This window comes from Corvus cornix, chromosome 7 (assembly GCF_000738735.6).
Source record: "Corvus cornix cornix isolate S_Up_H32 chromosome 7, ASM73873v5, whole genome shotgun sequence".
NCBI lineage: Eukaryota > Metazoa > Chordata > Aves > Passeriformes > Corvidae > Corvus > Corvus cornix.
This window is the reverse complement of record NC_046337.1, coordinates 38,320,446-38,460,090: the sequence shown is the minus strand read 5'-3', so window position 1 is coordinate 38,460,090 and position 139,645 is coordinate 38,320,446. Positions and strand designations below refer to the sequence as shown.

Sequence of the window (139,645 nt, the reverse complement as noted above, 5' to 3'; positions counted from 1 at the left end):
AAAAATCCAGGACTTAAATGGGCTTATTTGTTTGTTTGTTTGAGTCCAAATGCTAATGGTGATGGCTAATGGGAATTAAAAAAAAGGGGAAGAAATGTGTATAATTGACACGCAGTGCATTAGTTCCCAAGTCAACCAGCAGAACTGGTCTTATTGCTGTGGGCCCTGTGTGGATCTTATTCCTAAACCTGGCTTTCAGATCCTGGGTGCTGTCCAGGAATTACTCTAATAAAAAAAAAATTTAAAAGATATCCTGGGGGTTTAGGAAATACATTTCCCTGTACACCATACTCCATCAATGATGCTGGCATGGAAAAAAAGGGGGGGGAAAGCCCATTTTGTTCTCATTTTTTGTAAGTAAATGCATTTCAGAATGATTCTGGGATGCTCTGAAACGGCTCTGTGCCCCTTGGAAGTTCTGCCTTCATTCTGAAAGTGATCTCAGGAGTCCAGGAGTGCTGGTGAGCAACAGAATTGGTGGCTTGACAAACCCAAGGCAGGATGTGAGGCCTCAAGGCTCCCCTCATGCTCCCTGGCATCCTTGTCTCATGGAATCATGGAATGGTTTGCGTTGGAAGTGACCTTAAAGCTCATCCTGCTCCACCCCCCACCATGGGCAGGGACACCTCCCACTGTCCCAGGCTGCTCCAAGCCCCAGTGTCCAGCCTGGCCTTGGGCACTGCCAGGGATCCAGGGGCAGCCCCAGCTGCTCTGGGCACCCTGTGCCAGGGCCTGCCCACCCTCCCAGGGAACAATTCCTCCCCAATATCCCATCCAACCTTTCCCTCTGGCACTGGGAAGCCATTCCCTGTGTCCTGATACTCCAGACCCTTGTCCAAAGCCCCCCTCCATGGTCAACAACAAAATACCAGCTCAGACAATTGTCCTGATGGTGACAGGTCTTCCCAATGTCCATCAGTGATTTAGGAACACACATTCTCCTGACATCTCAGACATTTAAGGACCTCTGAAAGTGCCTAAGCAGGAATGGAAAAGCCCAAACTCTTTCTGCCCCTCAAATCGTGGCCTTGCACAGACTCAGACTGAGACCTCACAGGGTCCCAGATGCGATGTCCCAGACATCCCAAACGGTGGCACAGCCATGCCTGCCCTCTCTTGGCTCCTGGAAGAGCAGCCACTGCCTGGGGCTGTTCCTGTTTCCTGTTGGAAGCAGCCCTGGCCATAAACAAACACCATGGGTGGGCATTGGAACATCCAAGCTGAGACTTTTTGGGTTCCTTCCTAAAGACGGGAGCGCCCTGCGTGGAGCCGCCCTGGGTTACTCCAGACAGACGTCCCAGAGGTCCCAGATCCTTCTGGAGCAGCGCTGGAGGCTTGGCAGCCCAGCTCCCCAGTTCTAAAGTGGTGACATCTTTGAGCAATTCGCTCCAGCTCAGGGTGTCTGAAGCGTTTTTTCCAGGCAGAGACCTCATCCTGGCCCCTGCGGATGAAACGCTGGGACAGGGCTGTGTCCTGCTTCCGCAGCGTGGCATGAGGGAGAGCTGCAAGTGCAGCCACGGGCCACAAAGAAGGGACAATTTCCTGAGAGGAAGGACAAACAGGTACAGGGATTAATTCTCTGGAGACACGGCCAAGAAATCCGCTTTCCTGGGGAAGGACGGAACAGGCCGGCTTTGGGGGAGAGGCTGACGGAGCCTCCTGGGATGGCAGGTGCTGACCACAGGAGCAGCAGCCTCCTCTTCTGTCCCCACCCAGGGGACAGGGCCAGCCTGCTGCAGCAGGGATGCTCCGTTTTTCCGAAGGGATCCGGCCCCACCGGCTGATGCTGGCTGGTGGGAAAGATCCCAGTCAGGCACATTTTGACAGGGACACTTTAGCAAACGCCACCTTGCAGCTGCCAACAGGCACTGGCATTAGCTGGATTTATAGCCAAGCTTTATCTGTTGCCTGCAATTCTAATTTGTGGCTCATAGGCCATAAAATTCCAAGTTTTCCAGGCAGGGGGAAAAAAAAAGTGACGATTGACTGTTACTGCTGCCTCTTTTTTTTTTTTTTCCACTGGAGCTGTTCCTGATGCAGTTGTAACCAAATGGCAACCAAATAGACTCTCTAATGGCCAGCACTGTTTATTCCAAAACAGTATGGATTTTCCATTTCTAATTCAAAAACCATAGGGTGTCACTTTCCCTGCTTGGCATGAAGCAAGGTCAAGCTTTGGGGATGCAGAGAGGATCCTGAGGAAAACTGTCACTGCCTGAAGGAGGATCCCTGAGAATTAAAGTGCCTTTCACTGTGGCTGAATGATGGAGTTTTTTAAAAGCATCTCCAGCCTAAGCTACAAACCAGCCCTTGGTCTCCCAGAGTGAGTCCTTATGAGGCTCTGCACAGCTCAATGCTTTTCACTCCCACTTAAAAACCCGTTTTTCTTGGTCAAGCTTCCATTCAAACTGGAAATTGGATTTTGAAAGGAGCTTCATCAATAGCACCCGGCCCACCACACACCAGGGATGCTCCCTGTGGCAACGCATGGAATGCCAGAGCTGTGCTGAGCTCCACCTGGTGCCATGCTGTGATTTGGGGGCTAGAGAGCAAAATTCCTCTCCCTCCTGATCCAGGAGAAAAAATTGGCAGCATTTTAGAGCTCTAAAAGCCGTTGCAACGCTGCAGGGTGGGGGGAAATGAAGCAGCTCAAAAAGATGGGGTTTGTCAGGTGTGGGGTTTTCCACATTCCCACGAAAGCTGAGAGCCTGGAAAATGCTGGCAGAGGCGGGGGGGAAGCATCCAGGCTCTGGTGCATTCTTCAGTGCAGGTAAGATCAGGGATTTGGGCCTGGATTTCCAGGAAGGTGTGGAGCGATGCAAACCAAGGCTTGCAGGTGGGATCAGATCCTACCCCAGCAACACGGGAAGGACCCCACAGAAAGGACAACTTCAGCAGGAGCAAGGGAGATTTTGGGGAAGCTTTTTTGTGAGGAGCACCAAGAATTGGAACAAAATGCACGAGAAGAGGGTGGGGCTCCTGGGAAGGAGGCTCAGCGCACATCCCTGGGAATAGGTTAGACCGGGAACACGGCGAGCGTGCGGGAGAGCGCTGGGCTGGGCTGGGCTGGGCTGGGCAGAAGAACAGAGTCCAGCCCAGGCACAGCTCGAGGGACCACAAAGCATTTTGGCAAGCAGAGCCTCCCCGGGAGCCAAAGGGCAGAGCAGGGAAGCTTCCTTGCAGGCCAATTACCTCGGCAGGAATCGAAAAGATATTCCCATTGCCTGCGAAGCCGCGTGCCAAGTCTGCTGTTTGTTTGTGTCTGTGTTTATTTCTCAGAGCGTTTCTTTCTCTGCACCCCAGGGAACTGGCTGGATGCAAGCTCTGGCCTTCTCATGGAATAAGAATTAACTCCTGGATCTTGGCAGCACCGGCAAGAGAGCGGCTCCCGCTGATCGCAGCCTGACGCAAGTCCCACGAGCCACAACATATCCAAAAATCAAGTTCTGCCTGTCCCTCATCTGCCTGGAGACCCAAAAACCCCAGTGCCCCTCTGTCCCCTGGTTCTGTGTTGCAGCGTGGGGCTCTCAGCGCTGCTTGGGCACCTGCTGTGTCCAGGCCACTCGGAAATTCAAGTGCCCACTAGCCACGGCTCCTCATCAACTGTGCAGGTGAATAGAGGGGCAAAAATCCAGAGTGAAAGGTGCAGCACTGCCTCAGACAGCAAAATAAAATTTGCCCAAGTCCAGTTTCTTGCTGGGCTTTGGAAGTCCTGAACTAATTAAAATCTTCTGGTACAAACAGGTTTTGCTTCTCCAGTGGGCGACGTCACCTTGCACGAAGGGAGGCTCTGACCCGTCCTTTGAGCGGCTACTTCTGCTGTGAGGGTGAGTAAGAGCTGAAACACATGGGGACTTCAGCATTTGGGGCCATTTGGTGAAAAATCCTCTCTTCCTGCCCCCAGTGGGGCTGAACCAACGTCACTGCCCGGCAGTTGCAGGGAAGTGAATTGCTGGCTCGGACTTCCCGCACGCCGGCACCGCGCGTTCCTGCCGGCGGTGAATCACAGTCACCAGACGTGGCACTTGTCCACAGGGACCAGCTTGGATTCAGGGAGTCTGGGCATGGAATTGCGAGGAAAAACCCTGAATTCAAGGAGAAAATGCGTCTGGCTGCTCCCAGGCTTGGATGTTCCCATGGGATCCGAGCCATGTCAAGCTGGGGAGCTCATTGCTCCATCCCCTGTGTGGCTGCTGGATGCAGAGCAGGCCAAGGGGCAGCTTCAGACACTGGGAAGGCAAAATGCACTGATGGAGCCACCTGCACAGGGACATCGGGAATCCCGTCAGGAGGAGGGAGCTGTGGGCCTGACCCCTGAGCAGCAGCCCAGGCTGTGGAACCAGCTCCATCTGGGAGCCCACGCCTCGTTTTAAAGGGAGGTGGTCTCGGGAAGCGCACGAGATCCATCTGATTTGTAATCTAATCTCCGAGTGACATTCATGGCACGGGAACTGTTTTCCATGGAAACCTATCTGCAGGAGGACGTCCATGCCAGATGCCTTGATTTAATCAGCCCATAAAATATCCTCAGTTGTGTTTGAACATCTGACCCCTGCTAACCAGATCGGGCACTTCAAAGCCGGGTGAAGCGTTTTTCATGCCAGAGAAAAGAGTCATGGAATCTCCAGAGCTGGAAAGGACCCTCAAGGATCACCAGGTCCAGCTCCTGGCTCTGCACAGGACACCCCAACAACCCTACCCTGTGCTTTCCTGGGAGCACTGTCCAAATGCTCCTAGAGCTTTGGCAGGATTGAGGCCGTGCCCATTCCATGGGGAGCCTGGGCAGTGCCCCAGCACCCTCTGGGGGAGGAGTTTTTCCTTCAGCTGGATGGACACCATAGCTGGGAACCAAACTGAAAGTCCAGCCAAGGCTTCCCAGTGAATTCTGTGCTGGTTCAGAGTGGAATGATGCATTTTCACCACGACTCGGTGACATTTTGAATGCTGGTGGGAAGAAAGCACAAACCTGCAGCAGTTCACAGCAGCACAGAGCTCAAAATTACAGAAATCTGAACACACAAAAAACCTCTAACTCTCCTATTTTTCGCCTTTGGATAGCACAGAAATACGGGATTTAGGTTTACCTGCACCTTTTGGCCTCTGTTGATGCACAGACACATCCACAGAGCAAAGAGGAACAAGGCTCCCAGCAAAGGGAACAGTAAAACTTCCTGGCCTTGTTTGCGTTGGCACGACAGCTTCTGCTGACATCTCTGCATCCTTCACGGTCCACGATGCATGAAATATTCCGGGTTATCACTGAGCTGAAAGTTCATGGATCCAGCCCAAAGCTCGCTGAACACCCAGCAAGAACAACTCCCGGCAAGAGGGACCAGACACTGTCTCAGGCTGCTGGGTTAAAAATAGTCCTCAGTTGTCAGATTTCACAGCTGGCCCCCAGCTCTGCTGAGTGATGGCCCACAGCAAGGGGTGAAGCAAGATGGGCTTGCAGGTCCCTTCTAGCCCAAATCCCTCCGGGATTCCATAAGTGCTTTAGCTTGGAGAAAGCTTGCACTGATGGAGGTCGCTAATTAAAGGACCTGATATTGAATGGAACGTAGGACAACTGGGAATTTCTGCTTTCCTAATGGTACTTATAGGATTTATTGGTTGCTTTCATCAAGGTAAAGCCTTGAACACCTCCAACCAACAGTCTGACAATGTATTTATTATAAAGCCAAATTCCTTTCCAGCTCAGTAAGATGGACCTGCAGGTGAATGTCCAAGTGCCACGGGCAGGGACACCTCCCACTATCCCAGAGTGTTTCAAGCCCCAATGTCCAACCTGGCCTTGGGCACTGCCAGGGATCCAGGGGCAGCCCCAGCTGCTCTGGGCACCCTGTGCCAGGGCCTGCCCACCCTCACAGGGAACAATTCCTCCCCAATATCCCATCTCACCCTGCCCTCTGGCAGTGGGAAGCCATTCCCCGTGTCCTGGCACTCCAGGCCCCTGTAAAAAACCCTTGTATAAAGATAAGATCAAAAGGATAAAAATTCCAGAAGCTGCTCCCAAAATGCTCAAATGCTCTCAAAATGCTCAATAGCTGAAATTTTACACCCAAAAAAAGACTTTTTTGCTAAAAGCTGCATTTTGTGGGAAGCGAAACAAGGGGTGAACCTATTAATACATCCCAACTGCAAACAAAAGCAGGCTCAGCAACACCCACCCAACAACCTGTGCCTCCTAAATCTCCTGTGCCTCCAACGGGTACCACAGGCTCACAATGCCGTAAGTGACACCACAACATGGGGCTAGCAGCCCTCAGTGCTCTTAAAACTGTTCCTTAATTGAACTCCCAATTTATGGAGGCATTTTACCATCCTTCAACTCTCATTTTCTCTGAGGAGACGCAGGCCCCACTTTTGCAAAACGTTAAAATAAATGGATGTCGCCAAATTATTAAAATGAAAGGCGAGCGCAGGGTTGGCCAAGCGGATCGTGGCTGGAGCCCAGCTTCCCAAATTCCCTGAGCAGCTTTCAGCTGATTGTGGACAGGCGCCATCAGCGGGAATGCCGCGTCTGCAAGCATCACCTCAGCCTGGTGCGTTTGGAAAGCTCACGGACAGCCTGTGCCACGGGAGGGGAGCGTGTACACATCGTCCATCATCCTGCTGCCTTGGGGGGGATGGCTGCAGCCATAAATCAACAGCGCTGTCCTGCTCCATCCTACCCATCCTGCCTTTATTTATCTCCCTGCTCCGGATCATGGGATCACCGAGTGCTTTGGGTTGGGAAGGATCTTAAAACCCATCCTGTTCTGCGCCCCGCCGTGAGCAGGGACACCTTCCATGAGGCTGCTCCAAGGCCTGCCCAGCCTGGCTTTTCTCAGTTTGGAGTTTTTAGGCCCTTTTTAGGATGCAGGCCGTGGTGGCACACGTGGACTCCTGGCCAGGCACGCTGGGGCTGGCCGAGTTTCTGTTGGAAAGCTCACAAACACCAGATGCTCCACGCTGGGGAAACAAAGAGCGCTTTCCTGTAAACAACAGCACATTGCAGCCCTCTCCCAAGCACGAACAATGGGAACCAACAGGACAAGTGAAAAGAGGTGGAAAACAGACCAGCACACGTGTGCCGGGGGGGGAAAAGTGCTGGATGCAGAGGGAAGAGTGGGAAAAGTGCTGGATGCAGGTGGGAGAATGAGCTCCGTGGGGGCTGCAGCCTCCTGTCACTGGGCAGAGCTGGGGGGGCACAGGGCTGGGGAACCAGGGAGCCACCGCCCTCTCCATGGAATCCCAGAAAGTTTGGGTGGGAAGGGACCTGAAAGCTCATCCCATCCCACCCGGTGCAATGGGCAGGGACACCTCCCACTATCCCAGGCTGCTCCAAGCCCCAATGTCCAACCTGGCCTGGAACACTTCCAGGGATCCAGGGGCAGCCAGAACCTTTTCCTTCTTTTTGTTCCACAACCCTTTTCTTTCTTGTTCTTCACGGTTGCAACTTGCAGGGGTCACAAAGAGCTCCTTTGGGAAGGGAAGACAAAGCCAGAGGAGCTGATGGGGAACAACAACAACAAAAAGTTAAATAACTTGGGGCTTCCCCAGCAATGCCTGGGGAGAGGGAACAACAGATCCCAGAGGAAATGCTTTGGGACTGCCAGAGGTTTGGTCAGTTCTCATAGCCCAGAGCGAATATTTGGGCATCACACAGTGCAAGAAGAAACATTTTCCTTGCTGCTGCAGACCTCAGAACGAGATTAACGGGTGTGAGTAATAAGGAACATGTTGCAAAGCTGTTACATAAAGCAAGGACGGGCTCCCAGGTGAGTCTTTCACACAGGAAATTCAGCAAGAGGGACCAGAAATCCCAGCTTGTCCATCCTGGAGGGGGCAGGTAAATAACATGCAACTCCTTCAAACAATTCCACATTTATTGTCCCCGAACTGGCAGCTCAGACACTCAGATATCTCCCATTTGAGGATAAATCTCCTGCTTAAGCTGCATCACAGAGAAGTTGCTGCTGACTTGTGGGAAGCCACCAATTTGGGGTGGCCTGAGGGGAGATGCATGGAGAGGCAGGAGGGAAAAACTCCAAACTAAAAGAATATTGAGGCTGGAGGCGTTAAAATTTAAGATCAGGGCTTGTTTGGCTTTGTTTTTCATCACCATAATTCCAGACCATTTGATCATTTTCTTCCAATTTAGGAAAAACTCTGGTTTTGCCTTCAGAGGAAACGCTGGCACCAGATCCGACAAACATCTCCCAAGCAAAAAAAGCAGGAATCCTGAAAAAGGGACTGTGCCCTCGCCTGGAGGCAGCTGCAGGGACTAAATCCTCAGGTACACCTGCTAATCCTCAGGAAGAACACAGCAACCAGCAGAAACTCCTGCAGCTCAAGCTCACAAGGAGCTTTCCAGCGAAAATGCCACAAAATAAAAAAGCTCGGTTATAAGAATCAAAATATTTTGAGGAATTACCTCTACTCGCATGCCAAGACAAACAGAGGAGCTGCATTTCCAGAGCTACCAAGGGAGCAGGAGCAGAAACGAGAGGTTTAAAGAGCCCTTTTCAGCCTGGTGTGAGGGTGGAAAAATTCCAGGATGCCCTGAAAACCGCCCAGGAGGGGTAAGGCAGGAGGTGGCACCGGCGCTGTCCCTGTAACCCCCGCGCAGGGACCGCGGTTCTCCGGCCCCCTCCAGTGGCTACAGAACAGGGAGAGGCCAGCAGGATCCAGGCATCCCCAAATCCAGAGCCATCCTCCTCCTTCTCCATGCTCTTGCACTGGAGCATCTTTATCGGGCTGCACGTGGGTCCAGGCTCGCCACAGGTACCTCCCACTTGCCCTCAGCTCTGATCCTGCTGCTGTCCCAAACCATTTGACGCTGGGAAAAGCCAACAAGCCACTGCTGGGCATTTCTGGAAGCGGCATTTTGTCCCTTCTGTTGTGTCCTGCCATGTTTTTTTTCACTGGAAGAGGAAGGGCTAAAAACTGCTGTAATTCAAGGGCTGGTTTGGGGTAAAAAGGGCTTTACTTAACTTCGGGGATTGAAAAAGAAGAAACAAAAAAACTCCCAAAGCAACCAAAAAAACCACTTCAACCCAACAGTTGCCTTTCCCCCACCTTTTTCAAAATGAGCAGGAAATGATATCTGGATCCCAGCTACCAGCATTCCATGCCCCAGCAACCTTCCCCGAGCAACAAAGACAAGAAAGCCAACGTGCTTTGGATCAGCTTGGCTGATTCCAGGTCTGGTTTGGTTCTTCAAGCATTTTCCACATCTTTTTTATCCCGTCCCATCCAAGCCTCCAGCAAGGCCACGCCACACCCACTTTGCATATTCTGCACCAAATATAACAGGCATTTTTCCATGGGTGGGATGGACACTGCAGGATTGTTTCATTTCCCACCCACAACTTCACAAAACTCAATTTTTACTCAGATTATCTGAGCATGCCCCATGGACAACATGGAAAAAAATCACCTTTATGAAAGGGAATGCTTTGCTACATAGGAGGGAACGGTGAAGTGCAAGCTAAGGCAAAAAGAAATGCTGTTTATACAGTGTGAAAATGCACATATTACTGAGATTTCATGCTGGATGTTGTTTCCTGGGTTTAAAAGGACAGGGACAAGCAGAGGATGTAGGGTTTGGCCCTATAGGACAGGACAATGAAGTCTATGAATACCCTGAATCTATTTTAAGATTATTATCTCTGAACAGTGAAAATTCCAAATTCTCTGCGCATTAAACCAGCCCGGGAAAGCTGGGTTTAAGTAGCCTCAGCAACCAATCTCCACGGGGACTTCATTCCAACAGAATTCTGTGCACTCACATCTTAATATTATGTGAGTTGTCCCCAGGCTGGACTCATTCCAGGCCCTCAAGCCAAAGGTTTGGCCTTTTCCAGAGGCAAAGTCCCTCCGTGAAGATGGAAGTTGGATGGACGATCCAGGCACCCCAAAGCTTTGGTTCTGCACATCTCCAAGTCACAGGTGAACCTCAAGGCTGGAAGAACCATCCTCAGACCTGGAGAGATCCATGGTCAGGGGAATGCTTTGGAGGGGATCTCTAATTAACAATGTAACGGGCTCAGCTTTAATTATAGACCAGAGTTCCATCAAGCACTGAGTTGAGTGGATTCCCTCAATTTCTTTGGGCCACCCTCCATGGTTCCCACTGAGGCATTTCACTGTAGCTCATTCCAGGTGGAACCACCATCCAGAGGGTGGCTGGGCACTGGAACAGGGAGGCCTCAGGGCTGACAGAGCCCAAGGAGCATTTGGACAATGCTCTCAGGGTGGGATTTCTGGGGTGTCTGTGTGGGACCAGGAGCTGGGCTGGATGATCCTTGGGCGTCCTTGCAGCTCTCCCCACATCCATCCTACCACCTTCACCCCAGCTGGGTGCCCCACTTACAAACCAAGTAAAAACCCACAGGGAAAAGCCAACCCCAAAGCCGCTCTCCCGTGGCATTTTCTCAAGACAACCCATCTCATTTTCTGCCTCCCCATACTGGAGCTCGGCAGCACGGAGAGCTCCTGCAAACCATTATGGATCCCCCAGCCAGGTGCCAAGAGGCTTTACAACCTGTTTGCATCTCCCAGGCATGTTCACACCTCTATAAAGCCAGGCGCACAACTCGCAGGGAACGCGCTGCCAGCGCCGGGAAAACCGAAACCAGCTGCTGGCCTGGAGAGAGAACGGTGCAGAGCTGCCCCTCCTCACCTGCCCACAGCTCCACGTGCATTGCATCTCACCTGGAGAGGCTCTGGAAATATCCTCTGCTTTGGGTTGCTTAGCATTTATTTATGCCTCTGGGAAAAGAACATTTTGGAACCAGTGTTGAGGCCTACGGGGTAAATCCGTAGGGGCTTGGAGCAACCCAGGATAGTGGAAAGCCCATGGCAAGGACTTGGACTAGGTGAGCTTTAAGGTCCCTTCCAACCCAAACCAGGCTGGGATTCTCTGATCTTTAAGGTCACATCAGGAAAATTACCTTTGCCAGCTAGATGAGCACGGGAAGAAGGGCTAGCAAAGAAAAATCACCCAAGAAAATAAACTTACAGCACAGGGGCTTTACTTGAATCAGTAAAGTAAAAGCAAGTACCAATTACCACCTGAGATTTTTCCCAAGATCCTAAGGCACCATCATCTCTATCCTCCTAAAGTTGCTGTTTCAACAATGATTCCTCTACACTGACCATGTCACTGGCTGATCCTGAGATCCCAACAAAAAGCTGTGGACTTCCCTGCAGAATGACTCTTCTGGGAGTTCGTAGCACTGGAAATCAAAGGAGCCCAGGCTGCTGGATGCAACACTGTGATTGGAAGCACAAAATCCCCCAACTCCTCAAAAAAAACCCCTTCTTTCTCCCTTTTCCACACAGAAACAAAACCAACCTGTTAAGTGGATCTGATGCCTTAGGTTTTAACTTTTCTGTTTTTCAAATCCTGCACTGCCTGGTGTGTAACTCTGAAGTTTCTTGTAGCCTGGTAATTTCTGCTCTCTCATGCCAGGCAGACATAACAAAGCCTCCCTGGGCCTGTTCTCCAAGGACACCCAGACTGTCCTAGGCCCAAAAGTATAAACCAAAAGCTTCTAAAGGGGGGGTAAGCTGAGGGGAATTACATCATTAAATGAAGCTTTAATTGGAGAATTAACCCTGCTATGCAAATGAACCAAACTTACAAAAGTGTGAAGAACTCGTGACCTGTTGTCCATCTTGGGGTCCCTCTTGGCAGTAGCCTCTGGCCCCCAGGGGGTACCTTTGAAGGCCTTTGAAATAAATACCTCTTTTATTCCCTTACTCCTGTCTAGTCTCTGTTTCTAGGAGGCCTCTTAAGGCATCAGATCCAGGAGGGTTTTCTCTGTCTCACCATGGGTTATGGAGTATAACGTAGGTAGGGACTTCTGGTTTTATGTGCTGTGGTGGGAAAGGAAAGGCAGGAAAGTAGGGACACTTTCCCCACACAGAAATGGCACAGAGACCCGAGGTGTGTGTGTGTGACACAGATCAGGAACAGAGGTTACACATTTGCCAACAGCTACAGGATATATTGTATTTACTCCAGCAACACCCACACACGTTTAGCAGCCTCTCCCCAGGGAGATAAGACACACAGAATCACTGCACCCTAAATCTGGAGCGGGGGGAAAAAAATCCACAGGAGCAGGGAATCAGGTGCACTCCGTAAGGGGGAAAGGGGCAGGACTGGCACCTGGCTCCGTCAGGACACTCATTTCCCAAGTCCAACTGTCCCCAAAAGCAGCCAGTCGCCCTTTAACTGTGTTCGTGGAGTAAAAATTGTTTAATGGGGTCTGGGATTGGAAGGCTATGGATCAGATCCAGGCGGGATTTGCCAAGTATTCTCCGTACAGTTATGCGGCACAGAGACAAGAGGCTCCGGGTGCGGCCTGCAAGGAAAAACACAGGGAAGAAAGAATTACTGGGGAAAGAGAGAGGGAGAACAGCAACACCGAGGCCCTGCAGGAGAGCTGAGGGTGCACAGATCCTGCCTCGTGAGGAGGCCAAACCTTCTGGATTTGGAGCAGCTGCCACACGGGCAGGTTGGAAGGGCCAGCTGGAGGCTGGATGGGCTCGTGACCATGGAGGCCATCACCGCCCAGCCCACAGCAGAACCTGAGGGAACGGCTGGAGCTGTGCCAGGGCAGGGTTAGGTTGGGTATCAGGAAAAAAATCTGCCCCCAGAGGGTCAGGGCACTGCCCAGGCTCCCCAGGGAATGGGCACAGCCCCGAGGCTGCCGGAGCTCCAGGAGTGTTTGGACAGCGCTCCCAGGAAAGCACAGGGTGGGATTGTCTGTGCAGGGCCAGGGGTTGGACTTTGATCCTTGTAGGTCCCTCCCAACTCAGGATATTCCATGATTCTATTTGGATCATTTTAAAATGACGTAGATCTTATTTTTTCTCTCACCCATCCCCTGTGAAACAACAGCACTGACAGCCAGCTCAGGCATTGTCCCATCTTTCGAGGGCTTCCTCTGAGTCCCTGGAGAGCTCTTCCAGCACAGGGACAAGAGGATGGTGGTGCCCATGTTGATTCAGGAACTGGACTTCCACGGCACCACCCCATTATGCCACATGCTCCACTGGAGGAGTCCCATTTGCCTCCTAAACCCAGGCCTAATGGAACTCCAGCTTATGTGAGCCTCTCTCAGCAGAAGCCCAGGCAGGTTTGAAAACCAGGCCCATGCAAAGCCGAGTAACCTGGGGATGTGAGTTGCATCCCACAGCCTGAATCCCTTTGAAATTCCTCTGGAGTTCAAGAGGGAAACCCCACTTCCACCCCTGGTGTGAAGCCGTGGCCTTCACCAGGTGGGTTTCCGAGGTGCTGCACTTTCCCCCACATTTTTTCACCTCCATCTGAGCTTCCTCCTGTCCCTTTTTACCACCATTTGTGGCTTTCCTTCCAAGCAGCCTGTCCGGACTAAACTCCCTCTTGGATCCAGAGCCCAGGGTCACACAGGAAAGGTTGGGACACACCTGTGTGGCTTTGGAGAAATGGATCCCACTGGCTATCCACAGATCCAAAGCCCAGCTCGGATAGGACCCCTAAGCCTTGCCTACATGGGTAGGCAATGGAAAAGAGCTGAGAAAGATGAAAAAGGTGGAGTTACAGACAAAGGCTGGGCTGCTGAAGGACTCAAGAGAGGAAAACACCGTATGGAGGTACAAAGTGCAACAGGGGAAAAACAGGGAGTGGTGAAGTCATGAATGCTTCGTTTGTCAGCTTCTTAGACCCCACTTATCAAACTGCTGAAGGTCCTTGAAGTGAGGACAGCAACACCCACCCCACCACCCCCGCAGCACCTTCACTTCCAAACAACCCCTCCAAAGAGCTCTCCCGCATCCGCAGCGCCGCTCCGGGCCCTCAAACCCACTCACCCCTCGCTTCCTTGAACACCTCCAGCGCCTCGGGGTTCACCTTGACCCTCCCCGTGGCCTCACCTCCCAAGGCCTCCACCTTGACGAGGTTGAGATCCGCTCCAAAGTCAATGAGGAGGCGGACGAAGGCCGGCTCGCAGCCGTGCCGCAGGACGGCGTCCAGCACGCACACGGGCGAGCCCCGCGAGAAGCCCTGCACGTTGATGGGCCCGCAAGCAGTTAAAATCCGGGTTGGCTCCCGCCTGGAGCAGCAGGCGGAAGCAGGGCAGGTTGTGGTAGGCAGCGCTGATGTACAGGGGACACACCACCAGCGTGGTCAGCGGCCGCAGCGCCTGCCCGGGCCCGCGCGGCGCCAGCTGGTGATTCACGTCCACGTCCGCGCCGTACCTGCTCGAGGAAGAGGGAAGGAGGGTTGGGAACGGTGGCAAGGGATGAGGCTGAAGGGTATGTGGAGAGTGAGAACCTCTGGAACCCTCCCATCCCTACCCTCAGGTGGGTCCGGCAGAGCTTCCGAGTGGGGACAACGCATCCAGCATGGTCTGATCTCCCAGAAGCCAAGATGCTTCCCTGCCCACAGCAGCCCAGGATTGGGAGAGAGGAGGAACAGCAACATCCTTGCCCCCCTGATGGACTGGGTTTGCATGGGCAGGTTTCGGTAGTGGGGGCCTAAAGGGCTTCTTTGAAAAGCTTCCCCCATGTTGGATGAGGGGGAACAGGTAGAGCTTGGGAAGGAGGGAGGGGTGGGGAAGGCGTGTCTAAGATTTATTCCACTTCTCATTACCCTGCTCTGATTTTATTAGGAATAAATTAAACTGATAGCCCCAAGCCGAGTCTGTTTTGCCCGTGATGGTATTTAGTGAGTGATCTCTCCCCTTCCTTATCTCTCCCATTCCTTATCTCAACCCAGGAACCTTTAGTTTATTTTCTCTCCTCTCACGTCTTGGCACCAGGGATGGCTCAGCCCTGAGCCAGCACCACGTCATGCTGGATGCTAACGAGCTGCCTGGGGAGCAGGGATGTTTCCAGATGACTCCACTGAAGAGGGATGCTGCAATAACTTCCCCACCAGGATAGAACGGGCCAAAACAGCAATCCAGGCACTCGATCCCAAACAGCAGGGAAATGGAATCTGCACTCCACTGTGAAACATCCCTGACAAGCCCCTGCTCCCTGAGGGGCTGGAATCTGCTGGGGATTCCCCCAGGCAGTGGGGACAGTAATTCCATCTACCTCCCATGCAGCTTGGATGGGAAGAAGAAGGAAGACAACACAAACCCTAAGGAGTAGCTGGTTTTCATTGCAAAGCTGTCCGTTCTACCCACAGAGGGAAAAAAAGGTTCCTTCACCCACCAATCCCTCTCCCCACATTGCAAACTGAGCACTCAAGAGATCTAGATTTTTCCTAGATAGCATTATATTCCTTCCAGGAGTTCATAAAACTAAGGAAAATACCTTTGGGGACAAATCCTGCCTCAAAGCAGGCACAGTGCTCACTGAAACCAGCGGGGACTGCTCCCTACCCAACAAATATTTAACCAAATCCTCCAGTTCTGAGGCTGGGAAGAATTGCATTTAAATTAAGCACACCCAAAACAAGGGCTGAAAGACTCCTCTCGGAGCTGCAAATGGCACAAAGTGTATTTTTTTCCCTTTAAAATCAGATTATTTTGTCCAACAAGCATTTGGACAGAGTTATCCATGCTGCTGTGGGATTTCCACAGGGCTGTTGTAAGGCCACTGCCTCCTGAGCAGACAGCAGATCTCCCTTCATTTCAGTCCTTTTTATCCCCATTATTACCATCAAAATTCTCAGTGGAAACCCTAAATTCAAAGAAAACCCCCCAAATTCTACTTTTCGCAGGGTCAGGCATGCACCTGAGGCATGGGGGTGATCTGGCAGCTCTCTTTTTCCCAGTTTTAGCCTGGCAAAAGGATCCTCTCATCCCTGCCACCCTCAGTTCCACTGCAGGCAGCAGCGGATCCCACCAGAGCATGATCCCAAATTATGAGGAATGTCATTTATACCCTGGCATTAGAACCCTAAATATGTCCATAAAATGGATCCCCATTCCACAGCCACGCCACGGAAACCCATGGATGGCATTTCACCTCTCGCATGGTTCAGCACTTGTAGGAATGCTCAGGGATCCCAATGGTGCTACCACAGGATTTTCAAAGCAGATGAGCAGCAAACCTGACTGGGTTTCAGGCTCTCTCAAAATCTTCCCTCCTGTCTCAGGAAAAGTGTCTTCCTCGTTGCACTTGCCCTGCCAGATCCTGCCGATCCAACATTTCAAAAATCTCTGTAACATAAAGGCTGCACTTCTCACTAAGTAACTCTGCACAGACCTGTGAAATCCCTACTCTGAGACATTTGAAATTTTGGGCAATCTGACAATTTGGTATTAGCTTAGCAGCCTTGGGAGAGACATTGCCTAATAAAAAGAGATTGGACAACCTCCAGTTAATTTTTAATCCTGAAAGTTGTCCAAAATCTTGCTTTTAATATTGCTGGCGAGGTATCCCAAAGAGCAGACACATAAATCAAGGCATCAGCTCTCCCTGTGCTGCTGAAATACCATTCGCTACATTTCACCCTGCCTGGGTGGAGAGAGCAGGGGAGGTTTTTGGGAATGCAGCAAGTTGAACCTTGTACCAACAAGCCCGTGCTGATGGGAACATCCTCCTCTCAGCTTGCTGGGAAAGGAGCAAGCCGGGGGGATTGTCCCCCCTTCTTCCTCAAAGCTGCACTTGTATGAAAATCCAAAAAAGGAAGAAAATCCCCAAGGATTTTGAATCTTTTCCTATTCAAATCCTTTTGTTATTTTCTAGCATTTGAGGTCATCCAAGGGATTCCTTCCATTTTCTTCTCTTTCACTGCTTCTCCCTAAAACCCACACTTTCCCATTATGATCCCTTATTATTTGGCATCAATGGCCAGTTGTCCAGCACGCTCCCTTGGACAAAAATCCTCCAATTTCAAAGGAGGAATAATCGGGGTACACCACAGAAGGAGCAATTCAAGCTCCCACAGCCTCCTGCTACACCTTGAGCCCACTCCCCGGGCCGGTGCTGCCACGGGAGTCTCCTGAGGGAAAACCCAACACCCAGGGAGGTTCTTTGGGGGAATCACCTCCCTCATCACTCCCGTCAGGGGCATGGTGGCTGTAGGGGGGATGGCAAGGTTTGGATCTGACTGGACGGTGGGCTCAGAACTGGAGACTCCTCTCTTGGGCTTGGACTGGAATACGTGGGAGCAGACTTGTTGCTAAGGCCAAGTGACGGGAAATCCAAGGATGGTCCCTTTGGGCACCTCTCCGCCCTCTCCTCTCCAGGTCAAGCGAGGCTGTGGCCAGGCGAGGAGGGAAGGGATCCCAAAGGAAGAGGAGAAGGGAGAGCCAGCCCTGTGCCCAGCCCCTCCCGGCCCGAGCTGTGACCTGATGAGCTCCCGCAGGATGTCGGCGCGTCCCACCCGTGCCGCGTGGTACACCGGGGTGCTGCGATGGTGCCGGCTGCCGTTGGGGTCAGCGCCGGCCTCCAGCAGGATCTTGGCACACTCCAGGTGCCCGTTGACCACGGCTACGTAGAGGGCCGTCTGCCCCTTGACGTCCACCAGGTCGATCTCGGCCCCTTTGCGCAGCAGGAAGTCGACGCAGGGGCCGTGGGCCGGCGGTGGCCGCGATGCGCAGGGGGGTGCAGGGCAGCCACCCGCAGCACCACACCGACTTCTCGTTGATCCGGCTGCAGCGGGGCAAACGCGCAGTTAGGGAAGCCCCCTCCCCTCCAGGAGGGTGCCCCCTGTGAGCTTGGGCACTGCCCAGGCTCCCCAGGGAATGGGCACGGCCCCAAGGCTGCCACAGCCCAAGGAGCGTTTGGACAGCGCTGCGAGGGATGCACAGGGTGGGGTTGTCGGGGTGTCTGTGCAGGGCCAGGGGTTGGACTGAATGGTCCTTGTGGGTCCCTTCCAGCTCAGGATATGATTCTCTGATTTCTGGCACTTTTAGCAGCCCCAGCAAGCTCCTGTCAATAACCTCTGGTGATTGCCAGAGATTCTGGCACGAAGCAGAGCCGTGCTTGGATGGTGGGCTTCACTTGTGCCAGGGGCTGCACACCTGCACAAACCCTGCCTCAAAAATCACCTAAAAAAACCCCAACCTCTCCCTTTCGTCCCTTTTTACAGGGGAATGTCCCAAACTGGTAACCCAGAGAAGCTGTGGCTGCCCCTGGATACCTGGCAGTGCCCAAGACCAGGTTGGATGGGGCTTGGAGCAGCCTGGGATGGTGGATGGTGTCCCTGCCCATGGCAAGGGGTGGAATGGGATGAGCTTTGAGGTCCACATCTACCTCCAAATTCGAAGTTATCACTTCTCTGCTCACTCCATCACCTGTGGAATTGAGCTGTGGGCCCCACCCTCCTCTTCCTGTCAAACTCTGCTTTTTTTTAAAAAAATCTTAGCCCAAGGGTCCCAAGAGCCCCAGCTGCCCAGGTAGCAGAAAGAAGGGCTGGCTCATTCTCATTTTTTGCTGAAACAACACCTTTTTTGTGAGGCTGGGAGACATTTAGCACTCTAAGCAGATTTCTCCACGGTGCAGGAAAATTAATTAACTATCCCCACAGTCACAGGGTTAGCACTGGGCAGATTTTGTAACATGGGGTGTTTCAGGTTTATAGTTGATTGTAATCCCTTTTGTATGTTTTTCCCATTATCCGTAGGCTCCCATTTTCCTGGTATCACATTCCTATCCCGATCTGAAAAGAGTTCATGCACAGCTGCCACAGCCTCATGAGCTGGTGTGAGATTTGCCTCCTGGGAAACCAGGGGAATGATCCGGGGGAAAGGGGAGCATCCTCCCACCCTGACACCTCTTCCGTAAACACCCCCATCCCTAGAATTGTCCAAGCCCAGGTTGGACGGGGCTTGGGGCAGCCTGGGATAGTGGAAGGTGTCCCTTCCCATGGCAGGGGGTGGGATAAGATGAGCTTGAAGATCCCTCCAACCCAAACCACGCTATGAAAAAATGGGGTGAGATGGGGGTCACCAGAAGGAGCAGGCTGTGGGGACAGCGCGAACATCCTAGGAGACACCTCCCCCAAAAACAGCGGGTGGGATGGGGGTCCCCAGACGGTGTAGGCTGTGGGGACAGCGAGCAGAGCACCCTGACACCTCTCACAAGAAAAAGGGTGAGATGGGAGTCCCCAAAAGGCGCAGCTGTGAGGACGGCGAGTGAAGCATCCTCCCTGACACCTCTCCCATAAAAACCCCTATCCCTGCAAGTGTTCCAGGCCAGGTTGGACGGGACTTGGAGCACCCTGGGATAGTGGCAGGTGTTCCTGCCCATGGCAGGGCTGGGACTGGATGCTCTTTAAGGTCCGTGGGAAGCGGGTGGGATGCGGAGCAGCCCGGGGGGAGCTGGCAGGTGGCGGGGCCGTGTCCCCAGGGCTTCGTGCCCACCTCTGGAAGCTCTCGTCCTGCAGCAGGCTGCGCAGGGTGGGCAGGTCCCCCACGAAGGCCGCGTCGTGCAGCCGGGTGTCCTCGCAGTGCTCCAGGGGGTGGTCGCAGAACTGCTCCCGCAGCCATTCCTTCAGGTTGCGACCTGCGCTGGAGACAGGCACACAGCGGGATGAGCCCTCGGCCTGGCAAAGGGGGGTCATCCCACTGTCCCCCGGCCCCTCCCGGCACGGCCACCCCCGGGGGAACCCCCCTGCCCACGGTACCTGCCCGGGGCGGGCGGGTCCCCGCCCTCCGCCATCGCGCCCCGCCGGCCCCGCTCGCCCTCCCTCCGTCCCTCCCCCGGTCCCTCCTTCCCGGCCTCCCTTCCCGGCCTGATTGGTGCCCGTTCGCTTCCTGCTCCCGTTAAGGTGGATTCTCCCCGCCGGCCCCGCGGCCCGGCCGGTTCCCGGCCTCTCCTCCTTCAGCCGCCCGCCCCGCCCCGCCCCGGGCAGAGCCGGCCCGGCCGCCTGTTCCCCTCAGGGAGCTGCGGCTCCTTCCTCCCGCTGCGGGCACAGCGGGGCTGCCACAGCGGGACGCTGAGGGGCTGGGAGCCGGGATAGGGATCGGACAGTGTCCCGCAGCTTTTATGGGGTCATATTCTCCCCGTTCCTGGTCAGTTTCCTGATCGGTTTTCCCGCAGCGCAGCTTCCGCGATCTTCTCTTGGAAGAGATCCATAGGCACCATCGAGTGCAACCCTGCACAGACCCCCCAACAACCCCACCCTGGGCATCCCTGGCAGCGCTGTCCAAACGCTCCTGGAGCTCTGGCAGCCTCGGGGCCGTGCCCATTCCCTGGGGAGCCTGGGCAGTGCCCAGCACCCTCTGGGGAAAGAACCTTTCCCTGGTCTCCAACCTAACCCTGCCCTGGCACAGCTCCAGCCGTTCCCTGGGTGCTGTCCCTGTCGCAGAGAGCAGAGATCGGAGCTGTCCCTCGGGAGGAAGATGCAGGCCATGATCAGGTTTCCTCTCTCTCCTCCTCCTCTCCAAGCTGAACAAGCCAATTGACCTCAGCTGTTCCTCATCCCTTCACCATCTCCATTCTCTCTATTCCCTTCACCAACTTCGTGGCCTTTCTTTGGACACTTTCTAGGCAGCAGGGAGGGGTGGTCATCCATCCATCCCCACTCCTGCTGCTCTGTGGCAGGCTATCCCTCCACAGGCGCCAGGCTCTGGCTGCAAACACGCTACCCTGTGACTGCTGTAATTTGACCTCGAGGAACACGGAGGGGAGAGGCACAATCTGCAAATCGAACCCGTTCCCTATGCCTGCTGGAAGACCAAAAGGGGATGGGATTGATGGGAATCTCAGGTCCACTAGCGCTGCCACCTTCCCCTGCCTGCAGCCCTCATGCCATGGATGAGGCAAACCCAGGGCCAGGAATTCCTTCCTTGGTTTCTAACTCCAATTTACAGCTGCATCCCGAATCTCTGTGTGCCCCACTTCGTGTCGACTCCCAGACAGGGATGCAGCCATACACATCCCAGTTCCCTGCTACATCCCTTACACATTTAATGGGAATACATTCAATGAGCTCCTCCAGCTCCAGGGGAGCATCCAGAGGAAAAACCATGTTGGTCCATGGGCTTTTTTTCTTTTTTCATTTGGAGCTGATTCTTCTCTTCTTTTGCAGGGAAAGTGTGGACAGGCAAGAAAGTGGAGCAGAGGATGCAGCACTGTTTACTTGCAATAGATCCCTGTGGGCAAAGCCGATCCCTAGAGAGGAATAAAGTGATGGATAAACAGGACAGACAAAGCTGGAGTTGCTTGCTCAGGGTTCGAGGTTCCTTCAGTTCTTACATACCATATCCCACTATATTTTCCAGCAGTTTATCTCCTGAACCAGGCTTTTATTCTCTCCTTGTTTTTACTTTTCCTTAAATGCACCTGAAAAGCAGCCCATCCCAAGCTGTGCTGATGAATTCTTGTACAGTGGTGTTGAGAGGGAGTGACTGTGCGGACTCAGCCTCCAGCTCTGGGAATCCATAGGTGTTTGAGAGGAATCCCCTGGGCAAATGCACTGAACTCTGCCAATTTATTGTGTGGCTGCAATGGGAAAGTGGAAATCTGCAAAAATCTGGTGTTTGGTGAACAGCCAGGAAATGCTTTTTCCAAATAGCCACTTGTCCAACATACTCTGCCTCACCCACTGGGCAAGACCTGTTCTCCAGCTCCTAACCCTGAAGCAATGAAATTTAAAAAAACGTAAAATTCAATAAAAAAAAAATAAATAGATAAATAAATAAACAAAGCAAATAAAACTCCTCCTGCTGCTCCAAAGGATCCCTCAACCACCCCTCCACATTCACGACCATTTCCCACTGCCCCTCCTGGGCAGACACATCCTCCCCCTCGCCATCCTCTCCCAGCCGTGCTCCTCGTGCTCCAGACAAAACAAGGAGTTCATCCATCCTGCTCCTGGAACAGGATCCCCAGAAAGGAATCAGCCCATCCACTGGGGCCCCACCAGAGTCCCTTCCCTGCAGGACCCTGCTCCTGGCTGCACATCCTTCCTTCCTTCCCATCTCCCACGCCACTGGAGAAACTCTGCCTCACCTGAACGTGGACGAGGGGAGAAGAGGGGGCAGGGGTGAGCTCCTCTTAATCCACGGCTTTTACTCCCTGGAATGAAGCCAGTGGTTGCATTTAGTGCCAGACTGAGGAGAAAATGTGCCTCCCTCCCTTCTCATTCCTGGATAAACATGGACATCTTGGGAGTCTTGCCTGAAAAGGACGATGATTTATACCTGGTGCTAAAACCAGTGGTTAGTCCCGCCACCACCACCACCTCCAACGCCCTTTTCCAGGGGCACCACACCTTTTAAATCCACCCAGGTTCCTCCCAGACCTTCCAAGCAGCAGAAGAAAAGCTGCATTATGGAATACTTTGCAATTGTAACTGCTTCGGTGCCAGGGTCACAGTGAAGGAAAAGAAAGAAAGGAAGGAAGGAAGGGGGGGAAAAAAAATGTCGTGACCAGAAGTGTAATTCACGCTTAGCTCAGTCCATAAAACTTCTGCCTGCCTGGATCTAAGCCATCGGCTTGGATTTGTAGTGAACTCTCAAGTGAAGTTGCCCTAGTGATAAATGCATCTGTGGGGAAAGAGGTGGGGGGGGAAAAATCCCCTGATCCCCCCGTTTTTAGCAGAGCCTGATGTTTTTCTGGGGAATTGGTGTAGTTCCTGAAGGGGATATGAAGCCGTGCATTAACAACAGCAAACAGGAGTGAGAGATGGGAGGAGAGCTGAATTCCAGCATCCAGGATGTCATTAGGACAAAGATGACAACAGAAAGGTTGCTTGGAGTCCAGGAAGTTAATTCTGCTGCAAATGGGCCTGAATACATCTGTCCTGAGGGAAAAGAGGCAGCACTGATGCATCAGCCAGCTGAATTTTAACCTTCCATCAGGTGTCCAGGACTTTGCTCCTTCAATCCTGACCGGGAGAAAGCAGAGGACTGAAAGGCAGGGACTAGAAAATCCCACCCATCATCATCACGAGACAGAGCTGAACAGTCTCTCTGCTGCTCCCGAGGAAACTGGGACAATCCGTCCTGACAGCGAGGGAAAAGGGCTAAAATTGAGTAAAGAACCACCAGGATTAACACCATTAAGGAAAAATGGCCCAAAAAAGGGAGTATTCCCTACTGGTTGTGCCCAGAGGGGTGTGGGTCACACCACCTCTGACCCTTGGAATTTTGGTTAGGATTTTCAGCCTTGCCCAGAGGGGGCCTGTTGATAAGGAAACAGGGCAGTGGTTGTCCTACACATCCCTTTCACTATTCCCAGTTAAATTATGGGATCGCTGGAGAGAGAGCAGGATTCCCTGCTTTCCTCTCCTTCTTTTCCTGTCACTTATTTCCCTTAAGGGCGTGAAAGGCTCTGGAAATCCTTTTGCACTGTCCTGTGGGAACACCTCAGGAGCGTGAAGAACCCAAATCCATGAGCTCAGTGTCTCCCTGTCTCCGTCAGGAGCCAGGATCCAGCCACAGGTTCCCAGCTCATGGATCAAGCACAGTTGCAGCTATTTTCTCTCCCAGGGCCGTCATCGTCGACAGTTTGGGGCAGGGAAGGAAAACACCGATGGAGTTTTTATCCCAGTTTTCCAGGAGAAACAGCCATCCTTTGATGGCAGATGTGGGAATATCAAAGGAGAAGCAGGCGACTCCTTCACCTCAGTCCACAAGGGAAACACCTCCTTGCAGGCAGGTTAGAAAAGAACACAAAATCTGCTGAGGACGAGTTTCCATCCATGGCAAAGGGCTGCCCAGCAATGAGTCACTCAGGAACGTTTCAGCCCAACCTCCCCCACTCCCACCAAGGGATTTGCAGACAAAAGGGATTTATTTATAATTTCAGCTGGTTGGTTCTTTTTTCCCCTCTTCAGAAAATGTTCAGATTTTGATGGGAAAATAAAAATGGAAAGGGTTTTTTTCATCCCCCCTCTTTGTTTTTGCCACTTGAACAACTTCTTTTGGCACTTGCGTGGAATTGTCAGAAGAAATAGCTCAAGGAAAAGCAAGAGGGGAGAGAAAAAAAGAGCTGGGGAGGAGAAAAGCTCATTTTCAGCATGCACAGGAGTTGGACCTCGATGATCCCTGTGGGATTCTGTGATTCCATGTCCCTCCCTCTCCCCCTGAGCGTGGCCATTGTCCACTTCATCCCACTGCCACCTTCAAGGCCACGCTGGACGGGGCTTGGAGCAGCCTGGGATGGTGGAAGGCATCCCTGCCCATGGCAGGGGGTGGCACTGGATGGGATTTGAGGTCCCTTCCAACCCAAACCACTCTGGGATTCTTTGATTGCACCATAGCTAAAGACCTTGAACAATTCCTAGGCAAAAAAATGTCGGATCCGAGGCAATTCCAGTGCTCCTTCCTCAGTGGGAAGATGGAGGTTTCCTACCCCTCATGTCATGGAAGGCACAGCTGGAGGTGCTGGAAAAGGCACGTAGCTTTCACTGCAAAATACCCTGAGGGTAGAAACGTTGGGATCGTGAATGGGAAGGCTAAAATGAAAGGACTAAACACGGGGCTTGTTTTTAATGTGATGCCTTGCAAAGCCAGTTCTAGATTTGATTTAGATCAATTAGATCAGGAATTACGGATCAGGAGAGCCCATATTCCTGATTTCTCAATGCTTCCTGCTCTCATGGCATGTCCTCTGCCTGGTGGCTTTGGCTGAAGGTGTCTCAGACAAAGAACTGGAACATTCTGTGGATGTTCAGTGCCAGGCTCCGAGGGAACAGGAGTCCCCCTGAACTCCTGCCCGTTGGAATGCACCCAAATTTTCCACATCAGTCCATCCATGCTGCACCTCGCCAGGCTCCACAGTGTCCCAAACCAGCGTTTCTGACACACTGAGAGGTCAAACAGTGAATATTTCACCAAAATCATTGAATGGTTTGGGTTGGAAGGGACCTTTAAAGATCATCCAGTCCAATCTATCAAGGCAATCCAGATCCATGCCCAGGGGTGCAGCTCCCAGTGCCTCGGGAGTGAGGTTTTAAACAAGGTCTGCTGCAAAATGTGGTGTGATCAGCACTGAGTAACTACGTCAGAAACCTGCATTAGTGACAAAAGGCTCATCGAGAAGCCCATGGCAGCATCTACACCTGCACATTCCCTCAGAGCAGGTGCTTTGGGAGGTGCATCCAGCCAGGAACAGGCATCAGGAGCTCCATGGAGGTGTCGGACCCCCATGGAGGAAGCACAGAGGGGACAAATTCTGTCAGAAAGGAGAAAATACAGCAAGCAGGGGACTGTGCAAAAATAGGAGACATAAACAGATGAATTAAGCCAGCTCTCCAGGCATCTCTGCCTTTGCAAGTGCTTGACTTTCCCACCTTAACACCGTGCTCTCAGCACACATTTTTTCCACAAAATTCCCTGAAAATTACAGCTGCCCACCCGCCTGCTCCACAGCTAGAGGATCTCAGTGTTGAGTGAGCGCAGGCACTTAGGGCTGCCCCAGGCACAAGGGTCCCTTTATGGAGCAGCTCTGCGGGCACACAGGACCTGGAGCAGCCTCGGTGAATCAGCAGAGAAAAATAAACATCCTCCTCTTGCAAGTGCCTTGCACAATTTCATTAAGCCAGGCTGCAGCGGATGTGTATTTATTGAAAGGAGCCCTAGGAGAAACAAAAAAGGGGGAAAAGAAGCCCCTGGGCTGCTCTGCTGAGGGGGGATTTCATGAAACCAAACAAAGCAAGAGCCACCTCCGCCCTACTCAATGCCCAGCGCTAAAAAAAGAACCCCCAAAGTCATTTTTAGCCGTGATTTCCACGGGGGCAACGCGAGTGCGCTGCGGCTCCAAACCGTTCCCTGAGCAAGGAAGGAAGGAAGGGAGGAAGGAAGGAAGGAAGGAGGAAGGAAGGAAGGATATGGAAGGAAGGAAGGAAGGAAGGAAGGCAAGGAAAGGAAGGAAGTGAAGGAAGGAAGAGAGAGAGAAGAGAGAGGAAGAAAGAGATGAGAAGAAAGAAAGAGAGAGAGCATAGAAAAGAAAGAGAGAGAGACGAGAGAAAGAGAGAGAGAGAAGAGAGAAAGAAAGAGAGAGACGATAGAAGAAAGAGATTAGAAGAGAGAGAAGAGGAGAGAGAGAGAAAGAGAGAAAGAAAGAGAGAAAGAAAGAAAGAAAGAGAGAAAGAGAGAAGAGCAGAAAGAGAGAGAAGGAAGGAAGGAAAGGAAGAAGGAAGGAAGGAAGGAAGGAAGGAAGGAAGGAAGGAAGGAAGGAAGGAAGGAAGGAAGGAAGGAAGGAAGGAAGGAAGGAAGGAAGGAAGGAAGGAAGGAAGGAAGGAAGGAAGGAAGGAAGGAAGGAAGGGAAGGAAGGAAGGAAGAAAGAAAGAAAGAAGGAAGGAAGAGAAAGAAAGAAAGAAAGAAAGAAAGAAAGAAAGAAAGAAAGAAAGAAAGAAAGAAAGAAAGAAAGAAAGAAAGAAAGAAAGAAAGAAAGAAAGAAAGAAAGAAAGATAAGGAAAGGTGTCTGTGGGAAGGAGGGGCGCAGGAATCCCGAGCGGGATTGCAGGCAGCGGCATTCCTGCCTGTTTCACAGCGGGCCCTGCGTGCTGGTCACCTCCGAGGTGGGGTGTGAACAGAAAACATTTCCCCGCTCGTTTGCCCCGCTCCCATCCCAGCCTGGCAGAGCTGATTGAGAAATTAAAATTAACCCTCAGCTCCACATGTTCCCTCCCCGGAAAGGGGTTTCTCTTTCAAGGTACTCCAGGTAACTTCTCTGTGCTTATGTTGTCTCTCTTTTTAATTGGAAGTGGCTCCAGGGACGCTGCTTAAAATGTTTTAGTTACCAAAAATCAGTTGCTTGTGGACTCCCCATCCCTGGAAGTGTTTAAAGGCAGCCTGGAAAGGGCTTGGAGCAACCTGGGATAGTGGAAGGTGTCCCTGCCCATGGAACGAGATGGTATTTAAGGTCCTTCCAACCCAAATTCTGTGAAAAAATGACACTGAGTGCTCTGATGATCCTTTTTACAGCGTCTCTCCTGTCGGTGATGCAACATTTCTTTTATCAAATGACCTCAAGTTCCTATTTCTCTACTCAAAAAGAGGTCGTGCAGTGGAGATGCATTAGAAATGTCACTCTGCTGTGCTTGAGAGACACGGGAAATACAGCCAGACGTGCCTGAAGGACATAAAAACGTTTTACTTGTGATTGGGACAGCAATATAGCAATAAAACCTTCAAATACTGCTAGAAAGGTGTGGTTTTAGCTTTCAGAATCACAGAATGCTTTATTTCTGCACTTGGTTCTGCGCTCAGAAAGGTTTGCAAACAAGGTGAGTGGTTTTACTGCATGTGGCTGCACTGGGGCAGAGGAGCAGAGATAATTATTATCCCTAATTAGGGATCCATACAAACCTATTAAGGCTTTGTCCCTCAAGGAGTAGAAGTTAAGCTCTAATACAACACAGTTCGCTCTTCCTTTCCTCGGTTTAATTAAAAGCTAAACCTAAAGAAAATGGCAAAAAAGCAAAAAAAAAAAAAACCCCAAACCCCCAGCCACCAACACCTGGTTATTGCCAGAATCCAAGGGTATGGAACCTGACTCCCGTTGCCTTCATCAGCTCAGGATTTGACAAATCAAAGATTATTTTGAATTTTTCAAGGCCTTACAACAGCACAGAGAAGCCAAAAGCTGAGCACTGCAGCCTCAGCCTTATTACCAGCCATTTTCAGAGCCATAAACCAAGAGAACAATGTCTCATTTTCTAATTAATGCAGATTGTCATTAATAGATTCCAACAAAGCTGCCTTTCATTCCTTTCCTCGCTGGTGCATTTGGTGAAGCACTTAAAGGGGGCCAGCCCCGTGCACGCACAGAACTGTTTTAATTACATCCTGTGAATTTATTTTTCCAGGGAGAAATATTTCTCGGGGAAAAATGTCTATAAAAGTAACTTTAGAAGCAAAGTAATTTTGTGTGTGTTTCCTCTAGGAAATCTGTTTAGTTTAAGTCCCAGGTTCTAACACTCTCTTTTATGCAGCAGCGTGACCTGGAGAATGCTGCTGACAGCCACGGTAAAATCCTGGTATCTCCTTCTGAAATGAAATTCCTGATGGATTTGTGAGCCATATCTTGATGGGACCTGGCCTCCTCCCCCTTGACTGGATTTCCCTCTCAGGGGGGTCACAGACACCCCCCCAAAAGAGGCACCTCACCCTCGGGGCTGCTCCAGGTGTGGGTGTTGTGTTTGTGAGTTATTTTTACTGTCATTTCTTTAACCAAGGGCTTGGTTGGAGTCTCCCAGCTCCGAGGAGAAAAACTTTATGGATTTCCCAGCCATCAAAGTGAGAGTTCCCAGGAAATGTATCCTCCAGGAGGGGCTTTGCTCAGGTTTCAGTGTTTATTTCTTTCCCTTAGGAAGTGACAAAGCTGGGAACTGCAGCCCACAGCCCCTTTGTCACCCTCAAACTCCTCCTTTCTGGGCTTGCTGCTGTTGTTCCACCTTCCAGCTTCATCCTGATCCCCTGGGAGCTGCACCTTCCCTCACCTGAGGAAAAGGGCCTGGCTTCCAAGGCAGCCAAAGGGAGGCGAAAGGAGCTTTTGCTCTAGATAACAACAAGGAATTGGACACTCCAGAGTGCCCAGTGTGCGCCCTGGCTGGTGAGGGAGCACGTGTGAGCCGGCTGGCCTTCCCAGGCTGCAGGACTGCAAAAACAGCCTGGGTTTGTGCATGGAATCATGGAATTGTTTAGGCTGGAAAAGCCCTCTGAGACCACCGAGTTCAGCCGTTCCCCAGCACTGCCAAGCCCACCACTAACCACGTCCCCAAGTGCCACATCCCCCCGGCTTTCAAGTCCATGAATAAAAGCCCATTTTAGGCATAAGGCAAAAAACTTAAAAGAAAATCCCAGGAATTCAGCAATTCCATCTGCAGAGTGAGGAGGGTCAGCTCTGCCAGCTACAAAACCCTATCCCGGTTCCTTCCTCCTTGTGGTGACAGAATGTTTCCACTTTTCACGCCAGACAGTGCATTAGTGGTACCACAAATGAGTCTGTAAGGACCATTTTGAATTTGGGGAAAGCCTGGCTTTCGGTGCCACAAAATCTGCTGCCACATTTCCACTGCCAGACACACGTGGGAAATGTGCAGGAAGTGCTGGAGGCCAACAGTGCAGGAGAACTATGGAATCACAGAGGGATTTGGGTGGGAAGGGACCTTAAAGCCCATCCAGTTCCACCCTGACACCTTCCACCATCCCAGGCTGCTCCAAGCCCTGTCCAACCTGGCCTTGGACACTTCCAGGGATCCAGGGGCAGCCCCAGCTGCTCTGGGCACCCTGTGCCAGGGCCTCACCTCCCTCACAGGGAACAATTCCTTCCCCATATCGGAAATAACCCACTCCTAAAACTCAGGGAGAGTGGAAGGTACCATGTTGAACAGAGGAAACATGGAACAGCAAGGCTGGCACTTCCTAAACACTTCCCAGCTGGTCTGAAGGAAAAAGCCAATCTTGGGGCAAGGCCTGGAGGTCTCCAGATGGATGTGAAGCCCAAGGCTGGAACATCCCATCCCTCTGCAGCAGATTCACGCTGACTCCAGGGGACACCTCAGGTTTGTGCTTTTAACCAATTTCCTCTGCAGACAGTGAAAAGCTTTAGTGCCTGAAGTGAGGAGAGATCATGGAAATCCTTAGGATGCACAGCAGGCTGCAGCTCTCCACCTTGGCCGAGCCCTTCTTTGAGGGCTTCCATGCACCAAAGGGTTCAAACAACTTTCTCCACGGCCGGTACCTCCCTGCTGGCTCTCCTGGCGAGGCAAGGACATCCCCCTGCTCTGTGGCAGGGGACAGAGGGGGTGTTCAGGCTTTGTGTCCCACGTCCCAGGCTTGTCCCGCCCCGTGAGAGCGCTGGGATTTAGGTCACTTCCTCCTTCCTTCTCTCCGGGGGTTTTAATTACCATTGCACTCCTTAATTTGACCACGCTCCTGGCTTCCAGTTCAAGCCCCGCTTTAGTTTTTTTCCCCTTTTGCTGATCCCTTTAAGACCCAGCCGTAAAACTCCGCAGGCTGTGTGTCCTAACACTTCATAATCACACTTACACTGGAGAAACCCGACAGAAATCAGCTCGTTCCCAGTGATCCAGGGGGATTGGGAGCAGCATCTCATTCCCTGCTGAGCTCCAGCAGGGCCGCTGGATGCTGCCCACTGCAGGTTTGCTTGGCAGGGCTCTGTGGCAACCACTGGGATGAGCTGGGGCACCTTGTGGAGGGCACTGCATTTCTGTGCGGAGGGAAAAGACAAAAGGGGAAAAACAAGATCGGTTTTGTGTCACGAGTGCCCAGGAAAGCAATTTGTGTGTGAAGGGAAACAGGAGAACAACCTGTGTGTGAAGACAAAAGCCTGCCAGAGCAGAAAATGGAGTCAAGCATCCTTCAGAGCACAAACACACACGTGTGGGCACGTTCATCTCACTGGGAAACTGGGCTTCCACTCACAGATCATGGAATCCTGGAGTGGTTTGGGTGGGAAGGGATCATAAAGATCATCCAGTCCCATCCCCTTGCCTTCCACTGTCCCAGGCTGCTCCAAGCCCCAGTGTCCAACCTGGCCTTGGGCACTGCCAGGGATCCAGGGGCAGCCCCAGCTGCTCTGGGCACCCTGTGCCAGGGCCTGCCCACCCTCCCAGGGAACGATTCCTTCCCAATATCCAATCCAAACCTCATCTCTTCCAGTTTAAAGCCATTCCCCTTGTCCTCTCACCAATCATTCCCTCCCTCCACCCTGCAACGTGCTGCAGCCCTGTCCTTACACATTTTTCCTGCTGGCTGCACTTTTCAGGCCCTGATCCAACCCTCTGAGGAGCTTCCCACTGACTCGAGCAGGTCTTGGCTCAGGTGCTGCCAGTGAAATTCTGTCCCAGCCAGATCCCATCACGGGGGTGTCGTTTGGGAGCCTCAGTTTGAAGCCTGTGCCTGGGCTTGGCTCCCTTGCTGACCTCTCCGAAAACCTCTCCCCGTTTTCCTTGGCTTCTCCTGCGGTTCTGCAGCCGCCTGTGGGTTCGGGAGTGGCTCAGGTTACTCGCGGATGGCCTCTTCTCCTACCTCTGCCTTTCAGGAAGAGGTCACTCCAGGATTTATAACAGGTTCTTGGTAGCACCCTCCGTACTCCAATCTGTAAAACCATTTCGGTTTAACCACCTGTTTTCACACGCTCATACTTTCACGAAGCGTCCACCTTTTGGGATGAAATTTTCCACGCTTCAGCTCTTGCCTGAGGTTTGTTGGTTTTTTTTGGATTGGGTTTTTTTTTTTCCTTCAAATAAAATTCCAAAAGAAAAAGTAAGTTTGATCCGAATCCGTTCCACATTGCTGCGCTTGGCCCCAGGCAAGAAACTTTCCCTATCCCAAAAAAAGAAAATTCTCACCACACTTCGTGTTGTGGAGCTCAAAGGAAAAAAATTCTGCTTGGGAGCTGCCACAAACACTGCAGGAAAAGGATTGGAGCCCAGCCATGAGAACCCTGATCCACCCCAAAGACTTGAAAATGAGGTTCTTCTCCTTGCCTTGCTGTCGGGCCATGGGTGGCACAGAGCCTGTGGTTCCTCTGGCACCAGAGCCCGTGGCCAGGCCCTGCCCCAGCCTCTCTTTATGAAGCTTTTCCATAAAAAATGGAATTTTTTTCTCATGCTGGCAAGTCCATCACTAATTATGGGTGGGCTCAGAGTGCCCTGGGGTCAGGAGGAGCCTTCCTCAGCCACCAGGGCAGGTTCAAAGGGCTGCTGGGGTCTGCGGGAGAAGCTGGCACAGGTTGGGAAATATATCCCAGGTTTTCCTTGGATTTTTCACTCCCTGATCCTCAGGGCACCAATGCAAAGAAATAACAGCAGGCTAGAAGATCAAGCAGTCAAAGTAACCAGGAAATTGTTTTAAAAAGCTTTCCATTGCTCCAGAAATAATGTCTCAGCCTCCCTGAGCCATTTCTGCTCTCCCTGGCATTGACAAACACATCCCTTGTCCTCTTTGAGCCCATCCTCATTCCTGGCACTGGAGCACGCTGTTCCAAGCCCCCCTGGAGCCCCAGACAGGACAAACAGAACAGTCCCGACCCCAAAACAGGGCTCTGGCTGCCTCCAACAGCGTTTTCCTCCTCCTGCCCTGGAGAGCTGTCCCACTAATTGCCTCCATGGATTAATTCCTGGTGGCACAAGTCTTCACTCCGAGCTCTGGCTTGGAAATCCATAACCTGGCAGTGTCCAAGGCCAGACTGGATGGGGTTTGGAGCAACCTAGGATAGTGGATGGTGTCCCAGGAACAGTGGAAGGGTGGGACTGGATGAGTTTAAGTCCCTTCCAACCCAAACCAGTCTGGGATTCTGTGATTCTCGCAGTGCTGAGACACAGTTCAGCCCAGGCTGGATATTTTTCCCGATATCCAATCAAAAGGAGTGGGAGCTGACCACATATAAACATGTGTGCACGCTGATTAATCCCTGCTGGGAGCACTGGGAGCGTGTGGAAGTCACCTAGGGCAGGTAAAGGTGTGCCAGGCCCACCCTTTCCTATTTGATTTAACAAAGGGCACAAAACAAGGACAAATTTTCTGGCCAGGTGCTGGGAAGGAGCTGGGAGTGAACCCCAGTGGGCATCAGACACTTCACACAAACCCTGCTCCCTCCTTGGCACATTTCAGGCTTAACTGGGCACCGACATCTGCCCTGGATAGCCCAACCCTTCCCCAAAAGTGCAACAGAACCTCCTGCCCACCAGCTCCTCTGCTGCAGGCCCTGCATGGCCATCACTCCATGAATTTGGGAAGGGCTCATCCCCTCTGGAGGCGCTCCAAGCACACTTTCCTCCCATGAGGAGCCATGCCACAAAGCCCAGCCCGGGTGGCAGCAGATGCCGAGGGCGGCAGTGGAAGCTCCCACACGTTTCGCACCTCTGGAAGCAGCTGGATGCCTTGGGGTGGTCCTGTGCTCCTGGAGCCCTCGGCAGTCACACACGGAGAGCAAACACAGCCCCTGACACCTGAGAAAGTGACACTGGAACAAACTCCCGCGCTCTCGGCGCGTTCCCACGCAGCTCCCGGCGGCTGCACCGGCAGCGTTGGAGGCAGCACAATAGAACAGTCTTTGGGTGTGAGGGACCCGGGGCTCCCACCCCGCTCCAAAGACAAGGATCCCATTAATGGGGGCTCCCACTTCACAGCCCAATGGGGTTAAACATAAAACCAGCCCTTTCTTGACACTTCCCTGGAATGCCAGGAGCTCGGGAGCGCTGAAACTGGAGGAGAACACCTTCCCTTCCTCCCAGGCTACCTGAGCAGCACAAAGCTGTGGTGGGTGGCCTGGAATTCCTCCTGGCTCCAGGATCCCGTCAGGAATGCCGAGACCATCTCTTGCTCTCCTCTCCTCATCCCACTCCACCCATGTGTGGGGACAGGCACAGTTTTCACACCAAAAGCCCATCACTGTTGGAAATTCTCCACTGACTCTCCTGCTCAGCAGCTTCACCCCATCCTGGCTGCTCAGGATCGTGGTTGGATGGGGTTTGGAGCAACCTGAGCTAGTGGAAAGTATCCCTCCCTGCCCATGGCAGGGGTTTGGAACAAGATTATCTTTAAGGTCTCCTCCAACCCAAACCATTCTGGGGTTCTGTGCTCACTTTAAACCCAGGTCTCTTGGAGCGCCCTCCAGAACTGATCCCCCTTTGCTCTCCTGTCAGGACATTTGTGTTTGGGACTGTTGGGACTTCTACTCAGCTCCCGCCCTGCCAGGAGCAACAAGAAGCAGGAATAAAGCTCTTAGTGGGACCAGAACAAATAAACCTTCCTGTACATCGAGCTGCACATCCCAGGAAGGGCTCTGCATCTTTTCCAACCTAAATAACGCTGCCTCTCCTTGCAGACCTCTCCTCCAAGGGCAACTGTCAGGGAAGAAGATCCCACACCAGAGCTGGGAGATGCCCAAAGGAAGCTCTGGTCCCATGGGAAGCTTGTGCTGGAGCAGGGTCCTGGCAGGACGTGTGGCCCCATGGAGAGAGGGACCCACACTGGAGCAGTTCCTGCAGGACTGACCCCATGGATAAAGGGGACCCACACTGGAGCAGTTCCTGCAGGACTGACCCCATGGATAAAGGGGACCCACACTGCAGCAGTTCCTGCAGGACTGACCCCATGGATAAAGGGACCCACACTGGAGCAGTTCCTGCAGGACTGACCCCATGGATAAAGGGACCCACACTGGAGCAGTTCCTGCAGGACTGACCCCATGGATAAAGGGACCCACACTGGAGCAGTTCCTGCAGGACTGACCCCATGGATAAAGGGACCCACACTGGAGCAGTTCCTTAAGGAACCCACCACAGATGGTCAGGGGAGTAACTTGGGTATTGTGGAGAGGAGCATCTCGGGCTCTTTACCTTCCTACTGCCACCTCTCCAGATTAAAATAAAATAAAATAAAATAAAATATAAAATAAAATAACATATTAAAAAAAAATATATAAAATAAAACAGCATTGTACAAATGCTTAAGGGCTGTTTGTCTGCCTTTAGCAGGATGTGATGAGACAAAGCTGCTGGCACAGGGTGCCCAGAGAAGCTGTGGCTGCCCCTGGATCCCTGGAAGTGTTCCAGGCCAGGTTGGATGGAGCTTGGAGCAGCCTGGGACAGTGGGAGGTGTCCCTGCCCGTGGCACGGGTGGGATGGGATGGGATGAACTTTAAAGTCCCGTCCAGCCCAAATCCCTCTGGGATTCCATGAAAGCCCAGCTCTCTGTTCTGGCTGCTCATTCTCACTCCATCAGCGTCACCTGTGGTCATTACTGTCCCCTCCTGCGCCCCAGCCCCCGATGCTGGCCCAGGCCCCACCTCAGGCTCACTGCAGTTCCCAGCCCGAACGTGCACTGGAAGTGCAGCTGAGATTATTTGAACTGGACAGGAAAACTTCCTCTCTCACTGCCGAGGTTAAAGCCAGAGCAGCTTGGAACCTCCAGCTCGGAGCGACTGCTGCTTATCCAAACAGCTTCTCCTTCCCAGACGTGGATCCCCAGCTCCTCCTGAGCTCAGCCGACACTCGGGCTCCAGCAGCAGCAGATGCTGTTCCAGAAATCAGAGAAAACCTGAAAGCACAGGAGAAATGAAGCACCTCTTGCCACCAAGCTGATCCCAGGGAAAGCTGCTGGCCAGGAAGCAATCCCTGTGGCCAGGCTGCCAGCCGAGGAATGAGGAGACTCTGGGCAGCTCCTGTCCCACTTCCCATCCCTTTCCTTCTAGACCCACTCAGTCCCCTGAAACAAAAAGGGCTCTGTTCAAATACGCCTTTTCCATGAAATCCATAGAAGTCCTCGTGGTTTGTATCCTGCTCACTTGGATTGGGCTCTTCTGGCCCGTCAGGGAGGGAGGAATTTATGTCCATAATCAGCATTTGAAACAAAAGCAGTTATTGCTTGGATTCACCCAGTTTCACTGAGGGAACGGCTGGAGCTGGGCCAGGAGAGGTTTAAGTTGGATCTCAGGGAAAGGCTCTTCCCCCAGAGGCTGCTGGGCACTGCCCAGGCTCCCCAGGGAATGGGCACGGCCCCGAGGCTGCCAGAGCTCCAGGAGCGTTTGGGCAGCGCTGCCAGGGATGCCCAGGGTGGGGTTGGTGGGGGGTCTGTGGAGGGCCTGGGGCCGGACTCCATGATCCTGGTGGGTCCCTCCCAACCCTGGATATTCCGTGGATGGAAAGCAGGGGCCATTCCCTTTCATGGCATTGCACCAGACCTCCCAAAGTGTACTTCAGAGAGAGGACAGGTCCTGTTATGCCCTGGCCATGCAGGATCTGCTGTCCTTCCCAGGGAAAGGAAATTCCTTCTGTTTGTGTCTGGATTTGGGCTGTATCTGTTATTTCAGGTATTTTAAAAGTTTCCCCTTTTCCTCTCTGCCTGATCCTGTGCAGGCAGAGTGAGACTAAAATGGAGGGATAGTGGGGAAAAAAAATCCTTCCCTGTGAGGGTGGGCAGGCCCTGGCGCAGGGTGCCCAGAGCAGCTGGGGCTGCCCCTGGATCCCTGGCAGTGCCCAAGGCCAGGCTTGGAGCACCCTGGGGTAGTGGAAGGTGTCCCTGCCCATGGCAGGAAGACTGGATGAGCTTCAAGGCCCCTTCCAGCCCAAACCATTTTGGGATTCTACAAGGTAATGCAGCAGGCACGGTCCTCCAGGGCTGGATGCATTCCCAGAGGTGCCACCCGCATGTCCCACGTGTCCCATCTGTGGCAGAGAAGGGCTGGAGCAGGGAGCTCCAAGCAGAGCTTGGCTGGATGATGCTGGGTGGGAACCCTGTGACTTCCACGTCCCTGCAGCCACACCCTTCCCATTCCCACTGCCTGATGCTCCTTGCCAGCTGAAAGATGCCCAAAAGGGGAAAACAGGGAGGGAAAACCCCACCCAGCACTTTCCCCACAGACCTGAACACACGCAGCCAGGAGCCCCAGTGACCCAGCCGGCACCTGAGCACACAAGTGCCCTGCAAAGAGCAGCCAAACCCAGCCATTCCCAGCCCATTCCCGGGCACACAACAAAGCCGAGCCTGTGGGAGCCAGCAGGGCATAAAACAAGGCTGACCCCAGCAACCTCGGCCTCACAAGTCGTAAATCTGAGGGGAATTCCTCTCCCTGTGCTCCTGGGCAGCGTTTCCCTCCCGTGGCTCGCGGCTGCCGTCGTCTCGTGGACTTGGGTGGGAGGGGGCGGGAGTTAATCCTTTTTTCATCACGTTAAATTAAACTATAAACCATACCTCTTAATTCCTTTTAATTAAATTTCTCCCTGGAAAACGGAAATGTTACTTTGCCGTGTTTTTTCACAAAACAGGGCAGGGAGAAGACGGGCCTTGGTGTTGCAGGGAGTTTTCCAGGGAGTTGTGGGGGGTGCCTGGGGCTCTCCAAGAGCTGAAGGGGACTCCGTGGCTGGCAGATCCCTAACCCATCCCTTGTGCTAGACTGGCTCACCTCCACTAGGGTAAATCTGGGAGGAGGGAAGAGCACAAATTTATCTGAGGCAGAGTCCAGCCATTTGAGATAAGTAAAATCTTAGTGCCAACCCATCCCTTTGGATTCTCCTGCTGGAGAAGGACACATTCCCAAAAATCCTTCTAACAACTTCACACAGCCATGGTCCTGCCCTCTTCTTCTGCAACATCAGGCTGGGGTGGTTCCTTCCCCAGAGGATGGATCCAAGGTGCTTTGGGGAAAAAAATATTTTAAAAAAACCCAAAAATCACTGGAATATTTCATATTTCAAGCAAAACTGTTGGAGCAAGGCCAGCGAGAGCAGGCACCAGCTCAAGGGAGTGAGAAACCCAGACTGGACTTGAGGACATCACGGCTGAGTGAGAGATGGGATGTTCTGGGATACACACATCGGAAATTCCTGATTTCAAGGCAAAACCAGCAACACTGGTGAGGATAATGAGACGTGAGCAGAGGTAGAACTCTTTTTCCAGGTCAGCAGACAGCCTGGAGCCACGGCCTGGGCAGACACAAAGCCCTCGGAGTTCACCTCTGAGGCCAAAGCACAAACATTCCACACCATTCCACATCCACACATTTCCCAGTGGGACTGTGTCCCAGCAGGGCCACAACGAGAGTGAGCTCTGCCCTGGGCAAGCTGGGGACACTGCAGGGAAGTGGGAATTTGGGGTAAGGGTATCCAGAGCTGAAAGGACCCACAAGGATCATGGAATCCAACCCCTGGCCCTGCACAGCCACCCCACCAATCCCACCCTGGGCATCCCTGGCAGCGCTGTCCAAACGCTCCTGGAGCTCTGGCAGCCTCGGGGCCGTGCCCATTCCCTGGGGAGCCTGGGCAGTGCCCAGCACCCTCTGGGGGAAGAACCTTTCCCTGCTCTCCAGCCTGATCCTGCCCTGGCACAGCTCCAGCCGCTCCCTCAGGTCCTAAAGCTCAAGAAATCAGCTGGATGTGGAAGCAGCTTGGATGACCAGTGTAGCTGGACTCAGGACACCAGGCATTGGTGTCTCTGGTGAGGTCCCAGGTGAGCAGAGGGGCCCTCACAACCCCAGCTGGACCCTCTGGTACCTAAATTCCATCCAAATCCCATGTCACACACCTCAGCCCTCCAGGCTTGTCTTCCTTTGTCCTGATGAACACAAAACGAAACCTCTGCCATTCCCACCCTCGGGAACATCCTCCAACTCCCAGAGCACTCTCGGATGTCCGAGCTCCAGTGGAGACCTCCGAGCTCACCCCCCTGTCCCCTTCCTTCCAGCCTCCTCTGTCCCTGAGTCCTCCTGGCCTGGGGAGCTCCTGTCACCCCAGTGTCCCTCACTTCCCCACATCCCACTTTGGCATCCTGCCACCAGCCCCACCTTTGCAGCTGAGAACCATTCCCGGCCCCAAGGCAGCGGGGCTGGCAGCCCCCTCCCGAGCAGCACGGGGAGGAATGTCAGGCACGTGGTGAAACACAAATCCTGCTTCCCAGAACTGCCAGGCCCCATTAGCGCCGCCGGGGCTGACAATGAGAAGGGCTTTCAATCCCAAACCATCGCTCCAGCGGAGTTTCCTTTGCTAATGAACCACCCACGGGCTGAAACCCAACCTCCAGGCCCAAGCTGTGCACACACACACACTCCCTTTCCCCTTCTCCAGGCACAGCTGCTCCGTTTGCTTTCTCTGTGCTGCATCCTCAATCTGCCTCAGCTCCGAGGCCTTGTTCCATCCCTGGAAAACAGAACAAATCCAGAGAGAGTTAAGGCCGTGAGATGTTAAAATGTTATTAAACCTTAATACCAAGCAGATCTGGCTTGAAGGGATATTTGGTCAGCAAGCACAAGAAAATGGGCACGTAAAGGTGCAAAAAGTCATCCCTGAGTTCTCCCGGGAACCAAATCAGGGCCTCCAAGCCCAAGCTTCCCACCCTGAGAAGGGACAAGGACACACGAGGACACATGGACACGTGGGCCACGTCACCAGGCAAAGGCCACTCAGAGCCACCAGCAGCGACAGGACGAGGCGAGGCTGAGGGGAACTTCATGGAGCAGCTGAGGGAAAGGAAAAGTCCTGGATCAAACCCTGTTTAACCCACAAATCCCTGCATGTCTCTGGAGAACACCTGCTGGTGCTCCCAGCCCGCTTTCCTGCCAGTTCTGTGCTCCAGCAGCACCACGCTGGATTTAGTGCATGCAGGGGGGCGTGCGAGGGGACCAAGGGGTGACAAAGGCTGGGGGACAGGTGACAAATCTCTCTGGGCCCTTGTAGCAGTGGGAAGCTCACGGGGACAAACACCAGCTCAGCAGGAGTGTGAGCAATCCCACCAAAGCCCGTACTGTACAATCCAAGACTTCAAAGGGAAAAGTGACCCCACAAGCTTTCACCAACACTTCTGGGCTCTGGGGGTGCTGCTGGACATCCTGAACCCCTTTTCCTTCATGTGCTGAGACCCAGGATGCAGTTCAGGTATTGAAAAAAGGCCATGCAAGCACAAAGAGCTCAGAGTCGCAGGCTGTTGTTACAAGAGATCAAAAAATTTCTCCTCTTCCTTCCCAAGCCCCCAAATGTTTCTCCACGCCCCCCCAAAACCCCCCACAGCAAAGCCTACCACCCTTCCTGTCTGTATTTAACGCCCTAAATACTCACGTGATGATGATGATCTTTTGGTGGGTTTTTAGGTCCAGACACCAGATAAAGAAACCACGAAGGAAAAAAAGAAAACCCAACCCGAAAAACCCCAGATACACCAATGAAAGAAGGAAAAACAAGGCCACTAACACTTCATCCATGATCCAAACAACATCATAAAGTCCCTGGAAACAGCCTTGCTGGGGGCTGCACCCAGCACAGAGTCCCACAGTTGTGTCTGCACTAATACTCCTTGCAGGTTTAGGAATCACTAAAGCTGGACTCTCATGGGCAGAACACTCCAGAGGTCATTAGGAGAACGCCACGGACATCTGCAGCTCACTAAACAAAAATCAGTGGGATTATTCCCGTAGCAAAAGCTACGAGGACATGCATTGGGGAGGAAACAGGTACTTAAATTAATCCTTTCCAAATGAACATATGCAATAAAAATGGAATTAACACCTGTGCAGATAAAACACTTCAGCTCCCTTACGTGGTGATGCTCGAACTGCGTTTTCACTTGGTCCTAATCAGATTCTTGATAGCTCTGAACAGGGTTCAGGAACCTTCTGACCTGCAGGAGTTTGGAACATTTAAGGGGGAAAAAGAATTCTTCAATACCCATTTATCAGGACAGTGTGTTCAGAGGGAATTTCAGGGGAGAAAAGGAGAAGGAGATGAAGGGAGAAGTGTCCAGGGAGGGAAAGGGGGCTCTGGAAGTGAGAAATAGCAGCTCACAGTTAAACAAACAAGTTCTTTTAATAGCTCTGCAACCTGAGCATTCATTTTATCCTGCATAATATCAACATCTAAAAATCAATGCAATAATGGGGTTTTTAATAGAATTTTTAGGGTTCTGGTCCCTAAACATTTTACATCTGAACAAGGCATATCTGCTATTTGGGTTTTGGTTTTTTGGTAGCAATGTCAGTGAGTCCCAAGGCTCTTTAAATTCTCTCTTTTCCTTCTTCTTCACCTTCTTGAAGACAAGTTTATGCTCAGAACCATCCTCTGGATTTTTTCTTCGTTCCTTAAAATATTTGCTTTTACAGCACAGATCTTGTCCTGCTGGTCTTTGATCAGCTGCTCCAGCTCAGCCAGGTCAGCTTTCAGCGGTTCCACAGCGCTGTCTGTGATGCTGGAAGAGACACGAGGAGCAGGATGTTGTTGGGAACTTTCTGCTGCTTCAGGTTATTTAATCCTCCAAGGAAGTACATTTCAATACCTGAAAGGCTGCAAAGTATGCCATGGAATCTCAGAATCCCAGGATGGTTTGGGTTGGAGGGGACCTTAAAGCCCATCCAGCCCCACTCCCTGCCATGGCCAGGGACACTTTCCACTATCCCAGGCTGCTCCAAACCCCATCCAACCTGGCCTTTAAGTTGTTCCCACCCTTCCTGAAAGAAAGTTTGGAATAAGAAGCACAAAGACAAAGCTAATAACATGGATAGAGGGGAATATTGTTCAGGGGAGATCACCCATAATTCGACAGCAAAAATCACATCTTGGCTCATCAGGTTTTTCTGCTACAACTCTGAAGTTGTGGCTGCCCCTGGGTCCCTGGAGTGTCCAAGGCCAGCTTGGATGGGGCTTGGAGCAGCCTGGGACAGTGGAAGGTGTCCCTGCCCATGGCAGGGGGGGAATGGGATGAGCTTCAGGGTCCCTTCCAACCCAAACCCTGCCATGATTCCATGATGTGAAAACAGAGCCATCAGGAGCTGCTGACAAGGACAGGCAATGCCACGCTAACGGGGAATTTCATAAATCCTACCCTAATGAACCACAAGCTGCACCTTAAATGAATGAGGAAATGGTTTTCAAACAGATGTGCCCCCTTCATAATTTTTCAGTAATTTTTCCAATCTTCAGGAACACTGGACAGCCAGGAAATGGCAGCCTGCAGGAGCCTGCTGTCATTCTGAATTACCCAGTCACTCAAGGGCTCACCAGCTAAACTCCACATCTCCAAATCCTTTGGTCTTCCTCTCATTTCCACCACAAAAACCACCAAAGGCATGGCTAGGAATTGCAGGGACATTCCCCCACTGGGATCCTGCAGTTGTCTGTCACAGAAGCAAAGCAAACAAGGCCAAGCTTCCCACTCCCAGGACACATGGGAAGCACTGTCTTCTCCATGGCTGCTGCTCTGTAATCCTGTCCTGAAGGATTGGAAGTGCCTCACTGCTCTGATTTGGGGCTCACGTTTAACACATTGCTGTGTACCAGGAGAGGCCTCAGCTAAGAATCCCCCTTCTGCAGGGATGAAGCACATGGATTCAGGGAGCAGCAAATCTATCTGGGCCAAACATGGCTCCAAAAACATTGATCTCTGCTTCATGTTTAGGATCACACAACTGGAAGGGATGCTCTGTTTTCAAGGAGTGTACAGACACAGAATTGAGAATCTGTCACTCACACCAGAACACGCTGAATCCACGGCACAAAGAGCAGGCTGGCATTTAGGAACCCACTCCTGCTCTGGGTTCAATATTTACGTTGTTTGCAAGTTTTAAGAGCCCCTAAACTCCGTCTCAAGAGACGCCCCCAGCCCCCCTGGCCACGCTCACCTCTGCTCCCTCTGCAGAGCCTCCGCGTGCTCCCTGTTCTCCTGCCGCCACGCATGCAGCTCGTTCCTCATGGCATCCATGTCCTCCTGGACGTAATCCACGATCCTGCCCAGCCTGAAGGCATTCTGGCACACGGTCTGAATGGACACCTGGAACCTCTCGATTTCTTTGGCTACCAAGTCTCTCTCCCTCTTCCTGGAGGCTTCCGAGACAAGTGGCTTCTCCTAGCAGAAGGGACGGATAGGGAAAGCATCAGAATTAGGGGAAACTGTTGCTGCAGGCTGAATGAAGGATGTTTTACAGACTGGGAACTGGATGGAAAAGTGTTTATGACAGTCTGAAACAGAAGAGTTGTGGAATCACAGAATGGTTTGGGTTGGGAGGGACCTTAGAGCTCATCCCATTCCATGGGCAGGGACACCTTCTACTATCCCAGGTTGCTCCAAGCCCCGTCCAAGCTGGCCTTGGACACTGCCAGGGATCCAGGGGCAGCCACAGCTTTCTGGGCAAGCTTTGAAAGCAGCAGCAGGTTTTGTAGCTGTGTGGGAGCTCCAGGACACAGCCTCCTCTGAGTTCTCTGCATCAGCCCCTTCGAGACGCTTCTCTCCCTCCACTGTGCATATCTGGATTTCCTAATAACAGCACTTCAGAGCTAAAACAGCCCCTGGTTATTCCCTGCCTTGCACTCCTGTTCACGGCTGTAAAACCATGCAGGCTGCAGGTGTGGCCTCCATAAACTCCACTACTCCAAAGGAATTTGGGCTTGTGCTACTTCCCTCATGTGCAGCCAGCAGAGTCTCTGTGGTGCAGCTCCTGAGGCCTCTCAGCTCACTGCAACTCAAATACGGAGTTTGCTCCAGTGGCAAAGCCAGGAGGAGCAGAAGGATGCTGGAAAAAGAGCAAAGTGATGCCACACTGCTAATACACTGGAATAATCTTATTCCAGCAAAGCCATTAAGGAAAAGCCCATGGGGATTTTCTCCCCCATGAAGAAAAAACAACCTCGTTTTTCTTTCCTTCCAGCACTCCTGCAGGTCAAATTCCCAAACCCAGACACACAGAGCTTGATATTTAAAGTCATTTTGGTGGTTTACTATATGCCAGGAAACTAGAAAGGCCTTTCCCTGCCACCCCAAGCAGAGGGTGAGCCAATCCCTAGGCACAATTCCTGGTGCACACAGAGGTGGCAGCGCACTCCTCCATCGTGCTGGGACAGGATGGGACAGGGAATCCATCCCTCTGTCCCCTCCTGCCCTCCTCCCAACTGCCTGGCTTCCTGTGCGAGCCGGGCCTGTTTGCTCAGCTGGCTTTTGGAGGCTGCAGGGCCTCCTGCCAAGCACATTTCAGCAGCCCTGGGCTGGCTGCAGGACGCGGCGACACAGAGGAGATGTGTTTGAGGAGAACACTTCGCTGAAGATCCCGAGGCTGAGCCTTGCTCAGGGCTGCTGCCTGTGCTCCGCCACACACATGGAGCAGGAGAACACTGGGATTTCTGACCTTACTGGGAGTTTATGTTCCAGTGGTTTCATTAGGAACTGGGCTGAGGTGACAAACGCTGCTGAACCTGTGCCCTTCGCTTCCCAAGTCACTTCAGGAGTGCCGGCTGAGCTGTTAAACACAACGCGGCCCCGAATTCCCTCACGTTCAGCCCTCACAGCAGCAGCTGTTCCAATACCCCACACCACACCAACCACGGCATCCAGAGCTTTTCTGGAGCCATCCATGCCTTTGCTGTCCTTTAGGATGGAAGGGCTGTGTTCTCACAGCATTTCAAACCCTTCTCTCTCTATCCCGACTCTGCTCTCCTACTCCTTTTCCTACTCTGTGCTCCACCAAAGCCAGAGGGAAGGCTTAATCCACAGCACTGCACTTTCCACACGGGACTGGGAAGTGAAGACACCTCCAGTCCATCAGCAGAGTTGTATCAGATCCAACAGCTTCCCAGGAAGACATCCCATTGCCTTGTTTTTCGTCTCCTAAGTGCTCCAAACCCTCACCACTCTCCTCCCCGCCATCCATTATCCATGGCCTCAGCCAAGAAATAAGGAATTTATTTCACATACGGCTCTCTCAGAAGGGAGAAGACTCAGCCAGGCCATTACCTGAGGGTTGGTGTGTGAAAACCTGCTTCATTTCTATTTTCCAAATGCCAAGTTTTGCAATGTTTCCCAAGGCATTCTCCTGGAAACGCTGGCAGCCCATGGCTTGGATAAGTGCAGTTTTTATGGGATAAGAACTGGCTGATGGCCTGGCCCAGAGAGGGGTGGGGAATGGGGCCACATCCTGCTGGGAATGGTCACCAGTGCTGGGACTGGTCACCAGTGCTGTTCCCCAGGGCTCAGTACTGGGCCCAGTCCTGCTCCATATTTTATTTTTATCAGTGATGTGGGTGAGGGGATCGAGGGCACCCTGGGGAAGCTGCAGACCCCAAGCTGCTGGGCTGTGGATCTGCTGCAGGGATCTGCACAGCCGGGATCCGTGGGCTCAGCAAGGCCAAGGGCCCGCTCCTGTCCTTGGGGCACAACAACCCCGTGCAACACTCCAGGCTGGGGCAAGAGCAGCTGGAAAAAGGCCCTGGGAGTGCTGGGGACAGGGCTGAACACGAGCCCAGGTGGGCGAGAGGCCGATGGCCGCTGGGCTGTGCCAGCCACGGTGTGGCCACAGCCCCAGGGCAGGGCCCGTCCCCTGCCCGGCCCTGCTGAGGCCCCTCGGGGCCGTGTCCAGCTCGGGGCCCTCCGGCCAGAGGGACCCTGAGGGGCTGGAGCGTGGCCAGGGCAGGGAACGGAGCTGGGGAGGGGCTGGAGCCCCAGGAGCGGCTGAGGGAGCTGGAAAGGGGCTCAGCCTGGAGCAAAGGAGGCTCAGGGGGGACCTTGTGGCTCTGCACAAGTCCCTGACAGGAGGGGGCAGCCGGGGGGAAATCGGGCTCTGCTGCCAGGGAACAGGGACAGGAGGAGAGGGAACGGCCTCGGGCTGGGCCAGGGGAGGCTCAGGGTGGACAGCAGCAGGAATTTCTGCATGGAAAGGGTGCTCAGGCCTTGGAGTGGAGTCCCCATCCCTGGAGGTGTCCCAGGAACACCTGGATGTGGCACTCAGTGCTCTGGGCTGGTGACAAGGTGGGGACCAGGCACAGCTTGGAGTCGATGGCCTGGGAGGTCTTTCCCAACCAAAATTCCATTTCTCACCCTAGTAATGCTGACATGACCTCTTCAATACCTAGACAGACCAAGCAGCCACACTTCCCTCCACAGGGAAATATAGGATCAAAATTAAAATAGAAATGAAAAGGCCATGATTCAGTAAAGGAGCAAACCAGAATGATATACTTTACCTACAGAATGTATCTATACACAGATCTATAAATACACAGGTCTATAAACACAGATCCAGCTCACAATTTGAAATATTCCAGGCTAAAATACGCAACTGCTTAAAAAGCTCAAGTGAAAACAAAAAAACCCTTGGAATATTTTTGATGAATCAGCCCTGAAAGTGTATTAGTAAATACTGAAAATTAATTCTAGTGTCTCTGTAATTCCAGCATGTTCTTTGTGCAGTTGAATACTTCAAAAGTGAGACTGAAAGGAGAAAATATTATCCCATCCAAAGTCAGTCATGGAATTACAGGATTGTCTGGGTTGGAGGAGCCCTTTAGGATCACCAAGACCAACTGGTATTGCAAGAACTGAAACACACCACCACTAAAAACCTTTTCAACACTATTTGGAATAAAAATCTAGTAAGTACTACACAGACAGGTGCATAAATAGGTTTGTTTAAAAATAAAACCAAAAAAAATTTAACAATTAATAAGTGTCTTTGAAACACTTACTATATGATACTGAAGTGGTGTCAGAACGCCCAAGTTTCCAGAAAAACCCAAGAAACATTTCCTCCCAAGAAAGACTTCCCAGGCTGAAGGCACAGGAGCTCAACTGGCACACTGTGCCCCTCATCCCACAAGGTAGAAAATCACCATCCGCTATTTCTTTGTCTCATTAACGCCTGTGCTACCAAGATCCCAGAATCCCAGAGAGGTTTGGCTGGGAAGGAACCTCAGAGATCATCCAGTTCCAAGCCGTGACACAGGCAGGGACACCTTTCACTATCCCAGGTTGCTCCAAGCCCATCCAAGCTGTCCTTGGACAATCCAGCCATGATTCCACGTCCTGCGGCTCAGGGCTCAGAGTTATCACCACGACACTCTCCAGCTTCGCCAACTAACGCTGATTTGAAATAATTAAGGGGAGAGAAACCCATGAGTGCCTGTTCCCAGCCCCACAGTCCCAGTTATGGGTTAAAACCTCTGGAATCCCCTGGAGTTATGGCAGATGGTTTCCTGCACGCGGCGACGTGGGCGGTACGAGGCCTGAATGCCACCTCTGCTCACTCTGCACGAACGCGTAACAGGAGATTTCCAGGCGGGAGAAAAAGGCCAGGATCCACATTGTTCCAGGCTTTTTCATTAGGCCCTACACCTCAACCAACTCCCCTTTCACTGCAGCCCCAGAATCAATAAATTATCCCCATAGAAAAGGCTGGATCGCTTCTGTAGGCCCAACACGTTTCCTTGCCTTCGTGTTTTTCATAAGGCACCAAGATAAATGTTTACCTTGGATTCCTGGGAAAAAAGGCTGCTTTTCCCATTACCTCAACGTGAGCAGAACACAATGTGGACTCGGGTGCAGGGAGCTGAGAAATCTGAAAGGAGGGATTTTCGTTTTTAATCAGTAAGGGGGAAATTATCAACAAGGCTCCAGAAACCAGCAGAATTTCGAGAAACAGCATTTGCTTCTTTTTATACACCTTCTCCTTTGGCTTTTTTTTTTTAATTAACAGTTTTTAAAATATGAATCGAATTAGTACAAACATCCATCAAACATTTTAATAGTTTCTACAGCCCCTTTTAACTCTGTTATTATGTCCCACTAGGAAAACAGACCCAAGTAATCACAGTTTTATTGAGCTCCACCATTTCCCCCCCACCTCTTTCTACAGGACAGGGCAGAAACTTCATTTTGGACAAGGAACTGGGATATATTCAGTGCAAAACCAACAAGGTGGGGCGCTTTTTTTATTGTATAAAATGTATTTTTTGATCATAAAGGCTGTTTTCTTTTCCTGGTTTTTACAGAGTCTGCGTTTTAAGTGGATTGTAACTATCCACCAGGGATCCCTGTAAGAAACTCTTTCACAGAACCAGGGGGGAAACAGTAAATGTTAAAGCATTTCAAATGAACAGGATGCTTTTTCTGCTGATGCCAGCTTTGGGGTTCAGGCACAGGCCAAGGAGTTGGAGACACAATGTTCTTTACCAGAGTCAGTCTGACCTGCTCCTGAGCTGGAAGGCTCCACAAGGAAATAAAAGAATGGCTCTTTCAATAAGGCTGTTAAAACCTCCTTCCTTTTTTTTTTTTTGGAGGGTGGTGGTTTTCCCCCCATCTCATATTTGATCCTTCTAAAAAAGAGCTGGACTGAACACCCACCCCAGCCCACACACCCACCCTGCTTTCCTTCACGTTCAGCCTGTCCTGGGAAGAAGTCAGCTCCCAAAATCTCCTGTATTTGGGGCAGTATTCAGCACACAAAGCAAAATCATGGAATCATGGAATGGTCTGGCTTGGAAGGGACCTCAAAGCCCATCCCATTCCACCCCCTGCCACGGGCAGGGACACCTCCCACTATCCCAGGTTACTCCAAGCCCCAGTGTCCAGCCTGGCCTTGGGCACTGCCAGGGATCCAGGGGCAGCCCCAGCTGCTCTGGGCACCCTGTGCCAGGGCCTGCCCACCCTCCCAGCCAGGAATTCCTTCCCAATATCTCATCCAGCCCTGCCCTCTGGCACTGGGAAGCCATTCCCTGTGTCCTGGCACTCCAGCCCTTGTCCCCAAGTCCCTCTCCAGCTCTCCTGGAGCCCCTTTAGGCCCTGCAAGGGGCTCTGAGATCTCCCTGGAGCCTTCCATTCTCCAGGTGAGCACCCCCAGCTCTCCCAGGCTGGCTCCAGAGCAGAGGGACTCCAGCCCTGTGAATCCTGAGCCTGAGGAGACAAGCCAGGAGACGATTCCAGTTGGAATTAGCGACAGCAGATCCCATTAATTCACCCACGACGCCACGACGCCAGTCCTGCCCAGCCTTCCCTTTGTCCTCACACTGCTGAGCTCACACACCCTGTGTCCAGACTCTCTTCCTCTTGGAAAAGCAGCCTTTCCTGGTGAAAAAGAACTGGGAATAAACCTGCTCCTTGTGTTAAACAACTTCTCTCCCTGCAGGCCGTGCCCCAGCTCCTTGAAAGCCGTGACAGGCCCTGTGCTGTGTCCTTTACACACTGCACCCTCTCCTGGGGGCGAACCACAGCTGCCCCACCACTTTTACACACCCTCTGTGTTCACAGATCCATCTGCTGTCTCACCTGGATTTATACTGCACCCACAGGACAGGAATTCCGTGGTTTGGGGCACAAAGGAGCCCTGGCACCAGGATTATCCCAAGAGTGGCCAGAGCCCTGCTCCTGTGTTCACAGCTTGACACAACGACTGCTTGGGGAGCACATTTTTGGTCCCTGAGAGCTGGGAGCATTGTAAGGACCCTGGAGCACACACTGCCTCCATCTGAGCTCCTGTGGTGCTCGGCTGCTGGGTTAAAAATCCTATTTTTGAGGAATTGTGAGAGAGACTTCTCATTGGATTCACGCCACGCCATCATCACCAGAGATGTCACAGAGGTGAAAACCCTTCCACAGGTGATTCCTCCGTTTCCCTGTCAGCATTCCCGAGGACACACCAAGCTGTGGTGGGAATCAGTCAGATAAATAATGGGATTTCTGGCTGCAGCTGGTTAACACAGCACATGAAGTGCACGGCCTGGGAGGGCACACCCAGAGCTGTGCAGCTGAGGGATTAATGCAAAAATCAATGACCTGCAGCACTTCAAACAAACAGAATCAGCACTGATTAGATTTGTCCCAAGCTCTGAAGTGCAGCGTGGATCACACTGGTAATTCAAGTTAATATTGCCCAGGTGCTGAGCTATTCAATACCACTTGTTCCTCCCAGAAGCCTCCAGGCTGCTGCTTTTCTGAAGCCCTTTTGGTAGTGCAAAGATGGGAATTCTGTTATCCCACTTGCTTCAGCTATTTAATAACCTGCCTATGTTTTTCCACACATCAAATAAATGAAGTGGAATACAAAATGGAACATCTGTTTCTTACTCTGGTTAACATTAGAGGCTTAGATTCCAAACAAATACATTTAGGGAGGTTTTTTTTTTTAGGAATTTGTTAGGCTGAACACAGCTAATCAAGGCAGCAAAAATCTTGTGTATTTCCAGAATGACCTCTTTGTTTGACCTCAAAATTGTGTATATTATTGTAAGTTTCTGCACATGCAAAACCTAGACGATGAAAGTCACAGTTTTCTTTGCTTCTTCCTTCTTTGCCTTTAGTAAAACTCCTCAAAAATCAAATGCATGTTTGGGCAACACAGCACAGAAAGGGCTTTGGAGGAATGTTTTTAACATAAATAAATGTTCCTCAGCCATCAGCAGCTGGAAGGTGTGAAACATCCCTGAGAGGGCACCACTGTTACATTTGGATTAAGTATTAATCCACCAACTTCACCTCGTTTCTGGCTGATTAACCCCCAATAAATCAGGCAGATGCATTGATCATTTTTTGCTGAGTACTGGAGTTGATAATGGATTAACCAAAAGTTCCAGCACTCAGGCTCCTATTTTTTCCCCTCTTCGTTTTCCCAACTGGCAGAAGATCAAGGCTTCAAAGACTAATGAATAGAAGCAGGAAAATATTTCATTTCTTTTGGATGTATTGAATAATTCAATAAAATGAGGGAAGATGAACATTCTAGTGGCAGAGAGACCATGGTTTCAGCAGATGGCATTTCCCAAAGTTTTCTTTCAAGTATTCCCTGGATTTTTGGATACCTTACTCCAAAAATGCAGCAGTACCCTTCATTTTACTCTGTGATGCACGCCACAGTTCGGGATACAGCTGCATCCTGATGCAGAAGACATTTCTCCTGGAGAGTCTGATGGAAAACAAATTAAATAGACAGGGAAACATTCCCAGAGGCAAGGCCACGTTGGAAATTTGGTTTTTTTTACTTTTACTGCTGTGTCACAGCAACTCCATCCTCTAAAATCAATTCCCCAGATTCAGTCATGTCTTCAGCTCTTGTTTTCTGAACTGGCAAGTGCCTGTCACACACTCCGAGCATTTTTAATCATCTTCTCCATTCAACTCTGCTGTCAGGAAAACTGCACTCCTCTCTGGATCACAAGGATTTCAGGAAAACTACGATCACAATTTCAGGGAAACCATACTCCTCTCTGGATCACAGCTTCAGGATCACAATTTCAGGAGAACCACACTCCTCTCTGGATCACAACTGGAGAACTAGACTCTTTTCTGGATCACACTTTTAGGATCTGGATCACAGCTTCAGGATCACAATTTCAGGAGAACCACACTTCCCTCTGGATCACAATTTCAGGAAAACTACACTCCTGTCTGGATCCCAACCACTTCCACCCCATAATCTGAAAAGCAGTAGCAGCAAGGAAACCTCCTGCAGTAGCAGCCAGCTGCTTGGATAGGCAATCCCATGGAATTCCAGGAGCTTGGGCAAGTTTCCACGTGATGGACTAGGAAGTCAGCAGGTTTTTTTCCAGAATTAGTTGTCTATTCTGGGCACTGCTAACACAGAGCAGGGCTTCAAAAGTGCAACAAAAGACAAACAAGCACTGAATGGATGTTTTAGGGGCTGAAAACCAGCAGTGGGACTCAATGGTTATTGTAGAGGGTCACAATTGGCCATTTAAAAATATTTAAGGGGTTAAAAAGGGACTGGTTTAGTTAGAAAGAAAAAAAGCCAACCAGAAAATTTAGCACAGACACCAAAGGAAGCTTCCTGAGCTTGAAATCCATGTGATTGTGTAAATCCTCCCTGTATTATCCTGTTCCATGCCCAGCGCTGGACAGGAGACACCAGCAAACAGGAGAGCCCACGGTGAGGGAGTGCTGAGAGCCAGCACTAATGAATTCCTAATGCTCTTCCCACACTGAGCCTGGGAACCGATGATCCAACAGCACCATCTAGTTATAAACCCGGGAACAGGGACAGCTGCAGGGCCTGGTCTCAGGTGCCAGCTCGGGAATGAGCTTTGGAGCTGCTGCATCAACAGCAGAATCAGCCTGGAGCCTGTCTTTGTCTCCAAACCATTCTCTAAAGGCAGATTTTCTCCAAGCAGGCAAATGTCCCCAATGGCAGAGGTGTTTCAGTGATCACAGGGACCACAAGAAGCACATTTATAACAGCTGGATGTCATACAGCAAGTTGGGTAAAGCTAAAACTGCTCCTCACAGATTCCGGACACCAATCTAAAGGTGTTTTCCTCTTTTTAGAAGGATTTGGTTCTTTATTCATAGAATCATCCCAGAGGAATTTGGGCTGGAAGGGACCTCAAAGCCCATCCCATTCCAACCTCTGCCACAGGCAAGGACACCTCCCACTGTCCCAGGCTGCTCCAAGCCCCAATGTCCAGCCTGGCCTTGGGCACTGCCAGGGATCCAGGGGCAGCCCCAGCTGCTCTGGGCACCCTGTGCCAGGGCCTGCCCACCCTCCCAGGGAACAATTCTTTCCCAATATCCCACCTAAACCTACCTGGGCTCGTCAACCACAGCCCTTTGCAATACATGGGAGGAATTCATGGATCTCAGCCAATCCCAAACCCCAGAAAGGAGGATACTCCCCCAAGAGTCAGATCTGCCATCCCAACTTCCTCAACGTGCTGGGAAAGACAGGAGAGCAAAAACAGGCAGACAAGAGGTCCAGGCTTCAAGAGTCACCACTGATTTCATAGAGCTCTGTGAACAGCTGGACTCAAACACTACAGACCATTCCTGAAAAGCATACAGGTAGGAAAACCCTACAGTACTGAATTAAGATGAAAAGAAATGTGATTGGAAGATGTAGGAGTTCATGAAATGCATTCACCTCCCCAAAACATGACACACTTGTCTAATTTAACGAGACTTTTATCCCTGCACTGCCTCAGTGCCTCTCACCAGCATATCCAAATGGATTTAGAAACTTTCCACGGGGTCAAGGGATCAGGAAAGTCCATCCCAATGTTGTGCCTTTTGCTGCCTCTCACACCAGGAGCTTTGCAAAGCCAGAGCTCTCTGTTGTAACAGGAAGACACTTAAATATGAGGGGTCCAACCTGTTCCTTCTGGTTTGTGATCACTGCTAGATCCTCCCCACACACTTCAAAAGTGATCAAAACAACAACAACAACAACAAAAACCCTAAAAAAACCAGCAAAAACAAAACCTACCTTCCCTTTCTCAACTGTGGAAAAAAATCCCGTAAGCAAGACAAGACATGACAGAGAAAAGCTTGATCATAAATAGAATAAAACACATTTGAAGTGAAGAAAAAGGTCACAATTGCAACATTTAATCTCCCAGTTCTTTGAAGGCCATTGCCACCTCACCCTGTCTGTGGTCTGTGATGATTTCTGGGACGCCTCATAATCCTTCTTTGTTTCTAGGATCCTTTTCACCAGCCCACCTGTTGAAAAATCAGGATTTTTCTAAGCACTGATGGCCACAGAACAGTTTTAAACATTCAGAGAATAAAACAAAACCCAACTGCTGTGTTTTTTTAATGCAGACTTAACTAATTTTTAATGCAATTTTTTTTTTCATTTTTAGAGCAACATGAACAGCATTTTATTTGGTATTTTAAACACTGACACCTAAGGTGTTTGTTATTTGACCTTTTTTCTCCCAAGCTTTTCTAGAACTAGTCTTTAAAGCCAACCTCGTATCTCAGAGCTGACAAGCTGTACCTGACACTTGAAGAAACATTAATTTCTGAGCTTTAGGCAGAATTTTAAATCCTGCTGACATTGAGGATGCATAGAAAACGTGTCCTTAACACAGTTGTAAATGCAGCTGCACAGGAAAACAAGCCTGGGTAAATAAGTTGTTTTTCCTGCAAACGTTGCAAACCCCTTCCCTCAGGAGGGATTTTACTGCTTTGTTCAGCATTTTAAGGGCTCAGCACTTGGTTTAAACCCAGTGCTCCATTCTAGATCTGTATAAATGCAGAGAAAAGCAAACGTACCATGCTTCTGGTCCTCAAGCAGCTCCACTTCTGGCTCCTACGCATGCAGGAAGAGAGCTTTAGTTGCAAAAAGCTGGCACTGCTGGAATGTGGAACTATTCAAAAATACTCAGCTGGAGAATACTTCAACAAGCCATGGAATCATGGAATGGTTTGGGTGGGAAGGGACCTTAAGGACCATCCCAATTCCAGCCCCTGCCATGGCCAGGGACACCTTCCACTGTCCCAGGCTGCTCCAAGTCCTGTCCAGCCTGGCCTTGGGCACTGCCAGGGATCCAGGGGCAGCCCCAGCTGCTCTGGGAAATCCATTCCAGGCCCTCCCCACCCTCCCAGAGAACAATTCCTTCCCAATCTCCCATCCAGCCCTGCCCTCTGGCACTGGGAAGCCATTCCCTGTGTCCTGTCCCTCCATGCCTTGTCCCCAGTCCCTCTGCAGCTCTCCTGGAGCCCCTTTAGGCCCTGGAGGGGGCTCTGAGCTCTCCCTGGATTGTTCTCTTCTCCAGGCTGGACATTCCAAACAAAACATGGAAAAAGGTTGAGTAAGTTGCAACAGGAGCAGACCTTTGGCATCTCTGGCAGAGGCCCTGCTGCCTCCACCACGAACTGCTCGTCCTCCTCATCAGACACCTGCTGCTCCCTGATAACATGTGGGGCAGTTTTAGCGCTCCCGCTCCTGTCAGGGACACAAGGAAAAATGGGAATGAATGGAGTTACTGAGATTTCTCCAGAATTAACTAAACTCAACTAAAAGCCATCCAAAGATCACAGAATCCCAGAATCACTGAGGCTGGAAAAGCTCTCCAAGTCCAGCCTGTGAGCAATCCCCACCCCGAGCACTGAGTGCCACGTCCAGGTGTTCCTTGGACGCTCCAGGGATGGGGACTCCACGTGTCCCCAGCACGAGGTGACCACCCCAAGCTGGTGATGCCCAGAGGAGCTGGGAGCGGTGTGCTCTGAGGAACACCCACTCTGCATCTCCCACATCCCTCACCTTTCTGGGATTAGGAGCTCCGTGCTCTCCTGACGTTTCACTCGGGGAGGAGCCGGCCTCGCGCTGCTGGGACGGGGAATCCGTCTGGAATAACAGTGGGAATAGGGAAAAGTGACTTTAACGAGCGACACAACACCACAAACCTTGGCTGAGCACCCAGAAAATCTAGCTGGGGTTTAAAAAACGAGGTCCCCTTATCCGTAACGCCATCCTTATGGAGTGCACGGAGGAAATGCAATGTTCTCCTCCAACAGCCCTCTTTTTAATAACAAGACATGGAAGCAGTTAATGATTAAGAAAAGAAAGGATAAAAACACACCTTTGGGCAGGCTGAGGAGGGGGGTCAGGAGGTACTTCCCCATTTTCAGGCTTTTCAGGAGCCACGTTCTCTGTTTCTCCTTCTATTAAACAAAACAACATAAAATCGGGGCTTAGCTGGTGAGGAAAAGCTCATTTTTTTATGACAGTATTCTGAATCTTAGCACTGCACTGAATAGAACAGTTAAATTGCTTTATTTTTATAAGTTTCTTACCGCTGTGAATTTCCCTCCTCTGTGAAAATGACATCATCTCACTCAATTTCTTTGTTTTCCTTAACCTCTTATTTTTCCCTGCTGGGATTCTTGGTTGAGGTGGTGGCTACTCCTTGAGTAAAGTCTACTCAAAGCATCTAAACTCAGCCCAATTATGTTTAAAAATTCTATAATACATCACATAAAGGGCAAAAAAGCATTAGAGAAGGGCTTGATTTATTAAAAAGCACTTTTTTCTGTTAGAAGTTTTTAACTATGTTTGATGCTGGTCTTTCGTCATTGTCTGGCAAATTAATTTGGAAATAACAAATACACTGATTTTTCAGAAAAGTTCTACTTATTCTGCAATCTGATTGAGTTAGGCATGAAGCACACAACAGGAATTACATCCAGAACCTGGGAACTTCTCCCAGGGTCAGGAAAATTGGGATACAGAGCCTCAGTGCTCTGCAACGAAATATAAGCGAAGCAGGCAGAAATAATGCTCAAAAAGATCCAGGAAAATCAGTTTATTTCAGCTAATAACCAATGTTTTATAATCCTGGGCTCATGGAATGGCTCGGGTTGGAAGGGACCTTAAAGGTCCTGAACCTAAAAAATGAAGGGTTTACAGTGCCTCGGTGAGCAAAGCTGAAAATCAAGATCAGTCAATAAAATAAAGGTTGAACTCGATGATAAAGGTCGGACTTGAGGATTCTGGAGGTCTTTTCCAACCTTCATTATTCTTCTGATTCGCAATATTTGGTTCTTACACCCCCAGGGGATCCAACCCAAATCAGTACTGAACCTGGGGGTGTTTCTCTTACACCCATCCCAATGACAACATCAATTTCTGTTCCATCCCAGATACGTTCCACAGGACAAGACAGCTCCAGGAGATGAAAGGGAATTAGGATGGAAGTTCTCCCAGCTGGGGAAGGTCACACAAATGTCTTGGCCATCCATCCATCTTTCATCTGGCTGCCACAGCCACGAGGCCCTGGGGGCCAGAGGTGGGCTGGGAACACTTCCCACGTCCATGGGATCCATCCTCCCAACCAGCTCAAGCATCTGCAGCTGCAGAGAAGCAAAGTGCAGCTTTTTGCTGCAATTCCAGCTCCTCCTCCTGCATTTTGCTTCCATGGCTCCAGGGATGCTGGAGCTGGATAAAAATCCATGTCTTGGGAGCCATATCCAGCTTGGGGGGCAGAATGGAGAAGTAAGAAGGCAGGGGTGGAACTTTCCTCTGAAATCCTATAAAATGCAAACACTGAGACTCCCAAATAGCTGCACAAAAAGGCAACGTGCAGAGATTTACCTCTTACAGAGAACAAGTCACCAAGGGATTCAGGTGCAGCATTTCCCTTGGGACACTGCCTCTCAGAAAACAGAAGAACAGGAGAAAGAAAACAGAAGGAATTGCTTTATGAGGGGAGGGACATTTTTCAAAGCAGAATACGAATCAGGCGTGATTAAAACACACGGCAGCAGTTGGATTAAGCATAAATCACCCTCCTTACATCATTTAGCTGCATGGATTTGGCCCCAAACACTCCAGTTGGACCTTCCACAGCAGTCACATTTTAACTTTCCCTACCTTTCTGTCTTTCTGCAAGGCCTGGTTCATTTTTCTCCTGCACTTCAGCAGCACCATCCTCTGAAATCCCATCTGCCACACTCCTCGCGTCCACAGCTCCTGTAACAAACCAGTTTATAGGCAAATGAAACCCAAGAGCCAATAAAAATTCAAAATAAAAAGCCAGGCTAAATACCTGCTAGGATTTCTTTCTAGTTTAATAAACCCTCTTCAGTGTCAATAAATCACATTCAAGGTGCACAAAGACTTTTTAAATGAGTGCTGACTGAACTCCTGAAAGCTGAAATATTCAGCATAAATCTCTAATTTATCTGCCCATCGAGAAGAGACATTCCCTCCTGTTGTACACTGATTTGTTCCCAATTAATATTAGCTAAAACAGAAAGCTCTCATCATCACCACTGTGCAAAATAGATCAGGATAGCTCCAGAAAGTTTTCCTGCCCTCTGAATTATTCACCTGTGGCAGCTCCACAGTGCCAGAACAAAAAGAGGGGTAATGCCTCAAAATATTCCTGGCTCTGGTAAACTAAAATTTCAGTGCTGCTTCAGGAAAAGAGGAGTATTTCAGTACAGAAACATTTAAATATATAAAAACATATTATCATTTATAATTATTAAATTTATGAATAATTACAATATTTATAATAATAAATATATAAATATTGTAACGATCTAATGGTATATTATTATCATACAACAAGATAATGATGTATTATAAGAGTACTGTAATAAATATATTAGTATATAAAAATAAATTTTTAAAATACAAAAATCTATAAATACATTAATATTTTAGAAATATCCACCCTAAAGCCAGAGCACGGGGGAATTCATCCATTGTATTCCATTTATCAGGAAAACTGGATCCTGATTTTGAAGGGACAACCCCATAAATTAAATACTATTATCTTATTATCATATAATAAGATAATAATATATTATAAAAATATAATAATATAATAATAATTATATTGATGTATTAGTATATAAAATAAATTTTTAAAATATTAAAAATCTATAAATACATTAATATTTTAGAAATGCCACCCTAAAGCCAGAGCATGGGGGAATTCATCCATTGTATTCCATTTATCAGGAAAACTGGATCCTGGTTTTGAAGGGACAACCCCATAAATTAAATACTATTATATTATTATAATATAATAATTAATAATAAATATATTAATATATAAAAATATAAAAATAACATTTTACAATATAAAAATCTATAAATACATTAATATTTAAGAAATATCCACCCTAAAGCCAGAGCATGGGGGAATTCATCCATTGTATTCCATTTATCAGGAAAGCTGGATCCTGATTTTGAAGGGACATCCCCTTAAATGGGGTGTGTCTGGACAGTGCAGTTTAGTGCCATATAAAACAAATACTGAAATCTTGGGAAATAAAAGAAGTTCTAGGATCAGCTAAGGATCACTAAGCAGTAAAATAAGGCTGCATTTAATGGAATCCAGACAGGGTTTTTCAGCTGCCAAACGATTCCAACTTCACAGCACAGGAGATGTGACATAAAAATTTCAATTTTCTAGCACCGTCTTGAATGAAGCTCCTAAATGAACACACATTCAGATCCCAAGTGCCAGGCTTTTTCCAAGGTATTTAAGGTGCCCAAACAGGGGCTACTCATTATCCTGGAAGCAGGACTGATGTAACTCCAGTATTTTGCCTCAGACACATGGAAACCTAAACCAGGAATCCAAAGAAACTGTGGGTGCTTGGAAAGACACTCAGCACCACATGATCCCTTCACAGAAATTAGTAATAGTGAGATTGGCAAATTAAGTGTATGAAGATCTTCATTAGTCTAAACAGCACCAATTTGTAGCCAGAACTGGCTGTTTTTAACAGGTATCAATTGACAGGTGTCACTGAATCTTCTGAACAGAGACATTAAAGTGGTTTATGTACAGTGACTTCTTCTTCAGAATTAAAATAGCAGGGGTACAAAGCACTGAAAGGAAATGAGGATCGATCACTGAACTCAGAGGAGGGGGGAAAGGCACTGAAATACAGCCAGAAATTACAGTTCCACTGCTGCTGTCTGAGCTCTGGGTACCAGCCACTTTTATTCCTTATCCAGGAATTTCTCCAGCCTCTTCCTCTTCGTTTCCTACACAAAGGGATGGCAGTGCTCAGCTAAGATTCCTTTCTTCCTGATGTCTGGGATATATTTGGGGTATTCTGAAGATAATCTACTTTCCAGTCAGTGTGTAAGTACAATATTTAATAGGTTTAACTACAGAAGTTGGTGACATGATTGCAAGGAAGCACCCTTCTCCACAGAGAAATAATTTCTTTATTTGGAAAGCCTGGCCCAACTGTTCGTTGAACCCAATTAAAACCATTTCAAGGCTCAAACCTTCACTTTGCTCTGCTGTCAACATTTACCAAATTTTAAATGTCAGAAATAGTTGCAGACAAGTCCAAAAGCTCATTTAGAGAGTAATTACACAGAAATTACCAAAAGCAGGCTGAATTTATATCTCCAGCATGCACGGGGAACGAGAGCAAACTGAACTGAATCTCACTTCCTATATCCCAAATCCAGGCAGGAAAATTTCCTTGGATTCACAAATGCAGGCTGGGAGTACAACCCAAACCCTGACAATAACAAACAGGGATATTTCAGTATTTCTGCTATTCCTACTCAATAAGCCTGCAGCATATTTGATAGAAATAACAATATCCTCCTCGTGGTTACCTTCTCCTCCGGGCTTGGAGCGATGCCTTGATCCTTTTGCTGAAGGCTGCCTTGATATCCTTGCAGGACTTTCATTCTGGAAAAAAAAACAAACAAAAAAAAGCCCAGAAATTTATATAACAGTAGATTTAAAAATTATGTCATTATATCTAAAATTTCCTTCCTTGTGTTGCTTTCCTAAGTATGCTACAGGACAAATATTGACCTAAGAATTGATCCACACGTTTATGTTGGGTTTACTTCCCTCCAAGTCTGTGGGGAATTTTTTCCTGGATCTATGCCAGCTATTTTCTTTCTTATTTGATGGAAAAACAACTCCCAACTGGGAACTAAGAGTATCCAACCTTGTGGAAGTCATAGAGCACCTGTGCTGGGCTTGGAATATGATGAGTAAGATTCCTACAATCACCTCTGAGCTTCAACTGCATCAGACACACAGCTCCTCTTCAACCTGCCACAAAATCTTTCTAGATTCCATTCCAAAACAGAAGCAAGGATTTCCAAGTTGTGCTACCAGGCTTGCACAGTCCATTACTCAAATGGCAACTTCCCTGGATAAAAACCCTGGATAATAAGCCTCCTATCCAGCATCCTGAAATATGTTTAGCACCTCCTGGGATTTCCTTATTTCCTTCCTTATGTGCTTTTTTTTTTTGCAGTTTTCATCCCAGATTCTTTGTCAGCCCGGGTGGTTGGAAAAGACCTCCAAGATCAGCAAATCCAGCCTCCAATGTCCACCTTGAAAACCAGAGAATCACAAATTCTGCCATTTTTATGCCATCAAAGAATGGTCTGAGGAAAAGGGACCTTAAAGCTCATCCCCTTCCACCCCCTGCCCTGGGCAGGGACACCTTCCAGCAGAAGGAAGAGTTCCTCCTCTTCAGGAAACTCTGGCACGTTCTAAGGAAAACCAGACAGAATTCCAATCTTGAAGTGGTTCATCTTAATTTGAATTGTTCATAATTACCTGCACAAGCCCAACACTACGGAAGGAGGGAAAGGAAAGCTCCTACACCAGCAGGAGCACATCTGGCACGCTTCAGCCCCAGCAGCTCTTTGGGTGAGGTCATTATTAGCACAGGTGGGGAGGGAGCTGGGAATAGGTGCTGAGGCTGCTGCAAGAGGGGATTTGGTCATTTATTTATGTGAGGTAGTGGCTACAAACAGTTTTTTGTGGAGCCACATGTGCAGCCTGGCAGCAGGTGCAGGGTGAAAGCTGACGTTTACTCACTATGGCAGCACACACAACCAGAAATCCCTCAATATTTATGATTGGGGGCTTTCCAAAGGGAGATAAAAGAGGCTATTCCCCTTCAAGACTTTGAAAAGCAGCCACTGGAGCCATTAAAGGGAAATCTTGCACTTCATCTCACACCATCCTGGAAAAAACACATTACAGTGGAACCCTTGATGGATGCGTGCACGTTTCCCAGACCTGAGTAATTATGTTTCCACGTGGAGAGGATCCAGAGCCTTCTGCAAACCATCCAGGCTGCAGCTTTGCCCTCATTATTAACCTTCAAACAGGCTGAATTTCACTTCAAGACACAAGAAATCAATGTTCACTGCCGTTTCAGGGCTCATTATAAAATCAGCCACTGTGATTTTCCCCTCTGATTCATCAGCTCTACTGATGGTTCTCTAATAACAAATAAGAATTAAGCCTGTGAAAGCAATTTTAATTCCATCAACTCTCCTCAGTGTTTTTCTTCTACCTAAATCCACAGTGCCAGGAGGTATCTTTCCACCTTTACAGTATAAAGTGTGCAGGTATAGTTTTATGTCAATAAAACCACATACAAGGAAAGATCTCCACTTGCTAAGGCCAATTTAAGGCTGTGCTGGTAAGACTTATTAGGAAAATATCCATCAATTATCTTTGCCTCACCTAAAGTCTCACAAGATGATGTTCAATTGGTGTTAGATTCTGCAAACTAAAACTTCTCAAACGCAAAGAGATGAGGAAAATCGCTGTTTTTAAAGCCTAAGTTTAAATGATGGATTTCTGGTGTAGTGACACCAGAGAGGGGGGGACATTCCCACCTCCAGAACAGAAATACTTGAGCCATGTCCTGCAGATTTCCATGGAATGATTCTCTCTGCTGTCTTTTTCCATTTCACAGCTTCATTATATAACCTAAATAAGCTCCAAGGGGAACAGGAGTTCATTAGGCAGGGCTTAGAGGCTGCTCCAAGTGACCAGTTCCAGAGTTTGCAGGGCAAAAATCAAACCCATTCTGCAAGAGGCCAGAAGTGACAGGATATTACAGAAAGCCTCAGCCAAGAGTTCCAGCTGCCACGGGAAACGTGGAAGAGACTTTTCCAAGGTGTTTGGCCTCGGGGGGGAAGTGATTTACCTGTTCTGAAGCCACGTGCAGCACCAGATGCTCTGTGACCTCCCCCACCTCTTGTCAAGTCTAAATAATAACTATCTTCATTATTTAGAAGGTCCAAGAGGCCACTTCAAATCTGATTTTTCCCTGAGATGGACTGAGAGCGAACAGAACACGACTCAACCCTAATCCCAAAGCGTGGGATGCAGGAGCCAGCCTTGAGGCAGCTTCTGATTGCCATGTGGTAGCCAAATGTCTCTTTAATTCCTACTTATCCCTGCTTTCTTCTAGCTCCAGAAAATTATGGACACCCATGTGATGACTCCTGCACACCGGGTAACACACAGAGTTGCTTTAGCAAGAGAAAAATACATTTCAGCTACCAAAAAAAAGGTCAGCCTTAAGTAGATTTGAAAGCCAGCCTCTGATAATTAGCAGCAAGAAAAACTAAGATTTGCATGAATAGAGAAAATCTCATTAAGGCTCCTAAGAGCATTGAGGCAAAGCCAGGGACTAAACTTTAAGTGACAGCTTTGCTGTACATGCAGAATATATTTTTTTAAAGCCTAAATTGATCTGTTTTCTAAAGCAAATGCAGAGAGAAAAGGTAAAGAGGTTAATCCTGACGGGAAAAAACAGGGGCTGACTTGTTGGGTACTGCCTCAAACTGTTTCACTTCTGTAATAGTGAATATATATAGATATATACATTCTATAACTATCTATAGAAAAAATACATATAAAAAGCAAAAGAGAGATGCTGAAGATTTCTTAGTTCTGCAGCAGAGACCACAAAATGTCACTGAATATCCTTCATGTGCACAGAAAAGTTGCTTGCCTTCTTTTTAAAGCATTTGTTTCCCTGCCACGTGACTCGACCGGAGCCACGGTGCCTAAATCAGGGTAAATCCCTGGAAATCAAGGCTGGGAAACTCCTGTGAGGACCAGGAGATCAACCCTAGTCCAGGAGATGCCATTTCCAATGATTTCCCTGCTGGAATTTCCTCTAAATCACCTTGTGCAGCTATCTCAGCTCCCAAAATTCCCTGGGCACCTTTTCATCTCATCTCTCTCTTTCACAGGTTTAAGATGATGACCCTTGCCACGCTCTGCTCTGAAGTTTGTGTTTTCATCACCTCAAAAACGAGCAGCCTCTGCTGTTACACAAGCAGGCAGAGGCAAGAATGCCATTTGGACTTCAGGTAACAATTCCAAAGCCTTGGAATGCCTCCCAAAAGCACTTAGGACGGGAAATGAAACTTTACTGCCCCGCTGCATTGTCGTGGTGCCCAAGAGCACGACCAGAGTTTGGGATGAGGCTCAGAATTTCCATTAGAGACCCAATTTGCAGGAAGTTTGACTTGGCCATGAATATTTGCTGGAGGCTAAAAAAAAAAAAGCCCTCTTTTATAAGCTCTCCCTCCCAGTGCCAGTAACTTAAAGAGTTGGGTTGGATTTGAGCCAAGGAAGAGCTATAAATTTGTCATCTCCCAGGGAAGACAACGATGATGTCAGTGGGCCCAGAGACTCCTGCTAGACTTGGGATCCTGCCTGGTTTTCCCTCAGCCTGTGCTGCTTTAGGTTCATTTACTGAAGTCTCCCTCTTTAAACATTTGGCCATATGGCTCCATAATTCCCCCAAATTGCCTCAGGCCACGGGGAAGCAGCAGATGGAGGCACAGTGGTATCACAAGCAGCAGCTTCTGTGCAGAGCTGCTCTTCCAGCTGCAAAACGTGGACCCTGAAACATCAGTGGACTCATTTTCCTTCCAAAACAGTAACTTCTGCTAAAATCCAAAAATAAATACAAAGCCCTATCAGCTTTCCAGGAAAGATTCTGAGGAGCAGAGAAAACCCACAGCAGGGGGTTGGAAGAGATGAGCTCTAAGGTTCCTCCCAACCCAAACTAGTCTGTGATCCTAAGAAGTGTCCAAAATATCAACAGACAGAAATAAAATCTAGAAAATTAAATAACTGGAGTAGATTTTTTTCTTTTGGTTCAAACTCAGAGAAATTTTTAATAAATAAATAAAAAACCAAACCCCCAGGGAAGCATCTATTTCATGTATTTTCCAGCCCTAAAACTTGCCATCTACCTACCTTTCAACCCCATGTTGTTTTCAAGCAGATTCCCAAGTGAAAATGCAATACTTTGAATATTCCTACCTTCTCCACCACTCACCTCAGTGTCTGGCTGGCACTTGCTGTCTTTGGTTGGCCTCTGTGGTTTTCTAAGCGTGGATTCTTCAGAATCTGTGGGCTGGAAAGAAATGAAACTGGTTTAGATCCAAGCTCCCTCCTAAGAGAAGCATTTTGGTGCCCATCAATCCTGAATTTCTACCAAGAGAATAGAAAGGTAAATTAGGAAATATTTAGAGGAAGGGAAGATAGAAAAACAACAAAATGAAAGGCAATGGAGAGGTGGCTGTCGAGGTAGTTTAGGACTTTGAATCCTTGAATCCCAGACTGGTTTGGGTTGGAAGGGACCTTAAACACCATCCAGTTCCAACTCTGAAAGGCCCTCCAGCACCTGAAGGGAGCCAACAAGGAAGACAGAGAAGGACTTGGATAAGGGATGGAGGGACAGGACACAGGGAATGGCTTCCCACTGCCAGAGGGCAGGGCTGGATGGGAGATTGGGAAGGAGTTGTTCCCTGGGAGGGTGGGCAGGCCCTGGCACAGGGTGCCCAGAGCAGCTGTGGCTGCCCCTGGATCCCTGGCAGTGCCCAAGGCCAGGCTGGACACTGGGGCTTGGAGCAGCCTGGGACAGTGGAAGGTGTCCCTGCCCATGGCAGGGGTTTGGAACAAGGCCCCTTCCTGCTAAATGAGCAGGAATACAAACATGGAAGGCCACTGGAACAAGCACAGTCCCAACCACGGTGTGGGGAAAGTTCTTCCCCAAAATAACCTTTCAATTACCTTTTTCTCTGCTTTCTCCTTTCCATGGTCCCTTAAAAGCTCCCCATCTTTTGTTTCTCTGTCCCTTTGTCTGTCCCGATCTCTTCCCCTCTCTCTGTCTTTCTCTCCTTCTCTGTCCCTGCCCTTATCTTTGTCTCTTCCTTTCAGTCTGTCCTTTCCTCTTCCTCCTTCATGTCTTTTCTCTCTTTCCTGTCCTTTCTCATGCCTGAGATCATCTCCTCGCTCTGTGTCTCCTTTTCCTTTGGTTTTTTCTGCTTCTCTTCCTTGCTTGGTCACTCTGCTCTTGCTTCTTTCCCTCTCTTGTTTTTCTCCTTCCTTTGAGGTGTCTCTTTCATGTTCTTTGTGCCTCTCTTCATTATTCTTCTGTTTATCCCTCTCCTTTTCTCTTTCTCTGCTCTCTTTCGACTCTCCTTTGGGTTTTCTGTCTCTGCTTGGGCTTCTGTCTTTAATTTCAGTGTCTCTCCTGCTCTAAAAAGAAAGCAAACACTAAAAGTTAATTCCAACACACGGAAACTCAATCACATAGGGACTTTACAAACACAAAAATTCTAAAAAAACCCCAAGCAAATAAACCATGGTACCCCTGTACCCCCCAAAAAATGCAAATTCTACCTCTTTATCCCTATGACTTTTTTGTTCTTCTGCTTTGGGCTCTCTGCTTTCTTTATCTCGAGGTTTGGAGGGTGGAGGCTTCCCTTTAGCATCAGCTTTTTCCCCTGCCAAGACCCTTTTTACAGCAGCATCACTGGACAGCTGCAAGGAACAGAAAAACACCACTGAGAGGAGTAAATTATTTCATTAAATAATTAATGTAGTAATTATTATTTTAAGAACGTAACAATTCAGTGTAAGAACATAATAATTCCATGTAAGAGTGCAATAATTCTGTGTAAGAACAGCCCCTGCAGTTGTTTTCAACCAGTTAGCAGATTTCTCCATTATTGTATTTCCATAGTCAAAAAAAACACAGTGGAAAAATGACTTTCATTCCACAATTAAGAGATTTGACTGACAGGAGATAAAGGTGAGCAACTGGTTGCATAATTAATGTGTCTGTACCCCAAAATTTTAAAGGTTCTGAAGCTTCATTTTGTGCTTCAAACGTAATAAATGTTGTTAAATGACGAACAAATAAAGTGAACAACAGTGAACATTGAAAGCCTTAATATTCAGAATACATTTCTGTGGGGAGCTCTGCTAAACATCATCAACTCTCTGTCTGCTGTTATTGTTATTAAGGAGTGACCAAACGTTTCCAATGTGCACTTAATAACAGCAGAGTGGTAATTAAGGCACAGAATCATTTGGGTTGGACAAGATCTCCCAGGCCATCGACTCCAAGCTGTGCCTGGTCCCCACCTTGTCACCAGCCCAGAGCACCCAGTGCCACCTCCAGGCCTTCCTGGGACACCTCCAGGGATGAGGACTCCACTCCAAGGCCTGAGCACCCTTTCCATGCAGAAATTCCTGCTGCTGTCCACCCGGAGCCTCCCCTGGCCCAGCCTGAGGCCGTTCCCTCTCCTCCTGTCCCTGTTCCCTGGCAGCAGAGCCCGATTTCCCCCCCGGCTGCCCCCTCCTGTCAGGGACTTGTGCAGAGCCACAAGGTCCCCCTGAGCCTCCTTTGCTCCAGGCTGAGCCCCTTTCCAGCTCCCTCAGCCGCTCCTGGGGCTCCAGCCCCTCCCCAGCTCCGTTCCCTGCCTGGCCCCGCTCCAGCCCCTCAGGGTCCCTCTGGCCGGAGGGCCCCGAGCTGGACACGGCCCGAGGGGCCTCAGCAGGGCCGGGCAGGGGAGGGGCCCTGCCCTGGGGCTGTGGCCACACCGTGGCTGGCACAGCCCAGCGGCCATCGGCCTCTCGCCCACCTGGGCTCGTGTTCAGCCCTGTCCCAGCACTCCCAGGGCCTTTTCCAGCTGCTCTTGCCCCAGCCTGGAGTGTTGCACGGGGTTGTTGTGCCCCAAGGACAGGAGCGGGCCCTTGGCCTTGCTGAGCCCACGGATCCCGGCTGTGCAGATCCCTGCAGCAGATCCACAGCCCAGCAGCTTGGGGTCTGCAGCTTCCCCAGGGTGCCCTCGATCCCCTCATCCACATCATCACAAATAAGCTCTGGAAATAATTCCCTGTGTGCATGAAATCTATATAGTTCTGTCCTACCTTATTTAAGCAACACTTCCCAATCGCCTGAAGGAATTCATTGGTTTTTTCAGGCTCGTGCCCAGCCACAACTCGTGCTGGTTTCACTGACAGTGGCTCTCCTGTCACCATCACCACAGCATCGATGGCCTTCTGAAGGAAGTTGATTTTGGAATCCTTATCCTGGTAAAAAAAAAACAACCAAAACAATTAAGAGATATTTTTCTATCTTCACAATTACCAGACTTCTTTCAGTTTTATAAAGTAAAACCAAGTGAAATCTTACTGGAGGGTTTCTGGCCCAGAGAATGAAATCCTGCTGTGAAGTAGAACACTCAGTGGGAAAAAACCAGGACTTTTTTAATAAAATGTTATAAAATTCAAGGAGTATTAGCCAGCCCAGCACTATTTACCAGCCTGTTAAAAAGGAAAGCCATGTAAGGAAAATTTTGTGTGGCAATGGAGCTTAACAGAGCTGTTCCAGTGGCATCCCAAAATCCAGGGCCACTCTCCCAAAAACAGCTGGGTTCTGCTGCAAGCTCGTGCACAGACAAGTGGGAAGAGCCTCCAGAGTCAGGGCACTTCCCATCTCTGCCCCTTCCAAATGGGTTAAAACAAACAACTGCCACGAAGCTGGGATTTTTACTGAGTAGATTTAAAAGAAAAAAAAGGTTATTTCCCTAATTTCAAGTGAAGATGTGATGGATATAAATACAAATGAATATAAAACTTCTCATGTGTGTATACATATATATATATAAAGCTGATATGAAAACTTTTAAGATCAAGCCTGAGATCTAATTTTCCATTTATATGGGAACAAAGTTTAATTAGACTTAACAAGATGAACTCCTCTGATAAACACCCAGACAATGATGTCCAAAGCAGCTGGTACAGGAGGTGAATTTCTTTCACAGGAAGTCCCCACAGTTAAGGAATCCTCATGATTTCAATCCTCCTTACTGCTCTCTCCTATTGATTACTCAGATAAAAATTATTCTCCTGATCTTCTACAACTCCAAGAGAAATCACAGATAAGCAAGCAGCTGACTCTTCCTCCTGACCAGTGTTTTGGGAAGAGGAACTCAGGGTTGAGACATTTTCTCCCACACTCCAGGATTCTGATCTTCTGAGCTCTCTGGAAAACCCCTTGGACTCATAAGCTGTGAAAGGAATTTGTGAGAGAAATTCTCAAGAGAGGCAGCAGCACGTAGATGCAACAAACACCTGCTCAGGAGCTGCTGGGAAATCTGCTTCTTGGGTCAACAAGGACAGTACCAACAAAAAGCAACAATTCAGATAGAAATAACTTCGTTTTAGTTACCCTGACAGTGGTAGGAGCAGTCACAGAAGTAAATACACACATTAATCAGTGACTAAAACATGCAGGAACTGGCTGGAGGGATGAGAAGTCAGGCTCCCAGAGCTCACTCTTCAGTTGCTACGTTAAACAAACACCAAGGGATGTGGCAACACACAAACACTGCCTTGTTTGCCAGGAATCAGCAACCAAAGCTCCGAAATCAGGCTGGGAGTTGGAGAACTTGGCATCAGCCCAGCCAAAAATCAAGGGAAAGCAGCAAACAGAGAGTAAAGTCATCCTTGGACTTGAGAAAAAGAGTTTTCAGTAATAATAATAACCTCCTCTTTCAGTAATTAGCCAGTTTTACACTGCAATAAAGCTACTGGGGAATGCACATCCTAACAGGTGAGTCCTGGGATATTAACAAGGATATTTAATGTATATATTTATATACCATATGTATATATGTGTGTGTGTATTTCTACAAAAACAAATACATAAAGTAATAAATTTAGGGCCATGGATTCTCTTGAGAGACCATAAGACTCTTTAAAACCTATCTGTGCACAAGTTTATAGGTGTTCACCCCATGGAACGCATACCATCACCTACAGGCAGCAACTTTTGCAGCCTCTTCACAAAAAGAGCAACAGGTCCTTGATACTGAACACAGGAAAGACCAGAAGAACCTTGTGGCAAAGTTGCAAAGAACACTCAGAGCTCGATAAATAAGGAAGTCTCATGCCCACCTTGACGTTATCTGACTTCAACTCGAAATCTGTGTAAAGTCCTTTCAGAAAACCTGTCACTCTGATCACCTAAAAAACAGAAGGAATGGGATAAATTAAGAACATGTAAAGCCTCTGCTCAATAAATCTCGTGTGGCAGCAGGAAATCTGTTGGCCTTGGTGATGGCACCTTGTTTAGAATTATTTCTACAGCAAGTTCAGAGATCTGAATGTTCTCTGGAATGAGACTCAATCCTTGCTTATAGCTCAGGCCTCCTTCCTGTTTAATTCCATATTTAACCTTGATGCTGGGGAGGGGCTGGAGCCCCAGGAGCGGCTGAGGGAGCTGGAAAGGGGCTCAGCCTGGAGCAAAGGAGGCTCAGGGGGGACCTTGTGGCTCTGCACAAGTCCCTGACAGGAGGGGGCAGCCGGGGGGAAATCGGGCTCTGCTGCCAGGGAACAGGGACAGGAGGAGAGGGAACGGCCTCGGGCTGGGCCAGGGGAGGCTCAGGGTGGACAGCAGCAGGAATTTCTGCATGGAAAGGGTGCTCAGGCCTTGGAGTGGAGTCCCCATCCCTGGAGGTGTCCCAGGAAGGCCTGGAGGTGGCACTGGGTGCTCTGGGCTGGTGACAAGGTGGGGACCAGGCACAGGTTGGACTCACAAGTTGGAGGGCTTGTCCAGCCTCAGTGATTCTGGGATTCTGCAATGTTTCACCATCCCAGGCTGCTCCGAGCCCCAGTGTCCAGCCTGGCCTTGGACACTTCCAGGGGCAGCCACAGCTTCTCTGGGCACCCTGTGCCAGGGCCTGCCCACCCTGCCAGGGAACAATTCCTTCCCAAAACCCCACCTAACCCCGCCTCTGCCAGCGTGAACCCCTTTTCCTACCACTACACATGCCTTTCGCACCCCCAAGCCCCCCAAATTCACTCAGCGCCCCAAAACCCCCGTGCTTTACCCAGCGCTCCGGGCATCCCCCGCAGCAGCCACCTGCGAGTGCCCCCCAGCCCGGGGAGGTGCCGGGGGAGCGCCGAGGGTCCCGCGGGTGTCCCCCCCTCGCACACCCACGCACCCACCTCGGAGATGAGGTCGTGCAGGTAGCGGAAGGGCGGCTTGTTCAGCAGCGCGTCCGTGAGCGGCGGCTTGCGGATCACCTGCCCCAGGGTCTCCCGCGTCCGCCGCGACACCGCCTCGTTCATGACCGGGCCGGGCGGGGGCTCGAACCGGGATCCCGGCGGGGCCGGGCCGGGCGCGGGCTCGAACCGGGATCGCGGCGGGGCCCGCCCGGCCCGGCCCGGCGCTCCCGGCGTGCCCCGCGCGGCGCGTGCGCGCGGCCCGTTGCTAAGGGTCACCGCGGCCATAGCAACCGGCCCGCCCCGCTCCGCCGTGAGGGGATTAAAAAAACAAACCCTGGAAACTGCCCCAAAACAGCTCCTCCCGCCGCTCCCAGCGAAGAAAAAGTGCTAGGGAGAAATGCTCTGTCGCGGCGTGGGGAAGCGTGTCGGGAAAAGTCGTTCTTTGTTTTTTTGCTTTATCACGAAACTGTGACTCCGTGGGACCCAACACAAGAAAAACGGGGATCTCTTGGAGCAAATCCAGAGGACAGCAGGGAGATGCTCCAAGGGTGGAGCCAGGCTGGGAGAGCTGGGGGTGCTCACCTGGACAAGGGAAGGCTCCAGGGAGAGCTCAGAGCCCCTGGCAGGGCCTAAAGGGGCTCCAGGAGAGCTGCAGAGGGACTGGGGACAATGGATGGAGGGACAGGACACAGGGAATGGCTTTAAGCTGAAAGAGGGCAGGGCTGGATGGGATATTGGGAAGGAATTCTCCCCTGGGAGGGTGGGCAGGCCCTGGCACAGGGTGCCCAGAGCAGCTGGGGCTGCCCCTGGATCCCTGGCAGTGCCCAAGGCCAGGCTGGACATTGGGGCTTGGAGCAGCCTGGGATGGTGGGAGGTGTCCCTGCCCGTGGCAGGGGGTGGCACTGGATCACCCATTCCTTTCCAGCCCACATCCTTCTGTTAAATAAGAATCAGATTTGGGAATAAAAAGAGACATTACAAAGCAAATCTGTCTGGTCTTAGTACAGGCAAGGCCATCATTCCAGCAGAAGGGAAGCAGCCACTTCTATGCCCACTGGGTAATTACACCTGGGCTCCTGCCAGCAGGTGCTCGAGGGAAGTGAGTTTTACCTCTCCCCCAGCCCACTGCTGATGAGGTTCCCAGACAGGCTCTGACTCCAGGATCTGGTGATCCTGGGAAGAAGAGGAGGTGTTGACAGCTTCCACATCCGAGGGCATCAGAAGAAGTCTCAGAGGAAGCACAAAGACTGGGAAGAAGCTGCTCTGGGGAAGAGGGATGTTTATTTTGGATTTGTGTGGTTTATCTGGGTTTTTCCACTGACTCTCTACAAAGTATCTGAGATGCCTCAGGAGGAATCTCAGGGGGGACTTTAAATTTGGCCTCTGCTGTGCTCATGGTTCTTGCAGAGGCACCCCGAGGAAGCACAGCTCCATTTAACTGAAGAACCAGAAGCTAGGAGCACATCAAATCTCCATCAATCCCTGTGGATCTGAAGGGAGGCGCAGAAACCTGCTTGGAGTATTTCAGCACCACTACAAGCAGGAATAGACATCAGCTGCCTTTTGCTCCAAGCTTTGCTTCCTCCTCAAGGGTGGGATTCAGAACTTTCCAGCCATTAGTTTGATTTAATTCATCAGAAATAAACTGGGCAGCAGCAAGAGCAATTTGGACTTGATGATCCTCGTGAGTCTCTTCCAACTCTGGCTGCTGTGTGATCCTGTTAAAGCCATGGAATAAACCATTCCTGGAGTTTTAGCGTGGATCTATCCCCTCTGCCCCGCCAAAACTGAAAAGGGAACTTTCATGAGGGCTGGATCTCTACAAAGAGCAGCTTATACCCCAGATCTTGCCCTTGCCAGGGCTTCACCACCCTCACAGGGAAGAATTCCTTCCCACTATCCCATCTAATCCCTAAGGAACCTGCATAAAGCCCGGACAGATTGCTTCATAAATCAATGCACCTTCTTTAAACCAAGGTTTAAACACCTGTAGTCCATGAGAACGGGGATAATTCCTAAGGGCTGCTGGCTCTCCACTCCCATCTCCTGGCTGCCCACTTTTATAACATTTAGAGGACTGCAAGTTCCTCTGAAGTTTTTTTTCCAAGGTCTGAGCAAGCTGAGATGAACCAGATGACCAAGGAGAAAAAAAAAAACCCACACCCTAAAAATAATTAATTTCCCAGAAAGTGGCTTAATATTTTCTAGAAGCTAATTGCCAGTTTCACTCAAAATCTGTTGCTCAGAATAACCAGTCAAAATTACTCATTAAAACTGGGATAAAAAAATTCCCAAGACTTTTTATGAGTCTGAGGCTCCAGAGTGGCTTTAATTTGATTAATTTAATTTGATTCTTCCCGATGGGGGAATCTTCCCAGCCATCCTCAGTGGCTCCAGTGCTTTCTCCACAGTGACTGGAAACGTGAGACAAAGCAAAGCTGCTCCTGCACTCAGAGCCCTGAGCCAGGAGCCTCAGGAAAAGACAAGAGCCACAAGGGATGGGGAAACCTCACCCAGAGATGGGAATGTTGGTTCAGGAACACTGGAAAATTAAAGCTAATTAATAATGATGTCAGAAACCAGTTTGTGCCATGCCCAACCAGTGAGACATCCACAGACAAACCAACTAGGCAGATAGAAATGACATTTTATTTTGTGAAGAACACTTGAAAAATAAAGATGAAAGCTTTTCCACGCTTTGCAAATAACCATCAGAACCCATGGAGTCACAACAACTCCATTTTCCAAAGGTGTTTCCTCCCCCCAGCCCCGTTTTCCACGAAGTCTTTCACTGTGGAATGGCCCACACGAGTTTTAAGAAAAAAAAAAAAAAAAAAATGCATTTTGAGCCAACATTAGAAATAATCCAAGATTGGTTCAGTGCAGGTGCTGCTACATTACACTTGAACAAAGGCACAAAATTCCCACTTGGAATTTGCATTTCAGTTTCTCCAAACTTCTTGTTCTCAGGGAGAAACCAGAGGGAAGGCTGAGCTCAGTCCGGCTCTCCAGCAAGAACCAGAGGAACTGAAGTGACAGCAAATAAATCCACTGGGTTGGAACCATCCAGTGACACAAACCTTTGGAACCAGCACCTCTGATCCCTGCTGTAAACCCAGGCGACACAAATGGAGAAGGGAAAACATCAGCTGCCCTCCCATGGGGCAGAAAATGTGTCCATGAAACTGGGATTTTTCAGGATTCAAGCGAGTGAGGACATTGAACAGCCCCGTCAGCAGAGAATCAGCTCCAAAAAGCACAGGAGCACCTGCTGAATATTAAAGATATGCACAGAAATAAATAATAATCATGTGTTTCGTAGTGCTTTTCACCTTCTTGCTGATGGCTGAGTGTCAGTTTTGATCTTTCTGTTGTCTGAAACACCAGAATATTGTTAACCTATAAAAGGTACACGAAAAATCTCACCTTTGCCAAAATCTGAGGAATCTGCTGAAGTGGCAGCTCCTACTACAAAATCTACACCAAATAGGTCAAATATTTCCTGCAGCCCCCAAAAGCAGCTTGTGTTTTGTCCTCTCATTATGACAGATTTAATTAAGGATAATCAGGCTCACTTAGGAGTTAATACTTCAGAACCTTTGAGCTGCTCACACCCCCTGCTCCCACAGGGGCTGGAGATCAGCTCAGGACACCAAGAGAAACCTGTTCTCCAATGTAACAGAGTATCAGAACAGCTGGAAAGAGGAGAAATGAGGGAAATTCCTCTGAAGAGGAGCACTGACAATAAATGCAGGCCTTCTTCCTGAGTACAGTAAAACCCACTGAAGATCAAACATCAGATCTGTCCATTTTTCCAACCGTTTTTGTCTGTTAATGAAGTTTAGGGCCAACAAAAACGCCCTAGAAACTGCAAAATGAAGTTTATGGGCAACAAAACAAGCCCTGGAAACTTCAAAAATGTAAGATTCAAAAATGTTGTTCCGTATCACAAAAGGTCTCCAGGTTCTACATCTTGACAGATCCTGGATTTGCTCTTTTTTGAGCCAATTTCCTTCACTCTGTTCAGAGATTTCCACATTTCCCTCATTCTCAGGTCTCACCAGCTCCGACAGACTTAGGTTTGGAGGTGAAGAGAGAAAAGCAATTTCTGGTATCAGCAGTAACTTCAGTGATCAGAGCTGGGAGAAAACTCTAAAAAGAGATGACTATGACTGCATTAAATCTCAGTAGTGGTGGTGCAAGGGGTCAGACCTGACCCAACAAAGCATTTAGGGTGATGACAAAGGAGTCACCGAGGGGTTATACAATGTATTAATCCTTTTCCTCCTACATAAAGTGCATTTACTCAGCCTGAGAGTAAGTACCACACTGAGAAAGGGACCTTAAAGCACTTCCCCAAGAGAGAGCAGAAGAAAATCAGAGTTATCCCAAATCCTACACCCAGTTTTTCCTCAGGGATTCTTGAAGACACTTTGGGAAAGCCCCTCTTGCTGCTGGAGCTGAGGTCCTGCAGGCCAGGTTAGTACAGGGTGGTGTGGGCACAGCAGCTCCTGGTGCTATCTGAACACACCCACATTGATGGAAAGAGCCACTTCTGGTTTCCGGGGCTTCGTGGGGAGCCTCTCCTCGGGGAAAAAGGGATCCTGGACCCGCTCCTGGCGGCTGGAAAACAGAAATGATGGGGTTAATGTTTAGTGCTGAGCCTCAGCAGGGTGAGCCTGGCCTGAGCCCTGAGTTCCAGGGAGCTGTAAAACAACCTGCGCCAAGGAGCTCATTTTCATCTCCATGGTGTGCTCCAGGAGAAAAAGCCACGAGACTCAGTGTAAGAACACTGAGAGCCAGGAGTTTGAATTATCCAAGTGCTCCCTTCAGGATTACGGAAGTTGTGTGCTCTGACAGCACCCAGCCACCGCTGGCCTCAAAAATTATCCCATTAGTCTGAGCCATGGAATGGTTTGGGTGGGAAGGGACCTTAAGGACCATCCCATTCCACTCCCCACCATGGGCAGGGACACCTCCCACTGTCCCAGGCTGCTCCAAGCCCCAATGTCCAGCCTGGCCTTGGGCACTGCCAGGGATCCAGGGGCAGCCACAGCTGCTCTGAAAAGCAGCAAACACTTTGCATGTTTCTAAAGTGTAGGAACCCAGAGTGCCGAGAATATTTCTCTGCCTGTTTTTAAGGGTTCTTACCCCCCTGAACAACACAGTTTTAGCTTCAAACCTTGGAAAAAATTGCCAACAGTCAGACAAGAACTAGAAAATACAGTGGTGTGAATTAGGTGATAGACTACGATGTAAGATTGTCACAGGGTGAAAAATTTAGAGGTTTTGGGCTTCTCTTTGTAGTAAATAGATAAGAGTAAAAAAGATCAAAATGGAGGATTGTTGCTGTTCTCTAAACCTTCTTCTCCTTCTTCTACTACTCCACGTTCTGCAGTAAAAGTAGTTTGGATTGATTGGATAGAGAACTCCGCAGTTCCTGCCCGTGTTACTGAACAATTGGTAGGAAAGTGAAAATAATGCATGTTTTTAGTAACCATTGGTTAAAATATCTTTAAAAGGCTGTGTAAATCTTGATAGAGAGGCTTCACTCCTGCGTTTCTGTGCTCTGTGCTGTACCTGGGTCAGGCTGGTGGCTCTGTTCCTCTGATAAGACTTAATAAACAACTGTTGGAAGCATTGAAACTAAAGGAAAAGTCTCCGTTTATTCTTTGAAACTCCTTGCAAGGACTTTTAGAAAATTCTCTCCCATCCGGAGGGACTTGATTTGTGGCACGGTTCAGTGTCACTAAAGAAAATGAACTAAACACTCACTACCTTTTCTTCTTCTCCAGTGCCAGCTGCCTTTGTTTCTCCTTCCCAATGTCGTCCCTCACGGTGCTGAAGTCCTTGGTGTCATCAAGGAGAAGGTTCTGTTGTGAAAAAGGATTTGAGAGATCAAAGTCAGAAGGTCAAACTATTTCCTAGCTGTTCCTCAACAGACACAATAAATTTTCAGATTGTTTCTTTTGACTAGTTTTGCACCAATTAATTTCCAAGTTAATTAGAATTGCAATGGTTTGAGTTGGAAGGGATATTAAAGATGATCCAGTGCCACCCCTGCCATGGGCAGGGAACCCTTCCACTATCCCAGCTTTCTCCAAGCCCCGTCCAGCCTGGCCTTGGACACTTCCAGGGATGGATTTTTTCCCTAAGCAGCAGGACAGGACATCACATTTTTCTCCTACTGCTCTAAAACCCAGCCAGAATATTCTTTCCTTCTAACTAAGCCTTACTGCTAGCTCAGAGCTCAGTGCTGGGTGATTCCTTTTTACACCATAAACCAGAACTGTCATAGTTCAGTAATCCATCATATGTAACAGGTTTGTATCTATAATGGGATTTTTAAAGGGCATTTCCTTGGGTTTTACTCAGAACTTCAAAGAAAAAACAACAACAACAAAAGTCAACAAAATGAGGGCAAGAAAAAAGATCCAGGAGAAAAACAAAAAGCAGCAACAGCATCAAGAAACGTCCTATCAACACAATGCAATGTCCAAAGCCACATCCCAGTACCCTCAGAAACGCAGCAGCATGAGAGAAAACCAGGAAGAAATGAAGATACTGCAAGGGGGACAGTGTCTGAACCTAATCCTCGTGAACAATTAAATCCAAGGTAATTTACCTTCACCCCAATGATGTCTCCATCCTTGAGGTGATAAGGTGCTGACTGCAAACTCTCCTGCTTTTTCCTCCTTTTCCTCTTGGAGATTTGCTGTGTCTGAATAAAACCAAAGCAGAAGAGTTTGGAATTCTCCTTCAATACAATCCCTAAGGAACTGCAGCCCAAACCAACATGTGCTCCTCTCCAACAACTGTTGGGTTCTGTCACTCCAGATCTTACCCAGCTAGATATTGGCAGCCACTCAAATCTCTCAGGGAAGTATTTGGCTATTTCAATTTTATCTACAGGGAGACAATAGTGAGAAGCCACTCTTTGCCTCAGAGCCCAGGTCGTGCATTCCTTGGAGATATCCCACACCAAATCCCGGGAGTCGGAGTAGTCCCTCTCTCCTGGTATTCCCATCTGGACTCGCAGCAGCAGCTCGTGGGGGCTGGCAGCAGGATGAGAGAACAGACATTTTTTGAGCCATGCTTTCAGAATTCCCAGCTTTCACTCCCTCCTGCCCTCCCCTCACTTTGTTTGTGGAAAACAATAAACAACTTCCAAGGTTTTCCCACATCCTGAGAGCCCTGAAGTTCAAAGCTGCTCAGTCAAGGCTCCCCTCAAACACAGAGCTGTAAGAAGTAAGAGAAACAAGGATCTTGAGCTCTTACCCCAAATTCTCTTCTTCTTGCAAGGGTTCTATGCAGATTTCCACTCTGGCACCCAGCCTGTAGTCACTGCCAACAGAACAGAGATTGTCTATGTGGCTCTGGAGCCAGCCTGGGAGAGCTGGGGATGCTCACCTGGAGAAGGGAAGGCTCCAGGGAGAGCTCAGAGCCCCTGGCAGGGCCTAAAGGGGCTCCAGGAGAGCTGCAGAGGGACTGGGGACAAGGCATGGAGGGACAGGACACAGGGAATGGCTTTAAGCTGAAAGAGGGTAGTTTTAGATGGGATATTGGGCAGGAATTGTTCCCTGTGAGGGTGGGCAGGCCCTGGCACAGGGTGCCCAGAGCAGCTGGGGCTGCCCCTGGATCCCTGGCATGTCCAAGGCCAGGTTGTGCACTGGGGCTTGGAGCAGCCTGGGACAGTGGGAGGTGTCCCTGCCCATGGCAGGGGTGGGATGGGATGGGCTTTGAGGTCCCTTCCAACCCAAACTGAGCTGATGAATCTCCCCACAATAGATCCCACATCCAGCCTGCTGCACATTCCCCAGGAATCCCACCTGAGTCTCTGCTTGTTGTCCCGGAGGAGCTTCCCGGGGCGTCTGCTGTCCACTGTCCAAGCTCTGAGGAATGAGGGCAGGGGCACAACCTGCTCCTGGCAGCAGGGCAAGGTCAGAGCCTGAAAACCAGAAATACTTTGTCAATGATTTTAGCAGCCAAGTCTCCTTGGGAAAACAGAAAACCACTGGACTAACTCTCAAAAAAGAGGGCAAGGTATTGAGATTTATTCCACACCAGCTGTTGCTTGTGGCTATGACCAAAATACTCACTTTTCAACCTCCGAGGGAGTTGGATTTCCCTCCCTCTCAACAATTCTCAATGTAACTTCCATTTCCAAAGGACCAAATTTCTTTTTTTTAACCAAAATTTGAACAACTGGGAGGGAATGAGGCTGTTGGAATCGTTGCCCCAGTCTCTGGCCAAGTGCTGAGCTCCTCTAAGCCCTTCCCAAGGACACAACACTTCCCATGCTCAGCCAGTTCTCCTTGCTCAAGCTGCAAACAGTTTTCCACAGCAGTAGCCTGGCAGAGCGCCCAAAACTGAAGTCCCACCCAAAAAATGAGTGTTGGTATGGAGCAGAACCAGGTGAGAGATCCTTCCCCATGCAGTTCGAGTAGAACAATCAACTGGTTAAACCACACAGAGCCCTTTGACAGGACTGGGTTATGTATTTTTGTGTGTTTGGGGTGGTTTTGGGGTTTAGTTCTTTCATTTGGGGTGTTTTACTGGGTTTTTTTTTTGTTTGTTTGTTTTGGTTTGGTTTTCAGTGTATTAAAACCATACAAAGATATTTTTGTTTCTGGCCAAAGAAACTTGAGCCAGACCTTCCTGGCTGACAAACCTGTGCACCCCAAAGCAATTCTTTATTCATCAGGTTCCACATACAGAAATAAAAATTAAAAAAAAAAAAAAAGATGCAGAAAACTGATACAGGAACAATGTGGAAATGGCAAAGTGGCTTTTGAGGAGGTGTTTGTTATGTGTGTGCTTCCCATGGAGAGCTTTGACACTGTGAAAGAAAGAGAAAGGCTGCAAGGCAGAGTTTCAGCTGAGTGCAACGAGGCTCCCGCAGGCCAGGCCACAGGACAGGGAGGATGGGGACTGCAGGGACACTAAGGAAGTGTCTGAGCTACATGCTCCAGCTGCTCTTGGTACTTACCAGTGGCCATGGCACAAGTGCCATGGCACAACAGACTGGAGACAAGGGAAACGGAAATAAAGAATAGCTGTTAATAGAGCTCAAGTGATCACAGCGCTGCTGCACAGTCCAACACAGGAGAGCATCTAACCTGCATCTTCAGATCTTCCAGAGAGGCTTCTCCTGCTATCTCTATCCTGCCAGCATAACAAAGATCCAGGCCTGTGTGGGTGGGTTCTGGTGGAGCTTTGAAGGGGGGGGAGAGGGAGGAGGAAGAAACAAATAACAGAAGAATCAACACGATTTGTATAGTCCTGAGAGGTAACAGTCACTTCATGCTCACATTTCACTTAGGGAAGGGGCCTGACCTCCAACTTTTTGGAATCCACTTAAAAAACCACAATATCAAGGAATCCCACACTGTTTTGGGTCGTAAAGGACCTTAAAGGTCACCTCATTCCAACCTCCTGCCGTGGGCATATACAGCAGGTGAAACACACCCTGACAGTTTCCAAACAGTTCCTATACAGATCCTATACTGCAAATTTCAGAGCTAGGAGCAGTTATTCCCGTTGATAAATCCTGTTAGTTATCAGTTAAAACTGCTGCAAGCAAAGTTAAACTGCTCTTAGCTCCACTACTGAAATCATCAGGGGAGAAAGTGAAACTCAGAAAAGCTTTGAGACAGAAGGAGAAAAATGCAAAGAAAACTTCTGCAAGGGGAGGGGTCCTGCCCTGCAGCACAACTGAGCACCAGAGGAATATTACTTTTAATACAAAATGAAAAATCAATTTGTTCTCCATTTTCCAATTCTGTTATTTCTACTTCATTTTCTTCTCCCTTCTCAACCCTCACTTGATTTTCCTGCCCTGCCTGGTTTTTGATTTGCATTTGACCTTTAGGAGAGCAAACAGTTAAAACACTGCATTTAAGGTCTTTTATTCTATGCAGGCTTTACCCATCCCTCCTTTTACAGCTTCCCAAAAAGCAGCACAGCCTGAAGGGAATTAAATGTGCTCTCGGCAGTCTGGCACTTGAAGCCAATCACCTCTGTGCTCATGAAGGAGATGCTTTCCAGTGCTGCCACTGCCTTCAGTGCAGAGACTGAAAAATAAAAAACCCCTGCTACCAAATTTAGTGGGGTTTTGAGCAAATCCAGCTGAGGAACATCCCTACATCAGGATTATCCAGCATTTATGTCCAAAACTGCATCTGGCTCCTTTCACCATAACCTTGATGCAACTCATGCAGCTCCTCCTAGGTTTCAGAAGGATTTGAAGGCTTTGGATTAAAATGTGGGTTTGACTCCAAGAGCAACCACAGATGATTCCTTTCAAAGCCTGGCCAAGCTCACCTGCTGCAGCAGACACCTGCAAAGCATCCATCTTCCAGGTCACCCCATTCACCTGGTCCTGTGCATTCTCTCCATGCTTCTTATGGCTTGAAGGCTTCAGCCACCAGATGGGGATCTTCAGGAAACCCTGCAACAGAAAATACCAGGTGGCTCAAGTGTTCTGCACAGACAAGGAGAAGTTGCACCTTCAGCACAGGAAGAGAGGAAAGATTTGTTTAAACCTAAGCTTTGGGAACAGGCTGCCTGTTTTAGAAATGCCCAGGGAAGTGGAGGAGTCACCATCCCTGGAAGTGTCCAAAGAATGTGTGGATGTGGCACCTGGGGATGGGATTTAGTGGGGAGCACGGTGGTGGTACAAAAATAACGATGCTACAATTCTGCAAGGGAGAAGCTGTCCCAGGCCAGGCTGGACATTGGGGCTTGGAGCAGCCTGGGACAGTGGGAGGTGCCCCTGCCCATGGCAGGGGTGGCACAGGATGGGCTTTGAGGTCTCTCCCAACCAAACTGATCTGGGATTCCAAGTATCCAGCCACTGCCCGCTCTCCTTTTACCTTTTCTGGAAGCTTTCCTTCAGTTACAACCAAAGTGTCTCCTCTGCAAACGTTGAGTTCCTTCAGGGTGGCATTCTGCAGGAAGACAAAGCACAGGGCCCGTGTCAGTCCACACCTGCCTTTCTCCTCAGGCAAAGTCTCCACGGGACATGGAGCAAAGAACCTATGGACTGAAACAGGATCCTCTTACTTCCTGACTTAATGCTTCCCCTGCTTCGTAGCACCAGTCAAGCCTTCTCAAATGCCAATTGTCACCTACCAAAACCCAAAAAGACACACACAGAAAATTAATTAGTCACTAATGCCAGTTTGGGAAAATATTACAGAACTCTTATGAAGTGTTAGGGGTCCTTTTCCTTTTTTTTTTTTAATCTGCTTTTTAAACACAGCTCTGACTAAATGAATTATCACTTTCACCTCTTTCCCCAGATCTTTTGCTATATGAAAATAATCTTTTATTTGCATCGATTTTTCTTCCTCACCTACCAATTCTTTTGCCTGGTTTCAGAGGAAAAAGAAGCAATTCCCATGTGTCAAATTATCATTCAAATTTACAACAAGCTCTTTAAAATAAAAACTGTATTATAAAGATCTCATGTTTAGAATTCTTTCCCCTCCTCACATTACAACAACACACAGACCATTGAAAAACTTACAAAGGTCTAGAGGTAGGAAGAGCTGTCCTAAAAATGATAAAATTTCCTTTTAAAAATATGTAAATAACAACACAACCAACCTGATAATCCAGATTTCTCCAGCATTAAATTGAGACACTGAAAAAATAAACATGGAGGAGAGTTGTGTCAGCGCTGAGGCTGGGAAATAAATCTTTTAGCAAATCTATGTTAGAATTTTCTGACATAAAGAGCGATGGTCAATTCTTAAAACAATACAATGAGATAGACAAGATGTATTTGGGCCATATATTAAACCCTTCATGGAAGAGATGGTTTTCAGGCAAGAAATTCACCACATCAGCTGAGGCAGCTTTCCCAAACTGGTAAAAAATTAAACCTGTGCTGTCAAGTTTGTTCCTTTACCTGAACAAATTCTGCCCCAGAGTTTGCAGATGCACCTTTAAAAAAAAAACCAAAGCTGCAAATTCAACATTTTCCAGCTATTATTGGCCAACACTGCTGGGCTGGCTGCAGCCAGAGCTTCCTTCACTCCGTGCATGGCTCTTCCCAACTCCTCTGCCTCCAGTTCCGTGCAAGGCAAAGGGTGTAAGGAATGTTGACCAGGTGCTTGGGAGCAGCCAGCCTTACCTCTCTGACAGAGGCAGTCTCCTCCACAACTATCTCCATCTCAGGGCTGCAGTTTTGGTCACTCCCAACCATGAAGTACAGGAAGAGCTGAAAATCCAAATGCAAACTGTCAGAATAAATATGGGAGTGTAGAAGTACAGTGCAAAAACAATTCCTGTGGCAAGAATGTCATTAAGCAGCATTAAAATGGCACAAAAAGCCAAGAGAGTTGAGTTATGGCCATCAGCAGATCCTCATTAGCCACCCCTGGTCTCTAGAAATGCACAACTACTCCTTCTCCTGCACATCAAGGCCAGGCTGGACGGGGCTTGGAGCAGCCTGGGATAGTGGAAGGCGTCCCTGCCCGTGGCAGGGGTGGGATGAATGAGCTTTAAGGTCCCTTTCCACCCAAACCATTCTGGGATTCTGGGGTATTTACAACTTGCACATTCCAAGAGCAATATCCCCCTTCTTCCCCTTATTCTCTTTAGGAAAGCCCCTGCACCAGGCTCCTCCCATCCCACACTGCTGTACCTGAGTGGAAGCTGGAGCTTTCCCACGGCACAGCCCGAGCAAGCTTCCCATCTTCAGCTCTGCCTCCTTGACTGTGTAATCCTCAGGCACTTCGGGGAGGACAAAACCAGGGAGAACATCAGCAGCTGCTGCTTATAAAAACATCCATTTTATCATCTTTAGAACAAGCTGAAACCCTTCAGTGGCCTTTGGAGAGCTTCACTTGCACAACTCTGAGAGCAGATCAGTGAGTGTCCCATGAGGAGAGCAAAGGCATGGACATCTCTCCAGGGCTCCCTGTCCATGGTTTCACCATTCCCACCGTGAATCCCCTTCCCCACCACAAGACCAGCTGGAATTTCCCTCGCTGGAACTCATGTCTGATCCCTTCCTCTGGGAAGGATCTGTCCCTGCCTTCTCTACGATTCCATGCTAAGGAGTTCAAGACTGCAATCACCCCTCCTCCCTCCAAGCCTTTTCCTCTTCAGGAAGCTGGAAGAACCCAGCTTCCCTCCTCTTTCACACATTCCAGCTCCCAAACTATCCCGGGTGCTCTCCTCTGGAGAGGCCTTAATTTATAAGGAACAAAGCTGGGGATCCTTTCCCAGTGAGCTCTGCCCATCAGGAGCACAGGTGGATTAGGGATGTAAGGAATAAAACCAAGCTCAACATTTAAGTTTAATCTCTACCTTTGTATTGGCACTGTTAATTAACCTTAAAACTGGAAAAACCCCCCACACAACTGGTTCAGTTAAGACTAGAAATCAGCAGAGTTAAGTGTGGGTACTTCTCTCCCAGGAAAAGACAAACAGAGGCTTAAAATCTCCCCAGTGAATTTCTTACAGAACAGTGATGAGACAAATCAATTTACCTGGAGACAGAAGTTTCCCATTGCCATTAACAGGTCTAAGACAGCTCTCGTTTGCTGCAGCAAAAAGGGCAGGAAAGACAGAAGTATTAAGAAATTCAAATAGGAAAAAATTTGGCTCAGAATTTCAACAGGTAACACCTTTCAGATTAATTACAGCAGGTTTATCTCAGAGGCCACTGTGACATCTCCTGGAGCCTCCATCAACAGTCTCAGCGTTTATTCTTTCGCTGAAAGGAAAACTCTACTACTAAACCCACTAAAAAGCCAGTACATTGTAACATTACCAGAGTGATAAAGCAGCTGAACACTTACCCAGCTCCTCCTCCAGCTGAAGCTCCCGGATCGCTTTCATTTTGATATCTGACATCACCTAAAGACAGGGACATTAAAAGGGACATTAACACCTCCAGCCAGGAATGCCACCAACACCCCTGCCTGTCCCAGTGCCAGTGCACAAAGAGCACCAAATCATCCTTCCCTCCTCTTTTAGCTTTGGTTAGCGACACCACCTCAAACTTCCACTCACAGGGTGGTCCAAAGATCATTCCGTGTTTTAGTGTTTGACACTAGAACACTACACTGGTTCAAGCTACCTGCACACAGCCCAGGGACTGTAGCTCTGAGCTCAGCACTATTTTCAGCAGGGAAAAACTTAATCCCTGGGCCAAGCTGTCCAGGAAAGCAGAGTCCTTACTGTTTCAATAGTGGCAGTGATTTTAACGAGTTTCTCCTCCTCTTCCACCCCACAGAAGTTTTTCACTTGGAGCCAGCTGATGTCATAGGTGAAGGCAGTCAAATTCCCACTTGCCACGTTGACAAAGCTGTGGGAATCAGCGGTGCAAGGACAGTCAGAGACAGGGAAACTGCACACTGGCAGGGCTGCACCACTCACCAGCACAGCTCCCACCTAAGTGGATGGTGTTAAAGTTGATGGCATCACACAGAGCAGAGGCCTCAGGGAGCACAGAGTGTCATGAGACCACAAATTTGCCCCTGGCAGCTTTGGATTCACTGAGTGTGAGTTGCTGTCATGGTGTTTTTCCCCTTTACAAGTGTAAATCAAAGAATGTGACTGTTGCTGCACTTTGAGGGCAAGAAAAATCTACTAGCTGATAAATACCTGGTCTCCAAATCTTAAGATGAGAATACTCGTATTTGTAAGCTCCAAGGGATAATTAGTTACAAGGATCTATCCTGTTAGCATGATTTGAACTAAAAGGTTTTGTCAAAATTGCTTTTTTTGTTTAATTACAATCAGAAAAGGTTACCTCTGGTCATGGCTGTCTAAGATCAGCACTGAGCACCCATCCCTGAGGCCAACACTTCGGACTGTTTCCTTCATGTCTTCCTCACGGAAAACTTCCCAGTTCTTGGCTTCTCCCTCTGCTCCCGAGCCATTCTTGAGGATGATGCCTCCGGCTGGAGCCAAGGCTGAGTGCAGCTGGCCCAGGCTGGTGCTGCAGGAGAACACGTGCTGGGCCTCGCTGAAGTGCTGCCCCTTCCCGCCCTCGTTGTGCTCGGCCAAGCGAAGGACGTTGAGCACCACGGGCTCATGGTCAGGGCCCGTCAGCACCTTTGTGCCTCCAACCTGAGGGAGGGAAGGAAAGAAGGAAGGAAGGAATGCCAGCTTTGTGTGGGGCTGGCCCATAAAATACAGGGGAGACTGGGCAGCGAGAAAACTGGGGCAAGAAATGGACGCTCTCCCCTCACAAACAAACCACCTCTGACCAAAGCCTTACTGAACAACCAACCAGAGTAACCCACAGGCGCTGGGAAGAGAAAGCACAAAGTTATCCAGAGAAGCTGGGGCTGCCCCTGGATCCCTGGAAGTGTCCAAGGCCAGGCTTGGACAGGGCTTGGAGCAACCTGGGATAGTGGAAGGGCTCCCTGCCCATGGAAGGGGGTGAAATGAGATCCTTAAGTCCCTTCCCAAACCACTCCATGGTGACAGCAGCTGGAAAACCAGTGGACACTTGGCAAAATCAAAACCACAAGAATTTAGCCCCTCAGGACATTAAAGAATTACCCAAATGTGACTGAACATGGTGACTTTACATTTTAAAACTTGGTCTTTCTGATATTCAACCTAAGCAATAAATACAGTTCCTTGCTGAAGGAAATTTAATGACACCAAAGCTGGAATAGAAAAAACTGTATCAAAAACCAAACAAAGACAAAAACAACTGTTACTACATGTTTGGCTGGTTTTGTTTGGTTTGGGGTCTTTTTGTTTTTGAGAAAGCTGAAACAAAAGGGATATTTTTACAGTAAAAAATGTTTAAATGTAGCATTTTATTCCATTACAGAGACAGAATAAAATGCTGTTTCATAACCACTTCCAGGGTAAGCAAAAGCCTTAATATTAAAAGGAAGATGGGAAACTACAAGAGGAGCACAGGATTTCAAGAGCACGCACAGTCCTTTCTCTTCAGAGCTGACAAGGAAGGAGTTGTTTGGTTCCTTTACCTCTTTGCCATTCCACACGAAGATGTCTGCTCCATCAGCCAGCCCAATGCCATCCAGGGTCAGCTCATCTCCTAAAGAACAGGAGCAAATCCTCAAGTTCTTGCTCCCCACAAAACACACAGACAGGGTCAGCAAGTTTTCAAAAGTCACTACACTTAAAGAACTGCACAAGCATGGGGAGGAATGTCTGGAGCAGCTCTGAGTGTCTCTATATTTTGATGTCATCTTCATGGAGAGTTGGGTTATGTTCTGGTTCAACACTCATTTTCTGAAGCTGACCACAGAGAACATAAAATTTTAAAGTTACTGAATAGGTTTTTAAAGACTGACACTTAGAATTGCCTAACAAAGCAAAGCTGGAGACAAAAATGATTATTTAAAAATCTGATGTACCCTTAATAAATTAATGAACTCTCTATGCAAGCATTTCCCTTTACAAAATTCTTACTTCACTAAAGTCTAACCTACATTTTCCTTTGATGTCACCCTGGCTCCTCTCTTCTATCCTCTCCTCCAATCCTATGAAAGCAAACATCCGCAAGCCAATCAAGGGCAAATTACAGACTGAAACGTTCTTGTCAGCAAATGTGCTTAACTTGCTTAAGATCTGCAGTCTTACTGCATTTCACACCAAAGACTTCACAGCAAAGTCTCAAAATCATTCATTTCCACTAATAAGAGTGAAATCAATAATTTAAATAACTCAACATGAGTCTGATCGAGAAGAGTGTTCAGTACTACACATCTCCAAGATGGTTTACAGATGAGATCTTTGATGTCTGCAGGAATTAAAATACAGCAATAGCATGGAAGCCTTGCATGCAGTGCTCTTACCATCAAGCACCTGGTACAGATGTAATCCTGCTGGTAAAGGCTTGGCCATACTGAGAACCATGTCCCCTTCCCAAGATTCCAACATCTAGTTGGGAAAAGTAACCAGAAAGATTATATAAAATAACAGTGAGCAGTAATTCAGCATTCCAAATGACAATCTGCTGAAAGCTGTCACAGCCTGCCTCCCAAGCTCACTTGGTGACAACTTAAATTGGTGACTCCTTGAAAAGATGAAGACAAATCTGCCACAAAATGAAATATCAAGAGTAAGCCTGGAGTTCTGCAAAGTGTCAATCCATGGCCATGCACATGCTGCCCAAATTAATTCATTAGCTTGTGTGAATTTTGAAGTCTCCGTAGTCAAAATTCCAGCAATTTCATGGCTTCAAAACCAGACCCCACACCACTCTTTCCTCCTGGGTAAGCCCATATTAAATATTTAGCCTCCTAAACCCCATTTACTGTTGAAAATACCTCCTTGACACAAAGACTGCAGCATAAACACACTTGTAAATGTTGCAATGGCTCAATTAAAATGAAGCCTGAGTTTATGTAGTGCAGGTACCTGGAACACTGCCTGTCGAAGGTCTCCCAGTGTTCTCCTCCTGTCAATAGTCAAATCCACCACGCTCTCTTTCCAAGAAAGTGAAGGATGCAAAGCCCCGTTGTGGAATTTATAGCAGGAGCTCAGGTGGAGATGTAAATCAATGCCATTGCTTGCTGAGTCACATTCAGCTCTTTGGGAGAACAACACAACAAACTGGTGAACTTAACACCAAACAGATGTTTCTGTGTAGCTGTCCTGGAGCTGATCCCCCCAGGGCTAAATTCCCTGTCACATTCCCTCCCCTCCTTTATACCATACCTGGTTCTACCAGCTCAGTGTAGCAGCAAACATTTAAAAAAACAAAGCAGTGGAATTCACTCAGACAGAATCCCCAGATGGTTTGGGTTGGAAGGGCTTGAAAGCTCATCCAGTTCCCCCCTGCCGTGGGCAGGGACACCTTCCACTATCCCAGGTTGCTCCAAGCCCTGTGCAGCCTGGCCTGGGACACTGCCAGGGATGGGACAGCTACAGTCTCGTGTGAAACACTCCATAAAACCTGTCACTCTTGTGTCTGTAGTTTGGAATCTTAACTGTGATTCAGGAGTTATCAGCACTTGTGTCCCTCAGCACAAGGGACAGTTTTGTCCAACCTGAATACCACAAGCTCTTCCCTCCACTTTTCTGGCAAAGAACAAAATTTATCTGTTCATTCACAGTAAACCAAGTCCTTCCCCCTTCTCCCAGTGGAGAACTCCCTCTATAAACACAAGTAAGATAATGCATTCCACTCTCTCCCCAGAACTGCAGTGATTTGCACCAGAAAATGGTACAATTTGAAACTGTAAGTATGTTTCCCTTGAAATTCTGTGGGATGCTTGCTAACAGGGAAACCAGCAGAAGGTGGATATAGAAATTCTGTTCTTCAATTAACCCCTATGACTCTGCTCAATGAGTTTCTTTCCTTTTGAATCCCTTGGGAGTCCTGCAGATAAAAGCTGCTTCAGATGGGTACAGTGACACCAAAATACCTCTTTTTTTGCAGCTCTGTATTAGCAGCATTCATTTCATTCAGCAGGTGCTCAGGAATTTGGTACCTTGGATTTCCTCGTGCTGCAACAAAAAAAATACAGGCTCAAAATGTGGTTTGGCAAACAAGAAAAGTGATCAAGATGAGACATTACAGTACAATAATTACTGGAAACCCAGAGAAATTATGATCATAATAGAGAAAACTCAACTGCAAGGTGATATAAAGAACAAACAAATGCTTTTACTCCTTCCAATCAATCTTTCTTTAAGGGAAATTAACACATAAATGCCATTACCAGCAACTTGTATTTGTTTCAGCTGATGCTCTGCTGTTATTTCTGGAGCATACTAAAATAAATTAGTCAACTGAAGCCAATTAACAGGTCACCACCTCCTTGTATCTTCATTTAAATCTTTTTTCAAATGATCATTACAAGGAAAACTGGTGGAAAAAAGCTTGGAAAGGACAAAAAAGCCCAAGAGCCCCCCCCAGAATGTCCAGATGAGCTTTGTGTACCTTCAGGAGGCCTTTTCAGCTGAGCTTTTCTGTAGAACAGCATGTAGGCACTCTCTTTACCCTGGAATTGTTTCTCAAGATCCTTCTCCTTGATGGGCTGGACTTTGGAATCATTCAGGTCAAACCAGTGGCACCCAGCAGAAGTGGCCCTTGGCCTTGGGGGGGTTTTCTCACAGTTCCACTGGACATCATTCTTCTGGGGAGGGCTCTGGAGATCTCGTCCACGAGAATCCAGCTTGAACAGGAGCTTGTGGGTTTCCTTCAGGCCTACCCTATTTCCATCAGGGCTCAGCTGGAATATCTGAGGATGATTCTGCAAATACTGAAAGGAAATAAAGGACAGGATGAAGAAGATGCCAAGTTTTAAATGCAGCAGCCTGCATTAGGCTGCTTCATCTGATTCTCCTCAAAGTGAAACGCACACCCCATTATTACTTCAACCCTCATTTTATGGTGCTTCCTCGTGTATTTTCTCAGTTTATCTCTGCAAAAGCCTCACATCCACACTTCACACCTACATTTAAATAGTTGTTGTGGAAACTGCAGGTAGCTCCCTTCAAAAAACAGGCAAACATCAGTTTTCCACCTACCTACAACACAAATGCCGAAGTATTTTTCTTAAAACATCATAAAATACGGTTGGAAAACAAGGATTTACTGGAGTATTAATTTCATGGACATACTCTAACCAACCAAAAAGTGGGATACATTTTCAAATCCTCATTTCTGTAGCTCAGATTAATTTTTTTATAGGCAAATCATGGAGTTGGAAAAAAAAATACACAAACTCTCAGGCAGACAATTCCTTGGGAATCTTGTGTTTCCCAGCCTGCTAGTTCACCTTACAAACCTCTCCCTGCACATGCTAATCCAAGGGCCCGTATTCTCAATTGTCATCCTACTGACTATTCAACAGGAATAGAAATGATTATAAAAGTTACCTAAAACCAAAACCAACAAACCTGTGATTACCTTTCGTAATGCTCCGTATTGTTTTCTGTATTTCTTATTCCAGGACACCCCTTTCTTCTCCAGTAATTTCTGCCCTAACTGATCCACGGGGATTTGTTTAGCTTCTTCCTACAGAGAAATGAAAAACTGAGGTAGCAAAGGCTACAGAAGTCAAGGGATCAACACAAAGAAGCCAGTTTTAAAGTGCTTTAATCATTCCTGGTTTTTAATAAGCTGCTGTAGCATCATCTGGAGCTGTGTCAGGGCAGGGTTAGGTTGGATATCAGGGAAAGGCTCTTCTTCCAGAGGGTGCTGGGCACTGCCCAGGCTCCCCAGGGAATGGGCACGGCCCCGAGGCTGCCAGAGCTCCAGGAATTCCGGGACAACATTCTCAGGGATGCACAGGGTGGGATTGTTGGGGTGTCTGTGCAGGGCCAGGGGTTGGATCAGTGATCCTTGTGGGTCCCTTCCTGCTCAGGATATTCTGGGATTCCTTTTGCAACAGCTTTGGCGAGCAACTTTAGAAATATTCCAAAAGGAGCTTTTTCTCTATGAAGAGCCACTATTAAAGTCAAGTTTTAAATGCTTCACAGCAGGTTCAGAAGAGCTCTGGACACTTAAACCTGCCCACTCTCACCAACAGCAACCCCTCGAAAGTTCCCTAGTTCCACAGCCAAAGCAATGAACTCCTTACATACCATACCTCTGATAAAATCCCTTTTAAGACTGCCAATGGATTTTCTGTTTCTTTGCCGTTCTCAGTGTCTCTTAAAGCCTTATCTTCAATCAGCCCATCCTCTTCTTCCTGGGGAAGAAAGACACTCACAAATATTGTTGTTTCACACACAATTAGAGGGTTGGATTATTCCGTGCTGACATCATCATGCACAACTGAGGAGTGTGAAAGACATTCTGATAAACTACCCTTCTCCATGAGGCAGGACACACAAAGCCTCATTAAAATATTAGTTAAGTTTGGATGCACATTCATCCACTAGCTCTTAACATTTTTCTGCAAAATACGACCTCTAAAGCAAGGAAGAAAATCCTTCAGGACTTACTTGGAGTTGCCAGTTTCCTAACTGATCCACATCTCTGATATAAACATGATAGTGTCCTCCATAGCAGCCACCTTTGTGTATAATAACAGAGAAGAGCTCATACATGTACTCTGAATCATCCATTTCAGTCTTTAAAAAGAAAAACAATAATTGTCACAATAGCAGAGGTCAGTCTCTCACTCAAGGACAGCTTTACACCTTCAGCATCACTTCAGACATTTCTCAGTGTGTGTTTTGCATGTGCAGAGATTGATGAGGCTTCTCAGGGCTGGGGACGCAAGGAAGGAATGACACAAGCCATGGAGCAAGGCACAGGCTGACAAATCATAAAATCAAGGAATGGTTTGGGTTGGAAGGGACCTTAAAACTCATCCGGTTCCCTGCCCTGGGCAAGGACAACTTCCACTGGACCAGGGTGCTCCAAGCCCCGTCCAAGCTGGCCTTGGACACTTTCAGGGATGAGGCAGCCACAGCTGCTCTGGGCAGCCTGTGTTATTAAACAAGCAGGATGCTGAACAACACTGGAAATCCAAAATATTTTCAATTTCAATGTTTGTTCACAACCAGGCTTGTTTTGCTTAAAAGAGAAGAGCAAAAAGAAGCAACACTTAGAAACACGAAAACTGAGGGGGAAAAAAAAAGCTTCCTCAAATGCAAACACTGAGAAATTTCCAAGCTTGCATTGCAACACTTCAAGAAGAAAAATGTCTGTTCCATAACAGTGCCTCTATTATGTTGTTTATGGGCCAAAATTTGTCATCAAGCAATGGCACAGCTCAGTTTATAACCAGAATCATATTTAGGAATGCAAACAGAGATTCCTGAGAAAAATGGAATAACCACAGGCACATAAAGCACATATAGCTCAATTTATACAGGACGTTATCAGAGAATAACAACACAAAAATACATTTCAATTTCCACTTCCAGATAATAATCTTCCTGTCAAGAAAAGGTTAGATAACTTCTGGGTCTTTATTATACCCTCCCCCCCTGTAGCTATAAGGTACTTCCCACTCAGCTCAAAAGTGGAGGAGGACACCACAAAGTTCCACAAACACCTTGCCCTGACAAAATGCAAAATAAAAGACAACCTCTCCTTGAGATGTGGGCTCTCTGCTGAGCATACAGCAACTTTTAACCAATGTAAACAGTACCCACCTGCTCACAGAAAGGCCTCAGGTTGATCTGGATGGGGAATGTGTAGCAGCTCGTTTCCTTGTACCTCTCACACTTCTCAAAGTCAAAGTTGAACCTCAGCAGGGAAATGGTGAGGAAGGGAGGCAGCTTGCGTAGCTTAGCAGACTGGGAAGGGATTTAAAAGACATTTGAAGCACAGGGTTAGAACAGAACTGTGCTTCCACGCTGCTGTGGACAAATCCTTTTCCAAAAAGCTTTGTAATCACCAGGCAGACAAGATCAGTGCCCTCATCTTTAAAATGTCTTCATTAATTTTCAATTTCTCTTCCAACCACACAACCTAAAAGCAATCCAGATCTTTCCCCCTGCTAAGCCCCACATCCTCCTTGACTGGTGATCACCAGCCCCATACTTGGTCCTGCCACAGCAAATAAAGGACATTGGTGACATTCTAGTCAGTTATGACATTTCCATAGCCCACATTTCTACACAGGCAGCCACAGAACAACCAGGAACTGAAGTCTCCCTCATTGGTACAGGGGAGCACCTTCGAGGCAGGAGAGCCAGGATAATCCATTTCAGTGAGGAAGGGTATCAATCCAGATCCAACCACTTGATGTGTGAGCACAGAGAGAACCCCTGGGAGAAGTAAAACCAGCCATGCTGTAGCACCTCTGACTGCAGGTGTGGATTCCACGGCCACGTTTCTGAGCCTTTCCAATGTCTCCACCCTCTCCTCCACCAGCAGAGCCTTAACAGGGAGGCCCCAGGAACACACACAGCGTTTAAAGAAACCTCCTGAACCAAAGATTCCATCTGCACCCACAGCCTGGCAATCCCCAGCTACGTGATTTCCTACCAAAATTCAGAGTTCCCACTCTCCTCCTGCATGGATGAGCACTTCTGATACACAACTTACCCTGGCCTGTCCTTGGCTTCCCTTTGGACTACTCCCTCCACACCCAGAGGGCTGCAGGGTTTGGCCTTCACTCCTCCTGCAGGAGGCCAAGGAGCTCTGCTGCTGGGACGAGGGCAGAGTGCACCAACAGCCTGAGTCTGCCTCCCTCCCCAAAAACAGAGCAACAGCTGCTCATTGTTTTTTCTCTCTCATTTGGGTTCTCCAGAAGTCAGTTCCCATGATTTTTCTCTCATCGCATGGATCTGTTTGTTTTTATTTTATGCTCTAACTTATCTTTTAGCCAATCCTCCACAATGCCCAGAGCCAGGGTGCAGCAGACATAAAAACCTGCAGCAATAGCTGGAAAATAAGCCACAGGAGCCTTTCCTGACATCTCTGCTGAGGTTTCACAGAATCCCAACATGGTTTGGGGTGGAAGGGACCTTAAAGCCCATCCCATTCCACCTCCTGCCATGGGCAGGGACACCTTCCACTATCCCAGGTTGCTCCAACCCAGCTTTGGACACTGCCAGGGATCCAGGGGCAGCCACAGCTGCTCTGGGCACCCTGTGCCAGGGCCTGCCCACCCTCCCAGGGAGGAATTTTTTCCTAATATCCCATCTAACCCTGCATCAACACACCCCAAGGTGTTACCTTTGAAGCTTCAACAAGTTTATCGCAGGCTCCACATCGATACAAGTTGTCGTTCTCAAAGTATTCTTCTTCCACGTACATGTTCCACAGGGCCTCCTCCAAGCCAGCCACACCTTTCACAGCCACGGTGAGGTCTAAGAAATCTTCCTGTGCAGAAAGGGCAACAAGAAATGAGGTTCTGAGGGCTGTAAGTTTGTGGTGATTAGAAAGATACTCAACCTATTCATCACAGCTGATGGGGGAAAACCCCTCATACATTCACAGAAGAGAAATTGATTTTAAAAACTGGGGGTTTTTTAACTACAAAGAGCATTAAAGAGCAAAGATATGTTTTGCTGTTGTTACCTCAGCTCTCTGCTAACTACAACCACCAAAGGCACTGCTTGTGAACTCAGAAGATGCAAAGCATTTGGGTTTTTACCCCAGATGGAGATGGTTTAGAAAATGCAGACAAAACTTAAAAGTCCAACACTCACTACCGGGATCCAACAAAGATGACATTATTTCTGGACTTTAAAAACAAGAACATTTGAAGTCAACAGACTGAAGAGAAGCCACCATGGAAGATCCCTGGCTCTACCTGTCTCTCACTGACGTTCTTGCACTCCTTACAGACAATCTGATTGACAACAATGCCATGGTACAGGCGGTTGATGAGGTCGTGGCCCGACGTCCCCACGAGGGAAGTCTCCAGAGCACTGAACAGGATCCTGTTCAGCTCCTGCACATCGTGCTGCCTCATCTCCTGCAGGAGGAAAACCCAACAGGAAGGAATCAAACAGGGCTGCGCTTGGCTTAGGGCTTAAAACCAACATATACGGAGTGTCACAGAGTCTCACTGACTACTCATACATTTCCTCCTTGAGTAATCAACTACTGCCTTTATTATTGTTATTTTTAATCTGGTTATGCTACAACCCACCTAAGACACTTTCACTTGGGTACAACCACAGAATTCCAGAGTGGTTAGGTTGGAAAGGACTTTAAAGTTCATTTTGCTTTCATCCCCTGCCATGGGCAGGGACACCTCCCACTGTCCCAGGCTGCTCCAAGCCCCAATGTCCAACCTGGCCTTGGACACTGCCAGGGATCCAGGGGCAGCCACAGCTGCTTTGGGCACCCTGTGCCACGGCCTGCCCACCCTCACAGGGAGGAATTCCTTCAAAAAATTCCATTTAAACTGACTTGCTCTCCATTTGAAGCCATTCCCTAGATTTAGATTAATCTCTGACTAACACAGTTCAACTTGGGTAAGAATCTAAGTATCTAAGGACAAGAAGCCTGTTGGAAAAACACTCCTGCAAAAACGAAGGAAAAGCAACTGGGATTGTATCTAAGAGAACAATCATCTTCTGCTCCTTCCTGTGAACAACTGCCACGGACTCCATGTGGAGATCCAACAGGATACAGCAAGAGCTGACCCAATCCAAGTCACCTCCACAGCTTGAGGGATTTTAAGGTATTTCCTAAACGCCAGACTTCCAAAACCCATCTCCATTTAGGGAGAAGCGTGTTGGGACAGAGATTGGCACCTCATGGCTGCTCCAGCCGAAGCTCTCGGTGAGGTCTGTGGTGGATGCAGCCTGCTGGTCCAGGAGCAGGAGCTGAGCAAACAAGCGCTGCAGCTGCAGCGGGATTATCCGAACCTGGAAACAGCAAGGAGAGGACACAGCCAGCACATCAGACACAGCCTTCCAACCAGGCATTTCAACAAAACCAGAAGCAATTTACTACAAAGTTGGTGATAAACTACCCCTGTCTATCACTTGCAGACCTCAGGCTACTCAATTCACACCAAGTCAGACTTTGCTCCCAAAAACCTGCAGTGCCACACCTTACACAGCCAAGCAGAATCTTGGAATGGTTTGGGTTGGGAGGGACCATAAAGCTCATCCCATTCCACCCCTGCCACGGGCAGGGACACCTCCCACTGTCCCAGGCTGCTCCAAGCCCCAATGTCCAGCCTGGCCTTGGGCACTGCCAGGGATCCAGGGGCAGCCCCAGCTGCTCTGGGCACCCTGTGCCAGGGCCTCCCCACCCTCCCAGGGAACAATTCCTTCCCAAGATCCCATCCATCCCTGCCCTCTGACACTGGGAAGCCATTCCCTGTGTCCTGTCCCTCCAGCCCCTGTCCCAAGTCCCTCTCCAGCTCTCCTGAAGGGCTTGGTGGTGGGGTGGAATGAGACTGGAGGGAGAACATCTCAGCAGCAACAGATTCAATATCTGATTGCTGAAGCAAAACCTCATGGCAATGAAAGCTCAGAACTGTGTGAAAATCCAGTATCAGCCAGCCCAAACTGCCTCTCAGTATCAAATTCAGGTTTTCACCCATTTTCATAACTTTCACACCAATTGGAACCATATTCCTCCACGTCAACATCGGACAGTGGCAGACAAGGAAATTCCCAACACCTTTGCATCCGGTTTCCTGCTGTCATCCAGAGTCCCGAGTTCTTCAGGTCCCAGGGAGAACAGAGCCTCTGCAATTGGAAAAAAAAAAAATCATTATTTAAAAAGAAAACACCCCCTCTTTAAAAATTAAATGTATTTCAACGTGAGGCATTATGATGTTCTTCTGCAATAATTTATTTGAAGTGAAATGTACCCCAAAATTACCTGAGTTCATTATGTTTCTTCAACAAATCACCAGAAATGCGACTCTCACTAAAATATCAACCCCAGCGTTATCTTAAGAAGGTTTTGAGCCCCTCACCTCGAAATTCAGGTGTGAAAAGCAGAGTCTGCAGAAGGGAATTGAGGTAGCAGGTCCCACCCTGGTTTTTGATGCCACTGAGGTTGGTGGAATCCCTGGGAGCTGGAGGCTCAGACTCTCTGGGCTTTGATTTCTTCCCTTTCCCACAATGATTGTTCGAAATAAAGGAAAAATCCTCTTCAAATAAGTCCCCAAACATCGTGAAGGCAGAAGAGTCCTTTAAAAAGATAAAACAAGCATTTACCACCAAAAAAATGCAGCTGAACCTGCCCACCTCAAATCCTCCAAGGTGAACCTGGGAGCCCTGACTGAAGAAATTGCTTATTTTTTTTCCCCCCCTCTTTTCCTGGTTATTTTAAAAATTAGTGCCAGCTCCACGTAGAAGTGTAAATTAACGTAACAAAAAAAGGTTGATTCAAAAGCATTTCTGTTACCACAGGTCTGAACAAACCAGAACCAAACCCACCACAGTTCCATTTTGCACAAAGTTCTTATTTATTCCTACACATGAACTGGCCCCTTCCTTGGATTATCCTTATCCACCTCCTCCAAACCCCTGGAACTTCTTCACCTGAGACATTAAAGCAGAAAGACTTTAAAGTTTCGCTTTCCCAGTGAACATAAATAGGAAATAAATCACTTTGCATTGGCTTTTCCTCCTCTGAATGCAGCTCTTACCCCTCGACTGCCTTAAAAACTCTGTACAGGCCCCTCCTCCCAAGCTGCTGGATGTCATTCCTGGCCTTGGCACTCATTCCAAGCTGTCTCCCAGCCTTCATTCCTGGTTCCAGTCAGGCCTGTTGCACTTCAGCATTCAGATTATTCTCCTCCCTGAATGCCCAGCAGCTCCTGAGTGGATTGTTTATCCCAAAAAAGGGCCATATATCCAGGAGACACCACCCACCCACCGCTCCAGAGAGGCACTCGAGTGCCAAATCCTCCCTCGCTCCTTATTTCTGGATCCTCCGAGCGCTGCTTCCCTTAAAAACCACACAGGAATGTCGCCTGTAAGGAATTCTGGATGGCCCAGTGCTTTCACAGAGCAGGGACATCTCAGAGCACAGGGCCTCAGCCTGCCAAGGCTGGAATAAATCCACGGCAGGAGATCCCCAAATCTTTCCAATAAACCCACAGCCAGAGATCCCAACCCCCCCCTCTAACAAAGCCATGGCAGGAGAAACCAAAACCCTCTACTAAACACATGGCAAGAGATCCCAAATCCCGCAGCAAATCCACGGCAAGAGATGCAAAATCCTGTAGTAAATCCATGACAGGAGACCCCAAAACCCATCCAATAAATGCAGGCAGAAATCTCCAAACCCCTCTAATAAACCCATGGAAGAGGTCCCAAAGTGGTCTAGTAAAGCCAGAAGATTCCCAAACCCCTCTAGTAAATCCATGGCAAGAGATCCCGACCCCCTCTAATAAACCCATGACAGGAGACCCAAAAATCCTCTAATAAATCCATGGCAGGAGACCCAAAAATCCTCTAATAAATCTATGACAGGAGACCCAAAAATCCTCTAATAAATCCATGGCAGGAGACCCAAAAATCCTCTAATAAATCCATGGCAGGAGATCCCCAGACCCCTCTAAGTTATCAATGACAAACGATCCCAAAACCCCTCTAATAAACCCATGGCAGGAGACCCAAAACCCCTCTAATAAACCCATGGCAGGAGATCTCCAAACCCCTCTAAGAAATACATGCCAAGAGACCCCAGAACCCGCTAATAAATCCAGGCAGAGACCTCCAAACCTCTCTTAACAAACCCATGACAGGAGACTCCCAAGCCCCTCTAACAAACCTATGCCAGGAGCCCCCCAAGCCCGGAAGTCTCCCCCGGGCCGGCGATCCCCAGCCCCTCCGAGCCCCTCACTCACCGGGCCCGGCCCGGCCCTACGGCCACGGCCCCGCGGCCGCCGCCATGTTTGTTGTGTGGCGCCGCGCAAAGCACGCCGGGACCGGCGGCCCGCGGGGAGGGCGGGAAGCGCGCGGGGCATGCTGGGAGTTGTAGTTTCCCCTGCGTGAGGGCAGGGGGCGTCCTGGGAAGCTGTGGGACCTTCAGCCCTGGAAGTGCTCCAGGACACGCTGGATGAGGGCTTGGAGCGATCTGGGATAGTGGAAAGTGTCCCTGCCTATGGCATGGGGTGGAACAGGATGAGCTTTAGGGTCCCTTCCAGCCCAAATCATCCTGGGATTCTATGAAGAGCAGCTCCTTCTTTCAAACAAACAGTTGTTTTATGGCGTGGATTTATTACAGTCATTTGGGATCTCCTCTCATAAATTTATTACAGGGGTTTTGGGACGTCCTGCCATGGTTTATTAAAGCATTTTGGGATCTCCTCTTGTGGATTCATTGGAGGGTCTTGGGGATCACCTTTCATGGATTTACTAGAGGAGCTTGGGGATTCTATTGTCATAGATTTATTAGAGGGATTTGGGGATCTCCTGCCATGGATTTATTAGAGGGATTTGAGGCTCTCTTTTCATGGATTTATTAGAGGTGTTTGGGACCTCCCGCCATGGGTTTATTAGAGAGGTTTGGGATCTCCCGCCATGGATTTATTAGAAAGGTTTGGGGATCTCCTGCCATGGATTTATTAGAGGGGTTTGGGGATCTCCTGCCATGGATTTATTAGAGAGGTTTGGGATCTCCTGCCATGGATTTATTAGAGAGGTTTGGGATCTCCTGCCATGGGTTTATTAGAGGGATTTGGGGATCTCCTGCCATGGATTTATTAGAGGGGTTTGAGGCTTTCTTTTCATGGATTAATTAGAGGGGTTTGGGACCTCCCACCATGGGTTTTTTAGAGGGGTTTGGGATCTCCTGCCATGGATTTATTGGAGAGATTTGGGGATCTCCTGCCATGGATTTATTAGAGGGATTTGGGGATCTCCTGTCATGGATTTATTAGAGAGGTTTGGGATCTCCTGCCATGGGTTTATTAGAGGGATTTGGGGATCTCCTGTCATGGATTTATTAGAGGGGTTTGAGGCTTTCTTTTCATGGATTAATTAGAGGGGTTTGGGACCTCCCACCATGGGTGTTTTAGAGGGGTTTGGGATCTCCTGCCATGGATTTATTGGAGAGATTTGGGGATCTCCTGCCATGGATTTATTAGAGGGATTTGGGGATCTCCTGCCATGGATTTATTAGAGGGGTTTGAGGCTTTCTTTTCATGGATTTATTAGAGGGGTTTGGGACCTCCTGCCATGGATTTATTCCAGCCTTGGCAGGTGTGTTGTAGCTACGCTAACAACTCCCTCCTGAGCCTGGAATGGCCCACCCTGCACCTGACAGGATCATCAAGCTTGGAAAAGACCTCCAGGATCACCCAGTCCCTCCCTCACCCCAGCACTGCCATCATCACCCCCGAACCACGTCCCCAAGTGCCACATCCAGGCTCCTCATGGACACTTCCAGAGACGGCGACTCCGCCACCACCCTGAGCAAATTCTTCCAGTGCTTAACCACTCTTCCAGGGAATTCTTTTTTCTAATACCCACTCCAGTGCACCTTGAAACCATTTCCTCTCGTCCTTTCCCTTGGGACATGGCAGAAGAACCCAATCCCAACCTGCCTCCTGTCAAGAGAATTGTAGAGAGCGACAAGGTCCCCCCTGAGCCTCCTTTTCTCCATGAACACCCCCAGTTCCCTCAGCTCAGGAGATTTTTTAGCCCCTTCCCCAGCTCTGTTGCCCCTCCCGGGACAGGGCTGCCCCCAAATTTGTGACTTTTGCCCCAAATCCAGCGTTCCCACTGTCCCCTTGCTCACATGTAAGCAGGGAGTGACTTTTACCTCGCCCTGCCTTGAACCCAGCAAAGTCCAGCTCATCCAGAATTCCTGGCTGAGATAACCTGGGATAATCAGGCCCACTGAGGGAGCCTTTGGCAAGTTCACAAACAAACTGAGGTACTGATTAACTTCACCCATCCCGGGATTGCCTTTGCACCCACTCCTCAGGCTGAAGCTTTGGATGGAAAATTCATCCTGCATCAGGAGAGAGGGGAGGGCGGGACATTTCCCCGCCAGCCCTCTCCTCACCCCACTTCAGCAAACAGCTGGGGTGCCATCACAGAACACATAAATTAACCTTTTTCTGTGAGAAAATGCTGCTTGCTAAACTGGGCTGCTCCCCAACAACCAGCTCTAAGTGTGCTTTATAAAAATCTCAATATATTTAGTAGCTATCATTATTATTATTATTATTATGCTTTTTCTTTACAGTTTATAATGAAAGGTTCAGAGAGAATTTTAGTCACTTTTACCTCAGAGCTTCTCCCCCCTACTCTAAAGTGCAAATATTTTATTTTCTGAAAGAAAGCTGCTCTCTGCCACTTTTCCAGTAGTTTCTCCACATGAAGAAATAATTAAAGACATTGGTAAAATGAGAAAAAGAAATAAGGCTGATATGAGGAAAACAATGCAGTTCATTTTGGTGCACAGACTGTGGCACGAAGGGAGATAAGTCGTGTGCCTGAGGGATGGAAGCTGCATGGCTCTGAATATCCTGGGCTGCATTATTTTTAGTTTTGGCATCAATGGCAATGCTGTGAGGCTGATGGATCTTGGGAAATCTCATCTGTGCTGAACCTGCTCCTTTGCTGAGTCAGATCTCAAACCTGAGGCTCCTCTGGTTGCTAAAACACATTTAGTGCTTGTCTTAGTTCTGTGGGGAGGAGTTTTCAGCTACCTGAGGGCCACCTCCCAGGCTGGGAAACAGCTCTGTAAAGGGAGAACCTGGGCTTCAGCTGCCAGGCCAGCCTCTCTCAGCACCTCTTCGTGGTGTCCCTGGCACCGAGGAGATTCCTGCCGGCTCACAAGAGCCTTAAGGGTCTCCTGCTCCATCCCTGGAGGAATCATCTGAGGATCTGTGTCTCCAGCACAGAGAGGCTGTATTCACTTGCTACTGCTGTGCTGAGAGTTGTTCACACCCAGTTTGCCTCCCTGGGTCCTGGCCAAGGTGAAACACGAGATACAACAAAGACAAGGAGTCCTGAGGGATCCAAGTAGCAGGTGGAGGAGCTCATCGAACACCAGTGACTCAGCACTGAGAGGGTCACCCAATCTGGCTTTCCAAGGAAGGAGGGAGAAGGCAAAACAGCAAACCACCCACAATTCAAAGCAGTGAATCATTAACTACAGGATTATCACAGAGCACAACTCAAAGAATCCAACCATCAGTTGCTTTCCAAAGTCTCTTCAGGCTACAACCTGCAGGACTCTCTTCCACAGCCCCTACTGTGGCCACAGCAGCATGGCTTTGAGGCTTTGCTGTGCCTGGATTTCCATCCTCCTCCTCCTGCCCGGCCTCTCGGACGGAGGGAAGCTCCTGGTGGTGCCCATGGTGGGAAGCCACTGGCTGAGCATGCAGGAAGTGGTGGAGAAGCTGAGTGAGAGAGGACACGAGGTGGTGGTGGTGGTTCCCGAGGTGAGCTGGCAGATAGAGACGACACAGGCCTACAAGGTGGTCACGTTCCCGGTGACACAGACCCTGGAAGAGCTGGATAACTCCTTTCAGGAATACGTCGCCACGCACCTGACAGAGAAGCCTTTCCCCCTGAACGCCCTGGCCATGTACAAGGCCTCGGTGCACGTTTTCAGCACCTTCTTTGGGCAGTGCAAGGACATGTTCCGCAGCCAGGAGACCCTGAGGTTCCTCAACCAAAGCAGCTTTGACGCCATCCTGACAGACCCAGCCTTCATGTGCGGGCCCATCCTGGCCCATCATCTCTCCCTGCCCTTTGTGTTCTTCATGAGGGGATTCCCGTGCAACCTGCACTTTGCAGCCCCGCAGTGCCCGAGCCCTCTGTCCTACGTCCCGAGACTGTTCACCTTCAACTCGGACCGCATGACTTTTTTCCAGAGGGTGGAAAACGCCCTGATTTCCCTCCTGGAGCTTGACTACTGCAATGGTTTCTATGGAGAAGCACTCAAGCTTTCCTCAGAAGTTCTTCAGAGGGACGTGTCCCTCATGGACATCGTGAACTCCGCTGCCATTTGGCTCCTGAGGTTTGACTTTGTGTTCGATTACGTCAGGCCAGTGATGCCCAACATGGTCTTTGTTGGGGGGATCAACTGTGCCAAGAAGAAGCCACTGCCTAAGGTAATGTTCCTTCTCCTCCAAACTGTACATTTTCCAGTGAAAAGCCACTGTGTTGTTTCAGGAAGTTTATCGCTATTGATTTATTTTTTAAATTTCTGGTAATGATTTAATTCAGCCAGGTTTGGGTAGTTGTTTTCCACAGGCTGAAATCAAAGTACCTCGATAGAGATTTATTTGAATTAATGAGGGTTTTCTAACAAAACCAACAAAAAGGGATTTCATCTACCAGATGGAAATTACTGTCCTCAGTGAGTGTGTGTTATCCACCAACCAGATCCAGTTTTGATTTCATTTTAATGGAACCTGACATCTATTTCTTTCATCTGACCAAAAACCCAAGAGTCATCTTTTGTTTCTAACTCCAGGCTCATCAGCGTCAGTTTATTCACTTTAGTTGTATTCTCATGACAGATTCTTTCCAAACAGGCTGGCTGTGCTAAGTTACTCCTGTTTGTGGGGGTGAAACATAAATGTCATGCTGAAATCGCAACAAATAACCTTACAGTCGTGGATTTGGTGAAAGACACTTGAATGCAGAACTCAGATAAATTTTTGTATCTATTCCTTGACATTTGCTTTTACCAGAATTCTTTTGCAGGGTTTTTAAAGCTAATCTAGAAATCTCAATCTATTTGGATAGTCACCGTGTAATCTCTTAAATGATAACACCGGGCATTTCTCTCCAGGCACAAAGCAGGACACAAATCTCTTTCCTAGGAAATTGCTCCCTTGCTTCTGAATTGTGGCCACACAATATCTCTGCACTATATCTTTGAGCTGAAGGGGTGGGCTTTTTCTTTCTTGTTTCAGATTTCTTTTATGCTCTTTGATAGCCTTATGAAGAGCCCTCTGAACCTGATAAATAAGGCAAAGAATAATATTATAAAGTAGAATATTAGAATGATATTCTATCCAAGGCATCCTCTCATGTCAGGCTCTTGAGAGTGGCACTCGTTTGAGATTTAAGATGCAAATTCCTGCTGGTTGCACAATGTAGCTCTTTGCTTTTATATCCTGAAGATCTCAGAGCTGCAAAGAGTTTGTAACTTTGCCACAAGGGCAGAGACATCTTGCCCTTGTTTTATCCCTGCTGGCTCCTGTCTTCACACTCCCATTAGGTGAAAATCACATGTTCCACACCTGGAAAAATCTTCTGCATTTCTCCTTTCTTCGGTCTCCTTTCCTAGCTACGCTTTCTACAGACAGCAGGGGAATTTCTCCTATTTTACTTTGAATAGTGCCCCGCAGCAGAGTGCAAACAAGAGTAAAGTGAGTCAAAGGGAGAAATAAAATCTGCCTATTCACACACACTGGTAAAGCCCTGGGTTGCTCATTACTGTTCAGAAACATAATCCTGGGAGAACAAATAGTTCCCCAAAGCCTATTGAACCTGTTGCTCAACTGGTAAGAAAAGAAAAGGATTACTGGGAGAGGGAGAGAGAAGAAGAGATTCAAAATGCAGATTCTTTATCAGACAAGGAATCCACACTCCTTTCTGTTACACCACTTCCAGAGTTTTCCACAGGCAGGGGAATGGAGCACTGTGGTCTCATTCCAGGTAAGAGCTCCTCTCCACTCTATCAGTGTGCTCCTGCAGAGGAGCTGCTCTGAGCTGAAGGAGCTCAGGCTTGTGCAGAAGTGGCCCTACGTGTCTTATCCAGCTGGGAATTCAATCCTAAATTCTGTAAGGATCATTGCAGAGGTTGTGGGGGAACAGGAGACCACAGGGCTGGGCCTGGGGGAACACAAACTGCGTTTACACCTTGGCTAAGCTGCCTCAGGCTGATTTCCTCCTGTCCTGCACTTTGCATGGGCATCTGTCTTGGCAGCAATTACACCTTCGTTAACAGGCAGAGAAATCCCAAGTTGCCAACTCTTCAAGTGAACCAAGTTTAACACAAGGTTGGCAGGAATCAGAGCCAATATCTTGACTCCAGAAGTACCTGAAGGCTGGTGGTGACATTGCAAATAAACTCAAACTGTGAGCCCTGAGACACGCTGGTGACAATCTCATCTTTAGCCAGGGTCAATGCAAAGTTGCTTTCTTGGCCAGCTCAGCAAAGCAAAGTTAGCATGATTCGATCAAAGCAAAGTTCAGTTCCAGAATTTAAGCTGCAGCCACCTTCCAAAGTTCTCCCTGGTTCTTTCTAACCCAAACCTCCCAATACTTACTGAAACAACTGCTGAACTGAAAACATTGAACTAACCCCAGGTTTAAGTAGGTAGCTCCTCAAGTAATGAAAAGTGCTACTGAATAAACAACTTTTTCTCTCCAGCACAAGGGTTAAGAGTAGAGGTCCTGTTTTAAAATCCTCCAGCCAGAGCCAGCGGCACCTGGGAAGCTCTGATAAGGAGACATTTCTACCTGGTCCTTCCAAAGATGCAATTAAACTGAATCAGCCTGAAAGTGCTGCTCTATCCAAGCAGTTCGTCCCACTGTCGCCTCCAGTTTCCTCTCGTTCCCTGCATCTCCCATGTTTTACAGAAGAGATATTGAAGGAAGCTGTAAAACACAGTTCTTTCAACAAAAATCCCCTCCTATCAGAGGGAGCTGCTGCCTCAGTTTCCCTTTCTGCAAGAACTCTCTCTTCTGGTTGAATTAGAACACCTCCTCCAAGGTGTGTACAATATTTGAGAGAGGTCTGTGCACAAAAACCTAGAAAGGTTGTCAGAGTATCAGATTTACAAATATCAAATAAATTGGTATTTTCCCTACAGAAGTCAGGGCTAGGAAATGCTCCAATGAAAGTTACCTGAGCAGCCTTCAGTGTCACCCTTCTGTGAGGATACAGCCATTAATTTCAGGATCACATCCTCTCTTTTTCACAAGGTTTCTATTTATGGCTTAGGAAACAGCTGCCCTGGAAATGATCTGTGTTCTGTGATTTGCTTATTGCTCTCACAAAAATTTCGATTCCTTTCCAACTCCTATAATTGCTTTTACGGTTTGCTTTTCCCCTGAAGTTAGCGCATCTCCACACTGCAAAAAACCTGAGGGGGGATCAGGCAGGTTCCCGTCAGCAGCCACCGACCTGCATTTACCACACACTGCTTAGCACCAAGAAAAGGGTCTGGGTTCAATTACACGAGGATTCCTCCATGGATAAGCCTGGAGAGGCTGCTCCATCCCTCCCTGCGAGCTCCAAGAGGCTCCCTGGAATAACCCTCACAAGCTTTATCACTTCTGAGAGGAAAGCAAACCTGCAGTCCCGGCCCACCCAAGCCTTGGTGTCCTTTAGTATCCAGTGGGGAAAGCTTTCCTCCATGCAGATACCTGGCCTTCACCTTCAGAGTCTTCAGTTCCTCAGCTCCTTGTTTACACATAAACCGGGAGCTGTTAACGAGCACCACACCCTTCCGAGCTGAGAGGGGTCCAGGTGCCCTTTGCTACTCATAATGAAAAGCAAACACGTATAAACTTATCTGTTGCCTTGAAAAAATGAGCCTGGCTGTTAATTTTCTCAATAATAATTACCCAGCTTAGATCTGACCTCAGCTGATCCTGAGCTAATAGAAGAACTTCCTCCTTTCTTTATCTGTCCTCCCTTCATCTCTAATTTCTCTTGCCCTTTCTTTTGCTGCCTCACTTTTCCCACGGTTTTTGCTCTGATGGTCTGGTACAAAAAGTAGAGAGTCTGTGGAGTCCGTAAGAAAGTGTGGCCATCCTATCACGAGACTGTTTCTGTTATAGTCAAGGGGAATTAACTTGTTTCGGCTGTTTTCAGCCAACTGGTTTTGCTACCGAAAATCAGATTGAGTCCAGAGTAAAAAATGCACCAAGCAGCAGCTTCCAAGTTCATTTGGTCAGCTCTTGTCACGGCAGTTGCAATAAACCCTTTGCATCCAGATTTCCTGCATTTATTGGGAAATTTTTCTAAATCTCTTCAGTCTCCTGCTTTCATTCTGTGGCCTCTCCCACCTCTCCTGTGTTGGGCCTCTCCAGAAATTGGTTTTCCCTGTCCAGTGTGACAGAGTGGAGCTACTCAGGGCAGTCCCAGCACCCTCTGGGTGTCATGAGAAAAATCCCTTTGCCTAAGGCTGTAAGGATTTGTTTCTCCAGACTGAGGATGCTGGGAATTCCATCACCACTTACAAAAAGAACAGGAAAAACTTTGTGCTGATGATAGTTTTTCACCACAAGGACTTCTTCCTTGGCACCACCCAAAAGACTTCGCTCTGGCATTGCTTTTACTCGCTCAAAGACAAAATATTCCTGCAGCAAAGCCCTGAGGGCCTCGGTTCACTGCAGGGTTCCAGGGAATTGCAGCGAATGGCAGCAAGCAAGGGGTCACACCACCCTAATCAAACCCAAGCAGGGCTGTTAGCACCTAATTTTATTCTTAACACCTCAGCAATCAGTTCCTCCCTCAGGAAATGTGAACTTCAGGGACTGTTTGTGCCTCCTTGTGAGTGGATTCAAACCCACAGGTCCAACAGACTTGCTGGCTAATTTAATCTGGAAAGGATCTCTCCTCATCAGAGTTGGGCTGCTCGGAAGGGAATGTGGGAGAGGGAAGGAGCTCCTGGCTGAAGAGGTCCCGGAGGCACCTGGATGTGGTTGTTTGCTTCACCTGTGTCTGCGAGAGGAGGAGAGCTCAGCAGCCTGGTTTGCTTGTGGGGGATTTCCGTGTGTGTGTGTGCTACCAGTGGGATTAGTATAAGGTATCACACCTCCTCCTGGATTTTGTCTTGCTCACAATACATGAAAAGGGTTTTCAAAAGACCAAGACTCCTTCTTTGTGTCCCTGTGCCGGCCTCCTTTCCCTTTGTTTGCCCTGAATCCGTCAATTAGTTCATTGTTTTGGTGTGGTACCAGGAGGAAGAAAGCCAATCAGGAATGTTCTCCTCGGATTTAGGATTGCGTGGTGCATCCTGGTGGCTGTGACATATTCGTAAGAGGTGCAGGTTTGGCTGCTTCCAGTGAGTGGGAATTTAACATCAGCCTCGTGTCCTCAGGAATGGAGTTGCAGCCATTCTGCTGGGTGTGTTTTTATTATTTTCTCGCCCACTATTTACCAGGTCAATGGTTTTAACCACAATTATTTTTACAACATGACACCCCTGCTCTTAGTGTCATGTACTGACAGACTTCCAAGCTTACACACTAACAGAAAGTACAAATGTTTTACTAAGGACGTGGCTTCCTTTCCCATCCACAGACATCTGCAATGTCACAGGCTAACCACAACTGTACTGGGAAGTTAAATATTAATTTCTGTGGCAAATAAATTCCCTGCTTAGTTGCATGGACTGTCACATAAAGGACTGCGTGGATCCGTCTGGAGCAGAGCTCTCTGATTCACTGCCACCGAAATGGCTCTTTGTTACCGTGGTACATGGATATTTCTCCTCCTGACATCGTCTTTAATCCTGGCTGAAGGTGGAAAGATCCTGGTGGTACCTCAGGATGGGAGTCACTGGCTCAGCATGCGCCCAGTAGTGGAGAAACTGCAGCAAAAGGGGCACGAAGTGGTTGTGCTTGTACCCTCAACCAGTCTGTACATGAAGTCAAAGGAGCCTCAGAACTACACAGTGAAAGTGTATCCAATACCTTACACAGACGAGTACTTGGGTGAAGTGCTCAAGACCTATGTTAATGCTCATTTTATTGAACAATCTGTTCTGAATGTTGTTCTCACCTCGTATCAAAGCACAATAGAAATCTCCTCGGTCTTTTTCACCAACTGTAAGAGCCTTCTGCGGAACGAGGAGCTGATGCAGTACTTGAAAGAGGGCAAATTTGACGTGATTTTCACGGATCCCATCCTGATGTGTGGGCCCTTGGTGGCTGAGTATCTTTCCATTCCTTCCATCTACTTCCTGCGGGGCTTTCCCTGTGGGATGGATTCTGCTGCTACCCAGTGTCCAAGCCCTCCTTCCTATGTCCCCAGATTATTCCTGGATAATTCAGACAGCATGACGTTTTCCCAAAGGGTGAAGAACATGCTGGTCCATCTGCTGGAGCTCTTTTACTGTAAGCCTCTCTATGTTAACTTTGAAGAACTTGCATATGAGGTTTTCAAAAAGAAAGTGACAGCGACGGAACTCCTGAGCCGTGGATCTTTCTGGCTGATGAGATACGATTTTGTGTTTGAGTTCCCGAGACCAGTGATGCCAAACATGGCATTTATCGGAGGGATTAACTGTGCTCAGAAGAAAAAACTGTCTCAGGTACAAACTTTAATTCCGTTTTTATACTGAAAGGGCAAAAATGTAAATGTATCATAGAATGGCAGAATGGTTTGGGTTGGAGGGGACCTTCAGGATTATCTCATTCTAACCCCCTGCCATCCTGGGCAGGGGATGTCACTCACATCCTTACATCAAATCCTGACTGACAACAGCTTGGTGCTTAAAGAGAGAAATCCTGCATGATGCAGAAATGTTATTTCCTAGTATCCAGCATTCAGATTATATCACATCCTGGCAAACCTAAAGCCTTATCAGGCTTAATTAGGACAATTTAGGTGACGTGTAGCTTTTATGGAAATGATAAGATCCTTTGTTGAAACGAAGAATTTTGGTGTCCTCCTTTCCCAGCTGTCTCATGGACTGTCTGTCCATACTTCCATATATCTCTTCTCCTTTCATCCACAGTGGAGGTTATAGGACTGAAGATTTTACCCATTTCCTATCACAGCCATCAACCAGATCGATTCCTTTCCATCTGCCTTTATCGTCAAGGTGTCAGTATCTAATCCCAAAAAGAAATTATCTTCAGTTCCATCCTCCCCTACTTTTGTAGGCTATTGAATTGGGTTTTAAGCTTTTTAGGGTATGGATATCTTCTCTAAATTTCTCTTTGGGTTTTTGTGTACCAACATTCCAGTGTTCATTTGGCAGCCTTGTCTGAGGTCATGGCCGATCTTCTGTGCATCTCCTTCCTCTGAGCTGCTTGAAAATTCCCATTAAGTTAATCCATGTTGGGATCAGTGTGGGTGATGGAGCTGCTGTTCCTTTTGGAGGGCAGCCTCTCAGCAAAGTCCAAGGTTTCCCACTAGGCTTGGGAAGGAACATGCAGAAACTGCATGGGAAAGAAAGCTCCAGCAAGGATGAAGAGCCTGGAATACCCTGGAGAAGGAAATTGTTTCCCATATTGACCTGCTTATAAACTTTTATGAGTGGTAATCACCAGCATTAAACCCCCAGCAATTTATAACCAAGAAGGATCTGGACACACAGGGTTGGGATCATGAACTGACCCCAGCACTGGTCATGAACTGACCCTTCATTGGCCATGAACGACTCATGCCTTTGTGGAAGGTGGTGTTGGTTTTTGTTATCTGGGGTACAAGAGTGAACTGCTCTTTTGCAACTTCATTTTATACCTGATAGGATAAGGGGTTAGGTGAAAGGTATATAGGGAGATGAGGAAAGATTTTCTGTTGGCTGCTTATCTTCGAAAAAATGCAAGTTTGCATAAAGAAAAACTAATTTCTCTCAAGGGTGCCAACTGGTTTTGGCTACTGAAAAAAACCCCAAACAAAACCAAAATCCAGGTATTGCAACACTGATTTCTCATATTTATCTTTACTATAAGTTATGCTTCACTGTACAACTTTTATCAATTTCATTAGAAAAGAAAATGCTTTCAAAAATGCTAAATTACCTCAGTCTGTGACAACTCTGTCAGCCTTCAGTGGCACTGATGGAAAAGGGTAATTTCAGGGCTCTCTTTATAGGCTCAATCCTCCCATGTGTGGTCAGCACTGTTTCTGCCCACCCACTCCGTGGGTGCATTTTTTTCCATGGATTTTCCCTGCATTTTGTTGTCAGACCTTGGGGGTGATGGGCTGGTGGTGATGCCTTGAGAGAAACAGAGACTGGACAGGAGTAAGGGAATAAAAGAGGTATTTATTTCAAAGGCCTTCAAAGGTACCCCCTGGGGAGCCAGAGGCTACTGCCAAGATGGACCCCAAGATGGACAACAGGTCCAGCTTTTCACACTTTTTAAGTTTGGTTCATTTGCATAGCAGGGTTAATTCTCCAATTAAAGCTTCAGTTTAATAATTTAATCTTCCCTCCGCTTGCCCCCCTTAGAAGCTTTTGGTTTATACTTTTGGGTCTAGGACAGTCTGAGTGTCCTTGGAGAGGCTTTGTTATGTCTGCCTGGCATGAGAGAGCAGAAGTCAACAGGCTATGAGAAACTTCAGAGTCACACACCAGGCAGTGCGGGATGTGAAAAATGGAAAAGTTAAAACCTAAGGCATCAGTGGCAAGAAGTGCCACAAACCTTCTTCCCTTCCTGCTGAGGGAAGAAGGTGGCATTGACCCAATAACCTTAGCCTGGCGTGTGTGAAGGTGACACACCTTTCCTGTCTCACGAAAAGCCACCTTTGAAGTCCAAACGTGCTCTGAACCTTTCATAATCATTTATTACTTGCCGCGACCTTGTTGCGTGCAAAGGTGTGACCTGAAATGGGAGGCGAGTCAAAAGGGCAGAGTTGGAGGACAGCTACAAAAGCCGGCAAAACACCCCGGCCTCTCCCGTGCCAGGGTTCCTCTCTGCACAGTCCACACCATGCTGGTGGCACTGCTTCTCCCCTTCCTGTGCCTCCTGAGCCCGGCCGGTGCCGGGAAGCTGCTGGTGATCCCCATGGAGGGCAGCCACTGGCTCAGCATGAGGCAAGTGCTGGTCGAGCTGAGCAAGAGAGGGCATGAAATCGTGGTTGTGGCACCGGACAGCACGCTCCTGATTGATTCCTCGGATTTCTACAAGAAGAAAACCTACCCTGTGCCGTTCAAGAAGGAGGATATGGAAGAACACATACACTCCACTGCTGCAAGATGTTTCAGCCAAGAGCCTTTCCTGGTGAGATTCTGGAAGGTTTTGGGAGATTACCGGAAGAGCGGGGCCATGTTTCAAGCTTCCTGCAAGTCCTTGCTGTACAACCAGGAGCTGATGAAGTACATTGGAGACAGTCACTTCGATGTCATATTCACGGATCCCATTTCCCCTTGTGGGCAGATCATTGCCCTGCACTTCTCCATCCCCAGTGTTTTCTTCCTGCGGATGGTTCCGTGTGCCATAGACGTTCATGCGGCTCAGAGCCCGGACCCGCCCTCCTACATCCCACGCGTGTTCTCGGTCTACACGGACCACATGACGTTCTCCGAGAGGGTGAAGAACTTCCTGATTGCCCTTTCCGAGTCTTTCAGCTGCAGTATTGCCTATGCTCCGTTCGAAGAGCTGGCCTCGGAGTTCCTCCAAAAGCCGGTGACAATGACGGAGCTTTTAAGTCATGGATCCATCTGGCTGAAGAGAATCGACTTTGTCTTTGAGTATCCCATGCCTGTCATGCCCAACATGGTTTTCATTGGAGGCATCCACTGTGGACAGAAGAAGCCCTTATCTCAGGTCAGTGGCTGGCTGGGAAGGGTTGTGGCAGTCACACACCTGCACGATCCAATGAGGTATTTGATAGGGATGTATCTCATCTCTCTCTTGGAGAGAGACTATTTACAAGAGCCTGGAGTGATGGGACAAGGGGAATAGATTCCCACTGCCAGAGGACAGGATTGGATGGGATATTGGGAAAAAATTCTTCCCTGTGAGGGTGGCGAGGCCATGGCACCAGGTGCCCAGAGCAGCTGTGGCTGCCCCTGGATCCCTGGCAGTGCCCAAGGCCAGGCTGGACATTGGGGCTTGGAGCAGCCTGGGATAGTGGGAGGTGTCCCTGCCCATGGCAGGGGGTAGAAAGGGATGGTTTTTAAGGTCTCTTCCAACCCAAACCATTCTGAGATTCTACCTAAGGACATAATTTAGCTTAAGACTTTCTGTACAGCCAGTCCACATAAAAACCAGGCCAGGAGCACAAGATGTCATTCCACCTCCTTACTTTGGGTTTGCTCAACATGGGGATTTTGTTTGGTGAGGCCATCATGTGCTGTGTTGTGTTTAATTCCAGCTGAAATCAGGCACACAAATCCTCAGGCAAGAAAAAAGTGAGTTATAACAGCTCTTCCAATAATTCTTTGCCTCACGTAAAAGGCAGGAGAATATTTCTTCAAGACCATTAGCTGCTTATCTAGTCAGAAAAGTAACTCACTGGGTGATGTGCAAGAGCATCACATTCTCTTTTATGCACCAGCAGCTTTGGAGTCAAAGGCTCATATTTCGTGTGAAGGTTTTGGTGTAACAGCTTTCCATGACAAAGAGCTGAAGTCTCAGCTGCAATTTTAGGAGGCATCCAGTTTGGATGGGGAAACGTTGATGGGTGGTTGCTGGGGAATCCGTGGTATAAAAAGCCCCTGAGTAGCTCAGTGGTGCTCAGGATGTACATTAGCTGCGTGCAACGTGTATTTGTGCTTGCTTGTGCTGTCAGCCAGGGATTAGGTGGAAGAGGAGATAAAGGAGTAGGGAACTCTCCTCAGCAATGATGGATCTGTAGTTAGTGTCATATTTAGTTAGTGTCAAATATTGCTGATTTATTGTCTCAGCAATAAATCACTTGGTTTCCTAAAAAGGATGAAGTTTTATCTTTGTGAACATTACTTGAAAATCAACAAACTCTCCTCTCGTCTTCCCTCGAACTTTTTTCACTTGCCAGCCTTCCCAGAGCCCTCGGGAATGGATTCCTCCTGCTCTCACCACTCTTCTCTTACTCTTCCCTCAGATTCTTAGGCTTTTGTGAACATGAAGGAGAGAAGCTTCACAAGAAAAGAGATTTGCTTTCTCCACCCTCCCCAGAGCCAACTTGCCCTACCCTCGGGCTTTGCTTCACTCCTGCACGTCCCTGATGCCAGCACTGAGTTGTTTGTTTCTGTTGCTCTGCTTTCTCACAGAAGTCTCTTGCAAGTTGCTCCCGAGCCCCTCTTATCAGGGCAGTGCTTTTCCCAGTCTGTTCTGTCCATCAGAGCGGCTTAACAGCTCCTCAGGGACAATGTCAGGCAGATCCTCTGGGAAAGCAGCAGGACGTCCTGCCTGCGGGCAAAGCCACGGAGCAGCTCCAGCTTGGAACCAAACTCTTCTCCACAGGCTCTCTCTCTTTTTTTTTTTTTTTTTTTTCCCCCCAGGGGGTAAAGATCATAGTCCAGCAGCAATATTTATTGCGAAAATACTGATTGTTCACCCCTGATTTCTTCCTATTGCTCCTGGAAGGAGAAAATGATGGAGAGAGATAGGTCAGGGTAAGAACAAGGAGTGTTGTGCGTGACAGCATTAGCTCAGTGGTTTTCCTTCACTGATGCAAACCCGTCTGCTCCTCCAGTGGATTCAGTTCGTACCTGGTGGTGTTCCTGGCTCCAGTGCTGAGCCGTGTGTAAATCCCAGAGCCTCTTCCTGAGGGTTTACACAGATACTGTGCTGTAGAGTGGCACAATTGTATAATTTTAAACATAAACTCGCCAAGCATTTCAGAGCAGCTGTAAAATGCTTCTCAAAAAGAAGGAAAGAAATAAACCATTTTATACCTGCTTTCAGCAAGCCTGGTTACTTTCAAGTGCCAGCACTATTCTTGGGGTTTTATTTTGGCAAAGCCAAAATTTTATTTTACTTTCAATCTAACATCAATCAGCACAGGTTGAAGCGGAAGGAAGCCTCACATACCCAGCCCAGTTCTGCCCAACCCAAATTCATTTATCACTTCAATGGTTCATCAATGCCTTGAATGGTTACCAGTGAATGGTTCTGCTGGGGCAGCCGGGTCGTTAAGGGGGAATGTGGGAATCTGGCAGGGAGCTGTGGCTGTATTTAAAAGCTGCTAGGTCGGGGCGGATGCAGTTTGGATTTCTAGGCACATGGCTCCTATGGGTAAATACAGCTCCTCAGGCTCCGTTCTGCTTTTCCTGTCCCTGCTGTGCTCGGCCGGCGGTGGGAGGCTGCTGGTGGTGCCCATGGATGAGAGTCACTGGCTCAGCCTGCGCTCGCTGCTGGTGGCCCTCAGCCAGAAAGGCCACCAAATTGTCACCGTGGCACCAGAAGTGAACTCAAGCGTGGAGGCATCCGAATATCACACCCTCAAAAGGTACCCCGTGCCCTTAGGCAGGGAAGAGATGAGAGCACGCGTGCACTCCCTCGGGAATGATCTGTTTGAGAGAAAACCTTTTTGTGAAAGAATTACTGCTCTCCTTGAGAAAGTCCGGCTCATCTCCAATCTCTACACCTCCTCCTGCGGCAGTTTGCTGCACAACAGGGATCTGATGCAGTATCTCCAAAGCAGTGAATTCGACGCTGTTCTCACGGATCCTCTTGTACCATGTGGACAAATCCTGGCTCTGCATCTCTCTGTCCCGTCTGTTTTCTCTCTGCAGGGATTTCCGTGCAGTTCAGATTTGCAGGTTGCTCAGTGCCCAGACCTGCCTTCCTACGTCCCAAGAACGTTTACGGACAGCTCAGACCACATGACGTTTGTCCAGCATGTGGAGAACTCAGTTCTCAAGTCCATAGATTCCTTTCTTTGCAGTTTTGCCTATTTGCCATTTGAACTTCTGGCCTCTAGTGTTCTTCACAAACAAGTAACACTGAAGGAGGTCTTATGCCATGGATCCATTTGGCTTGGAAGAATGGATTTTGTGTTTGAGTATCCCATGCCATTGATGCCCAGCGTAGTTTTTACTGAAGGTCTAAACTGCGGAGAGAAAAAGCCATTATCTCAGGTCAGCGATTGCCGTGGTAAACTACATGAATGTTTAATGCTTTGTGCGTCTGTAATTCTGTACATGAATTGGTTTTGCTTTCACAATTGATTTTTAAAAGCAGGGAATCTCTTTGCTTAATAGACCCACCCGTTCATAGTTTAGAAATGAAGCACCATAATGCACCAAGTGGTAGATAATGCTCTGGTTGCTCTGGCAGCAGCTGCATCTGCAACAGCTTTATGCTGCCTTCCCAAATGTTTCCCTACAAAGGGTGTGCCTAGAGCTGCAGTAGTTTGATAAATGTCCTTAAAAATATTCTGGTGTAGGCTATTGATCTCCGTACTAAATGATTCTATTGTCAAAATTGCTTCTGTGCAATAATTTCCATTATTAGGGCTTGTCTGCAAATCCTGCCTGTTCATTAAAGTTGTTTGCTTTCATGGCTCAGGGGCAAACTCTTCCCAGACTCATCTCAAATGGTATTTCTGAGTTGCTAATTCAGTTTTAGCGACAGCTGGCCAAAGCCATGCCCGTGTCCTTCCTCCTTCCAGCCCCTACTTCATCCTTCCAAAAAGAGGCCTTGCAGGGAAATGAACTTTGATAGCCAATTTTTCATTTTCCTCAGTGTCATGATATAAAACAGATGAAGAGTCCAGACTGTTTCCCATGTGAAGCTTTAATATTTTTTCTAATCTTTTGCAAATAGAAAATTATATGGACTGGCAGGAGGGGAGGGATTATTTTATACTGAAAATTCTTGTTTGGAAAATTAATGATCTGTTAATTAGCTCTTTTGAGCAGACAATTTGTTGAAGGATCCCTCATTTCCTTAGAAGCTTCTAGGAGGGTCTGTTCCATGATCTTCCCAGGCACAAAGTTGAGGCTGACCGGTTGGTAGCTCCCAGGGGATTCCTTTCTGTCCTTTTTAAAGGTGGGTGCAATGTTTCCCTTTTCCCAGTTACCCAGGACTTCACCTGACTGCCAGGACTTCTCAAATACCATGGAGAGTGCCTTGCAATTCCATCAACCCATTCCCTCAGGACTCTGGGATGCATCTCATGGGGTCCCATGTGTTTGGGTCATCAGGTGCCCTTATGTTTGGGTTCCTCAAGTGGTCACCAACGTGATCTTCTCTTACAGTGAGGGGAATTTTGCTCCCCCAGCCCCATCTTGCTGTCTGTCCACTTGAGAGGTGTGGGAAGAGAGGTTGCCAGTGAAAACAGAGGGAAGAAAGTTCTTGAGTCCCTCTGCCTTCACCTTGTCCATTGTTACCAGTTTCCCAGTCTTGCTTTTCAGGGGGGATACACTTCTTTTGACCTTCCTGTTCTGGCTGACAGACCCGTAGCAGGCCTTCTTGTTGTTGTTTTCACCCCTTGCAATGTTCAGCTCCAGCTGCACCTTGGACTTCCTGACCTCCTCCCGATGTAACCAGGCAGTGTTCCTCCTAACGTGGTGTTCCTCCAATACAAAGAGGAGGGTGTTTCCCAGGGCAGATCCTGCCCTGATTTGTGTCTGAACTTTAAAAGATTTTCTGCCATCTTTGCCGTGTCCGTGATTATACATTTACCAAATGCAAATAAGTCTAAAGATCATCCATAAAAACCAGCGACCAGATCGCTTAAAATCACTAAGCTGGGGATCTTCCTCTGTGGTGGCACTCACCCGATCCCTGCAGGAATGGCCCCGGGGCTCAGAGCTTCTCCACGAGCTGTGGTTCTGCTCCTGTCCCTGCTGGGTCTGGCTGCTGCTGGGAAGCTCCTGGTGGTGCCAGTGGATGGGAGCCACTGGCTCAGCATGCGGGAAGTGCTGGACATTCTCGGGCAGAAGGGACACGAGGTGGTGGTGGTGGCACCTGAAGTCACTATGCGCATCAAACCATCGGAGAACTTTGTGATGAAAATGTACTCGGTCCCCTACACACAGGAAGAGATGGAGAAAGAATTCCAGGCTTTTTTTCATTTTTCATTTGAAGAAGGATCTTTTCTGGAAAGATTTGTTAAAGCGTACAAAGGTATTAAAAGAATCACTAACTTTGGGGTCACCAGCTGTCAACATCTCCTGCAAAACAAGGAGCTCATGAGGTCCCTTGAGGAGAGCAAGTTCGATGCCCTCCTTACAGACCCTGTCGTACTCTGTGGGACGATCCTGGCGCAGCATCTTTCACTTCCTGCCGTGTATTTCCTCCGAGGAGTCCCGTGTGGTTTGGATTTTGAAGCCACTCAGTGTCCCAGACCCCCTTCCTATGTCCCCAGGGGATTTACACAACTTACAGACCACATGAGCTTTCTCCAGCGGGCGAAGAATCTGCTCCATGACATCCCAGATCTTTTTATCTGTGATTTTGCCTTTGAACCCTACTCAAAACTGGCTTCGGAGTTCCTGCAGCGGGAGGTGACTGTGCTGGATCTCTTACGCCAGGCTTCAGTTTGGCTCCTGAGGTCAGAATTTGTCTTAGAGTATCCAAGGCCTTTGATGCCCAACATCATTCCAATTGGAGGACTAAACTGTGCTCACAAGGAGCTGCCTCAGGTGGGTGTGTTTTTCATTTGTGCCTTGATTGGTTTCTGTGTTCAGGAGGGTGGAATTACTTGATGCGATAGGAAGTGAGTTCCCATTTTAGATGAGTGAGGTGAATCCTCATGAAAGGAACAGTTTTTCTCTCACTTGCTTCCTGACTTTCCACCTCCTTTGTAGGCAGCTGTTCCTTCTGGCCTTTAAAGGGCGCTCAGTTGAAGGGAATCACCAGGGTCAACTGGTGAAAGTCTGTGGCAGGACGTAGATTCCACCAGCAATGTGACCAGCTCCTGCCTGGAGCAGGACTGATTTGACACATTCAGCACAGCCTGACTGGCACTGAGGGTTTGGGTGCAACCTTGGTGATGATGCCAAGCTTTGGGTCCCTCCCATGCTGGCAGGAGCCCTGTGCAGTGTTCCTCCTGGAGAGCCTCCCCTGCTGCTCCAGTGGTGATCCTGGAGAGCTGTGTGAGTTCTTTTGCTGCCCTGGCTTTCTCTTCACTCGTGTTCCTTAGGATTGGTGCGCTGCAGGCTGGGATCACAAGGCTGCTGTGTCAATTCCACCAATCCCCGAGTGCAGAGGCAGCTGTGACATCTGACAGACATCCTCCTGTACACTCTGGCACTGGCCACCTGAGCATTCCCACAACTCCAGCACTGCTGGACACCATTGGCGCTTCGTCAGTGACAAAGCCAGAATTAGGCCCTGAATTGTTGTGTGGAAAGTCCCCCTCAAAGAGTGCTCATAAACCTCTGCTCAGAAACCTGGCATCATCCTCCAATCTCTTCTGTCTTCCCAGTCTAGAAACCCTCTTAAAGAGCTGTCCCACAGCTGCTGTGGGGTCTGGGTCTCCTGGACTGGAGTCTTCCAAGGGACAGGGAGAGGGGACAGGCCTTGCCTGGCGTGATGGAGAAGTCTCTGCTGGGCTGAATGGTGATGTCCATGTGTCATCTCCTGCATGTGACACGTGCAGAAGGTCCAGCCAGGGGGAAGGAATCCGAAGTGCAGTCCCAGAGCCACCTCTGCCTCCTTCTTAGGGCCCTCTGGACTGATCCCCTGATAGAGACAGATGAGAGTTACCTGGTGATTCTGTGGACTTGGCAGGAGTTCCATGTTTGTTCTGCAGCCTTTTATCATATCAGGGATTAAACATTTACCACCCAGCACATTAAATAAGGATCCACAGCTGGGCTGTGGCACAGATTGCTTGAAAGTGCCAAGTGGGCAGAGGTGCTTTGGTCCTGCTGGGGTTTCCTTCCTTGGAGGCCCTCACCTGATCCCTGCAGGAATGGCCCCGGGGCTCAGAGCATCTCCTCGAGCTGTGGTTCTGCTCCTGTCCCTGCTGGGTCTGGCTGCTGCTGGGAAGCTCCTGGTGGTGCCAGTGGATGGGAGCCACTGGCTCAGCATGCGGGAAGTGCTGGACCTCCTGAGGCAGAAAGGACATGAAGTGGTGGTGGTGGCACCTGAAGTCACTATGCACATCAAACCATCGGAGAACTTTGTGATGAAAAGGTACTCGGGCCCCTACACACAGGAAGAGATGGAGAAAGATTTCAAGGTGTTTATACAGACTTCATTTGAAGAAGGATCTTTTCTGGAAAGATTTCTTAAAGTGTATGAAAGTATGAAAAGGCTCAGTAATATGGCAGCTGCCAGCTGTCAACATCTCTTGCAAAACAAGGAGCTCATGAGGTCCCTTGAGGAGAGCAAGTTCGATGCCCTCCTTACAGACCCTGTAATACCTTGTGGGGCGATCCTGGCAGAGCATCTTTCACTTCCCTCCGTGTATTTCCTCCGAGGAGTCCCGTGTGGTTTGGATTTTGAAGCCACTCAGTGTCCCAATCCGCCGTCCTATGTGCCCAGGGCATTTTCACAACTTACAGACCACATGAGCTTTCTCCAGCGGGTGAAGAATCTGCTCTTTGACACCCAAAACCTTTTTCTCTGTGATTTTGCCATTGAACCATTCTCAAAATTGGCTTCGGAGTTCCTCAAGAGAGATGTGACTGTGCTGGATCTCTTACGGAAGGGCTCTGTTTGGCTCCTGAGGTTGGAATTTGTGTTAGACTATCCTAGACCCTTGATGCCCAACATCATTCCAATTGGAGGAGTAAACTGTGCTCACAAGGAGCTGCCTCAGGTGGGTCTGTTTTTAATATGTGCCTTGATCGGTTTCTGTGTTCAGGAGGCTCGCATTTTGTCTTGCAATAGGAATTGGGTTCCTGTTTTGGGTGCGTGAGGTGAATCCTCATGAAAGGAACTGTTGTTCACTCTCTTTCTTCCTGACTTTCCCCTTCCTGTGTAGGCAGCTGTTCCTTCTGGCTTTTAAAGGGTGTTCAGTTGGAGGGAAACACCAGGGTCGTCTGTGATGGGACATTGATTCCACCAGGAAAAGGGATCGTCTGAATTTGTGGACAGTAGGACAAAGTTTTGGATTGATGTAATGAGCAGTTCCAATGGGATGTCCCTGAAAAACATTTTGCTGGCCCCAAAGCCCAGCCCTGATGCCTGGAGCAGGTCTGGTATGGTACATCCAGCTCTGCTTGTCTGGCACTGAGGGTTTGGGTGCAGCCTTGGTGATGATGCTGAGCTTTGGGTCCCACTGATGCTGAATCAGCCATTTTCACAGTTCCTCCTGGAGAGCCTCCTCTGCTGCTCCAGTGGTGATCCTGGAGAACTGTGTGAGTTCTTTTGCTGCCCTGGCTTTCTCTTCACTCGTGTTCCTTAGGATTGGTGTGCTGCAGGCTGGGATCACAAGGCTGCTGTGTCAATTCCACCAATCCCCGAGTGCAGAGGCAGCTGTGACATCTGACAGACATCCTCCTGTACACTCTGGCACTGGCCACCTGAGCATTCCCACAACTCCAGCACTGCTGGACACCATTGGTGCTTCGTCAGTGACAAAAACAAAGCCAGAATTAGGCCCTGAATTGTTGTGTGGAAAGTCCCCCTCAAAGAGTGCTCATAAACCTCCGCTCAGAAACCTGGCATCATCCTCCAATCTCTTCTGTCTTCCCAGTCTAGAAACCCTCTTAAAGAGCTGTCCCACAGCTGCTGTGGGGTCTGGGTCTCCTGGACTGGAGTTTTCCAAGGGACAGGGAGAGGGGACAGGCCTTGCCTGGCGTGATGGAGAAGTCTCTGCTGGGCTGAATGGTGATGTCCATGTGTCATCTCCTGCATGTGACACGTGCAGAAGGTCCAGCCAGGGGGAAGGAACCTGAAGTGCAGTCCCAGAGCCACCTCTGCCTCCTTTTTAGGGCCCTCTGGACTGATCCCCTGATAGAGAGATATGAGAGTTACCTGGTGATTCTGTGGACTTGGCAGGAGTTCCATGTTTGTTCTGCAGCCTTTTATCATATCAGGGATTAAACATTTACCACCCAGCACATTAAATAAGGATCCACAGCTGGGCTGTGGCACAGATTGCTTGAAAGTGCCAAGTGGGCAGAGGTGCTTTGGTCCTGCTGGGGTTTCCTTCCTTGGAGGCCCTCACCTGATCCCTGCAGGAATGGCCCCGGGGCTCAGAGCATCTCCACGAGCTGTGGTTCTGCTCCTGTCCCTGCTGGGTCTGGCTGCTGCTGGGAAGCTCCTGGTGGTGCCAGTGGATGGGAGCCCCTGGCTCAGCATGCGGGAAGTGCTGGAAATGCTCCAGCAGAAGGGACACGAGGTGGTGGTGGTGGCACCTGAAGTCACTATGCACATCAAACCATCGGAGAACTTTGTGATGAAAATGTACTCGGTCCCCTACACACAGGAAGAGATGGACAAAGATTTCAAGGTGTTTTTACAGACTTCATTTGAAGAAGGATCTTTTTTGGAACGATTTCTTAAAGTGTATGAAAGTATGAAAAGGGTCAGTAATATGGTAGCTGCCAGCTGTCAACATCTCCTGCAAAACAAGGAGCTCATGAGGTACCTTGAGGAGAGCAAGTTCGATGCCCTCCTTACAGACCCTGTAATACCTTGTGGGGCGATCCTGGCAGAGCATCTTTCACTTCCCTCCGTGTATTTCCTCCGAGGAGTCCCATGTGGTTTGGATTTTGAAGCCACTCAGTGTCCCAATCCGCCGTCCTATGTGCCCAGGGGATTTTCACAACTTACAGACCATATGAGCTTTCTCCAGCGGGTGAAGAATCTGCTCTTTGACACCCAAAACCTTTTTCTCTGTGATTTTGCCATTGAACCCTACTCAAAACTGGCTTCGGAGTTCCTGCAGCGGGAGGTGACTGTGCTGGATCTCTTACGGAAGGGCTCTGTTTGGCTCCTGAGGTTGGAATTTGTGTTAGACTATCCTAGACCCTTGATGCCCAACATCATTCCAGTTGGAGGAGTAAACTGTGCTCACAAGGAGCTGCCTCAGGTGGGTCTGTTTTTAATATGTGCCTTGATCGGTTTCTGTGTTCAGGAGGCTCGCATTTTGTCTTGCAATAGGAATTGAGTTCCTGTTTCGGGTGGGTTGAGTGAATGCTCATGAATTTTTCTCTCCCTTTCTATTTACAGGCAGCTGTGCTGCACCTCTTCACCTCTAAAGAGGGCTCTGTTTATGCCACTTTCACTACACGTGTAAAGAGCCATTTTGTGTAAGTTTGTCTAGCTTGGTACTCTCTTAGGGAGTGACGAACAAGTCTGTGGGGCTGTCAAAGCCTTGCAGTCAGGTGTAATCCCTAATTAGCGAATTGTTGTAGTCAGCTCTGGTGTTTACTGAGAAATGCACCTCAGGCTTCCGTCCTTGTTGCCTCGCCACTTCTTTCTTTGCCAGTGACTGTTTCCGCTTCCTCACACGGGTATTTCCAAAGCTGGAATCCTGAGGAATGTGGCAGGTTGGGGGCTCTCAGGCTGAGAAGCAGTGTCTCCGTTTGCAGGCAAGTCTAGGAAATTTTGGCTGGGTGATGGCTGAGTGAGGACTAACAGCAAATTCCAGGAGTCTCAAGGGGCTAAGCTGGCTTGACAAGTCCTGCCCAAAGGTGACAGAAGTGCCAAAGGCTTTATTAGAGAAACACTGGGCGTATCTGGTGCAACCCCCACATTTATCAGCTACCTGAACTCTGCTGCTTGTTCTGCAGCCTTTTATCATACCAGTGATTACACATTCACCACACAGCAAATAAAACAAGGATCAGAAGTTAATCGGTAGCAGAGATTCCTTAAAAGTGTGGAGCAGTCTCGGGTGCTCCAGTGCTGCCGCAGATTTCCTTCCTTGGAGGCACTCGCCCATTCCCTGCAGGAATGGCCCCGGGGCTCAGAGCTTCTCCACGAGCTGTGGTCCTGCTCCTGTCCCTGCTGGGTCTGGCTGCTGCTGGGAAGCTCCTGGTGGTGCCGGTGGATGGGAGCCACTGGCTCAGCATGCGGGAAGTGCTGGAAATGCTCCAGCAGAAGGGACACGAGGTGGTGGTGGTGGCACCTGAAGTCACTATGCACATCAAGCCATCGAAGAACTTTGTGATGAAAACGTACCCAGTGCCCTTCACACAGGAAGAACTGGATGAAGCTCCCCAAGGATTAATAAAGGAGGTATTTGAAGGAGGATCTTTTCTGGAAAGAGTTGTTAGACTTTATCAACAGGCAAAAAAAAACTCTGTTCTGTTCCTGGCCACGTGCTCGCACTTACTCCACAACAAGGAGCTCATCAAATACCTTGAGGAGAGCAAGTTTGATGCTGTCTTCACAGATCCCTTTCTCCCCTGTGGGCAGATACTGGCGGAGCACCTTTCCCTGCCATCCGTGTATTTCCTGCATCAAATTCCATGTGGTTTGGAATATCCGGCCACCCAGTGCCCCAACCCCCCTTCCTATATCCCCAGAGTATTTACAGGCCTTACAGACCGCATGACCTTCCTCCAGCGTGTGAAGAATCTGCTCTATGACATCCCAAACCTTTTCCTCTGCGATGTTGTCTTCCAACCTTACGCAGAACTGGCTTCGGAATTCCTCAAGCGGGAGGTGACCGTGCCGGATCTCCTCCGCCAGGCTTCAGTTTGGCTCATGAAGCTGGACTTTGTCTTGCACTTCCCAAAACCCTTGATGCCCAACATGGTTTTGATTAGTGGAGTAAATTGTGCTTACAAGAAGCTGAATCAGGTGGGTCACGCTCTGTTTTTTCCTGTTGTTCTTGCAGGCTTTGAAATCCTCTGGGAAGTTGAAACACGGATTTTGTGAGGAAGGTGGATTTCAAACTTCTCTTGCTTTGCACAGAGGGGCTGGTTCTGGTATCCGTGAAGGATTATCAGAGTCTAAAGGTGGAGAAAGTGTTGTATATGGAATTAGCTCTGGGAGACTCCCCATTGGTCCTGTGCCTCTGCTCCAAGCCAGTTTTGGATTGGAGTAGGCTGTCGGTGACACACTTTGATTTGAGGAGGTCTTCCTTTACCCTCTGGCTGATTTCCTCTACCATTCTGTCTTTGTTTTTTTTTTCCTTAAAGAAGGATTCTCTGTGCTTTGACTTGTCATAGACTGATCACACATTGTCATCTGGAAGGTCATTAGAGGTCTGTCTGAGAACCTCCCGTCAGAACATGTCCAGGTCAGGTTGTTCCTTTCTCTGTCTTGTCAAATTTTAAGTATCTCCCATAGTGAACACACCTTATTATATCCAAAAATTCCTGCATTCAGTCCAAATTTTCCATGTTGCAGCTTATGTTTGTTGTCTCTTGTCCTGCCACTGTCAATCTCATATTTTTGTTCCAACTTTTCATCATCTCCTGCAGTCCAGCTGTAGTGCAGCCTGTCCTGTGGCATGGGATTATCCCACTCCAGAGGCAGAACTTTGCCTTTGCTGGCCTTCATGATGCTGCCATTGGGTCATTTTTCCAGCTTGTATATCCCAGGCTAGTGATGCTCCTGAGTTAAAGTTTCATCCAGCACTGAAAAACAAAGTGCAAGTTACTTTATTCTTCTAAAATGAATGCTGGATTCATGTCAGCCTTTTTTTAATGTGTTTTCAAATAGATTTTTGCAGAGTATCATCATAGATTCTACTTTTAATAATAACTATTCCTGTTGGGTTTTTCAGCTATTTGCTTTGCAAAATGGTGAGATAAGGCTGATTTCTCAGAAAAAGCCCAATCTCACACAGTAAAAACAGAGCGTTTTTAAGAGGATTCAAACTTGGCACTCAGGCTAGAAAAGCAGAGATGGAATAAAATGCAGCTAAACCTATGAAAAGAATTATGACAGAGGTCTATAAAATCTGGAAAATCAGAGCTAAAGGTGCAAGGGGAACTGATATTTTCTCCCAGTATTCGTCCTGTGACTAACACTGAAATGCAGCAAGCTTACAGCAAACAAAGGGGAGTATTTTTTCACACCGTGCCCAAAAAAACCCCAAATCAGCCTCTCAAGAGCCGCAGATTTTCTTTTTTGTAGACAAACCCTTGGAATTCAGAAGGGATATAGGGGGTCAATAAGAGGTACAGGCTGCCTGCCAGGATTTGTAGGCTTAGAGGAGAGATAATCATGGATTCCCTTAGCTCGGATATTTGCTGTACCGTTTCCAGCTTACAACCTTGGCACTCAGCTCTGTACTTTAGCTTGACTTTCTCCTGCAATCTCACCTTTGGAATGGGCTGGACTTGTGGACTTCAGTCTCTGCCCTCATAAACACATGCAAAGGGTGTTCGTGTGCTGTTCAAAATCCAGTGTCACAACTTTTATGAACTTCTGCTGAACTTTCCTGAACCTTTTTTTTTTTTTTTTAAACTCTTCTGAACTTGGCCTCGAGGGTTTGGCTTGAGGGGTTTTTTTACCTCTTTAGTGTCGTTTTATAAGGTTTTGTCGTAGTGTCTCACACATGATACACGTTTGGCTGAAATGTTAGCAGAACTTAGTGATTATGTATCAAATAGGAGATTTGAGAGGCCTTTATGCAGGGTAAGAGTGTGTTTGCAACTCTGACTTTACTACCTGAGTGTGTACTGCCACCTTATGGCTTGTTTAATGCTGCTTCACCTTCCCTCTCACTACCTGAGATCTTTTTACCACACGAATGTGGAAATGGAGTCCTGGCAGGTAAGAATCCCTTCCCTCCACGTCCTGTAGTTTTTGGTCTTTCAGTGCTACCCCACTGCCAGCTACAGGCAGAGTTTTGCTTCACCAGCTGCAGAATGGGACTGCATCAAATCATGGAATTGTTAAGGTTGGAAAAGCCCTCTAAGATCAGTGTCCAACCATTCCCCCAGCACTGACAGGTCCACCACTAAACCGTGTCCCCAAGTGCCACATCCACACATTTTATGAACGCTTCCAGGGATGGTGACTCCAGCACTACCCTGGACAGCCCCTTCCAGTGCTTGACAACCCTTTCCATGAAGAAATTTGTCCTAATATCCAATCTAAACCTCCCCACGGATGTCTGAAATTCCTTCCTATTTAGTGCATTTTCTGTAAACATTACAGTCCTTCTTGCTGGCTTATAAGAATCCCTTTTCTTTGATAGGCCCCGTGGAGAACCTCCTCTCCATTTTAGGACACATTTAGTCTTAATCTTGGAATAACACTTAGGATTAGCCTTGGAGTATCCTTACCACACTCAGGTGCCTTGGGCAAAGGTAGCCATTTCATGGATCAGCTCTCCCATCATTCCTACCTGCTCCAAGAGAAGTCTTCCAAGCCTGGAGAAACTGCTCAGAGTTCACTCTGTTAAGGCATGCTTGCTTGGGGGGTCTAAAAGAATCTCTCTTCTCCAGCCAGCTCCTGTTCAGGTACCGTTCTTGTGTCTTGTATTGCTTTTGTAAACTTGCAAACATTTGGCATCCGGTTTTTCCATATCCATGTGGAATATGCCTTCATATCAGGTGAGATCTGCTTGGCCAGGCCCTTCTCTTAGGTACAAATTACAGATACCAGCTTTTCTGGGTTTATCTTGAAAGTTGTCCCATGCCTTTGCCCGTGCTCCCTATCCCAGAACTTCGCGCTGTTACAGGGACCCTTTGTCTAAACCTTGGGTTCCCATTGCATCCCTTGCTGCAGCTTCAACCCAGGCTCTCAGGAATAACTGGGCACTTAAATGCCATTCCAATCAACCTGATTTAGATATCTAAAGAAGTCCTTGGAGTGGGACTGTCTTCCACATCAGATCGACCGTGTCAGACAGGCAAACCTGCAAAACTTCAGGGGTAAAAGGCTTTTTCCAAATTTTCAGTCCAGGTCTCTCAAACTGCTGTTCGTTGCCCTGATTTATTTAGTGCTACCCAGAAGAGCTTGGCTCAGTCATCGGGAGGAATTTCCTCACAGAAAGGGTTGTGAGGCCTTGGAACGGGCTGCCCAGGGCAGTTTGGAGTCCCCATCCCTGGAGATGTCCAAAGGACGTGGACGCGGCCCTCAGTGCTCTGGGCTGGGTGATAAGGTGGGGTTGGTCCCAAGTTGGACTTGATGGTCTTGGAGGGCTTTTCCAGCCTCAGTGTTCTGTGGTTCTGTGATCAAGACCAGGACTCTAATGTGGGTTTGGTGGGTTTTTGTCTTAAAAATCTCATAGCACTGGCAGAAGCACCTCAGGAACTGTTCTCCTGTTCTTCTGGTGAGCACAGGAGATGAGCTTGGACTTTCCTTGGCTCATACCACAGCCAAACCTTCCGAACTTTGGGAAAGGGACTGTAATTAAGAACTTTGAAACCCATTTCTGTCCTGTAGCCTCTCACCCCTGAACTCCCATGGCCCCTCTTGAGCAAGAACCACGTCCTCTGCTGCATCATTGCTTTTCAGAAAGATGTTTGGCCTCGAGCCACTCACCTATGATGGCCCCTCTTGAGCACAAACTGTTTTCTGCTATATCACTGTTTTGCTAAAAAAGGTGAAAGGTGGTTGGTTAATGTGTTACCCGAACTTTGGTGACTCCGCTGCTCCACATGCCAGCTCCTGCTTGCTGTGGAGAGCATTCTCTGTGAACCTTCCTGAGCAAAGGTTGGAGGTTTACGTCTTCCATGTCAACAGTGCAACACAATTCTTGTAGCATAAGCTCTGTGGAGAAGTTCAGTGGCCATAAATTTTGATTCCTGACTTCAATCTTGCCTGGGACAATCAAGTGCACAGCGAGCCACTTGAAGCAACCCTGACACAGCAAAACCCCTCCACAAACAGCTGCTACCTCTGCTAATCAATGGCCCTGCTGGTTGTTCTGAATCATTCAAGATAACGTAAATGCATGGAAAAGCTTCTTTAGGTGGCTTGATAGCACTTTAATCAAGTCTTTTATCAGCAACGTGGTTTTCGAACTCCAATAACCTGTCTCAGTAAACATTTTGTAGAGATAAACATTAAAGTCCAGCACGATATAAGTGAGGTGCAAGGAGACTTTGCTTCATCTGCTGCTGAATAAAGCAAGGAGGAACAGCTCCTTTCTCTTGCTGCCCCATGACAGTTATGTGGAGGCACCAGGTGCATGCTGGGCTTGTGCTCTTCCTTGCTTTCTGGAGTCTGGCAGACGGTGGGAAGGTCTTGGTGGTGCCTCAGGATGGAAGTCACTGGCTGAGCATGCGCATGGTCCTGGAGAAACTGTGGGAGAAGGGGCACGAAATCGTGGCCGTGGTTCCTGATGCTGCCTTGCTCTTGAAAAGCCCCCAATCCTTCACCATCAAAACATACTCGGTGCCTTACACCCAGGAGTTTGTGGATCAACAGTACCAGGAGCTGGGAACAAAGAGCTTTGAGTTAACGCTCTCAGTTTTACTCAGCAACATCTCAAAGATGACCGACATGTTCTCTTCCGCTTGTCGGCATCTCTTGTACAACAAAGAACTCATGAGGTACCTCCAGGACAGCAAATTTGATGCCATCATGATGGACCCTGTGCTGCCCTGTGGGCCAATTCTGGCCGAGTATCTCTCTCTCCCCTCCGTGTACTTCATGCGTGGCCTTCCGTGTACCTTAGACTACAAAGCCACGCAGTGTCCCAGCCCTGTATCCTACGTGCCCAGGACTTTCTCATCCAGTTCTGACCACATGACATTCCCGGAGCGCGTGAAGAACTTCCTGATCGGGCTCTCAGAGCCTTTGCTTTGCCACCTGTTTTATCTGAACTACGAGAGCTTGGCCTCCGAGTTCCTGCAGAGGGAGGTAACAATGCAGGAGCTGTTCAGCCGAGCATCGGTTTGGCTGATGAGATACGACTTTGTTTTTGAGTATCCGCGCCCCATCATGCCCAACATGGTCTATATTGGAGGCATCAACTGTCTGCAAAAGAAGCCCCTCTCAAAGGTTTGTTGTTGCTTACCCCGAGGCTGGTGTTGGTGCTTGTCTGAGATGGGCTTTTCTTAAGTGTTTCCTGCAGTGATATTCGTGCTTGAGTGCGATCGAATCCCAGGATGGCACGGGAGTGGGAATCTTAGGCTTTGAGAGATGAGCACAAGGATTGCTGAAGGGTTTCTCTCCAGGACAGCTTAGGTCGAGTTGTCCCCATCATGTTAGACACACATGGCATGCTCTGTGTCCAGGTAAATGACAAAATACTTCTAGGTCACAGGATTTAATATTCCTAAGGGAGGTGGAATGCCAGTTAATCGCAGGAGACCTGACTGGGCAAAAACTGGAAATGTGGAATTAACTCTGTGAATATACCCGGGCACTTCTGCTGTGCCACAGAACATGAAGCTGGGGGAAGCACAGAACATCAGGGCAGGGTTAGGTTGGATATCAGGGAAAGGTGCTTCCCCCAGAGGGTGCTGGGCACTGCCCAGGCTCCCCAGGGAATGGGCACGGCCCCGAGGCTGCCAGAGCTCCAGGAGCTGCCAGGGATGCCCAGGGTGGGATTGGTGGGGTGGCTGTGCAGGGCCAGGGGTTGGATGGGATGATCCTTGAGGGCCAGGATATTCCAAGTGAGGATATTCCATGATTCCATGTGCGCCAACAGCCCTAAACTAGGGGCGTGCAAAGACGGCAGAGGGAGCTCTGTTGCCTCTGGATTTGCACAAGCAGCAGTGCAAGATAGCAGATAAGAGGATGGTTGGGAAAGGAAGCCTTCAGGACTGTAACTACTCTGCCTCCTTCAGATCTGCCTCGTGCTGTGCAAACAATGCAGATGTTCCTGGTTCATTCTGCTTTCAAACCGTTGTGGTGTGGAACAGCAGGAGTTATTGCTGAGTTTACAGCATACTTCCTACTGTAAACTCAGGGCTTTCACTGGGATAACTGCCGTGATAGAGCAACAAGTCTGGAGATAAACTTTTCCAACCCAGTCTATATCAAACTTCTGTCAATCTTTGCTTCTTGGTCACAATCCAGGGGCACAGAGCAATCCAAAGGTCCGATTTGTGCTGAGTTCCGTGTCCAATCAGTGCAGTGGACTCAAGGCAGGGGGTTGAACATTAACTAGATGTCAATGATGTAGTGATTGCTGGCTCAGTCCCATTCATGGCTCTCATTCAGCCTCTCAGCCCCAGAGGCTGTTGGTCACTCTTCCCTCCTGGCTCAGTCCAAATGTTCAACTTCACCTCGCAGCACCCACTCACTGAGAGCCTTCCCTGTGCACAGATGATAAACCCAGTATTTACCCACAGTTAAAAATTACCCCAATTTCCGCCTGTTAAAAATTAAACCCCCACCTTAGTTAAAATTCAAGTGGGAAGCTCCCTGCAATCCATTCCTCATGCCCGGCTGCAGTTTCACCGCTGTTTAAACCTTCGCTGGTGGCACCAGGGAAATGGTTTCTCCAAAGCCAGCGTTTCTTTCTCCTGCCCCTTGGGCTGTGGTTTTCCTGCTGCTGTGGGCCTCTTGTGACGGTGGGAAGCTCTTGGTCATACCCATCGATGGCAGCCACTGGCTCAGCATGCGCCCGGTCGTGGAGAAGCTCAGGGACAAGGGACACGAAATCGTGGTGGTTGCGCCGGAGATAAATTTGCGGATCCAGTCATCCCCTCTTTACACCTTGAAAACCTACCCCGTGTCCTACACCAGGGAGTTTGTGGAGGCAGAGTTTAAGCAGATGGGCCACAGGAGTTTCACACCTCAGCCCTTCTTGGAAAAACTCTCCAAAATAGCCAATTTTACAAGCATGTTCTTGGATTCCTGCAAACGCCTCCTGTCCGACAAAGAGCTGATCCGGTACCTCGAGGGAAGCGAATTTGATGCCGTCTTCATGGATCCCTTCTTCCCCTGTGGGCAGATACTGGCGGAACATCTGTCCCTGCCCTCCGTGTACTTCCTGCGGGGGCTGCCGTGCAGCCTGGAATTCCAGGCCACTCTGTGTCCCAGCCCTCCTTCCTACGTCCCGCGGTTCTTCACGCGCTCCACGGACCGCATGTCCTTCCTGCGGCGCCTGGCCAACCTCCTGGCCACCCTGGGCAGCTCCCTGGCCTGCTCTGTCCTTTATTCCCCCTATGATCCCTTGATCCGGGAATTCCTGCAGCGGGAGGCGACCGTGCCCGAGCTGTTCGGCCACGCCGCTGTTTGGCTCATGAAATACGACTTTGTCTTTGAGTACCCCAGGCCCCTCATGCCCAACATGGTCTTGGTCGGAGGCATAGGCTGCACTCGGGAAAACCGATTATCCCAGGTTAGTTCCCGTTTTTTTCCCCCCGGCCCGAGTTTAGCTGTGGGTGCGCTGTGAGCTCTGTCCAGGAGATGGAGCTCCCAGGCTGGAATAAATAATGCCGCGTGAAAGTGGCTGGGAATGCGTTTTGCTCCTCTGCATCCCTTGAGCAATGAGGAAAAGTTACTTTGTGCTACACCTCTGCATTCCCAGACAAACCTGCGCCAAAAAAAAAAAAAAAAAAAGGGCTTTTTCTCTTCCATTCTTTCCTGTCTGTTTCCATTCCCTTTTCCTTTTTCCTGTCTACAGCTTCCTTAAGAGGGAGAGTGGAGGGACAGCTCCGATCTCTGCTCTCTGCAACAGGGACAGGACCCAGGGAACGGCTGGAGCTGTGCCAGGGGAGGATCAGGCTGGATCTCAGGGAAAGGTTCTTCCCCCAGAGGCTGCTGGGCACTGCCCAGGCTCCCCAGGGAATGGGCACAGCCCCGAGGCTGCCAGAGCTCCAGGAGCGTTTGGGCAGCGCTGCCAGGGATGCCCAGGCTGGGGTTCTTGGGGTGTCTGTGCAGGGCCAGGGGTTGGATTCCATGATCCTTGTGGGTCCCTCCCAGCTCAGGAGATTCCATGGACTTCAGAGAGTTCAGGCAGGCCCGAATGAAATCCCCACCACCAGCAGAGCAGCACTTCTACTTTTGTGGAAAATACTGTGCACTGCAACTGTATTTTGCTTCAGCTGTGCCAGACTTCCTCATATTAAGGGATGTCTCCCTCTTTCCATTAAGAAATCCTCCTAATTCTCTTATCTTTTCATGAGTGGCCACTGCAGATATTTCCTAAAGGTATGAGCAGGTGCTGATTAAAACCACTGCTAAAATAACCTGCATATCCCCAAAGCAGGGCTGCAAAAAGTTCCCTCATAGGAGGAGCGCTTCTGAGCAGAAAGTCAGACCTTGGAACTCAAAAACATCTTAAAAAACAAAGTAAAACTGCTGTGACTGGTCCCACAGAATATAAATAGGGCTAAATATGCCTCTAGACAGCCACAAAAATATGGAAAAGAGCATACACCGACAGAGTCAGTCTCTGTTGTCCCTGCCCATGGCAGGGGGTTGGAATGAGAGGATCGTTAAAGTCCCTTCCAACCCAAAGCATTCCATGGTTCTCTGGTTATCCCCTCAGATCCCAGAGATAACACGGCAATTGCCAGACTTACAGGGACATTTAGTTCATTGTATTGCACTTATTTAACTCTGACGCCTGCAACAGTTTCCTCCAGTTTTGCCTTTCCTTCCTTGGCTTGACCAAACATTTTTCTATTTCAAAGAATTTTTGCTCCAGCCTTGGGCTGTTTTTTCTGCTTCATCGGAATCCTTTTGTTCCTGGCTTCCAGTGCTACATCTCCTCCTATTATTTAAATCACTCAAACAAAATAGAGACAAAACTGGCAGCAGTTCAGTGTTATCACACCCAAAGCAGATACAATCAATCCAGATATTAGAAATGTGAGTTACCTGCCGTCAGAAGCCTTCTCCAGGATTTTAATTCTCTCTTGTAGCTGTGTGGCCTGAAAAGAAGACCATCAAGGAAAAAAAAAAAAAAAAAAGAAAACAAGCTCTAAATCCAGACTTGGGTTAAATGTGCCCATTTTTATTTCCCCAGGACTTACTCTTCTGTAGGATCATAGAATGGGTTAGGTTGGAAAGGATCTTAAAGCCCGTCCAGTTCCACCCCATGCCATGGGTAGGGACACCTTCCACTGTCCCAGGATGCTCCAACCTGGCCTTGGGCACTGCCAGGGATCCAGGGGCAGCCACAGCCGCTCTGGGCACCCTGTGCCAGGGCCTGCCCACCCTCCCAGGGAACAATTCCTGCCCAATATCTAACGCAAATTTTCCCACTTTTAGTTTGAACCCATTACTCCCTGTCCCATCACTGCAGTTCCTCATGAAGAGTCCTTCTCCAACTTCCTTCTGGGCCTCTTCAGGCACTGGAAAGGGGCTCTGAGGTCTCCACACAACCTTCTCTGCTCCAGGCTGAACAGCCCCAATGTCCCAGCCTGTCCCCGCAGGGGAGGTGCTCCTATCTCCTTGTGGACTCCATGGTTCTCCTCTGGACTTGCTCCAACAGTTCCATGTCCTTCCCACGTTGACAACCTCGGAGCTGGATGCAGGATTGCAGGTGTGGTCTCATGAGAGGGGGAGAATCCCCTCCCTGGACCTGCTGGCTGTGCTGCTTTGGATGCAGATCTGTCACTAACAACTCATTTTCCTGATCCTCATTTTGTTGTGCTCACTGCTTCTTTTGTTGCCTTTCCAGAGAGTTTTGCGGGAGCATGGCAGCAATTCCAGTCTCTGAGAAGAGAAGGGACTTTGACTAAAGGCTTGCTTTCCCTTGGCAGGAATTTGAAGCCATGGTGAACGCCTCTGGAGAACACGGCGTCGTCGTCTTCTCGCTGGGCTCCATGGTCTCCGAGATTCCCATGAAGAAAGCCATGGAAATCGCCGAGGCGTTGGGAACAGTCCCTCAGACGGTACCATCTCCCTCCTCCCCTTCCAGCAGAGTAGCTCCCCGCTGTTCTCAGGTCTGCCCTCCCTTCTCCTGCTGGCGTCTGACGCGGGCTTTGCTCCCCTTGCCAGGTCCTGTGGCGGTACACGGGCAAGGCCCCCCCCAACCTGCCCAAGAACGTGAAGCTCGTCAAGTGGCTGCCTCAGAACGACCTCCTGGGTAGGTCTGGCACACCTGGGCTGACTCCAGCATGGTGCTGGTACTCCAGGGCTGCTGCTGTGAGGCCCCAAGGGCATCGTCTGTGGGTCAGGTGTGAGTTACCACCCCCCGACCCATCACTGTGGGTCACAAACCTTCCTTGCAGCCTTTGCTGTTGGGGCCAGGGCTTGTCCTTCAGGAGCTGAGCTGGAAAGTGCTGAATTATGAGACAGCTCTGTTTGGAAAGGTTTTCCAACACTTGAGTACCAGTCAGAAATGGGAGTCTTAATGTCTGACTAAGCAGTCTCAACACCTGGCTGTGTTTTTGTCCTGTCTTCTGGCCTGAAAAGGAAATTTATGGTCCTCAAGTGAGCACTTCCAGACAGGTCTTTGGGCTTTTAAAGTGGTGGAATTGCTGCCAGGAGAGCACATGTTGGTTAGAGACCAGGCTGGGCTGTGAGAGAGATTCACAGCCGTGGAAGAGATGGTAAAAAAGTAATCGATGGTAACGTCCTTTTTAGCCTCTCCTGGCTCTGGTTTAATCCTAAAGTCAGAGAAGCCTTGGAGGATTACCCAAAACCAAGACAGAGGTCTACAACCTTCCAATCCCTACATCTGGCCACACTCACAACAGCCCCAAATCCTTGACTTACCCCAGCCACGGCCCTCTTTCGTGCAGGTTTTTCCCCCAGGGATGTGTTGCTGGGAGCCACTCATTCCAGGAGCTAAGCAAGCCTGCGTTTCCCTCCACAGCCCACCCCAAGACCCGTGCCTTTATCACCCACGGAGGCTCCCACGGGGTCTATGAGGGCATTTGCAACGCGGTGCCCATGGTGCTGATGCCTCTGTTCGGGGACCAGATGGACAACGCCAAGCGAGTGGAGTCCCGCGGCGCAGGGCTGACCCTCAACATCCTGGAGATGACTTCCAACGACATTTCCACTGCCCTGAAAGCTGTGATCAACGATAAAAAGTCAGTACCAGAGGCACAGCCTTCCTCCCTCTTGCTGTGTGGCCCCAGCACGTTCACTACCAGCTTACCACGAGGTTTCTCTGTCCCTAAATGGCTTCTTTTATCAAAATTAGGGATTTGATAGCAGCTTCTTCCGTGGAGGAGCTGATGCTCTCCCTGGGTTAACTTCAGGCTGTCCCCTTTAGGAGACAAGGAGTGGCTGAGAGGGGAGGATGCAGGGATCAGGGGGAGATGGGCTACGAATGCAATGAAAGAAATCAGTTTGCCAAAAAACTGTGCCACCTTCTTGAAGCCAAGGCAGTGACACACAGGGCTTTGACACAAGTGGCAAACAGCTTTTGTTCCCAAACCTGTGCTGGCACAGGTCAGTGGGGAGCCTGAAAAGGGTTTATCTAAGGTATTTATCACTCATTCATCTCACAGGTGAGTTTTCTTAGACATTCCTCCCCCCAGTGCTCATAAGGAGTTCTGTGAGCACAGGGAGCTGCTGCCTGGCTCAGCAAGGCTGGACAGTCCCAGCACAGAGCAGGAGGAACGTGCAGGGATAAACTGAGGAGGAATTTCAGGGAACATCACAGCGCTGCAGTCAGCACACCCAAGGGGTTTGAAGGCAGCACAGAGATTTCCTTCAGACATAAGGAAATGCTCTCTTTCCAGGATGCCAAGGGCTAAGAAACTCCATCACATTCCTGAGAAACAGCAGCTTATTGACATTGTTTCCTAAGCAGTTTTTATGGCAATAATAGCACTAATAGCAGTAATACTACTACAATTACTACTAACAGCAGTAGTAATAATGCAGCTGGAAAAGCTGGCCAGCCTTTCTACCCCCAGTCTCCCATTTCAGCCAGAGACCTTCACCCCAGAGGTTTTGCTGAGAGCTCAAACTAAGCTTTCCCTCTTTTTTTTCTGTCACTGGAAACAGCACTTCCTGGGCCCGTAACTTTGTCATTGTCCTTCCCAAGGGACTCAGTAGCACAAGAGCCCAGAGAAGCTGCTGGAAGTGTTCTGCACAGGGTTTGGAACAACCTGGTCAGGTGGAAGGTGTCCCTGCCCATGAGGGATGAGCTTTAGGGTCCTTCCACCCCCTCCCACCCCGTGATTCCGTGTTTGACCCCCCCCCCCCACCCCCTTCTCTCGGCAGGTACAAAGAGAACATCCAGCGCCTCTCCGACCTGCACCTGGACAGGCCCATCCACCCCCTGGACCTGGCTGTGCACTGGGTGGAGTTTGTGATGAGGCACAAGGGGGCCCCTCACCTGCGCCCCGCTGCCCATGACCTCAACTGGGTGCAGTACCACTCGCTGGACGTCATCGCCTTCCTGGCGGCCGTGGTGCTCCTCGCCCTCTTCATCTCCTTCAAGTGCTGCCTCTGCTGCTGCCGCAGGTGCTTCTGCAAGAAGGGCAGGACGAGGAAGGCGGCCAAAGCCAAGTCCCACTAACACCTGGAAGCAGCAGTAGGTGCCAAAGCTCCTGCTCCAGAGCAGCAGCGGGGTCAGAGAACAGCTCAAATTTCACTGCGATAAATGAAACACTGCGATTGTCAGGCGAGGAACGATAGGGATCCTTTGAAACAGCACCACGAGAAGGGTTGTTCCACTGATCTAATTTTGGCCTTTTAATTAAGAATGGGTTGTTAAAAATGCCTTGGCTAGGAGTGCTGCAGTCACTTGGGAAGGTCTGAGTGTGAAATCCAAGGCTCCTGGCTTCCACCTCTCGGTGTGCAGAGGACTCTCAGTGACTTTTCCTTTTGACCTTGACATGCAGCAGAGATACAGAAGGATTCTGGATGACTTTAGGAGAACCATCTGGTGAGATTTCTGTTTGAAATCTCTGTGTGGCTGCTGTTGTAGGAGAGGCAAACATTGCACACTCACAGTTGCTGTCAGGCAAACCAAGCTCGATGCACTTCTTCGTGTGCGTTTACAAGACCCTGAACAAAACCAAGGTTTCTGGCAGGGAAGCTGCCAGGGAAGCACTGATGTTTCCCCCAAATTCCCCATCAGGCAGATGTGCCGTACCTGGAGCTCACCTGCTGGTGAGGAGACCTTTGTAGGCATTGCTTATAAACCCCAACTAATTTGCTCTTTGGAAGTGATTCTCAGGGAAAGGCCCCAAACCCCAGCCCTACAAATAAACCCCAAACGCTGAAAGTAAAGGCTCCTGTGTTGTCTGTCTTGAGAGAAATGGGGAAAATGCTTGTTTGTTCATGGAAAAAGAGCTGGAGAAGGGACAGGTTCAATCCCCCATGGTGTGAAAGCCGCCTTGAGACCCAAAACCCCTTCCCAGCGTTCCTGCCCCGCTGCCTGGTGACTTGGTCCATGCTGAGAGGTGGCATCCTGAGGCTGCCAGAGCTCCCAGTGAATATTCCAGGCTCAGAACTGGGGTATCCCAGTAGCTCAGAGCAGCACAGGTGTCCTGCTGAGTCCCTGCTGCTGCTGCTGCTCTTTTTCTCTGGCTGTTTGGAAAAGCAGAAATTTCAGAGGAAGCTGTGAAGTTCGAGGCGGTCTCCGTCCTCAGCCTGTCCCCAAATCTCCTGGACGCCCACCCCACTCAGCACTGTGGCTTTGCTGCCCCTGCTCCTGCCCACCACAAACAGAAGGAGACCTTTCTTTGGGGTGTGCAGACCCCCCATGGTGTGTGAGGGCTGCCCTGCTTTGAAAACGCAGCTCCTGCAGCTCCACGCGTTCCTGAGGTGACAGCTCTGGCTGTCCCCGTGGTTCTGGTGACAGCATGGAAAGGAGACCCTGCCAGACCTCTCAGTGCTGTCACAGCACAGTCATGGTGCCTTCAGTCCCCTCTGAGCATCCCTGGCTCCCAGCAGCATCCAGTGCCAAAACAAAAACCACTTTAAAATGCTCTTGAGGAGAAGTTCTCCGAGTGCCCTGCTGCAAACTGGCTCTGCATCAACCCAGTGAGTTTCTCTGCGTGGGCAAGGGGAAAACTCTCTGATTTCAGACCAGAGCAGCACAAATAAGAAAACAAAAATCCATTAAAATACCCTAATTGCAGCTCCAACCCCCTTGTGCAGGGCAAGTAAAACTAAAAGGAAGCAAGTAGCAAAATGCCCATCCCACGACTTACTTCGTTTTTTAACACAGCCGAAGGAAATCAAGCAGAAACCAGGCGTCCTCCTCTCCCTCCCTTTGCTCTCCTCACCCTTGCTGCTTTATCCTGCTCTTTATTTTCCCTGGGAGAAAGGACGTGTGGGGCCGGGGCTGGAGAAGCACCCCTGTGCCCAGCAGAGGACACTCTGGGATCATCCACAGGCAGGAGCAGGGAAAAGGCCACACTTCCCTCCAAGCCAGCCCGGGAGGGTGGCTGGAACTCCCCAGGAACTCGTTTATCCCCCTGTGCTCCCGGAATATGGACACTGCTGCCAGGAGAGCATTTCCAGAGCCAATTGGGAGCCGAAGCACTTGAGACAAGTGGCTCTGGTGGAGAGGAAGGAGCTGGATCATCAGCACAGCTCGGCGCCCCCATTCCCAGGGGAAGGGTTAATCAGGGGATGATGTCCCCTCTTATTGCCCCTTAACTGGGGCCATACAGAGCCAAAAACCAGGGCAAGAGCCTCCAGCCCAGCTTCCCTTGCTGGGAGTTGGAGAATTCCAACATCCACAGCCCATCTGAGACTGGGGCACCTCCCTGAAAGGGGAAACTGAGGCAGGGCCAACCATTGCTCCTCTCCCCGAGCTTCCCAGAGCCCCAGGCACTGCAGGCTGAGCTTTTCCAGCAAATCCTTCTAATCTCTGGGAAAAGGCAGCAGCAGCCAAAATGCCCTCGCTGCCCTTGGAGAACGGGGGTACAAACACCTCCCACCTCAGCACTACCGAGCTCTCAGGTAAACCCTCCCCGGAGCTTGGTGATTTCTGCTCCCACCCAGGCACCTTTTGAGTGTTTTTCTTATTTTTCCCTGGATTTTAACATCCTGTAAGTCTGGGAAAGAGATAGTGCTGCTTCCCAGCTCTTCTGGACTGCTCAGACCCACCCCAGCTGCAAAACACAGCCACGAGGCTCTTTGGGTTTGGGATGGGGCACAGCAGCCCTGGCTCCAGCGGGAGGATGCAGCCGGCATCTCTCCCTGCTTCCCACCAGCCACACCATGGGAAATGACAGGAATTGCTGGCATTTTTCTGCAGCCACAGGGTTCCTCAGCCTCACCCCAGCCCTCAAGGGCCACAGTGAGGTTTTTCCACTGCCATGGGAGCTCTGGGCGGATCTTGGGCTCCTCCAACTCACCAGTGTGGGGGTCCATGGAGACCCCTGCCCCCCAGGGACACACCAGGGTCTCCAAGCCCCAATGTCCAGCCTGGCCTTGGGCACTGCCAGGGATCCAGGGGCAGCCCCAGCTGCTCTGGGCACCCTGTGCCAGGGCCTCACCACCCTCACAGGGAACAATTCCTTCCAATATCCCATCTAAACCCATTCTCTGTCAGCTGAAAGCCATTCCCTTTTAGAAATACATCCTTATAAATATCCTGGTTATCCACAGGCACAGGAACACTCCATCTTCCTTACCTGTGCAGGGCTCCACCCACAGGTGAGTCCCTTGCCCTGGACACTCTCACTTGTATGCTGAAATTAATTATTTAACTTATTTCTTCTATCATCTACCTTTCAGGTGGCTTTGTGGAAAGTAAATACTCACTGCTGCTGGTACCCAGCCACGACTCCTGGTTGGGGAGGTTTGCCAGGAACTCATTTCCCACTCTGGAAATCATGGAAGCACGGTAGGGGAAGATGTGGAGTGCATCCCACTTCCCTGAGGAAGGAGTGTGGGTGAGGGAAGCCAACCTGCCAGGAGCAGCACCAGCCTCATTGAACAGAAACCACCCAAACTCACCCCAAACCCACAAAAAAAGTGGCTTTGGGATGGCAGCTGTGCTGGTCCAGCCTGGGGAGCAGTGCAGGACTGATGCTGTGGGCATAACCATGGGAAGTGGTCCAGAACGTGCCTTGGCCCCTGCATCATCCCCCAGAGTTATCCCTGCAGCATTCCAGAGGGTTTGGCACTGGAGATGTCCCATCCCACGGCAGCCTAGGGCCCTGGCACTGCCTGAGGGGCACAGGGAGCTGGCAGCAGCAAGCCCAGGCACTTTTAGCTGGAGCAGCCACCGAGCCCTTGCATTAATTCTCACCTGCAGAGGTGTTTCTAGGAGTTATTTATAGGAGAGTGGGATGAAACCTGGGGAAAAGGGATTGCCAAAAGGTCTGACATGAAAGGCAGGACAGACTCTCCCTGCACGGGAGGAACGTGCTCGGCTGAACCCGGAGAGGAGCGAAGTGCCCCAGCTGCAGGAGTGCAGCTCCGTGAGCCAGGGAATGCTTCACCTTGGAAAAGAGCTCCAAGGGCATCGAGTCCAGCCCTTAACCCAGCTAAACCACGTGTGTCCCCACAGCCACATCCCCGTGTTCCTTCAACACCTCCAGGGATGGGGACTCCACACCACCCTGAGCAGTTCCAAGGCCTGAGCACCCTTTCCATGCAGAAATTCCCACTGATGTCCACCCTGCCCTCCCCTGGCCCAGCCTGAGGCCGTTCCCTCTCCTCCTGTCCCTGTTCCCTGGGAGCAGAGCCCGATTTCCC

At 49.1% G+C, this 139,645-nt stretch overlaps 5 protein-coding genes across 16 annotated transcripts; 2 read left to right on the top strand and 3 right to left on the bottom strand.

Moving 5' to 3' along the window:
- Positions 1-11,968: 11,968 nt before the first annotated feature.
- On the bottom strand, positions 11,969-19,613 carry ASB1 (ankyrin repeat and SOCS box containing 1). The gene is given in 7 exon segments (XM_039555502.1): positions 11,969-12,356; positions 13,846-14,059; positions 14,061-14,232; positions 17,283-17,509; positions 17,511-17,586; positions 19,299-19,445; positions 19,562-19,613. Coding segments are annotated over 7 exon segments (1,005 nt in total). The 5' UTR covers positions 19,597-19,613; the 3' UTR covers positions 11,969-12,222.
- Positions 19,614-40,134: 20,521 nt separating this feature from the next.
- TRAF3IP1 (TRAF3 interacting protein 1) lies at positions 40,135-69,614 on the bottom strand. Of its 2 annotated transcripts, XM_039555354.1 has the most exons (15): positions 69,413-69,614; positions 68,360-68,428; positions 66,329-66,490; positions 64,793-64,933; positions 64,181-64,648; positions 63,444-63,521; positions 58,930-59,005; positions 56,203-56,301; positions 54,413-54,494; positions 54,094-54,177; positions 53,664-53,775; positions 53,103-53,139; positions 52,468-52,544; positions 41,962-42,185; positions 40,135-40,532 (listed from the first exon to the last, which is right to left on the bottom strand). In XM_039555354.1, the coding sequence occupies exons 1-15, from the start codon at positions 69,533-69,535 to the stop codon at positions 40,367-40,369; spliced, it is 1,998 nt and encodes a 665-aa protein (XP_039411288.1). In that variant the 5' UTR covers positions 69,536-69,614; the 3' UTR covers positions 40,135-40,366. The 2 variants fall into 2 exon arrangements, with proteins under 2 accessions (XP_039411288.1, XP_039411290.1); XM_039555356.1 differs by lacking the exon at positions 64,181-64,648.
- A 2,425-nt stretch (positions 69,615-72,039) lies between these two features.
- Positions 72,040-97,707, bottom strand: USP40 (ubiquitin specific peptidase 40). 3 transcript variants are annotated; one of them, XM_039555163.1, is made up of 32 exons: positions 97,609-97,706; positions 95,725-95,941; positions 95,424-95,491; positions 94,544-94,657; positions 93,592-93,756; positions 93,012-93,158; positions 91,481-91,624; positions 90,320-90,448; positions 89,962-90,063; positions 89,280-89,387; positions 88,308-88,629; positions 87,790-87,871; positions 86,780-86,951; positions 86,215-86,299; positions 85,381-85,451; positions 84,183-84,502; positions 83,609-83,735; positions 83,227-83,284; positions 82,915-82,968; positions 82,065-82,192; positions 81,552-81,638; positions 81,023-81,059; positions 80,477-80,541; positions 80,287-80,361; positions 79,736-79,862; positions 78,532-78,626; positions 77,242-77,360; positions 76,691-76,756; positions 76,257-76,467; positions 76,038-76,133; positions 75,191-75,285; positions 72,040-74,035 (listed from the first exon to the last, which is right to left on the bottom strand). In XM_039555163.1, exons 2-32 carry the CDS (start codon positions 95,921-95,923, stop codon positions 73,930-73,932), a joined length of 3,774 nt encoding a protein of 1,257 aa, XP_039411097.1. In that variant the 5' UTR covers positions 95,924-95,941; positions 97,609-97,706; the 3' UTR covers positions 72,040-73,929. The 3 variants fall into 3 exon arrangements, with proteins under 3 accessions (XP_039411097.1, XP_039411098.1, XP_039411099.1); XM_039555164.1 differs by having other exon boundaries at positions 82,065-82,153; XM_039555165.1 differs by lacking the exons at positions 72,040-74,035; positions 75,191-75,285; positions 76,038-76,133; ... (1 more) ...; positions 76,691-76,756; positions 77,242-77,360 and adding an exon at positions 77,367-78,436 and having other exon boundaries at positions 97,609-97,707.
- Positions 97,708-107,262: 9,555 nt separating this feature from the next.
- LOC104694597 (UDP-glucuronosyltransferase 1A1-like) lies at positions 107,263-112,899 on the top strand. The gene is made up of 3 exons (XM_039555551.1): positions 107,263-107,809; positions 110,349-111,193; positions 112,852-112,899. The coding sequence occupies exons 1-3, from the start codon at positions 107,263-107,265 to the stop codon at positions 112,897-112,899; spliced, it is 1,440 nt and encodes a 479-aa protein (XP_039411485.1).
- Positions 112,900-116,046: 3,147 nt separating this feature from the next.
- LOC104694569 (UDP-glucuronosyltransferase 1A1-like) lies at positions 116,047-136,216 on the top strand. 9 transcript variants are annotated; one of them, XM_039555183.1, is made up of 6 exons: positions 117,669-118,931; positions 121,152-121,289; positions 132,781-132,912; positions 133,019-133,106; positions 133,839-134,058; positions 135,203-136,216. In XM_039555183.1, exons 1-6 carry the CDS (start codon positions 118,041-118,043, stop codon positions 135,498-135,500), a joined length of 1,767 nt encoding a protein of 588 aa, XP_039411117.1. In that variant the 5' UTR covers positions 117,669-118,040; the 3' UTR covers positions 135,501-136,216. The 9 variants fall into 9 exon arrangements, with proteins under 9 accessions (XP_039411118.1, XP_019146506.2, XP_039411117.1 ...); XM_010407912.3 differs by lacking the exons at positions 117,669-118,931; positions 121,152-121,289 and adding exons at positions 122,088-122,605; positions 127,712-128,116; XM_010407913.3 differs by lacking the exons at positions 117,669-118,931; positions 121,152-121,289 and adding exons at positions 122,090-122,869; positions 127,976-128,116.
- Positions 136,217-139,645: the final 3,429 nt, after the last annotated feature.

What these genes read in the sequence shown, in the direction of transcription:
- TRAF3IP1 (XM_039555354.1), bottom strand. Translation starts at nt 69,535, where the DNA reads ATGAACGAGGCGGTGTCGCGGCGGACGCGGGAGACCCTGGGGCAGGTG. An exon ending in TGCACGACCTCATCTCCGAG is followed by an intron (nt 68,429 to 69,412) that starts GTGGGTGCGTGG and finishes TCTGTTTTTTAG; the next exon opens with GTGATCAGAGTGACAGGTTT. An exon ending in GCTTGAGGACCAGAAGCATG is followed by an intron (nt 52,545 to 53,102) that starts GTACGTTTGCTT and finishes ATTTTTCAACAG; the next exon opens with GTGGGCTGGTGAAAAGGATC.
- USP40 (XM_039555163.1), bottom strand. Translation starts at nt 95,923, where the DNA reads ATGTTTGGGGACTTATTTGAAGAGGATTTTTCCTTTATTTCGAACAAT. An exon ending in CAAGAAGAAGAGAATTTGGG is followed by an intron (nt 76,468 to 76,690) that starts GTAAGAGCTCAA and finishes TCCTGCTGCCAG; the next exon opens with CCCCCACGAGCTGCTGCTGC. An exon ending in GAGACATCATTGGGGTGAAG is followed by an intron (nt 75,286 to 76,037) that starts GTAAATTACCTT and finishes TTTTCACAACAG; the next exon opens with AACCTTCTCCTTGATGACAC.
- LOC104694597 (XM_039555551.1), top strand. Translation starts at nt 107,263, where the DNA reads ATGCGCCCAGTAGTGGAGAAACTGCAGCAAAAGGGGCACGAAGTGGTT. An exon ending in TCTGCTGGAGCTCTTTTACT is followed by an intron (nt 107,810 to 110,348) that starts GTAAGCCTCTCT and finishes CTCTCTGCACAG; the next exon opens with TCCACACCATGCTGGTGGCA. An exon ending in AGAAGAAGCCCTTATCTCAG is followed by an intron (nt 111,194 to 112,851) that starts GTCAGTGGCTGG and finishes TTTTCCCCCCAG; the next exon opens with GGGGTAAAGATCATAGTCCA.
- LOC104694569 (XM_019290961.3), top strand. Translation starts at nt 118,041, where the DNA reads ATGTTTGTTCTGCAGCCTTTTATCATATCAGGGATTAAACATTTACCA. An exon ending in CTCACAAGGAGCTGCCTCAG is followed by an intron (nt 119,070 to 132,780) that starts GTGGGTCTGTTT and finishes TTCCCTTGGCAG; the next exon opens with GAATTTGAAGCCATGGTGAA. An exon ending in GCCTCAGAACGACCTCCTGG is followed by an intron (nt 133,107 to 133,838) that starts GTAGGTCTGGCA and finishes TTCCCTCCACAG; the next exon opens with CCCACCCCAAGACCCGTGCC.